Below are 144,179 nucleotides of genomic sequence, written 5' to 3' on the forward strand. Positions count from 1 at the left end.
CCTTTAGGGTCAGGGCACACAGGCAGATTCGGGGAGATTAGTCGCCAGACGTTGCCTCAGGAGGAACGTTTAGCCGGTGGGAAGGCAGTTTGGGGAGATTAATTCGCCCCGAAGAAGAGATTTGTCGCTGGGCGAATAATCACCCCGACTCTGCCTGTGTGCCCTAACCCTAAAAGTGGCTTCGATGATTTCTTGGACAGTTATGATATCCAAGGTTGAGCCCCCTGTGCTCCAGAAATTTACCACAGTGCACATAGCTCTCTGCTGTACATTTACTTTACCTGGCTAAAATGCAAGTAAAGCAATGTGTAGATTCAGAAAACCCTAGAACTGCAGCTACTGTTTAATTGTGCATGCCCCCATTGTTTATTAACGTGTTCTTCCATGCACTCAAACACGCAATCATCTCATGTTACAGCACAGACCTTGGACTGTAAATAATGGGGGTTGAAGAAAAGGAACACAATATTTTAAATATCCAAGTACATAAATTACTTATTGTAGGCCTTCTGGTGGAAGCTTCCAAACAGTGAATTTGGTTTGCCATATGTGGGTCTCTAAGAATTGCATAGGAGGCATAACTTAAACTAGGGATAAAAATGGATTTATTTTCAGATGCTGCAGAATGACTAGAACACCAATGTCATATACTGAAAAATGAGGGGTGCATTATAATGGAATGTACAAGGGCCCTGAACCTCTGATCTATTGATTAGCCCTGGGTTTTTTTTTTTATATATATTATGATTGTTAATTGTAGTACAGCTTGAACCTGCCCTTACACTATGTTCCAACTGCATAGATTTACTACAGAACTACAAAACAAACCCTCTAAATAAAGCTTAGGACGTTTATACACGTTTTATAGTTTAAAATGTTTATTTAGGTCGATTTGGTTATACGGTGCTGAGCAGTACATTCTGAAGTCATCCACAGAATCCAACTACAGCTACTCTTGAGACAGGAGGAGAATACTGCCATCTTGTGCCTGGCCCACAAACCTTGCCCAACTCATTCTCTGCTGGTCGCTTCATCTCGGTTTTTCAGCCTCAGCCTGCACTTGAGTTTTCAGTACCCAATAATTCATAGATAGATTTGTAGAATCAGCGATGAAGCGTTTAATACTTTATGCAAATTAATTTCTCTCAACTTTTCACAACATACTCGTGACCTAAAGTTAGTGTTAGACCTCCATATAGTGATCAGGGACTCAGAGGATGGACTCTTGTGCTCCTGCATCAGTTCCGTTCTTCAGATTCTGTGCCTATAGAGGAATGCTGCCAAAACAAATGGCGTTCCTTGCAGATGAATGCATTGTACCGTTCTTGTTATACTGTTACTTTAGATTCGTCTCTATGTTATTAGATTATTTTGCTTTCGTTCTTTACAACATAACATGTATTGTCAAGCAACGCAACAGTTAGGAGATGACTAGATCTGCCTTTTTCCCCCAAATGCAAATGTTCTAACGTCTGTAGTGAGAAAGGTGTCTGAAGCTTTAAGAAAACAAAAACTCAGTAAAGGTGGTGGGATTTATAAAGGGGTATATACCCACCTACAGATGGAGAACATTTTTGTGGTCATAACCCCACTGGTTTTATATTTGTATAATATTGAAAACTCAGTGGTGGGCCATGAAGAATACCTGACAGTTTTACCACTGGGCAGCACAGATCAATCCAGATACATTCTTTTCGTTGTCTGCCCTAGCTATTCCTGAACCCACATGATATATTTGAAAGTGTGCTTTAAGGAAAAGTGAAAGAAACCATCCTAAACTATTGTTTCTGTCTAAGATCATCATCTTCATCAATGTAATACAAACCTTAAAACAAGAAGGTAAAAAGTAAAACTTTGCTAGAATTACTTTTCATCCTCATAAAATAACAAAACCTGGTATTCAGACAGAAACACTGTCCCCACAGGCAGCCGCAGACAACATTTGACAATTCATTCTGTGCAGGGAAAGCGAGTTGTCACTTACACTAGGCCATTAAAAGTATAAAAATACACAACACAGAACATGTTGGTTAGGCACTGTAAAAGGGTTAGGAATCCAAATGGTTGCAACTGTCATCCGATACCTTACTGTGGTCTGCTACTTGTAAATCTGCTTCAGGGGAGTCAGCACTGTAGAGTTCCTCAGGAATAGTTGCAGCGGTGGGTGTAGTTTGGGGGGTTATTGTCTGACCAAACCCTTGGTAGTGCCCTGATGGAGATGGTGGTATAGAGGAAGCTGCAGATATGGGATCCTGAGTTGATGAAGACAGCAAGCTTGTATGTTCATTTTGTTCTGGGTCGTCATTAAAAAACATTTTCCTGGGTCTGCCCAATACAGTCCTTCCTGCAAATACCAACCACATCTTCTTTATTACAACACAGTGAAGGATGAATCAATCCTCTCATAAAATACACACATGCATATATTACATACAATATAGGACCAAAAGTTTTCATACTCCTGTGTGTCAAGCATTTCATTCCCAATAATAATGTTGATTTCCCTTTACTAGTCCCCAAATTGGTGCCAACGCAGAATTGTCAAGAATGTCAATGTATGATGTAGAATTTAGGTCTACTTAAACAGCAAACAGATTTTTTTATATTCAATTTTGAAATCTGACATGGGGGTAGACATTTTGTCAGTTTCCCAGCTGCCCCAGCTGGGAAACTGACAGCACTGGGTATGGAATATCAATTATGCAGTTTTAATATTTTACTTATTTGCAAATAGGGATGCACCTAAAGCCAGGATTTGGTCTGGGATTCAGCCTTTTTCAGCAGGATTCGACTCAATCCTCATGTCTGGCCAAACCAAATCCAAATTTGCATATGCAAATTAGGGTCAGGAAGGGAAATCACTTAACATTTTGTCACAAAACAAGGAAGTACAATTTTTTGCCCTCTTTCCCTTCCCGACTTGGCCGAATCCCAGTAGTAGATTCGGTGTATGCCTACAAGTCTGGGTTTGATTTGGTGTTTGTCAAATATTTGCAGAGGATTCTTTATTCATCATAATCCAAAAATTATGGATTTGGTGCATCCTCAAACAAGAGTAATGGGGGATGAATTCAACAGATCTCAAAGAAAGGTGCAAATGACAGACTGAAGCAAAAGAAAGGCTAGCCAGGGTATCCAATGTTACGGCCAAAAACATCAGCAATTGCTACTTACCAACGTTTCGTACTTGCTCCGATATGTCGGCTCGAATATCAGATATATCCCACATGGCAAGAAATGAATCGAAACATGAGCCCTCTTCAGCCTCCTGAACGTATGGCTTATATGTGAAGCTATAATGGTGAGCAACAGCAGCCAGGAACATTTCAACACAAATAATGAAGTCCTGGAATAATAAAAGAAAGGCATAAATAAATGCTACAGGCTACACACAGAAATCTTTGAAGAGAAACAGATGCCGAGAGAGGGATAGTGATGATAAACTTGATTATTTCAGAAACAGTGCAGAATTTGTAATTCATTGTATTTAGAAAGTTTCTTACTTCATTGTGAGGAAGCTTATATTATATTTTCATAGTAGTTCCCCTTGAACAACCCCTTTAATGGCTACAGTGAATTAGGTCATTTGTGACAAGCCCATACTTCCTATTTTGTGGCAATAGTTTGAGGAAGCCCTTTCCTGTTACAGCAGGCATGTCCAAAGTGCGGCCCATTTTCAAATTTACACCGGCCCTCAGCCTCCATCATGAAATTAATAATAATGAGGCCCCCCCAGCACAGTGCGATCAGGAATCCCATAGCAGTAATATTAAGGCACATTAGTGAAATGATCTGGCACGTAGAGACGCGATGTTTTTGCATACTTCTTTAGGGCTGAAGGTGTCAATAGACGTACTGACGTGCCAGTACAGTAAACTAAAGAAGTATGGCTTCACTACGTTCCAGTAAGTGTCTATTGCTAACACCTTCAGTATAGACGAAGTGGCAGATCATTTCACTAATGTGCCCAAATATTACTGCTACGATTACTCTATTCCTGTAATTTAATGTGAATGGTTCAAAGAATGTCGGGCTGAATGGTCGGCCCCCCCACACATTTTCACCTCACCAAATCTGGCCCTCATTGCAAAAAGTTTGGGCACCCCTGTGTTACAGCATGATAACAACCACATCCATTAAGCAAGGTCAGTACAAAATTGGGTTTGCTGAAATTAGAGTGGAAGAACCTGGCTGGCCTGCATAAAGCTCAGAGCTCAAGCTAAATAAACACCTATGGATGAACTTGAAAGCCAGCTGCAAGCCAGACCTGATCCCAACATCAGTGGCCAACCCTTACTAATGTTCTTACACATACAGAAGCAAATCCCACAAATAATGTTCTAAAATCTATGGGAAAGGCTTTTAATAAGTGCAGGCTGCAAAGGGAGTACCAATTTTATATTAAAGTCCATTTAATTTAGCTGAGAGCTATAAAAATGAAGCATTTAACAGAAATAATGTTCCCCCTTACCCAAAAGTCTCTATTTACTTCATTATGTCTGTAACAGATAGACGTTACAGCAGAATAGTAGCAATGTATGGAAGTACCAGAAGCATTAGATATACAATATATAGTAAATAAAGTACCCCCTCTTGTAAAATATAAGGATATTATAAGTTACCGAGGAGTTTCATGACCATATAAAAACACGAGGCCGAAGGCCGAGTGTTTTTATACAGGTCATGGAACTCCGAGGTAACTTATAATATCCTCATATTTTACAACTGGGGGTACTTTATTAATTATAATACACAAATTTTAGTGACTCATGTGACAGAAATTACATCACTACTCACCGTTTATAACTGATGACATCACTACTCACCGTTTATAAGGATATAATTTACAAGATATTCATGGCTTTTGTGTATTATAATAATATAGAATATACCTGCAGACCAGTGGCCACATCTTGAACTCTTTTCCATTCCCAGGTATTGGAAATGACACCGGCCTTTACCAAGATGGCTATGAATACAGCTTGCCTATAGGGTAAAGGAGACCAAGGGGGTTATTTATCAAAATTCCAAAGATATCCGGACAGGGTTTCCCCTTATTTATCTATACATTTTCCCAAAAACTTACTGAGCTGGAACAAACTAAAAAAAATAAATCTGAAAACTGTCTAATCTATTGCACGAAACCAATCGTAAGTCATACATAGTTATAATGTTATACTTTCTCTGCATCCCCACTTTAACTGATTTGGATTAAAAAGGGAATTGTGGGTACCACCAATATAAAGGAACAAAATCAAATAACCCATATGACCCATTTACTGTTGCACTTATATGAAGTAAAAAGATATTTGGGACAGATTCTAAACACCAGGAAAACAGACAAGCTGGTAAAAAGCGTGACCACACTAAATACGCAGGATAAAAATAAATTGTCAGAAAGAGCACTTACCAAAATGAGACAAACACAACCATCTTGACGCACAGGAACTTGCCAACTGGCTGAATGGGGTTCAGCTCTTCTTTGAGTACTTTATAAAACAGAACAAGGCAATACATAGCAAACTAGTAAAAGACACAACAAAAAAAAAAAAAACAGTTAATTGAAGGTTCACAGGCCTATCTGTATAAAGAAAAATCACATGTTAATTCTTTGCTAAAAGCAAAAGAAAGTCTAGGAATTAAGCATTAAGTGCTTAAAAGTTACATTAGGATGAGAATCCGAGACATTGGTACGTACATCATATACCAGCCAGATGCATTGCTGCAGGTAATAATGCAATTTGCAATAATGGCAAACCATTGATCTCAATGTAAATACCAGCACTGAAAATAATCAAATCAGACTTAAGAGCTTCTGTGATGGAAGATATGGCAGAAGTAATTCTGTTTCTAAGAACAATACTTTAATTTTGGATTGTATTTAACAGCTGTTCTACAGCTATATGCCGGGTTCAATTAATATTTAATTTGTTTTAGGTTTTCCAGTTGTTTTTGGTTTATGTAGTTTAACTAATTTTGGTTTAGAATTACCAGAGGATGTGGTTTATATTTTTGAACTTTGGCACTGATAAAATGCCTTGTATGTTGTGTACTTGGACAATGTCTAAATTCAGACACATAAGGTCATATGTAAGTCGGCAAATGCAGTGAGCACAAAGCGATTTTGAGCACAATCGCCATGCCCCCCCCCCCAAGAATCCCAGCATCACTGCAGACTCAAGGGGGTGACTTGGCACAACTGCGCAGCACCTACTGCAATTGTATCCAATTTGCTAAAATGAATACAACAACCTTTACAACAAGTACCTTTAATGAAAGTGTTTTTCTGTGAAACTGACTGCGGGGTAATTATAGGGGGTAGCAACTGCACTTGCAGGAGTATAAAAGCCCTATACGGCAGACACACCCCCACACACTACTTGGATAGGTTGACGTTAATCTAGGAGCTACACTCACTCACTTGTGCGAATCCAATCGTGCTGCAGCACACACACAACAGTAGAAAGTGCAGTATTTTGTTTGAATACCGAATCAAACCCTAATTTGCATATGTAAATTATGGGTGGGAAGGGGAAATCATTTTTTACTTCCTTGTTTTGTGACAAAAAGTCACACAATTTCCCTCCCGCCCCTAATTTGCATATACAAATTAGGGTTTAGAAGGATTCGGCCGAATCCGAATCCTGCTGAAAAAGGGGGAATCCCAAACTGAATCCTGGATTTGGTGCATCCCTACAATAAATTAAAGTAGCAGGCACCCGCTTGGAAAGTTACGGGTTTTGTGCGGGAATGATCTATTACAGTAGCCGATACAATGATGGCAGCCCCATGTGGTTTTTGCTTTAGCAGGTGAAAGAAGTGAGTGCATATCCATATGTGCATAACTATGTGCTTATTTCATTTAATTATGTTCTGATCTTGGTGTATGATGTTTATATAATCATTCAGCTGAGGCTACATCCAGTGCTATTCCTAAATGTCTGAATTTAATGAAAAGAAAACATGTTCCAGTATTTCTGCATGCTAAATATAAAAGGTACTTTGACATTTCATACGCAGCTAACATAATAACATCATTCAAAACAAAGATGGTAAATTCCTACCACTTGCGATACGTTGTTTATTATAACCAAGTAAGTCCAGGCATTTTTTACACTGAAGTCACCTTCTCCGTATACTCCAGTCAGCTGACAAATCCTGAATAAAAAAAAAAATGGGAATAAATGGGCAACTTGTTGACTTCATTCCCTCATCCACTGACAATTGGGAATGGGACTACATAAACTTTAGCACCATCCATGAATTACTGAACAAACGGTCAGGCTATCTCCTGGTTTAGAATTTGTTGTTGGAGCATACACATTAGAAGCCTATATGGCCGTTTGAACAAGTGAGCATGTTCTTGGTTGGCTCTGAACAGTAATAGTGGTCAGAAATGCCGCTGCCCAGCTCTGCATATTCAGCATTGGTACAGAACAGAGAAATTAGTTGGTTGGGGGATGATGGTGCAAAGAACCAATCGTTAATGTTGCCTTTATTGTCCTTTAAAGGATAAGTAAACCTAAAATATAAGTGAATGTAAAATTAATGAGGCTGCTATTCTATAAGCAATTTTGCAATACATTCGTCATTTATCTTTTAATTCTAAGATATTAAAGGATAGATGTACTGTTAACATGTTAACAGCTCCACCTGCTGGTCATTTTCCTACTAGTCTGGCCACCAAGTAGTCAAGTAAGTTGTCAGTTTTTTAAAAGGACATCAGAGCAGCCCTCTTTCTTTCTCCTGACAACTTCCTTGACTACTTGGTGGCTAGACTGGTAGGAAAATGACCAGCAGGTGTAGTTCAAATTCATTCAGGTTAACAGTACATGTATCCCTTAAAGGAGAACTAAATCCTTAAAATGAATGTGGCTAAAAATTCCGTATTTTTTATACAGAACTTATGGCACCAGCCTAAAGTTTCAGCTTGTCAATAACAGCAATGATCCAGGACTTCAAACTTGTCACAGGGGGTCACCATCTTGGAAAGTGTCTGCGACACTCACATGATCAGTGGGCTCTGAGCAGCTGTTGAGAAGCTAAGCTTAGGTTGTCGCAAATTATCAAACAGAATATGAGGTTGGTCTGTAATATAAGCTGATGCTACAGGGCTGATTATTAAACTCTGGTTACTGGTTTTTGTGCTGCCATGTAGTAATTATCTGTATTAATTACTAATCAGCCTGATATTGTGACATTTCTATTCTATGTGTAATGTATATTGTGAGTGGGTCCCTAAGCTCAGTAAGTGACAGCAGCACAGAGCATGTGCAGTGAATCAGCAGAAAAGAAGATGGGGAGCTACTGAGGCATCTTTGGATACACACATCTTCCCTGCTAAAGGGCTGTGGTTGCCTTGGGCTGGTACAGAAGCACAAAACATTATGTACAACATTTCTACCTAATTCTTTAGTTAGGCTTTACTTCTCCTTTAATATCTTGTCATTAAATAAATAATGAATGTACATAGCAAAAGTGTTTAGAATAGCACTCATTAATTTTACATTCACTTATTTTTAAGGTTTACTTATCCTTTAATATTAACTGTAAAGTAGGAGTAGACAGCAAGTGAGAATAAATTGCACAATGTCCCTTAATCTTTGGGAATGTTAATATTTGCTCTATTTTTAAATGTTTTGCTCAATTGATCGGCCGTTTCCCATCCTAAAAATTGTCAATAATACAACTTAGCAAGGTAAACGGACGCCAGCATTGCAATATATTATATATGCTATACAAAAGGCTATTACATTTCAAAATGGACAGCTTTTGTTGTTGTTCCAATGCATAAAATACGCTGATAAGCAAAAAATATTTATTGATCTTGTCATATTTCCAACTTTTTTCATTCTGAAAATTGACTTGCTGAATATCAGTTCAGCAAGTCACTTTACAGTATAACAAACTGGAATGGAAAGAGATGCCTAGCCCTTTACAAGGCATACTTACAAGGCAATTACAGTTGTGACAGGCCGAACCACAGTATATTGAAGCACGCCCAGCTTGCATCTGAACAATAGCACACTACAAGAGAATCATATATTTTATTTGCATATTTCAATTCACAAATGTTTTCAGAAGAGATTTCTATCATATCTACATAATCATCTATGTAGACAGATATGTACGTTTCAACGAAGAGTAGCAACAAAGCTTAATACAGGTATGGGACCCGTTATCCAGAATGCTCGGGACCTGTGGTTTGCCGGATAACAGATCTTTCTGTAATTTGGGTCTTCATGCCTTAAATCTACTAGAAATTCATTTAAGCATTAAATAAACCCAATAGGCTGGTTTTGCCTCCAATAAGGATTAATTATATCTTAGTTGGGATCAAGTACAAGCGACTGTTTTATTATTACAGAGAAAAAGGAAATCATTTTTAGAAATTTGGATTATTTGGATAAAACGGAGTCTATGGGAGGGAGGCAGCCATTCCGTAATTCGAAGCTTTCTGGATATCGGGTTTCCGGATAAGGGATCCCATACCTGTACAATGAAAACTGCACTTACAATCTCTCTTTTATATTTGAGTGAGAGTAGAGTTTGTTCAAACTCCTACATACCACATATATGTTTATCACGCGACAGCACTCCATTTAAACCAATATACGGTACCTTTAATTCTCACATTTCAGGGCAACAAAATAACATTTTAACTGGCACGGCTCAAACAACGCCTTGTATCCACCTGGACATATCGCCATCTAGTGTTGCTACTTATCAATACACATTGATTTGCACATTGGCACCAATATGGCAATCATGCATCTTACGTAAGGCCAAGTACAAGGTATTGTTTTATTTTTACAGAGAGAAACCAAAATCATTTTTAAAATATGCTTACAATGGACTCCGTGGGAGATGGTCATCCCATAATTTGAAGCTTTCTATATAACAGGTTTCCGTATTTTGCTCTGCCAACTGACGTAGACAGGACCTTACGCAGTCACGCTGGCTTAAATTAAACCCAAATGTAAATATTGTTTAAATGGCCATCTCTGTTTGTTTGAAAAAAAATGATCTAAAGGTGATCATCCTATTTATTGAATTAAGGGTCTGGATAGTCTGACTGACCACGTAGACCAATTAAACAAGACCAATCAACTGTGTGACCAAAATGGTTCAATTAAATGGTTCAATTAAGATCAACATCAGACTTCCCTCTATGCCAATGTCCTCTCCATATTCTGAGAAGGGGCATCAGAAGATTAAATTTTCAGTTCAGGTAAACTGACTGTGATCCAATGGATTTGTGGATAGTCTGGATAAACTGCCACCTCTTTCCCCCATACAAACCCACATGGACATGCAGCAAGGTCAACATTGGCCAAACAACTCTAATCTATTTTTGTATAATCACTGCTACGCCTGTCTTCTAGTGTATTTGTAAGAGATCATGCTAAATAAAGAGAAAAGCGGAATAAAAAAGGATTTTACACTATTTCTGCGCTTTTTAACTTCTCCTAGCAAGAGGATATCCTACAGCCCTATTTCTACAAGGTTTCTGATGTGCACATGTTAAAGTTAAACGTTTGTAAGTACCCATTCAAACACCTACACGTGGTGACTTTTTAATGGATAATTGCACAAAAGGTATAATTGGAAACATATGAAAGTGTGGAACTACGTTATAAGTAAATATTACACTATAAAATTTTTAGCGTTTTCCCTTTTCATCCTACTTTTTCCCCTGAGCTTTATTTAGCGCAGACCTTTTAAACTTTGGATTTTATTGTATTTACTCGAGGAGAAACAAGCATTGGTGGGTCGGATACTAAAGGGGAAGATCCAGAAACATTGGTCATTTCTTTTAAAGTGGACCCGTCACCCAGACACACAAATCTGTAAAATAAAAGTCCTTTTCAAATTAAACATGAAATCCAATTTCAATTTTTTATTAAAGCATTCATAACTGTTGTAAACTCATTTAAAAATCTCAGCTGTCAATCAAATGTTGTCTGCCCCGCCTCTATGCCTAGGCATAGAGGCGGGGCAGACAATTGCTTTCACTTTCCATTCAGCACTTCCTAGTTGTCACTGCTCTCCCCACATTCTCCCGTTCTCTTCACCGTTTAATTGTGTAACCAGGGCATGGGGATGGACATCAGGTCCCCCATTCTGGTGCACAAACAAGATTCTGAGATGATACAAGGCTTGTCTTAATAACAGTGTCCACAAAATGGCTCCTGCCTGCTTGTTAGAATTATGAATTCCCAGACTGAAGGAAACAAGGTTCAAATAATTTATATAGTGTAAATAAAGTTCATTTTGCTTGACTAATGTGATAAAATAGGATTTTGAATAATTTTTTTGGGTGACGGGTCCACTTTAAGCAAAAACGCCTGTCTTCTAGTCAGCTTCATACTTACTCTCCCATTGCCCATGGTGGACAGCAGCATAGAGGCGGAAGATGTCTTTGTTGGTCTTTGGCTTCAAGAACTAATGCCAGATTTGGGCAACGATTTGTTAGATAGTTCAAAAGGAAAATCATGAAGTTGTAGATGACATAAGCCTCATAGCATTCTCGGCAGGTGTCAACATAAATAGCAATGTCAGGATATTTCAGAGCGATCCACTGTATTGTTGATGGCAAGCAAGGAAAACAACAAAAATATGTTTAACACAAGGAAATATGCCACAGACAAGAGAATGAAAGAAACTGTGTATCACATTTAAAGGAGAACTAAAGCTTAACTAAAGAAGTAGCTAGAAATGTTGTACATTATATTTGGATTTCTGTACCAGCGCAAGGCAACTACAGCCCTTTAGCAGTAAAGATCTGTGTCTCCAAAGATGCCCCAGTAGCTCCCCATCTTCTTTTCTGCTAATTCACTGTACATGCTCTGTGCTGCTGTCACTGAGCTTAGGGATCACTCAAAATATACAGTACACATAGAATAGAAATGTCACAATATCAGGCTGATTAGTAATTAATACAGATAATTACTACATGGCAGCACAGAAACCAGTGCAACTAGCATCAGAATATATTAATCCGCCTTGTAACATCAATTTATATTACAGGCCAACCTCATTTTCGGGTTGATAATTTGTGACAACCCCTAATCTTAGCTTCTCAACAGCTGCTCAGAGCCCACTGAGCATGTGTGTGTCACAGACACTTTCCAAGATGTTGACCCCCTGTGACAAGTTTGAAGTCCTGGATCATTGCTGCTATTGAGAAGCTGAAACTTTAAGATGGTGAGAGAAGTTCAATATATAAAACATGGCATTTTTTAGCCACATTCATTTTTAGGGTTTAGTTCTTCTTTAATAAAATTTCTGGCAGATTTTTAAAACGGTACTTAAAGTAGGGTTGCACCAAATCCACTGTTTTTGGATTCAGCTCAATCCCAAATCCTTTGTGAAAGATTACTGAACTAAATCCTAATTTGCATATGTATATTAGGGAAACAAGGGGGGATAAAAACCACTTGCACAGTGCGCGGTCAAATTTTTTTTGACTTCCTTGTTTATGTGATGAAAAGTCACATTATTTTTTTGGATTCAGTTCGAATCCTACTAAAAAAAGGGCAGATTCATGGCCGAAACGAACCTTGGACTTGGTGCATCCCTATTTTATGGTATTTGATACTCTGACCTAGTTCTGTTTAAAGCGGTGGTTCACCTTTAAGGTAACTTGTATTACCGGTATGTTAAAGAACGGCCAACTCTAAGCAACTTTTCAATTGGTTTTCATTATTTTATTTTTTTTATAGTTTTATAGTTATTTGCCTTTTTCTTCTGACTCTTTGCAGCTCTCAAATGGGCGTCGCTGACTCCCTTCTAAAAAACAAATGCTCTGTAAGGCTACAAATGTATTATTACTGATCCATCTATTTAGGCCTCTCATATTCATATTCCAGTCTCTTATTCAAATCAATGCATGGTTGCTAGGGTAATTTGGACCCTAGTAACCAGATTGCTTAAGATGCAAATTAGAGAGCTGCTGAATAAAAAGCTAAATAACTCAAAAACCAAAAATAATAAAAAATTAAAACAAACTGCAAATTGTCTAAAAATATTACTCTCTACATCAAAAATATTACTCTCTACATCATACTAAAAGTTATCGCAAAGGTGAACAACCCCTTTGATATTATTTCATACTCATACAGTACTACTGACATACAGTACACGTTCTATATAGCTGAGGCTTAGTTCCAAACTGACTGCTTTCTAATAGCAATTACTCTCATAATTTCATTGCACACCTCTGCTCCAGATCCATTACCTTCCTTTGGGCATGGAAAGAGGGGGAATGCTAATTTATGTAGAAGCTTCAAAATATAAAAAGAAAACATGTAGACACTGGGTTCAACCCTTACGATTTTTATTTGTATTTTCCTGCTCTTGGCTGTAGGTGGAAGATACAGAGTCTCAGGTCAGTAGCATTCCAGTTATTCCTGCCTCTCCACTGATTACTGCCTTAGGGCTCATGGGCTGTGTCAAAATATCAGCAACTGGGATCCTACTAGGGTGAGACTGAACAATCATTCCAACGACAGCAGTACCCATGGGAATCAGTGTGAAATTACAATTCCATCTGATACTCTCACAAAGGAGGTAGTCATATCACAATTTCAATTCTCACCGCCTATTCAGGCAGACAATCTCAAATAAAGATTAAAAGCAGACAATGATTTTTTTATGTATTACTTGGCCTTGGCCACGCTCCTCAGGAACTATGAATACCACAAATGGACAAGCCTTGTCTAAAACAACCTGTGAGCGGCACTAATTATAATAGTACAGGATCTATTATCTGGAATGCTTGGGACCTGGGGTTTTCAGGATAAGGGATCTTTACGTAATTTGGATCTCTAATTTGTTAAAGATAAACCCAATAGGATTATTACACCACCAATGTGGATTTATGCATCTTAGTTACTATACAATACTCTGGACCTGGGGTTTTCCGGATAAGGGATCTTTTAGTTATTTTGATCTTTATACCTTAAGTCTACTAGAAAATCATGTAAACATTAAATAAACCCAATAGGCTGGTTTTGCTTCCAGTAAAGATTCATTATTTTTTAGTACAAAGTACTGTTTAGAAAAGCAAATCATTTTTAAAAATATGTATTATTTAAATAAAATGAAGTCTATGGGAGGCGGCCTTTCTGAGCTTTCTGGATAATGGGTTTCCCGGATAACGGATCAGATACCTGTATAAGGTACTGTTTTATTATTACAGAGAAAAAGGAAATCACATTTTAAAATTTGAAGTAATTGCTTAAAATGAACGCTTTTGGCCTTGCGGTAATTTGCTTTCTTGGTAAGGGAGCCCACACCCGTATAACTATAAAAACACTAGTAAATCATGGGATTTTGGTTTAGGAAGACATGGTTCCTGATGAGATCTTCTGCATGGATTACGTGGGTTTACCAAGAGATGTTTCAATTGTTTTTCTTCCTACCCTGTTACTGCTGAGCAATATACCATGCAGGAGACGTCTGCCATTTGATAATGTGAAGTATAAGGGCTCTTACACACGATTGTTTTTGCCTGCGCTCCCCTGCGTTACGATCTCTTCCGTTCAGCCGCAGGGGAGCGCAGGAGCAGACTCAGTCAATTATTTTGAAGGGGGCTGTACTCACACAGACGCATGTATGCGACGAACGCAGGTGAAATGCAACCTGCTGCGTTCCATCTGTGTTTGCTGCTTACATGCGTCTGTGTGAGTACAGCCCCCTTCAAAATAAATGACTGAGTCTGCTCCTGCGCTCCCCTGCGGCTGAACGGAAGAAAACGCAATGCAGGGGAGCGCAGGCAAAAGCGGCCCTGTGTAAGAGCCCTAATGATAATGTGCTATGTACTACAATATGTGGTCTTTAAAATTATAAACAAACAGGGTTACAAATAAATGGCATGATATTCTAGACAATTATATGACTTGTCAAGTGTTTGTAGTCATGTTCACACTGATCTGCAAACAATACAAATATACTTACACTGTCTACACTGTAAATTGGCACCATCCACAGTATCCTGTTAAAAGAAGAAACTGTTCAGTACAATGCAGTTTATTTAAGAGCAAACAGTTAGGCGATAAGCAGAGAAAGAGTTACCTGATTATGGGCTTCTGCAACTCTGGCTGTGTATAATGAACCAAATGCTGCAAGATACCCCACAGAGATATTGGTATGGTCATAAGAACAAATATCCCAGCAATAAACCACGCCTTGGTGTGCACACCAACCTGCAAAACAGCACAACAGTTTCACTTTCCTGTATCTATGTTGCCTGTCAATGGTAGATATCAACCAGCTGCTTTAATCACAGAAAAAAAACTGTCAATTTCATGCTAAAGGTGGAAACGACTTCTCTAATTAGTTTTCAATTATCAGTCATAGTTAAACCCCTTGTGTAAAGAACTCTTCCTTATCTGTGGTCCTGAGACACAAACAGCAGCAGAGAAAAGCTTATTTTTTGACTACAGAGGGAGGGGAGGTAGAAAAGGTAAGAACAATGATCCATTAATACTTCATAAAGAAAAAGATTACAAATCTATATTTGTATTAAAAAAAGGCAGACGACATTTTTAGTACAAATCTCATATGTTTCTCATATGTCGAACTTTAGGTCTATACTGACCCTTTTAGACCACTGACAGACAAGGAGACTTGTCGCCCCTTGATTAATCTCCTCTTGTATTGACGACTAATCTTCTCCAAATACAAGTCTTTGATCCCGTTGCGTTTGGGCTTCCAGAGCTTTAAAATCACATGGTTTAAATAGTTTGAATGTGGTCAGGCTAAACACTGAAATATTGATAAATCCGAATTCCACAAAACTGCTTGGATTTGACCAGATTTGCTGCATCACTATGTGTGTGCAACTGCATACATTTTAAAAAATAAATGTGTTTTTTTTTTTTAAAGGAAACCGATAGGATAAATTAAAAAACCCTAATTTTGTAGGCAATTATGTGTACTATATGGTAGGCCAGCTTAAATATATTGCAATATATGGACAAACAATCCCTGTTTTGTTTAAAGGGTAAGGCATTTTTTAGTAGCAGTATGCACAAAATGTCTCTGTCTTAAATATATTGATAATGGGTTGAGTGCAGAGGACTCTTGTATTTGACTATATGTATTTTGTGGTCACAGCCTCATTGCACCCCCGCCTAATGGTTTTAAAAAATAGTGGTGAGCACAACTTTCCCTTGTTTGTTATAGTTTATACAGGAGCAGTGACCAGCTCCATGTTGTAGCTCCCACCCTTCCCAGCTATAGTCAGGTGATCCCACTGGTGTCTAATAAAAGGGCAGCCAAGTATGGAGGTTTACTTTGAAAGCAGCAAGTTAAGTTGCAGGTAAAACCAAGTCCCTTTGTAAAATGTATAATGAAGCAATAGAATTCTTAATGAATCAGATAAAATTGAGCATAGGACTGGCCAGATATGGGATGACTTTGACGTAGTTGGCCAGCTTAAATATATTGCAATATATGGACAAACAATCCCTGTTTTGTTTAAAGGGTAAGGCATTTTTTAGTAGCAGTATGCACAAAATGTCTCTGTCTTAAATATATTGATAATGGGTTGAGTGCAGAGGACTCTTGTATTTGACTATGTGTACTATATGGTGCTGGTTTCACATTGTTCTAAAAATTAATATCTTTCAAAATAGCCCCTTTATTGGAGCTCCCCATAGATATTCTCTAGTCCCTGTCAATGTTTCAAATGAGGGGCGGGCATGTCCTAAAAGAACAGTAGGAGGGGGGATAGCCAATCACAGCCCTGCAGTCACACAAGCAAAGGCAGGCTTCAGTTCCCTAGCAGGTCAGCCTAGCTTCTGATTGGTTCCTATCCTACAGTGCAGTGTGCCGAGTGCCACTGGCAGCAGGAGGCAGCATGAAGTGCAACAGTAAAACCCGCACCTGACCCGACCCTAACCCGCCCTCCACCTGCACCCGACTTCTGGCTTCCATTTATAGACCCGCGCTGCCCCGCCCAAGATGTTACAAGGGGTGGGGTGATCAGGCGCGCGTCTATAACAAAGGAAGTCGGAAGCCGGCAGTACAACCCTGACCCGCCCGCCACCTGCAAAAGGGGGTGTGAAGTAAATACGAACCGACCTGCAGGTAAACCCTCCCACACATAAATAGCGCTGGCACATTCTTGTTTTTTACATAATATATCTCCTTACAAGTTTATGATCATAAAATTGCCAAGCCACCATACCACATCAAGGTAAACCCCATATGGTGGTCCTAACCATTTACCTCTTTATATATTTTACACAGGCCAGCACTCCCTTCCTTGCCTACATTTCTTGGGAAAAGTGTCTCCTAAAACAAGCATTGGTCTCAATGACTGATCCTCCCCTTCTGTAGGAGAAAGACCTCTGAAAACATCACCCGTTTTTCAAGGCATGAGACCTCAATGGGAATGGGGTGCTACAACTACATTACTTGTACTTCCCTTCTGCAGAATAACTCTGGTAACATACAAAAAAAATACAAAGCTTTGTGTGAGCACTACAAGAATAAGAAAAATAAAAGAAGCGTAATGGAAGCGTGTCCATATTATGTCCATATTTCCCACTAACATGCAAAATAAAAGCACATTGTGCTACTTTCATTTTTCTTATTGATCATTTAGTATCTGTGCAAGTGTATATCATTTCAACCAAGGGTTTTTAGTTACAAGTTTATGAACAGAAAATTGCAAGTCACCTTTTTAATTGGTCTTCATCTTTTTATTGTAGTTTTTAAATCATTTGCCTTCCAGTTCTGCCTCTTTCTAGCTTCCCTTGTTGACAGGGGGGGGGGGGTCACTTACCTCTGCAAAAATTGTTACCTGGAAGGCTACAGTTTTAGGCTAATGCCACACTGGGCTGAAATCGGCCTACTGAAATAGGCAAACCAAAAATCAGCTGTCACGCAGGCATTAGCCACCTCTCCTGTTGCACCCAAACTGTTGTGTCGGCTAGGGTGTAGGTGCGCGAGGCTGATTTTGGCAAATCACTCTTGCTCTGAAATCAGTCGAGTGTGCCTGCACCCTAGCTGACACAACAGTTCCAGGTGCAGACAGAAGAAGAGACCGATTTCAGCTGCAATGTGGCATTAGCCTTAAAGTTAACGTTGCTTTCTGTTGTTCACCTTTATATTCAATCTCCTCACATTCTAGTCAGCCATCTGCTCTTCTCACTAAGTTTAACCATTCCTCCCAACATTTTGGAAATAAAAAGAGGGACAAAAAAGTTGTGTCACGACAATTTTTTTTGACCACATCCATTTTTTTGTGGCCACACCCCCAAAATTAATGTTCATTTTACAAAATTTGCCAGGTTATGAAAGTTTGAACATATTTCATTTCTTACAGTTTTGCTGAATTGCCAAGCTGTGAGTCTAACTTCTCCCAAGGGAGCTGTTATCTTATATTGTCACAATTACTTATTTGCTTATCTCAAAATGGTTACAAAAAAGTATCTTATCTGCAGCTGTGGCTGTTCTGCCAAAAGCCAATTACGTTAGAAACTTTGTCTTTCTGGCTGTTCAGTGCAGAGAAAAACAGGACTTTCCAGTACAAATGAGGGACTGCGGGTTGAGCTGTCAAAAGAGGGACTGTCCCTCTAAAAACGGTAAAGTTGGGATGTATGGACTTTAACCAGACATGTTCTCCTACCCCTAATATGTTTGAAAATAGTCAGTCATTAAAACACTTCCTGGTTGCTAGGTAAAATGGGACCTTAATAACATTGATGTACTGTATGTGGAAAACGTCTGATATCATTTTTTATTATAACTAAAAGGAAAAACACAACATAAAAGGCAAATTGCAAATCAGAATATCATTGTTGACATTATGCTAAAAGGTTGTTTTTTGGCCTGATATCGATCGGGAGGACCCATAGGGAGCCACCACACATGGGCAGATAACCTTAAGGGCCCTAACGCTAATCTTGTAACTAAGTCACCCTGATGTTAAAGGAGTTGTTCACCTTTAACTATTAATATGATTTAGAGAATGATATTCTGAGACAATTTGCAATTAGTTTTCATTTTCTACTATTTGTGGTTTTTGAGTGCTTTTTATTTGGCAGCTCTTCAGTTTGCAATTTCAAAAAAGGTCCAAATTGGACAATTTTAATTTTTTTTTTTACTGAACAACATATTTTTTTTAGAGTCCACTGGAGTCTATAGATATTTTCTTCTAGGCAAAACCTGACAAACTATTTTGCTTGTGGCTAATCGGAGATCATATCCTATACCAGTCATATAATTGTCACTACATCTTTGTCTTCTATACAGAACTGGGCCCTTTGTACCTTTTAAACGCGTTAGTAATGATTATAATCCATTCAACAACAGCTTTAGGATCTGACTGGTGATTTCACTCTTTCTCTGTATGTTCAAGGTATAAACCCACTCATTGTACAACGCTGTAGAATATGTTGGTGCTTTATAAACAGATAGAAGTAATTAGTAACTATTTTAATAATAAAGGTGCTGTTAAAGGGAAGTACAGACACAGAAAGCCTACGACAAACAGTACACACAACATAAACAAGTACCTCCATCTTCTGTAGCTTCCAGATGCATATTGGGACACCTACAATCAGCCCCAAAATATAGAGTAAGACCACCAGAGGTCTGATCCACTTCCTCCAGTTCCCGCAGGTGCACGGCATGCTGGGACACCCTCAATCGCTGATCATGGAGCGGATGTGCGGCCACTCACAGCATACCGACCATCAGCCTCGCTTTCTATACAACACAACTCACAACAGCAGCTCGCTGTCCAGCTCCTGGGCTACTGCCGGGCGGCTCATCCTGACAGAACACAACAGTTTCACAAGTCTCATCTCGCGAGAATGCGACATAATTACACGTGACCACTACAGCTATATAAGCGCAGTCACAGGACAAATAAATGCACGTGATAAGTGATGCAATTGTACAGAGGTCCTTGGTGTTATGGAACGTAATCCGCTGCTAACGCCCTATAGTCTCCGAGTTTGTTACCAGTGCGTCCACGTCTTAAATTTGACCAAAATAAACGGGTTTCTATTTTATTTTTTATGGTTACAGCTCCTGCGTGTTTTGCTGGTTTTTATTGTTTTGCTGGTTGCTGGCAATATTGCCATCTGCTCTTCTCACTAAATTTAACCATTCCTCCCAACATTTTGGAAATAAAAAGAGGGACAAAAAAGTTGTTTCACGACAATTGTTTTTTGACCACGTCCATTTTTTTTGGCCACACCCCTAAAATTAATGTTCATTTTCCAAATTTGCCAGGTTATGAAAGTTTGAACATATTTCAGTTCTTACAGTTTTGCTAATGAAGGTGAATTGCCAAGCTGTGAGTCTAACTTCTCCCAAGGGAGCTGTTATCTAATATGGTTACAATTACTTATTTCCTTATCTCGAAATAGTTACAAAAGTATCTTATCTGCAGCTGTGGCTGTTCTGCCAAAAGCCAATGTTAGAAACTTTGTTTTTCTGGCTGTTCCAGTGCAAATGAGGGGCTGCAGGTTGAGCTGTCAAAAGAGGGACTGTCCCTCTAAAAACAGGAAAGTTGGGACGTATGGACTTTAACCAGACTTGTTCTCCTACCCCTACCCCTAATAAATTATTTTCGCTGTTCAGAGAAACCACGTGAGTCAGAGAACAAAAGAAGAGACAATTTTTCTTGGTTACCAAACAATGTGGACACCAGAGCCTAGAGTTGCGACCTTTTCCGTAAAAAAATACCGGCCTTCCTATATATTTATCTTTTTTCCCTATTAATAACATTGGGATCAACCATCATTTTTACTGGTCAGGCCAGTAAAATACCGGGCCGGTGGCAACCCTACCAGAGCCGCTGCTCTCAGTTTAACAAAAATAGTTTTTTTTTTCCTGAGGCTTATTTAGGAGACGATAATAGGGCAATGGCTGGGTGGTAGTAGTAGTGTTCAGATTCCATGTCACTTAAGCTGGCCATACACCAGGCCAAGTCGGCAGCTTATCGGTCCATGTGTAGGGCACTCCTTCGGGCTTTCCGGATCTATGTCTGGCCGAAAGTTGGGCAGATGTCGATGAGGCAGGATTTAAAATCCCATCGGATCGCGGCCGCATCTGTTCGTTGATCCGACTGCCTGTGTTGGCTACATTACGATCCAATCATTGGGCCCTAGGGCCCACGGTCGGATCAGCCCGATATCGCCCACCTCAATGTGGGCATATTGGGGAGAGATCCGCTCATTTGGTGAAATCGCCAAATGAGCGGATCTCTACTTGTATGGCCACCTTTACCCAGGAAAACATTTAGGGTGGTGGCACACGGGAAGATTTAGTGGCCTGCGATAAATTTTAGCTACTACAGGCGACTAATCTCCCCGAAATGCCTTCTTGGGAAATTAGTCAACTGCAGTAGCACCACTATTAGGGGCCTAAAAAGGAGGTCAAATTCACAATTTAGGGATAGAAAAATGCTAGTTTTGGAAAAGACTATGGATCAAATTAACCAAATGTAATCTAGACTCTTATTTTACTCAGGCAACTGAGGGTGAGTGTTTTACTTGCAAACACGGGTCAGGTTTTCACAATTTAGGGACAAAAAAAGGAGAAGACAAAAGGTGAAATTGACAAAAAGTTTAGTTTTTAGCCTTGTATTTTCATGGTGGCATCAGATAGTTCCTGTTTATTATAGACATATTTATTGCAGCAAAGGGTAGATGAGAAAATGTGTGGGATTCAATGTCCTTAAAGGAGAATTCAACCCGTAATAAATAGAAACCCATCCCCCCTACGCTGGGTAGACCCCCCCTCCCTCCGTCCCCTAACCTACGTGCCCCTCACCCCTCCGTGCAGATTCTGGCCTCAGAGTTTACATGTGCCATCATATTTCTTCTGTCTTTTTTGGAAGTTTTGGCACATGCACAGTTGGAGTAAATTTCCGCTCCCGAAAGTCACGAAAATTTTTGTGACTTTCGGCGCATCTGCAGTTGTTTGGGACCGGAAATTTACTCCAACTGCCATTTGCCGGACATGCAGTCAAGATGAGAAGAGTACTGGAGAAGAAGAAGATGGCTGCCATGAAGTCCGAGGCCAGAATCTGCACGGAGGGGTGAGTAAAAAATTAGGGGCATTTGCCGGGGGGGAGGTAGGCTGGAGGAAGGGGGGGTCTACCCAGGGTAGGGGGAGGGTTAAATTCTCCTTTAAAGGGACACTGTAATGGGAATTTTTTTTTCAAAATGCACCAATAGTGCTGTTCTAGCAAAATTCTCAAAAGAGCAAATTTTTTTTATATTTAGTTTTGAAATCTGACATGGGGTAGACAGATTGTCAGTTTCCCAGCTGCGCCCAGTCATGTGACTTGTGCTCTGATAAATTTCAGCCACTCTACTGCTTCACAGTTGGAGTGATATCACCCTCCTCCCTTCCCCCCCCCCAAGCAGCCTAACAACAGGACAATGGGAAGGTAACCAGATAGCAGCTCCCTGGTAGATTTAAGAACAGCACTCAATAGTAAAATCCAGGTCCCACTGTGACACATTCAATTACATTGAGTAGGAGAAACAATAGCCTCCCAGAAAGCAGTTCCATCTTAAAGTGCTGGCTCTTTCTCAAAAAATATGTCCAGGCAAAATGACCTGAGATGCACCTACATACCAATATTACAACAACAAAAAAATACACTTAGTTCATTACATTCGGCGCCTCTGACTGTTCACCTGTGTTTTCTCTAAGCGCGACACATCGCAGCACATCGCTCCATGGAGTTTTGCCCTAAGGGTTTACTTAGCATGTGGGTGGCTGCCTGACGTCGCCTCATGTGTCCTGCATTAGCCATTGATCACATGTTCAGTGATATAGATAAGGAGAAGACATTTAGTTACAGTTTGTATGGTTTGTAGTGCAGTTCAGTAGCTGAATACAGTCAATAACTGATAAGAAATACTTTCAAGTACAGTTTATCAGCTGCTATCTATAATCTACCTGGTACAGATGCAATAGGCAGGGTTATTCCTTTTTGTTTGTCAGCCTAGTAAAGTAAAATATTTTCAGTTTTCAGTTATTTGTAAATGTAGTTGAGATTGAAAGCAGTATTTGTCTGACTGGATATATTTATACCTTAAAGGACAAGGAAAGCCTAATTCTCTGGTTTGTACAAGTTGCAAAATGACTGTGGCTTGTCTAAATGAGCTTTTGCATAAAACTGGTGTGAGTGCAGAAAGGGCTTATTTCTCATCACCCTGCCATACAGATCTTCTTTGTGCAAATTGAGCTAAATTGTAGAATGATGTACGGATACACCATCTGTTCTGTACACCATACATGTTCTTGCAGGTCTTTGGAGATGATCTTTGGGTTGTCTGTAACCTTTCTCACAATCCTCTGCATATGCCGCTCCAGTATTTTTCTTGGCCTGCCACACCTGGTTTTAACAGCAACTGGGCCTGTGGCCTTCCATTTCCTGATTACATTCCTTACAGTTGAAACTGACAGTTTAATCCTCTGAGATAGATTTTTGTAGCCTTCCCCTAAACCATGATACCGAACAATCGTTTTTTTCAGATCTTTTGAGAGTTGCTTTGAGGATCCCATGCTGTCACTCTTCAGAGGAGAGTCAAACAGAAGCACAGCTGGCAATTGGCCACCTTAAATACCTTGTCTCATGACTGGACACACCTGCCTATGAACAAGGTTTAACAAGCATTAATCCAAACAATTTGGTGTTACCAGTAATTAGTATTGAGTAATTACATGCATTCAAAATTACAAGGGTACACACATTTTTACACAGCCAGTTTTTCACATTTGATTTAATTTCAAGCAACTGAATCCTGCTTCACTAAAAATCTCTGTTCAGAAAACACCCCGGTACTCCTGGGATGTTCCTGGGAAATGAAAGACATACCACTGTTATCTTTTTTGTAAAACAATTATTAAAAGTTATTATGCAGGCTGAGAGGGGTTCCCAAACTTTTTCATGTGACTGTAAATGTCATCCTGTCACCTGGATGACATCTGCCTGCCCCCAAGACATCACTGCCTGGATTTGCCAGCAAGGAATGGTAGCAACCCTATTAACAATATATTATATTATATGATTTTTAAATAATTTATATAGTGTAACTAAAGTTTATCTTGCACTATAAACACAATAGAAATTAATTTGGAATTATTTCTTAAGGTGACAGGTCTCCTTTAAATCTCTAAATGTTTTCCCCAAGTTGTTGTACCTACATACGTGCCACCATTTTAGCTTAATATCCCAGTGATCCCCAATCCCCAATGCACAGTATAGTAAAATGCTTCTATTTCACTATACTGCATATGTGCATGTCTGACTAGGTGAATGGGGTCGTTTGCAACAAAGTGTTAAGGTAGCAATAACACCTGGACTACCGTATATACTCGAGTATAAGATGAGTTTTTCAGCACCCAGAATCTGCTGAAAAAGTCTACCTCGGCTTATACTCGAGTCAGTGATAAAAAAAGTCTGGTAGAGGAAATATATGTATTAAAAAGACCCCCCTCATCCGTGCAACACACATACGTGAGATACGTACATACACAGATACGGTACATACACAGATGGTCTACAATGCTGGACTGCCAGCTACCGCGCTGCAGTCAATAAACTTTAACCCAGAGATAACCCCCAGGAAACCGCGAGTGCGTCCTGTTACATGCTACTAAGAAACGAGCCTTCTCTCACCTTGGTGACCGGACGCGGCTGTTTGAATCTCACCGGAACCAGTGCTGGGTTTCTGTGCGCGCCGCCGAGTTCACGAAGCACATACAAGACCACGCGCATGGAGCGGTGTGTGCTCCTTAGCCTCCCTCACAATCACACTGCCGGTTTGTAAATATGGAAACTACCCGACCCCCACCTTAACCGACCCACTGGCTCCTGTGTCCCCCGCGGCCTGGGCATACGAATGGAGCGCCGCCAGGATCAACCTTTGGTAAGAGCGGTATTTGTAATATCTCCCAACTCCTCACTGATGTTATTTATCCTCATAATTTACAGTAATGATTTCATTAGTATATTTATACTTTACAGGCATTTATTGTAGTATTGCTTGGGGTTTTAAATCCTAATCAAACAGTGTTTTGGGCAGTTAGTCATGTATAAAACATCTGCCCAGTTGTAGGCTCATTTCCATTCAGGCACAGAGTTTAGTTGAATTGCATTGAGTTGTTTAATTTACAAAGCCTCTATTGCAACTGGTGAGCCTGACATTCAAAATGTTTTTGTTTCATAATTTAAAATATATGAGGCTAAATCTTAAGAGGAATTTGATTTCTTTGACTATGTGTTGCTGTCTATTGCTCTTGTTAAGTCAGAGTTTGACACAGACCAGTGCATGCTTTCTGCCTCCTCTGTGCCTTGTCATTATTGCGTGGGGAGAGTGTGTGTGTATATAGTATATGTGTGTGTCTGTGTATGATGGTGTGGGTAGAGAGTGTGTGTGTGTGTGTGTATAGTATATGTTTGGGGAATTTGTGGGTATAGTAAGTGTGTGATTATTGTGTGGGGAGAGTGTGTGTGTATAGTATATGTGTGTGTGTCTATGTGTGTATAATTGCTAGTGGAAAGTATATTTTGTCTCAGCTGAAAAAATGTCTGTAATATAAATCCACTGGGGGGGACACAGTGATTTAGTTTTGCGCTGTAGTGATTGCAGCATAAAGGGTTATAAATGGAACTTTCTGTTAATAAAAGGTTTAATTTTTCCAAAATTTACCGGCTAAACCTGCTTGTCTAATGGTCTTAGTTGTGTCTAGGCTTATACTCGAGTCAATAAGTTTTCCCAGTTTTCGTAAGTAAAATTAGGTACCTCGGCTTATACTCGGGTCGGCTTATACTCGAGTATATACGGTAATTCATTTTTTTCTGAAGAGGAGCACCTGCTGAGGGAAAAAACTAGTGATTTAATTAGTGTAGAGTACCTTACCCTTTGGAATTCCTGTGAATTCAGTTTTCCTTGTCCTTTAATGACAGCTAGTGCAATACTAAAAAATACAAATACAGATTTTTCAACTACTTCTCGGGTAGCCATCCTGCCCCCACCACTGGCCGGTAATTTTTTTTTAAAAAGGTGGCAACCCTAAGTTCTTCCTTAGGGATTCCACTGGGTTATGTGTCACGGGCCAGGAAAACTGTTTTAACTTATTACCCCACTTTTCTGCAGTCAAGGAGAGACAGGAGAGAGACATTAACTTTTATTTGGAGGAAAATAGAACTGTTAGGTCTTGAACAGTTACACTGGTGAAACCACTAGCCCTCTGATCAACATAATACTTCTATATAAAGTAAACACAATATATAATTTTATTTGAATTTGTTAAGTACAGACTCTCAACCTTGCTCCTGCATTAAAGGTTAGCAAGTAATACTGCAATGGCCCTGTCTAAAACTGGGCAATCAACTTGTGTTGCACAAATTAAAAGTTAATTATGGAAAATGATGTCTGTCAGTATTATACTGTCAGACAAGAGAAATGCCAAATCCATAATTGTGAGATTTCACTAAAGATTTCGCCAACTTTGTAATTAACAGGAAACATTTTACATTTGAGTAAGACTGGCCTATACAGTTAGGGGGTTATTTAGTAAAAATGTATCTCATATTGTTATATTAAAACAAGTTAGACTAAACTCCAATCCACAATTTTATCTTATCAATAAAATAACTAGGAAAAAAAACACATTTTTCAGACTTTACTCCCGAATCGCTAAATTTTTTCGGGTTATTTCTCGAAACTCAGAGTTTTTCAATTATTGGGCTAAACCCCGTGCAGACCACAATATCTTCAAACCGGAATAGGGACATCTGCCAGTGACTTATACATGATCTCGACAGGTTTGAGATTCCGAGTTTTCAAATTTGGGTTTTTGCAGCATTGTGTTATAATAAATCTCGAAAAATTTAATTTCTTGCACAAAGAATTTGAGTATTTGCCAAAAAAAGCCAGACCAGAAAACATTTAGGTTTTGTAAATAACCCAATTAATGATTATATGTTGGGTTCTGGATAGTTTGGCTCCCAAATATAACCAAAATACATATTCAGCTGCCCAAGTTTTGACCCTCAAGTCTCTTAACAGTTGTATGAATAATATTGCATAGTACATTGTATTGCTTAGAGATCTAATTCCTCAGCACACTAACCAATCTATGTTCTGTTTAGCTTTCACGGTTAACTGCAGTGAGGTTCTATAAATGGACTGAAAGGAAGCAAATCGTCCTGGATTTGGACATTAGGTAAGGACTTGATATTATGTATTTACAGCACTGATCCAGTTCCATGGTTATACACTCATTTATAGCCGGAGCATTATCTCCATTGAAAAACCTGAGACGTTTATAATTTTTTTTCTTTTTTCTTTACTGCTTTAATAGACCAATTGAGGTTAAAGTGGCTCTTTTCAAGCGTTTCATAAAGCTTGAAGCCAATCACCTTGAGGCATCATTTATGCACCACTCTGTATGTTGCCTTTTTTCTTCTAGATATAAGTAATGATGCACTTCTTTCTTTAAGTTACATGGAACCATGTGGATGATACTGGGACCTCTGTTGGGCGAGATGCCACCTTTTGGAGTGGTGACCTGGTATTTTTCAGAGCGACCGGTAAGTTAATAATAACACTATTTATTGCAGAGCTGCTAACCAAGCACTTGGGCTGAGGGGCAAATGTTATCAATCATTGCTGTCATCCAGATCCCACAGTTAATAGTAAGGGAACATTTAGGGAATGGCTTTCTGTCCTTTTCTCATTTACTGAGCTGAGATGTATTTTTTGCAGGACTCAAAAATAAAATGGAATTCCAGAAGTAAAGTAAGTGTTTCTAAACAGATGTCACCACCACTTTTTATTTCCATATTTCTCCTAAAGAAATATTTTATTGATTAATTATGTTCCATTGCAGGAAATACCTGAATTTTGAAGCAAACAAATGTGTGAATTACTTTTCAATTTACATCAACTAAAATGTGGAAAGAAGTTGATGTGGATGTCTTGCACTTTAAAGTACCCAAGGTACATCCCTGAATTCCTATTTAACCCCTGTCTGTGATCCTTTGTTGCCCACATCCTTCCCTATCCCTGAGGGTCTCCTGTAGTACTGCGTGACTTAAGGTGATCATACATGTAAAGATCCACTCGTTCCTCACTCTTAGGGACCCACTCACAATATACAGTACACATAGAATAGAAATGTCACAATATAAAGTTTTCAGCATCCCCAATCAACATCTGTCCGATTTTCAGCCAGATATTGGTTGGGGAGGTGAAGGGCCCCATACATGGACCAATAAGCTGCTGACACTGTCTTTTAGCAGCTTTTATGGCTGTGTATGGTTGCCTTATGCTTATAATCATTAGTTGGCCAAGACCTAATTTTTACCTTTGGCTGACGCTAAAAATGAGAGTAGGGACTGAATTTAATCTGCATGTCTAGTCATTAAGTAGCTATTAGAGCAAATGTATTCAGTTGTTTTTGTCTTTGCAGAATGTGATTCTTGTCCACGTACTGGAGGCTGAAGATTTAGCCTCACATGGTTTTATAGCGCAGAGGTTACAACCCTATGTAATTATAAATGGTGCAGGCAAGAAAGACAAAATTAGCCAAGAGAAGCCTGCACCCATCTTGGTTTCATACACACAAATCTACTTCTTTCTTTTCCGCCTTTCAGGAATTTTTAACCTCACCTTATTTTTACAACATTTATATGTTATTAACAACTATAATCTTTATTTTCTCTTATACTGTTAGGCAACATTTGGGCAATTTATTGTGTGCGTCCAGCATCCCTATGTACATATACTTCTAGATATGGTGCCTGTTAAAAAAATGTTACCTGGTTCCATGTTTTTATCACAGATCATATTTACGGATCTTCCGCTTCAGAAGGTCAAACTCGACTTATATTGTGAACTGGGAAAATCAAAACTTTACGGCAGATGAGTACATTTTTACAAATTTGCGACCTCATTTCCCTATTTGTTATTCCCCTCATTGTAAAAACCTTATACTTGGTTTTGGAAGGCCCCAAATCCTGGAGTTAGATCGTCAACACTGAGGGGGTTATTTATAAAACCTCATATTTTTATGGTCAGGTTTACTGGGGCAAAACTCACACTTTTTGTGGAAAAAAAACCTAACATTTTCCTAGATTTAATACCCCGATGCTGCAAAAATTCTGAATCCGTAAATCCGCCATCTCCATCCTGTATGTAAGTCTAAGGGAGAGGCACATTTCCCAATTTGAAGTTATAGTGGTCTGCGCTGGGTTTTGCCTAAAAATCCGACCTTTTCTGGAGGTTTCATGCAAAACATCAAGCAGTTTGGGAAAAAGGCCCGAAAACTTAGCGAAATTCAGTATTTCGCTTAATTTTATCAAGTTTTTTCACAATCCGATTAAATCAAGTTTTTTTTATTAATAAATAAGCTAATATTGGGCATAGGCGTTTGGTCAAGCTTTTTTTTATTAATATTTCGAGATACATTCGGAGAGAGAGTCTAGTACTGAATTCTGCTACTCTTTCCCCATACAGTGGCTCCCATTGAAGAATGCAGAATTAGGGAGTCTACAAGTCAGACTGGAAAGCATTAGTGTTGTGCCAGATGCTGCCAGACTTCAACAGGTATTAGCTATGATTCTCTTCTGTGCTTGGGTAATGCTTGGTTTGTTTTATGGTGTTAACATTTGTTTTTTTACCAGATCCTGATGGCCAATGAGATCTCTCGGCATATGCAGATAAAGACATTTTCATCTTCTATGCTTTTTGTAGATGTTATAAAAGGCAAGGATCTCCAGGAAAGGCACCTTCCCATCTTAGTATCATCTTTATTATTGTGTGTTGTATCCATAAGGTACACTGTCTGCAATAATCTCTTATGCATTACTCTCTTCCAACAGCTGAACAATAGTGAGGAGATACCAACAGCTAGAGTAGAGGTGAAGATACAGGATGCTAAGCGGAAGGTATTGACTTCGATCCATTTGATAGTAAGATATATTATTCGCTGCCATTTTTGTACTACAGTTCCCAGTTTTTACTTATATTTACCTTTTTCACCTTCCAGTTCCACAAAGACACCAGATATCCGGTTTGGAAACAAAAATTAAGTTTTCCATTAAAGGACCCAAGAAAGAGACTTTACAGGTTGTGGTAAGCAGAATAGTCCTGGTTTGTGTTACTTGTGCTGTAGATTAGCTTGTGCCTTTGTGTCCTGTTTGCTGTGGGTTTTCTATTGTTGGTTTCTGAGGAAACGAATGCATTATTTATTTTGCAGGTAAAGGACAAGGAAAATGGGCCAATGGGAACCATGTAGAAGATTTAAGAGAATAGCAAAACACCATGTATGTTGCAGGTGGGGAGTTTACCCCTTTTATTTAAAGTGACCACCTGTGCATCAACGTTTCCGGGGGATTAACCATCCCTTCGTCAGGAGGGTTAATCCCCCTGAAAGGGAGGGTTAATCCCCCCGATTACATTGTACTGACTAGTGCCAACCGTCAAGAGAGATCTGCACCACCAGGGCAGGAAGCATTGTGGAAAGGGTGAGAGGTGCGGTTCATCTACACACAGAACCAATGGGAACCATGACAGTTCCCTTGTCCAACCTCATCACGCCACAGGGTCTAACCATGGAAGGCTGGTTAGACCCTGCAATTGGCAATTGTTCTTTATTATTTAATTATTTAGCTTTCTGTTCAGCAACTCCTCGCTTTGGAATTTCATCAGCTATCTGTTTGTTATGGTCCAAATTACCCTGGTAACCAGGCAGTGGTTTGAATGAAAGAAAGTTGAGGGCCTAAACAAAAAGTAATAAAAAGTAACAGTAACAGAAATTCCCCTTTTTAAAAGCTGGAAAGCGCGAGGAGAATAAGGAAAATAATTTAAAAAAAAATAAAGTCCACTTGAAGAGTTACTAAGGACTGGTTGTTCAATAACATACTAAAAGTTAACTTAAAGGTGAACAACCCATTTAATCAAAATCATAGACAGAGATCAGTTTTAAACTAAATAAACCATATTTATTAAAGGGACAGTATTAATATATTTAGCCTGCCCTGTTTATCAGCTATAGTTTCCTTTTGTGAAGTTAACACAAAACACAAGATTTTATTTTATTGTTATTATTAGTTCCTCCAAGCTTTGAAGAAGAAAGTTACGGCTCTTAAGAGCCAAGAAGCTTCATCATGAAAAGTAATGACTATATGCTACGAGAGGCCAAGACCAGTGAAGTATAGAGAAGCAACACATTATGGGATGGAGGGAAAGGATGATTTCTCTACAGCCTTAAAAAACAGGTCCATTGCACATAACTATTAGACTGTAAGGTGCATGTACCAGGGGCAAAAAGCTCTATGTGGATACTGACTTTGCCCGGCTTGTTTCCTGGGCGGAATGGTTCTATGGCCCCTTTAGCCTTAACAAGACTGAGGTATACCTCCGCCCTTTTCCAAAATGAAGCAAAAGATATGGAGTCATCCTTTTTCCCTTTATGCCACATAATAGGAAAACCAATTATCACTGTGTTTTTGTAGAAGAATCATGTAACAATTACCTGTGCTGGTATTTTCACACCATTCTCATAGGGGCAAGCTTGGTTTTTTTGGGTATCTATGAGAATACACAGACAGTCTACATAAAACTCTTCTTAACCGGGCTCAGACTGGGTCATCCACACTATTCTTTCAGGGTCGTTTGAGGAGCCAGCCTGTCAGTTTTGAGAACACTGCCCTAAAGCCTAAAGGGTAGAACTTGAGATTTAAAAAAAAATAAGGCGAAGCTGTGTAAATTATCTTTTTGCCACAAGAGTGCGCTATATGACTATACATAAAATATTTAGCCATATTAAGGATATGGTGAGCTTTTTTAGCATACTTATTTTATGAACAGCATACACATATTGTATAATGTGAACATGTTTCACAGTCCTTTTATGTTCACCATTTATATAATATTTCAGGCACAATATTAGCCTTTGCAAAACATTATGTACATTCATTGATACAGAGGAATGAACCACCACTACATTCAACAAACTTCCCAGCGATTTTGTCATTCAATCCAGGTTATTGTTGGATAACTCTGGAATGGTGTGTATTTGCGCTTTGCTACTAATTCTGCGATGTCGTCTGGTTACCATATAAAATAAAGCATTGGGTTTTTTTGGATTGATGATAGCCATTTTGCTGATCTTAGATACATATGGCAAAACAAGGGCAAGTCTATAGGTCAGATATACATTCATTATGCTTATGATGAATAATCACAAGCCATGTGTTAATATTCTTTGCACTCTGTCATTCCACATGTATAATGCAAGCATAAATGTTTCGACTTTTGTCTGCCATATAGTAATTTACATATTTTTGTCATTTCTTATCACATTTAATAATGAATGTCCTTATTCTGAATTCAAGAATTTCAGTTTTACCACCACTTAATTTCCAGAGATTTTCCAGAGATAACTGCTGTTGGAATTGGCCATGGATTTCTGCATTTAATAATACATGTACTGAGACCAATCACATAAGTATAAGCACATGAATGAGGAGCATCATGCATGCATATTCTGATGTGTGAATAGATTAACAAAACAAAATAATATCCCACTAACACTGATTAATTCAATAACAATTATATGTATAATATTACATTTTTTTACACAAAAAGCTGATTTACTCATAAATATATTAAAGAAATACAAAGATCTAAATGAGATCATTATATTTATTACAGACATTGGATCTCTAGTACAGAATCCTTTAATCTATGGCAATGCCAATCCCCAATACAATCCTTCAATCTGACAGATTTTTTTGCCTTTTCTCTGACAATGATCTGTTACCTATGTTTACTCCCGAAACGCGTTAGGTTTTGCAGCAGCAACCCCAATAAACCCCTTTCCAGAAGTGCCGTCTGCTGGTTTTGTTTCTGTTGGAGTTAGCAGTGGGGACACTGCTTGACGGAGCACCTGGTTGGGAGAACGCGGTGAGCAGTAGCGGTTTCCGCCGACCGATTACCCCAAAGACCCCGGCGATTAAACAGTGAAGCAGCCAAGTCGGGCCATAACGCGCATTGAAGCGCATAAGGATCGCGCCGCATCATCCCCAGTAGCAGCTCTTACTGTCCATGAACGGAGGGGACACGACGCATCCTATTTGAAGCCGTACACAGGAGAGACTGACGAGACGGCGAAACCGCATTCAGTGAACTCTGCGAAGGCGGCGACACACCCCTAGCCCTCAGCGCATCTAGGAAGGTACTGTACCGGTTTATTTTACTCCTAGCGCTTTTAGGGCTGTGGGGACACCTGGGTTCATATAATGAATTGACTGTATACCGATACTAATTTATTTGTTATACACATGCGGGTTGGAGGAGGGCCATTTTCCAGACTTGGAGTGAGGGCCCTGGAATAAGGAATCCCTGCCTACTTAAAAATCAATACATATACGGACACAAGAACGCACGGAACAGAGATTACGTGGGGGAGCTTTTGAACAAATAATTGCTTTGTTCCCCTATAGTACCCACGTTTTGGTTTCTTCCACCAAAACCTGGGCGTAAAATGGTGATTGTTTGATACTCTGCACCAGGAACACGTTCAAAATACAGGGTCCAGACTTTAATTGCACCTTTCCATACTATTCCCAACCCTGCACAGAAGAGAATATTGTATTTAACTTATTTTCAATTATTGCCTGATACGGATTCAGATTTAAAAGGGTAACATCCTTCTCATTTCTTCTTCTCTCTCCCCCCTAGTTTGGGGTACTCATTTAATTTGACAATCGAGAGAGAGTTCGGGGAATAGCCTATAAATTTTCTATTGACGGCCGGCGCCCATTCAATAGATGGCTAACAATAGACCTGCTGAACTTTTAATACCAAATAAACTGTATGCACTAGAAAAACTCGAAGACAGGGTTACACGGTTTAACCAGTTTGAAACGGTTTTAAGTAATGAAAACCTTGTTGAAGAGGATGATGATGATGATACTATACCTGAAATTTTTAATAATTTGAAAAAACATATGTCACAAGAATTGTTACTCTGTTGGGACATTGTCACTCTGGAGAAATATGTTGCCATGAATAGAATCCCGAGAGGGCTAAGGATGAGGAAGTTTCCGACCTTTGCCCGAGATGATGATCTGTTCATTAACAAGTGGAACGACACTCTGTCGAGATGTTCCTTTGAATTGATGGCATTAATTATCAATCACAAAAAACAGGATTTGATTGCCACCAGGGAGAATATTAATGAATCCCAACTTCTCTTATCAAGTCTCGAGAAGCTACCAGACCTGAGCGACCTGGATAAGAAACTAAAAGAACATCTCTCTAGCCTGGAACAAACGGTCAGCTCACGGAAGAAAAAGAAATTGAATAGAGACCGAATGGATTATGAGAATAATGCGGTGTATGTATGGAGAAGACCCAAATCCATTTTGAGGCCAAAAAACTACCAGCATGACTGCAAAAAAACAGTCTCTTTTTCTAGTGACTCGGGGGAAGAAACTTCCTTCTGCACAGATGATATGATGTCCCTACGCCAAAATAGACGCACGCCTACTCCAGCGGACCTAGATGATGTGGATTCCATGGAGGGCACTAGGAAGCCAAAAAACTACCATGGAAAGGACCAGTACACGAATCGGAAAAAAAGCAGGAGAAAGGAAATTGGGGCAGGAAAAACGACAGACCGGGAAAAAGACAAGAAGAGGAGGGAAACGATTCCAGGGAAAAACCCTACAAACTGAGAACCAATCCCAAGAAGAAAGACAGGACATATTAAATGTCGTTAATTTATCCTCTACTACACTGTCCCCTTCACAGGTTTCAGTTCTTAGTAAAGGGTTATCCTTTGCTCCCACTCACCATTTTAGTTTGTTTAACACATTATTAGATGTGAACAAGTTTGTTCGCAAACTAACTTTGAGGAGACACTTTGGGCCAGGAGGGGAGGGTGTAGACATAGCCCCCCACAGAGATTATAGCACCCAACTCAAGGCTCATGGGACCACTGAACAGGCCATATCACTTGATACATTTAAGGAACACGCTTGTCTGGCTGATTTATGTGCATTAGAAAATGAGAGTGTTATGGGGAAACCCCCTGATGAGTCACTGATTGGTAGATCGGTACTCAATAAAAGATTTAATTCAGGCTTTTATCCCTTACAGTCTAGATGTCCCTCAATGGATCTGTTTCAGGATTTGGTGGAACAAGACCTTAAGAAACTTAATACAAAAGTTCCCCTATGTAAGAAATGGAACATTTCCCTTGAGGAACGGAAAGCCCTTGAATCTTTGAAGGCAGCTACAGATATCACTATACGACAGGCTGATAAGGGAGGCAGTGTTGTAGTTTTGAACACCACTGACTACATAGCTGAAGCTAAGCGACAGCTGAATGATACTTAAACATATTCCCATTTTTCCTTTAATCCACAAGACAAATTTTTGAAAATGATTGAGGAATTGGTGTCCTACGGCATCTCTTTGGGAGTGGTGGATAGACGTGATTGGGATTATTTGGTTAGGCGTACCCCAACCATCCCTATCTTCCACCATCTCCCAAAGATACACAAATCGATCCAAGCTCCAGAGGGTAGACCTATAGTGGCTAGCATCGGATCTGCCAATGAGGGACTTTCAGATTGGCTTGATCTAAACTTAAGACCTTTAGTCCCAGTTTTGAGTTCATACATAAGGGACACAGGACACCTTATTGAGAAATTATCCACTCTCACATGGTTGGACACATATCACTGGATTTCCATGGATGTTAAATCTTTATACTCCATGATCCCACACCATATGGGTATACAGGCCATTTTTGACACCCTACAAGAATCACACGCTTACACACAAGATTTCATCCATTTTAATTTATTGTTTTGGAATTTTTATTAACACATAATTTTTTTCACTTCGATGGGGGTTACTACCTCCAGAGACGTGGCACTGCCATGGGGGCATCATTTGCCCCCTCGTATGCCAACCTTTATATGGGTCGGTGGGAGCAGTGCCATGTCTATGGATGTACTAACCGCTTTCGACACCACATAGTGTGGTACGGAAGGTATATCGATGATCTGCTGTTCATATGGAACGGCCCTTTGGGTTCAATTGCTGAATTTCACCGATACCTTAACACTAATCACTATAACCTTCAACTATCACTTGAACACCACAATGAGAAAATTTGCTTTTTAGATCTTACTTTAAAAGGGAACCCGTGCACTAAAGTGATTGATACGGAAACTTTTAGGAAACCAACAGCAGGCAATACCATTTTAAAATATAATAGCTGTCATCCGAAACATACCCTAAACAGTATCCCCTATAGCCAGTTTGTTAGGTTCCGCAGAAATTGTAGTCAGGATACCACGTTTGATCTCCAATCGAAACAGTTGGGGGACAGGCTGAAAGACAGGGGATACCCTAACCAACTGATTCAAACCGCATATGAGAAAGCAAAAACAGCATCTGTATTGAGAAATGAAAAGAAAAGTTTTACTCAGACAGAAGTAGACCGAATGGAGAGAGGTACACAGCAACAGAAGATGTTCTTTGTTACTGATTTTAGTGAGGAATATGGTCAAATATGTAAAATTGTCAAGAAGTATTTACCGATACTAGAAGGAGACACTAAAATGACAGAAATTTTGGCCCAAACGGACATTAAGTTTGTCCCAAGAAAGGCCCCCACTCTTGGAAAAATTTTGGCCCCTAGTCAAGTTTCATCGGCCCCCTATAATTTAGCCGAGAATTGGCTAACTGTGAAAGGTACATACAGGTGTGGGGCAAATACTTGTAAGACGTGTCAGGTCATTTCGACTGGTCCTGACTTTAAATCCAACAAAACAGGACAGGTCTTTAAAAATAGAGGGTTCTACAATTGCAACACTAAAAATGTCGTATATCTCCTTGAGTGCAACCAGTGTAATAAACAGTATGTTGGTCGTACATCATGCATGCTGAAAGAGAGAATTAGGGAGCATATTAGGAATATAACCAATAGGGAGGAGACTACCCCGGTCGGTAGACATTTCAAAACATGTTCACCAAGTGGGACTAAGAACCTAAATGTTAAAGTAATTGAGAAAGTGAAAGTACCGAGTAGAGGAGGGGATATTATTCATAGACTAAATCTTAGAGAGGCCTTCTGGATCCTTAAATTAGACACCAGAATCCCTATCGGACTAAACTCCAGACACGATATTAGCTATCTATACTAGAGTTAAGATACTTTGGTAATCCCAGCAGTTTAGGGTGACCTACCTAGAACAGTCTGGAGGTAATGTACCTCTAGACTGTTCTAGAGAATGTAATGCACCTCTAGACCCCCCTCAGTCCTCATTAATACATACATAAATAATTGCAGTTTGTTTGGTTTTAACTTTTTAACGGAATAGGTTTTTAGATATATTTAAATAAAGTGATTTTATTGAATGCCCACTAGGGGTCACTGTTACCCTTTGTATAAATACCCAGCTGTTGACAATGATCTGTTACCTATGACTAAGGGATTTACTCCCGAAACGCGTTAGGTTTTGCAGCAGCAACCCCAATAAACCCCTTTCCAGAAGTGCCGTCTGCTGGTTTTGTTTCTGTTTTTTTTTTCTCTGCAGTACCTTCTACTTGATATTAATCAAATATTATTTTGTTTTTTTTTAATGATACAATGTTTTAGTAGCCTTAAGGAATGGTTCTTCATTCTGAAGGAAAACCCCCAAGCATTCTATACTGTATAATAGATCCTATACCTATAATGAAAAGGTCGATTGGAATACTCATTACTAATGTGCAATACGTTATTGGCTTTGCTGTTTGTAAAAAGCTTGACTAGAGTCTTATAAACTTATGCACACTGCTGCCTGAGGCAAAAAGTTCTCATCTTGCCTCATGGCAGAAGCGACCCTGAATAAGGATTTGATTTTTATTCCTTTTCGCTTTCATTTTTAGGTGTTCATGAAAGGGGCAGTATACGCCCCCTCCCCCCCCCCCCCCCGTTCATCATGAGTTGAATGAATAGGGCTTATGCTAAACATAACTTTTGCCTATTGTTTCAATCGAGAAAAACTAGGAAACTGAAGGTACTCTATGTAAAACAAAACAGTAACAACAAAGGACATACGACAAGCCTTGACTATTGGTAACCTAATTATCTACCTTATCTACCTTGCAAAGATCAAACATTGAATAGCTTCAATTTCCCTATTTGTCCCGGAGAAATAACAAAACCAGAAGTTTATTGGTTAAACAATAGGCAAAAAGTAAGTCAGGCTCAAATCTTATTCAATGAACTCATGTTAAACAAGGTGGTATACTGCACTTGCAACTGCTACAACACTTTATGCCATCTATTTGTGGGCAAGTGTTTGCAGAGATAATTGCTGGTGAATGACTGTGGTTATTAGGGCCGATCTATAGCTGGAGAGGATTGAGATGCCTTTCATGGTCACACTTTTCTGTGTATTTTACAGATATCCAGTCTCTTGCCAGAGGTTGATTTAGGATTGGAAAGAAATCTATGTAATCCATGTTCCAATTGTGAGTCTCTTGCAGTTCTGAGCTTTGCTATCACAAAAAGTGGCTACTCATACTTTTGTAACATTTATTTTATCTACATGGCTGAAAACATGACCCCCAAGCTATAAAATACAGAGTAAATGCTCTTAAGCTGATGGATTCAAGGTCATTTCCAATCTGAGAGAAATCACCTGCAAGCAATGTGCTTACTTTAGCCTGAAGGACAATCACTTGTCTTAACCCTAGCTGGATGAACTCATATTGAAATAAAATAAATATTTTTGAAGAGATTTATGGATGTGTCCGAAAATAGCAATAGGCAGAACTGTTGAATTTTAATTCACAAGAAACAAAGAGAATTTTATATTAAGAGGGGGATGTGAGGAAAAACATGTAATACCATATTCTATATAACAATCAATGTACCTATGTCATGCACCATGACCCAAAACACCCACCGAATGACCACAAGGGAGCTACACTGCACTACTTTTTGCTTTGAATAGACTAGGAGGGAGAAGACTGGCAACAAGGCAGATTGGATGCTTGCACACAAGATAGGGCAGTTGTAAGCACAGGCTTACTGGTTTGAAAACAAAGTACAAAGCAAGGACACGTGTAATATACAGCAAAACAAATTCAGGGTCAGGCAACAGGTTCAGATACAGGCAAGGAAACAGGGAACATGGAGCTCAAGGCAAACAGGTACCTCAGAACAGGGTAAGCCTTAGGGGCAGATTTACTAAAGGGCGAAGTGGCAAACACTGGCGACAATATGCCAGCATTACTGCCCCCAGGGACATCACCAATTTACTAACGGGCACAGGTGCCAATTCGCTAGCGAGAGAGATAGGTGCTAGCGCTCATTCGTACTCTATCGCCAGGCGACAATTCACTCTTGCAAATGGACGTTACTCCGCAAATTTACTAAAATGCGGATTTTACTGAACGTTACCTCTTTCGCCGGACTTGCCTTCGCCAGCTCAGTCCAGGCCAAGTGCACTGGAGTGCATAGATCTTCCTCAATACTTCCTTTTCCTTTTTTCAGAGTGATTACTTGCAAAAGTCCTAAAAAATTTTTTTTCGTTTAACCAGTTTCTCCCACACATTTTCTAACATATGGAACATTAACTATACAGTGGGCTCATATGTAGGGCATTATAACAACTCTGTTGTCTTTATTAAGGTTCCCTGGACATGTGTAATCAACAGTGGAAATGTAATGTAATGGCTGCAACATATAACATAAAGACGTACATTCAACTTTAAATTTCCCGCTGTATGCAAATGAACCTGAGCGCAAGACCTCTAACGAATTTGCACTAGGCAGAAATGAACGCTAGCGCACCTTCACTTTGAACTGCTTGCATTGCCGAAGTAACCTAGCGAAAAGTCGCAGTGTTTGGCTCCCACGGTGAAACTCCGCATTTTAGTGAATTAGCGTTTTCTGAGCGAATTTTCACCTGACGTAGTGTAGCCAGGCCCGGATTTGCGGCAAGGCCGCATAGGCCCGGGCCTAGGGCGGCATCAATTAACTGCCCAGCCACACAAGCAGTTTTCTTGGCGGAGCACTAGCGCAGAATGGCTAGTGCTCCGAAACCACACAGGATGCGCATGCGCGCTATCTATACAGAGGACGCCGGACTCAGGCTAATGCGGCGCAACCGAACAGGATGTGCATGCGCGCTATCTTTACAGAGGGAGGGGGCGATGGAGGACGCCGGCCTCGGGGCGCCCTCAGGGTAAATCCGGCCCTGAGTGTAGCAATGGGTGCGAAGGGGCCGCTGGCGACTTTTTGCCGGTTACTGAATCTGCCCCTATGTTTCTAGCCTGCTTGATTAAGGAAGAGGTAATGCAAAAGGCACCAGATACCTGGTTTGAACCCAGCAGGTGGCAAGACATGAGAATTCCCTACAATTCCTTAAAATGTACACTTAAAGGGGTCCTTCAATTAAAAACTGCAATTCTAAGTACTTTTCAGCATAGATGAATTCTTTTGATTCATTTTTTTCAGTTATTCGTAAATTGATTTGCTACGGAAAGTAGTTAAGTCGTATCAGTGTTTTATTATTTGTTATTCTAAAGGATGGAAAGCCAGTATTATCCCTTTAATGATGGTCTTATGCTTTTTAAAATGGGAGTTAATTTTGGAGGACTCTCTTCTATAAAGGCCAGTTTTTTGTTTTCTTGTTTTCCCAAGAAATTCAACAAACAGGGAAGTGCCATAATAGAAAAATATGACCAGAGGTAAATGTTTAGGACGATTATCGATGTGTGAGGGCGAACGCCATTACAGCACATTGCAGAGAGGTTGTTTCAGAACAAACTTGACGTTGTGGATGACATCACCGGGTCAGGAATCTGGGAAACCAAACTTAAATAAAATGAATAAATCTTTATTGCTCCATGTTAAAATATAGAAGTATAAGCGGACAGGGAAACCAGCTTTACATGTTTCCTGACTGAGCTTCTGATGAAGTGACGCTAAGTCACGAAATGCATAAATCTGGCTCCCCTGCCCACTTATACTTTGATATTTTAACATGGAGCATTAAAGATTTATTCATTTTATTCAAGTTTGGTTTCCCCGATTCCTGACCTGGTGATGGATGGGAGTTTAGAGTTTGTATGTGTAATGGGAGAAGTATTAAGGGTTGCAGGTGAAATGGGAGGGAGATTGGGTATTTTTAGAATTATTAGGATTTCTGGAGGTTAATGGAGGGAATAAGAGTATGGGCAGGGAATAAAGGTATGTGGGGGAAATTGGGGAGGATGGATTAAGGGTATTTTATATATTAATTAATTATATTATATTAATTGTTTTAGAATTTAAGAATTCCATTGGACATGGAAGAGGATTGGGATTTGAGGGGGAAAAGAGGAGGATTAGGAATATTAAATTTATCAGAATTTTTAAAGTGAAATGGAGGAGGATAAGGGCATGAGGGTGGAATTAAGGATAATAAAATAATAAGTATGGGAGAATTAAATTATTTTATTATATTACTTACATTATTTATTTAGTATTTGTAGAGAAAAATGGATTTGACCCCTGTTTCCACCACCTTATGTCAGGGCCTGTTTCCCCCACCTTATGTGGGTTAGGATTGTTAACAAATACAAAGGAGGCCTTTATGAAGGATAGGTCATGTTAGACAAATTTGATTGCTTTTTATGATGAGGTAAGGAAGATGCTGGACAGTGGGGGGGGGGGGGGGCAGTAGATGTGATCTATTTGGATTTTGCCAAAGCGTTTGATACTGTGCCCCACAAATGACTGCTTTCTAAACTAAGGTCTGTTGGGTTTAATGAAGTCGTTTGCACATGGATAGGAAACTGGCTACAGGATCGGGTACAGAGGGTGGTTGTTAATGGTACATTCTCTACTTGGAGTAAGGTTCTTAGTGGAGTCCCTCAGGGCTCGGTATTTGGTCCACTTTTATTCATTAATGACTTAGGGGAGGGTATTGTAAGTAATGTATCAGTGTTTGCAGATGACACAAAACTATCCAGTCCAATTAATTCCATCCAGGATGTGGCATCCTTGCAACACAATCTTGACAAGCTGGCAATCTGGGCAGCTAAGTGGCAAATGAGGTTCAATGTTGATAAATGTAAAGTCATGCACCTGGGATGTAAGAATATCCAAGCCACTTACCGGTATACCCTTAATGGGACTGCACTAGGCAAATCCATTATGGAAAAGGACCTTGGAGTCCTTGTAGATGATAAACTTGTCTGTAGCAAGCAATGCCAGTCAGCAGCATCAAGGGCAAATAAGGTCTTGAGCTGTATTAAAAGGAGCATAGAGTCACTGGAGGAGGGGGTCATTCTTCCATTGTATAGAGCACTTGTAATGCCCCATCTAGAATATGCCGTACAGTTTTGGTCTCCATCACTCAAACAGGACATTATTGTATTAGAGAGGGTACAGAGAAGGGCAACTAAGCTGGAAAAAGGTATGGAAAATCTTAGCTATGAGGAAAGACTGCCAAATTGGGGATGTTCACGCTGGAGAAGAAGCGCTTAAGGGGTGATATGATAACTATGCTTAAATATATAAGAGGATCGTATAATAATCCCTCTAATGCTTTATTTACCAGAAGGTCTTGCCAGCTGACACGAGGTCACCCATTCCGATTAGAAGAAAAGAGGTTCCGCCTAAATATTCAGAAGGAGTTTTTTACAGTGAGAGCTGTGAAGATGTGGAATTCTCTCCCTGAATCAGTTGTACAGACTGATACATTAGATAGCTTTAAGAAGGGGTTGGGTTGCTTTTTAGCAAGTGAGGGAATACAGGGTTATGGGAGATAGCTCATAGTACAAGTTGATCCAGGGATGAGTCCGATTGCCATTTTGGAGTCAGGAAGGAATTTTTCCCCATCTCAGGCAAATTGGAGAGGCTTCATTTTTTTGCCTTCCTCTGGATCAACTAGCAGTTAGGCAGATAAAAAAAACCCAAAAAGGTTGGACGTGTCTTTTTTCAACCTTACTTACTATGTTACTATGTAGTAATTTATAATATAGAGTAATTTAGAATAGAGTTACTTAACAGTTTAAGTCCCTATATCTAATGAAAATAGTCAAAAGTGAATCAGGCATGTTGCAAATGACGGGTAAAAAAGAGGTGAGTTGATTCAATTTGGCTCCCAACAAACATTTGAAAAATCACCCCATTTTGAGAACACAATTGCCTTTGAATCAACTGCAAGATATAAAAGGTGGGTTAAAGCCTTGGTGCTGCATTACTGCTCACATGCAACGACATGTGCTAATTCAACCTTTCTTGTCTGTGTGGATTTGCTTTTGTGTGTATTTGTGTCTTGGTGACAAATTTAAGTCCAGTCCTGTGGTTTTTAGACATTTTCATTTTAACACCCACCAAAGCCCTTTCTGACCTTCAAACTGGGCTTTTAGGAGTAGGTAGGAGACATAATAGTCATTATTCCCAAATCTCACCCAGATTTTAAGGAAAAATACCTGTATTTTAGTTCAAAACTTTTTAACACTGGTAGTGGTGACTGCCTAGCTCTCTCTAGAGAAACTTTGGTGCCCTGTACTAGTTATTTATATGCCCCCCATGAACACAAGCATACAACATTTGTTGCCCTTTAAGTGCGCTACACAAACAATCAACTAGCAGGTACATAGGTTTGCTAAGACAAAAGGTTGAACTTGTTAGATTTTTCAATAAATTCTTTTCACCATAGCTACTATCAGGGGCGTAACTATGGAGGAAGCAGACCCTGCAGCTGCAGGGGGGCCCAGTAGGTATTGGGGTCCCATGAGGCCCTAATTAATGAGTAATTTTAATATGTACTGGTAAAACAGGACATCCTCTGCAGAGTTTGGGGGCCCTCAAATTATTTTGCTGTGTGGCCCAGTAACATCTAGTTATGCCACTGGCTACTATGATACAAACTCACCAATCATTTTCCGTAAAAGCAGTTGTGTAGGTATAAATGAAACATACCCTGCAACTGCTGGGGCCCAGGAACTATAGGGAAAACTATATAAATAGTTAAACTAATGAAAGTGCTAATAAATCAGTTGGTTCATTAGGGGGCAGTGGAATTTACCTTAAGTTTCTCAATTCACTGGTGGTCAGTGGAGTTTGTTCCCGCTTGCCCCTGCCAATCTTCTCTGAATTGCCATTGTTTGGTGCATAATTTACATAACCTTTACAGGTATACAGTATATGCAGATTTTGCAGTAGTTGCATAAATTACATGAGTCATAACATAACTTTACAGTATATGTAGCTTATATAATTGACTTAACTTTCACTATGCCACTTGGCCCCCTTCGGATCAAGATTTCACAAGGCCCTGGACAACTGTTCTACCTCTGCCCTTGTGATGGCAGAAGTAGAACCTTTGTATATATGCTCCGAAACACTTGAAGAGTCATGCCACTGCAAACCTTTATTCCAAGTATAAGATTCAACAACTTGACTTCATTTACCCTGTGGCTATTCAGTATGTGCACAGTTATATTTAGAGATTGGTTTGTGCATGATTCATTACATCATTTTTCATTTTAGATTTATGGGACTTTTTTTCAATTAACCATGGCTGCAAACCACAAATAAAGCTTAGAAACATGTTTGCTATTTAATTCTGTATAAATGCCCCATGCATGTTTCATTTTTATTATCTGTCTTTGTTTCAAGAGAAACACGTTCAAACAGTATATTTTAAAATATTAAAAATATGTCTAAAATAAAATGATGACATGATATGTATCTATATCTATTTATTTATCTATCTCTCGATCACTCACTACTTCATATATATATATATATATATATATATATATAAATAAAGCAAAAAAACTTCCGCACACATAGGTCTTGATAAGTGAAAAAAAGCTGGTCGATTTAATTCAACATTTCGGCTTACAAACTCAAGCCGTCATCAGGGAGTTTGTAAGCCGAAACGTTGAAATAAATCTACCAGATTTTTTTCACTTATCAAGACCTACTGTAAAGTATTTATATATATATATATATATATATATATATATATATATATATATATATATAAATGTGAAAGGGCTGCGGCACACACTTACTGGAGTCGAGACCCAGGTGCTAGTCAGAATTTTTTTTGTATATGTATGTAGAAAGCTGACGCACACTGGGATTTCTCAAAAATAAATCATATTTTATTGGATAAATAAAATATCCAATAAAATATGATTTATTTTTGAGAAATCCCAGTGTGCGTCAGCTTTCTACATACATATATATATATATATATATATATATATATATATATATATATATATATATATATATATATATATATATATATATATATATATATATATATTGTAAGCTGCGGGATCCACAACAGACACTTTTCTTTTCTTTAAGACATTTTATTTACATACAGGGGTGACAATTTCAGGATACAAAACAAATCATAAAAATAAATCCTGCCCACTGGGCTCTACCTTCACAGATGGGGGCAAATTCACTAAGATGCGAAGTTGCACCAGGCGCAACTTCGCCGCACTTCGCCGCACTTCGCCAGGAGTAGTTTTGCCAGTGCTCCGCAAATTCACTAAAATCCGAAGTTGCGCACAGGGGTAGCGTAAGGTTGCGAAGTTGCGCTAGCGTTGATTCGCTATGTAAAGCGAAGTTACACTAGTGAAGGCTAATTTGCATACGGCGCGAAATTCAAATTTCAATGGAGGAATACGTATCAGCACTACAAATGCCTAGAAAACCTTCAAATCATCAAATAAATTTTTTATTTTGCCCTACACATGTGCCCACTGTCTAGGTAAGTTGCCATGAGTCAGGAAATGTAGGGGGGAAGGAGGAGAGCCCCAAAAATTTTTTCGATCTTTTTCAGCCTATCACCCATCATGTAGAAAACACGCCAGCGTTTTTTGGGACTTAGGAAAAAAATTTACTTTTTTTGAAACAATCCCTATCTACTCTATTGCGCTTCGCCAGGTCTGAGGGGGCGAAGGAAGTCTAGCGTAAAAGGTAGCGTTCAGTACACTGCGCAAGTTAGTGAATTTGCGTAGTTACGTCGCTAGCGAAAATTCGCCTGGCGTAAGGGTGTGAAGTAACACTAGCGAAACTACGCCAGCGTTCGTTAGCGAATTAACGCTAGCGTTCGGCGCTTCGGGGCTTAGTGAATTTGCCCCATGAAGCGTTCCCTTACTAAACTGGGCCCCTTGTGGACTACCAGTAAGTAAACACATAAGTTGGGGGTCACTCACTGTTCTCCTGGGGGATTGCTCAGCCTCCTGGCTTTTCTCAGACAGACTGCGTCACTAGGTCTCGGCTCTCTCTGCACCTTGCAGTGGCAAATGGCACCCCAGCCCCTCTGGGAGTTCCTCATACAGGCAGGTATCCTTCCTGCTCTGTGTCCTGCTTTGAGAGAGCTTCCTAACAGGCCCACTAGAACTAAATACCTTTCCACAGGACAGCCATGAGCTGGACTTCTGGATCGGAGTGCCTGGCTTGCCTGTTCTTTCCAGAATACTCCAGCTTCCAGGACCTGGCCACCAAAGCCTTTATGAACACCCTTCCTGGTGCCTACCTCTCCCACTAAGGAGAACTTAAAGGGAAAACACACATTTTCCCACATTGTTTTGGTCACTCTACCACAATATATAAATTTCAATGTACAAACAGCAAAAAAGGTCCGCACTCTCAGGTCTTAAATAAAATGTAAAGAAGTTTTATTGTAAATGCGATAAAACTTGGGCTTCGGAGGAGGCCGAAACGTTAGTCTCGCATTTACAATAAAACTGAGAGTGCGGACCTTTTTTGCTGTATATATATATATATATATATATATATATATATATCTATAGATATAGATATATATATATACATATATAGAGATATTAATAACAATAAGTTGAGTATACATGGCACAATTTATCTGTAGTCTGTAACAATTTGTGCGTAAGTGTGGTATTTTTTTAACTGACTTTGAGCTCATGTAGCAGAGAGACTGATATATTTTATATTTGCATAATGACCTACAATTTAATGAAACAAAATACAGCACATTTGTATACTGGAATGTACAGTTATTCTGTGACATGCTCTTTCTATGCAGTGGGTAAAGTGATGTTTCTCTTCTAATTTAAACCAAATTCCAGACTTCAAGCTTTGAGCTGTAAACATATTAGTATACGGTTTATTTGACAGTCATTAATGTATAAATACAACCAGACTGTTCATTAGCAATTTTGTCAATGGGTTTATTGTTTCTGATAAGTACAGTAAGTAAATAGTAACCTTTATTTCTGAGAAGCATAGCAAATTTTGTGTATTTCTGGTTAGCATAAAATGAAAAGACTGCAATTTGATATGGTCTGGTTTTACACAATGATATGCTTCTTCTTTGCTCAGGAGGCTGCTTATATATGTAAATGTATTATTTGTTATAAAGCATATCAAATTTAAAGAAAATAGTAACAAAAAATTGTTCTGTGATAGTAAATAAATCAGACAGGACTTGCTGTAATAAACACCTACATTAAAACAATGATATCTGGAGGGGCTTCAAACTGTATCTTAAATAAATCCTGATATACTGTATGTATAAATTCTGTTAAACATAGTACAGGTATAGAATCTGTTATCCGGAAACCCTTTATCCTGAAAGTTATTTATCGAACTCTGAATTTATCTCAATATTTTCTGCTACAAACTCCGATCAAATCCGATTGGGTTTTTTACACTTATTTATTATTAAATTTTCCTGAAAATTTGCTTTGCAGGAAAAAAAAATCAGATTTTCACATTTTTTCTGATTTTTTCATCCGATTTTCACGAATTTCACATTTTTTTCGTAAAAAAAATGCGCACATTAAAAAATCATTGGGATTTCTCCCATTGATTTATATGCAACCTTGACAGGTCTGAGATGCCGGATTTTCAGATTTGGACTTTTCCATCCTCTGGGTTTAATAAATTCCGAAAAATTTCTGATTTTTTAAAAGTCCGATTTTATAAAAAAAAACACAAATTTTTTGTGATCTTTGCATTCAGAGTTTACGGTAGTAAATAACCCCCTAAGAGGCACATTTATCAAAGGTCGAATTTCGAATTCATGTGAGTTGTTACAAACTCCCAGAAATTCAAAATTTAATCAGAATGTATTAATTAAATACAGATATTTTAAAGTCGGATCAATTAAATCGACCCGAAACTAGATTCGAGTTTTTTCTTTGAAAAAAACTTGAATGTTAGGAAGGCTACAAACAACTCCAAATGGATCCCTGGACCTTTCCCATTGACTTAACCATCAATTAGGCAGGTTTTAGGTGTTGAATAGTCAAATTTGAGTTCTTAAAGTGCCAGAGTATGATAAATCTCAAAAATCTAAAAAACTTGAATCGAATTTGAATAACTCCCTTGTCAATTTTGACAGTTTTGACCATAAAAAAAATTCAAATTTGAATTTTCAATTCAACCCTTGATAAATCTGCCCCTTAAGGTATGAAGACCCCAATTACGGAAAGATCCGTTTGTACGGAAAACCACATGTCCCAAGCATTCTGGATAACAGGTTCTATACTTGTAAATTGGAACAGGAAAAACATATTTTTTGGGTATCACTTGAAAAACTGCAAAATGTAATAGCAAAAATAGTGATCCACTTTATTTCTTTTCACTCATAATTACATTGTACAGAGTTTTTGCTCATGGTAATGTTATCCATATTTTCTTCTTGTCAGAACCACAACGTCAACATTCTTTTAGGGAGACATAGACCTTACAATAAATAAAGATTCACCGATTCTTTGTCAAGAAGGCCTAGGCATTTCTTTGATTACAGCACCAGTAAGGACAGGCCTTTGAATAACTTAGCAAAATAAGAGGAAAAATGAGTAGCGAGGCAATATAAAACAAGTTAGATCATACTGCCTCAGATAATGTAATTTGAACTGGCTCAGGTATTTAAATAAACAATGTTCAAGCCAGCTATGGTTATAAAATGTGATACAATCCAGTGATAGTTTCCTTTCAGAATCCTCTGGGTTTTGGCCTGTTCCCTGAACTTGATGTTACCTATGTGGTGAAGAACATTTTTAATAGCAAAAGGTGCACTGCTGAGGTTTTTAAAATACAACAATTCAGACAATAGCACTAATTTACAAAGTAGCAAAGGTGCAAAGAGCAAAACTCTAGTGCAAATGTTTTTTCAACATTACATCTTGACTTTTCACTTGAGCAGTGTGCACTGTTCCTTGCACCAGATGTTCTGCCCATTGGCACAAATTCCAATTAAATGTTACCCTAAGGGTTGCAATCTTGCATTCCTAGCTTGCCAGCACTTGTACCTGTCCAGTAGTAAATGAGCACTATAATATTAATTGTAGATATTATCAAGAAGCATTTAATAGGCGCTAAAAGCCAATTCAGCATTGTTGCTGATACAATGGCTCACTCAGCGAGGATAAAACATTTGTTGTAGATTTCCTTGTGAAATCTAACACTTGGATATGGTTTCTAAAGGTAATTACATGAATAAATACATGTCTAGGGGATTTTAGTATTTCAAAAATGCATGTACTTGTCAGGCAAAAAAAAGAATGTATTTTGAAAACTGAATCCGCATCTCCTTCAGCCAACAAAAATATTAGTATTGCTTTCTCTGGATCTTTAGTTTAATGCTCTGTTTGTTTTTTGGGGATTCTATTATAGTTCAGAATTTAACACATCATATTAATGTTGCCTTCACTAGAAATATTTCACTTTAATAACAACTTCTTTATTTATTTTCTGTCTCAGCTTTAATCGCTGTTTCCTGCACCAGTAACATAAGCTACCAATTTTAAAGGTCTTCTAGAAGCATATTGATACCAAAGGGTAGCAGCTTACAGTTGTACAGTATGTGGTAGTTTACTTTGTTGCTACTATAAGCTTCAATGACCTCTACTGCTTCGAAAAACATTTCTCCTACATGCAAACTGCTCATTACCTGCTGCTTTGCTGTGTTCTTATAATATTTGCACATACAGGAAATGAAAAGAAAAATAAAGATTGAGCTTTACAGCAAAATGATTAGTATTATTATTTGGCCCATTAACCTGTCCATGAAGGTCACTGGAGTCTTAGGGGCCGATTAACTAACATTTGTATTTTTTCGTTTCTCCAAATTGACTTTTTAGTGATTCTGTTTTTTTTAATTATTTGTAATCACACACAAATTCGTATAAAAAAGGGGATTTTGCGTTTTTTGTACTCCTATTCATATTTATTTCCCATTTTTATTTGTTTGCACTTTTTATATTTGGATCTTTTAATAAAGTAGACATTCCTGCTTTTTTAAAATGTGAGTTTAGCAGAAGTTGAAAACACCTTTAAAACCACACAAATTAGAATCTTGATAAATAAGGGAGAATGTAAAAAAAAATTTGAGAATGTTTAGCACTGCTCGCTGGTGAATATTACATTGCACATTATTGCTAAGCAAAGGTTTAGCATTAACACCTGTGCTAGAGTTTCGTTAAATACTTTGTCACAAAAAAAGCTTTGTGATTGCGAAATTTTATTACAAACACTGTGAATGTTCTGTGAAAGCCATTTGCTCACAAACTTTGCGACAAAGTTGTTGAGGTCTGTAAAAAGGACACAAACATGGCTGCTAACATTTGCAAGTGTCTTTGCCCAGGTTTTTTGCACAAAACATATTACATTGCACCAATAGGCTTCTAAATATGCCTAAATATAAATGCACATGCATTCAGTCTCAACGCTAACACTTTTTAGAGCTACTTTTGCAGCAATAAATAGTAATGAGCCAATATGTGAAACTACAGTAAAGTTTGCGAAATGGTGAAAATTTGCAAAATGCATTACAGTCAATGAGCGTTTTCCCGCTGTGACTTTTTCTGCTCAAGATACATTGAAGTCAATGGGTGGTTTTTCAAGGTGAATTTTGTTAGCAAAGTACATTAGTGAATGTACATTTTGCAGCATTTGTAAATTTTTGGGTCATTGTCTTGGTTAAAGATTGACTTTTGACCAGGCTTCAGTTAATTAGCAGACTGACTCGTTCTTTTGAAGCATTTCCTTGTATTTTGCACCATTCATTCTTCCTTCTTTTTTTAAGTATAGGCTCAACCCTTGCTGTTTAAAAGTAGTTCCATAGCAAGATGGTTCCACTACCATATTTTTCAGGATGTAAGGGTCAACCATATCAAATGCTTTTCATAACACTGGTGTTTGCCAAAGAGTATGAGACAGATTCAGCTGTGATGTGGGAACAGGTTTTGTGGTTAAATTAGTATGGTGGTAGTACAGGTATGGGATCTGTTATCCAGAAACCCGTTATCCACATATCTCCGAATTATGGAAAGGCTGTCTCCAATAGACTTCATTATTATCAAATAATCCAGATTTTTCTCTGTAATAATAATAATAAAACAGAATCTTGCACTTGATCCAAACTAAGATATAATTAATCCTTATCGGAAGCAAAACCAGCCTATTGAGTTTATTTAAAGTTTATATGATTTTCTAGTAGACTTACGGTATGAAGATCTAAATTACCAAAAGATCCGTTATTCAGATAACCCCAGGTCCAGAGCATTCTGGATGACAGGTCCCATACCTGTAGCTGCAAAAGGCCTCTTTGAGTAAGAATTTTGAAGAATGTAAAATGGGAAATTATGTCTTTGTACAAAAACCAACAAAGCTCAAATCTTCCATTAATTAGGTGGTTTGTTTTTATTTTCAACAAAATTTCTAAATACAGACTTAAAAGTTGTAATTAGCTGAATTTCTACCCCACATTTTCTTGGGTACAAAGACATGACATCATATTATATTGGCCATGGGTCTTTAAAGTAGATTGATATCACATACATACACACACATATAATATTTATTCAAGATATGTGGCATGTAGAAATACAAATATAAACACTTATATACAAACATTGATGACTTTTAAAAAGTTTCCAAAAATCTGTTTAAAAAGGGCACTTTGCATCATCTTAACTCTCCCACATACTCTGGGGCAGGCCTGGACTGAGAATTACAATAGGCCCTGCATTTCAGGTACACAGAGGCCCACTCAGCCAACACAGAGGCCCAAACAGCCCTAACCAGCCCACTAAATACTGACTTTCTATGGCATCTTTTAGCAGCCCCTCTGGCATTTGCCAGAACCCACAGATTGCCAGTCCGGGCCTGCTCTGGGGTAGAAACCATAAATTCATATCAATTCATTATATGTGGCAAGTACAGTACATTCAAGGTTCAGAATTTAAAGTTGTCTTTAAGCGTATTTGTAAATTCTTCCCTTTACCTTCACTTTTTAGCAGGCAGATAATTAGCACCAAACAGATCCACAGTATAAATGCTGACATTGATTAGTACAGCAAATACTGCATATTGTTTATATAGCAATTTAATCTGGAAATCTAACATGTTTTTAATGTTTTTATGATTTGGCTAAAATTGTCCTGCAATTTATAAAAAATAAAGCCAGTCCCCTTTGGATAAAGAAAAAAGCCTGATATATTTATAGTTTTGTTCACTTTTCAAACTCAGATTAGGTGCAATTTAATACAGGATGTAAGAAGGAGAAGTGTAAAACTAGTCATGATTTGAACTTCTAAAGTATCACATGCCCTTCTGGCATATCAGTCTCAATACTCTTTAGGACTGGTTTGTTGCCAAAAGAAAAGCTTCTTTCCCACAAAATTAAATATGAGATAATTATGTCTCAGAAAGAAAATATTAAACAAACTGAATAAACCCAGGCAGACCTGCAGTTCTTGGCTTTTAATGCCCTCATAGGAATATTTATGGCACAGTTGTGGGAAAAGTTCTATCCAAATGACTTGACATTTTATAGTGCTTATAAACTTGTACATTTCCCAATATGCTATTCAGATTTCATTCTTCATACTTGAGAGACTTGTATTTATTCAAAATTACAAATGAATAGTAACTATTACACAGGTATACATATACTGTACTTACAAATCTCCCACAAATATTGGAAATATAAGAATAGACACAAACACTGGACAACTATGAGGCCTTTGGTACACCTGATTCTTTGATCTCCACTACAAATGTTGTGGATTACCACAGGACATTAGCAAATGTCAAGAAATAGGAAGAGTAACAAGTACTAATTATTGCCCTAAAAACTGTATTGGCATTTTGGTTGACAATATCAAGCTACTTATGATACTTAATAATGCTCTTCTGTTTTTCTCTACCAGACGTTCTAAAGTTTGCCAAAGTCCTAAATAGCATTTATATATAATCTAGATACATTATTAGGGCGTTATTCACTAAACTCCGAATGCAAAAATCCTGAAAAATTTGTGTTTTTTAAAAAAATAAAATCGGACTTTTAAAAAATCAGGAATTTTTCAGAATTTATTAAACCCCGAGGATGGACAAGTCAGAATCAGAAAATCCGGCATCTCAGACCTGTCGAGATTGCATATAAGTCAATGGGAGAAGTCCCAAAGATTTTTTGATGTGCGCTGGGTTTCGTGCAATACCCCAAAGTTTTCGGAGTTTTCAGACACCTTTAAAGGTGAACCACCTCTTTAAACAACCGCACTGTATCAATAAATACAAATGCACAAAATACATATAAAAAAAACCACAACAGTGTAATCATCAGAAGCCAACCCCTGGGTATAATAGCCTGTCCACTACACACTGTATTATGCCAAACATTCCAGTCTGAAGGGTGGAATGGTATTTCCAATTTATAATGAATAGGAATTGCTTTGATTGTAGCTCATATGCATTATTATTGCCCAGAGATGCTTCTGTCTGTGTTTTCTGGTGATAATTGGACAATGTGCCACTCTATTTAATTTGTATTTATTGTAATTGGCATCTCTCCAATAGCCTGTCTTAAGTTGTGATGTCTAATAGGCCCTCATATGTAATAAGGATAATAAGGATAATACAAACAGACTCTGATTTAGGCTGTTGAGTGATGTCATTCTGCTCTAAAGTAACTGATTAGTTATAGGACTAATCAGTCATTAAGCGGAATCATTGCAGATGGCCTTAAAGGAACAGTAACACCAAAAAATGAAAGTGTCCTAAACTAATGAAAATATAATGTACTGTTGCCGGCACTGGTAAAACTGGTGTGTTTGCTTCAGAAAACATTACTATAGTATATATAAACAAACAGCTGTGTAGCCACGGGGCAGCCATTCGAAGCTGAAAAGGCACAGAATACACAGCAGCTAACAGATAAGCTCTGTAGCATACAATGGTATTCTTCAGAAATTATCTGTTATCTACTGTGTGTCCTGCACTTCAATGGCTGCCCCCACATAGTGGCTTGTTTATATAAACTATAGATGTATAACTGAAGCAAACACATCCGTTTTTCCACTACAGGGCACGAGTACATTATATTGTCGTTCCGTTAAGAAGTGGATCTGAAAGCAACTGAGAGGGAGCTTACCAAAAAAGTAAATTAGGTCCAATATTTTAAAAATAGAACTTTTACCCTATTTACCTTGATTCAGACACCACAGAATCCCCTTTTATTTACAGTTTTATCTATCACAGGGCATATATTTTTGAACTTCATAAAAAGTACCCTGTTTCTTAAACTCAGAACTACAGTGCTATAAGGTAGCAATATTTACTACTATACAATTATCTAAATGACTGACATGCAAGGCAGTACCTTAACGCAGAAGCCATGGGACTAGAATCTTGGAAAACTATATAAATTCAAATTACTTGTCACCCTATTGCGACCTTCCCTGTGCTTCAGGCATAAAAAAACAAGTTACATTTACTGTGTCTTAAGTTTTGTGCACAGATCCCCTCCTCCCTAAAAGAATTGAGGATATATCAAGAAGTTGGTAAAAAAAATCATGACCCTTTTTTCCAAAGGAAAATAAATACATTTAAAGTTGTCCTGGCTTAACCTAGACAGACCTTTATCTCCCTCTAGGTATTTGAAAGTGCTCTAGCAACTATAAATAAATCTCCATCACCAAATATAACTGTAAGATGCAGAAATGCATTTATACATGAAATAAAAACAATACTATGGCTTGCTAAAGGTCCTAAATGTGTTTGTGAAACTAAAAAAACATTTATTCCAATTACGGTAGTGAGAAAGGACATACAGTATGTTTACTGTAATAACTGTAATACCAGCGGAAGTTATTTAGAAACAGTGCATCTTCAAAATAACCATCATTCAGAACCAATTTTTGTTTTTTCATTGAAATGCTGTCCTAGTAACTTGTATATATTACCCATTAATGGGAAATGTTAAACCATTTCATGCAATTTTTTTTGCTATAAAGTATCAAATGAACTATGAACTGATGTAGACTTTGCTATAAAAAAGGAAAGGCTCACCAAATGGTTACTGAAAACCATAATATGCACTCTAGAGCAGTTATGGATAAGGCTGATATGATATATGATCTTATTTTACTGCTATAAAGAGAAAAGTTGGTTTGCTTTAACAGTTATTCAAATCAGATACTGGAAGTGGAATACAAACACGTTCTTGGACTGAAACTGTGCTTCCTTTCCCAATTACTTTGGATATTCCTGAATAAAACTCACCAACACGATCCTGGAATATTCGTTATGAATTCATTTCAGAGAAAAAATAAAATATTGCTCTTTAGCTGAAAATCGACTCTTTTATGAAAACAAATAAGATATTTTTTCCATGTTTGTTCAGGTGCAGGTAACTACACAAGAATCTTGAGGCTTGTCTTGGAAGAGAAAGGATAAAACATAAGGAAGGAATTACAAACAGTCATTTCTTTCTCCCAGAGTTTATTTGTATTTTAGTTGCTTGTTACCAAAGAGGCTATTTCAAAATCAAGCAAGTGTTGCTTTATAATGCTGCAATGCAGACAGCTGGTCAGATGTTGCACAATTTAGCTATACAGTATCTGTCAAAATGGGGACAATATAACTGCTAAAAGTGTTCTGTGAAGTTATATTTGCCTAGTAAATAGTGCCTCCAAATCTCTGTAGGCAACTCTTTGCACGAGTCACTGCAATACCGTACCAATGCTACTTCTAACTTCTAATAAGTAATCTGCTGTGATGCTGTTTTGATACTATTGTGGCATGTCCTTAACAGTTTTTCTTTGCTAAGGACTGGAACAAGGCTTTCTAAGTAGAGCCTTTATCACTAAATGCAACATTTCATGGAATTGATATAACCCCTATGGTGGATAATACCTTATACATTTGTAACTAACATGCACTTTCAAACTCTTAGCCAGAAGGAAGGAAACAAAATACTTAAAATATTCATACATTATGATCATTTTGTGCAGTGTGTGCCAGTTGAAATGTAAAAACTGCTAAAGGTTTATCTTTGGCCTTAGGCTTCATTCTGTGTCCACACCCAACAGGTGCAGAAGCTAGTAGCTCAGACTTGGAGCCATTTCCCATTGATTTATACAGGATATGAATGTTGAACATGTTTATATAAGTGAATAATTTAGAGCATAAAGCATTATTGTTAGCTAGTGTGTTATATCCTTAGGCACAGACTTTTCAAAAGAAGTATGGTTAAAAGTGTATCTAATTCATATAAATCAGCCTTCAATCCCCCAGTTGTGAAATGACAAATTTCATGATCTCACTGACATGAATGAAATAGAATGGTAGAGCCAAGCAAGGAAATAAGCAGCTTGGTGATGGGCTATATACAAAGAGCACTTTATAGAGAATACTAAGGTGAAAAAAAGAAAAGGCTTTAAGATTTTCTCTTATAATTCCATGGATTTTCCACAAAACAATCTGTTAGTCCCTCCTTGGGTTCCCCCTGTCTTTGACCTTCGGTGCTGCAGCATGGTATCACAGTGGTTAGTATTGCTGCGTTGGCATGTGGGGATCCTAGGTTTAAATTCAGCAAGGAGTCTGTAGAATTTTGTTCTCCCTGTGTGCAAGCAACAAAGTTCAGGAGCAAATTAGAAAAAAATACAATACTCATTCATATATACAAAGTGTGAGATATTAGGGTTTCTTCGTGAATACAGTAGTAACAAATCACCATGTATTCACTGAACAGCGTTTCTTTCCAGAATAGCAGGAGCCTACTAAGTAGTGTCTGCAGTAACTTGTACTAATAATTGTACAAGAACCTGATTTGCTTGGCGAGAGTCAGCTGTAGCTATAAACAAACTGAAATGGAAACACTGGTATGAACATCAGGTCTGGGTTGATGGAAATTTCAGGGTTCCCTATCAGGTTAAATGGGTGCATCAGTGCACAGTGAAAGTTGCTAGGAGAATATCTGGACTCAGGTACTGTGATGGACCTTCTTTACCCATAAACGATAACATGGCATATTTATCGGCAAGAGAACACAGGTCAGGCTTATCATTTTCTAGCAATTTTAATCAGCAATTAGCACAAGATTTTGGCACCATTTTTTAGACATAAGTTCATAACAGTTAGCTCCACCAACTGGCAGGATTTACCTAGAGCGTCCCACAGATAGTCCATGTGTAGCCAAGCTACAGGTAGGCTGGTTATTATTACTCTAGGTTGCACAGATTCAGCGGGGCTAATGGTTCCATGCGAGTCCAAAGGGCATTACTTTGATGAATGTTCATCTTGGGCCTACCTTTATTATTGAAATATATTTCCTTTTCCTTAGGGTGGTTTCTAATTCCTATAATGTCGATAAGGAGCCATTTGCTCAGTTGTCCTAGTCCTATCTCTGATAACAGCAACCCGTTGGAGCATACTCCCAAATGTATCCTTTGTATTTTCACACAATTCCTCTAAGAGGAATTGTGTGAAAATACAAAGAAAAATCCTCTAATACTTCACCCTAATCCAGAGCCAAGCAAGGAAATAAGCAGCTTGGTGATGGGCTATACAAAGAGCACTTTATAGAGAATACTAAGGTGAAAAAAAGAAAAGGCTTTAAGATTTTCTCTTATAATTTCATGGATTTTCCACAAAACAATCTGTTAATCCCTCCTTGGGTTCCCCCTGTCTTTGACCTTCGGTGCTGCAACGTGGTATCACAGTGGTTAGTATTGCTGCGTTGGCATGTGGGGGATCCTAGGTTTGAATTCAGCAAGGGGTTTGTAGAATTTTGTTCTCCCTGTGTGCAAGCAACAAAGTTCAGGAGCAAATTAGAATTTAAAGAAAAAAATACAATACTCATTCATATATACAAAGTGTGAGATATTAGGGTTTCTTCGTGAATACAGTAGTAGCAATTCACCATGTATTCAATGAACAGAGTTTCTTTCCAGAATAGCAGGAGCCTACTAAGTAGTGTCTGCAGTAACTTGTACTTCCACAAAACAATCTGTTAATCCCTCCTTGGGTTCCCCCTGTCTTTGACCTTCGGTGCTGCAGCATGGTATCACAGTGGTTAGTATTGCTGCGTTGGCATGTGGGGGATCCTAGGTTTAAATTCAGCAAGGAGTTTGTAGAATTTTGTTCTCCCTGTGTGCAAGCAACAAAGTTCAGGAGCAAATTAGAATTTAAAGAAAAAAATACAATACTCATTCATATATACAAAGTGTGAGATATTAGGGTTTCTTCGTGAATACAGTAGTAGCAATTCAGCATGTATTCAATGAACAGAGTTTCTTTCCAGAATAGCAGGAGCCTACTAAGTAGTGTCTGCAGTAACTTGTACTAATAATTGTACAAGAACCTGATTTGCTTTGCGAGAGTCAGCTGTAGCTATAAACAAGCTGAAATGGAAACACTGGTATTAACATCGGGTCTGGGTTGATGGAAATTCCAGGGTTCCCTATCAGGTTAAATGGGTGCATCAGTGCACAGTGAAAGTTGCTAGGAGAATATCTGGACTCAGGTACTGTGATGGACCTTCTTTACCCATAAACGATAACATGGCATATTTATTGGCAAGAGAACACAGCTCAGGCTTATCATTTTCTAGCAATTTTAATCAGCAATTAGCACAAGATTTTGGCACCATTTTTTAGACATAAGTTCATAACAGTTAGCTCCACCAACTGGCAGGATTTACCTAGAGCGTCCCACAGATAGTCCATGTGTAGCCAAGCTACAGGTAGGCTGGTTATTATTACTCTAGGTTGCACAGATTCAGCAGGGCTAATGGTTCCATGCGAGTCCAAAGGGCATTACTTTGAGGAATGTTCATCTTGGGCCTACCTTTATTATTGAAATATATTTCCTTTTCCTTAGGGTGGTTTCTAATTCCTATAATGTCGATAAGGAGCCATTCGCTCAGTTTTCCTAGTCCTATCTCTGATAACAGCAACCTGTTGGAGCATACTCCCAAATGTATCCTTTGTATTTTCACACAATTCCTCTAAAAGGAATTGTGTGAAAATACAAAGAAAAATCCTCTAATACTTCACCCTAATCTCTATTCTGGGCATTATTCTTAATATGGATGTACAATAATGACAACAATATGTTAACATAAAGTCAGTATAGGTTGCAAAACAATGCTGGACCTGGGTTTATCCACATAAGGGGTTTTATAATTTGTACAACATACCTTAAGTTAATGAAAAAATATGTAAACATGAAATAAAAAAGGAAGTGATTTTAACAATTGTTTGCTTATAATGTACGGTATGGGAGATGGCCATCTTTCTGGTTTTCAAAATAAGAGATCTGATAACCCTTGGCTGGTCAGCTTACCCCATTTATTGTTCCAGTGGAAAACAGCAAAATCAATGTTTTTGGGGGATAAACCCTCCCATAGTCTGTTACGGGTTTGATCCTGACGGACGGAGGGGGCACCTCCTGAAATGTTGATTTTGTGGTTTTCCATAAGTACAATAAACAGAATAAACTGCCATGCCTAAAAGTGTTTGTCTCGTCTTCATTTATATACAGTCATTTGGGATACTGCCATATGCCCAGGGACCTTGTACCACTGCTCTATGTTTTTTTAAATAAAGGATAATGTGATCCTTTTGGATCTGCAATGAACTTTAACACACTCTACATTAGCTTGATAATTCAACATACTTTGCATAGGCACTGAATTGAAATGGTGAGTTGCTCAAAGCTGGGCACCCCCCAGTATTGCAGCAATGTGTGAAATATTGTACCTGCCTTACCACTTTGTAACTCACCACTTTGTGTGTATTATTTTGAATACAATGATTTATAATAATTTATATATGCCATAATATTTTAAAATGTTATTCTTTTTTCTGATTTGACACCTGAATCACTCGAGTTTTTCGGGTCAGAGACAGAAAACCCCAATTTTTTTGGGTTATCAAACTAAACCTAGCACAGATCATAATATATTCAAATTGTAAAAAGGAACATCTCCTATTGACTTATACATGACGGATGGCGGATTTTTGGATTCAAACTTTTTGCAGCTTCAGGGTATAATAAATCTCAAAAAAATGTTTCCCTCTAAAAATTCATGTTTTTTCCCAAAAAAACCATGACCAGAAAAAATTGAGCTTTGTTAATAACCCTCTTAGTGTGTGATTGCCTATAGTTAGGACTCAAAGGAATACTGCAGCTACAATCTTTTTAATCTGGAACCTTGTTTTTTAAAGCAGATTTAATTATATGAAATCTTTATTGAACTTTCAGGATAAAAGTTTAAAACAATATATGGAGGATAGGGTTATACAGCAGGGGAGTGAGAATGACAAGAATAACCAGATGTTGGGGTCAGAGAAAGTACACAGTATCTTGTGTCACAGGGAAGAGGAATGGGCATGTGTACATGTGTTGTATACATTAGCTTAAAGAATACCCATCAAACTGCTTTTTTGCGTGTAACTATCCATACATTAAAGGGGTTGTTCACCTTTGAGTAACTTTTAGTGTGATGTAGAGAGTGTTATTCTGATACAATTTGTTTTTCATTTTTTATTATTGAAGGTTTTTGAGTTATTTAGCTTTTTATTCAGCAGCTCCTCAATTTACATCTTTTTTTTTAACAATTCTTTATTTATTATTATTTCAAGAAAAGGGGAACAGAAAGAAAAAAGGGGGTAGAAGGGGGGAACAAGTTCAGGTTTCCATAATATTCATAGGGATAAACACATCAAAGAATTCAAATAACAGTGTAGCAGGTAAACATCAAGTTATTACTGCAATCAAACTTTTCACATATGCAATGTCTTCTACAGTACATATCCAGACCTCATTTAGGTGTAGGGCTATAGGGCTAAGTTACATCTATGGTCATAATATTACTGTACGCCTCAATTTACATCTTAAGCGATCTGGTAACTACGGACCAAATTACCTTAGCAACCATGCATTGATTTGAATAAGAGACTGGACTATGAAAGGCCTGAATAGAAGGATCAGTAATAAAAAGTAACAACAACAATACATTTGTAGCCTTACAGAGCATTTGTTTTTTAGAAGGCATTCAGCGACGCCCATTTGAAGCTGCAAAGAGTCAGAAGAAAAAGGCAAATAACTATAAGACTATAAAAAATAAATGATGAAAACCAATTGAAAAATTGCTTAGAATTGCCTGTTCTATAATATAATAAAAGTAACTTAAAGATGAACCACACCTTTAAAGGTTGTATTAGCAGGTTAGTATTTTTTTCGGGTGTTTAGCAAGCTATAAGTAGATACTAATAATTCCCCTGTTGGACAAAAGCCTTAACCACATGAAACACAGTTTATACATCCAGTATAAATGTTTTATAGTGAAGCATGTGACCATGGCACTTGAATGAGGAATCTGGCCTCAGGTATAGACTGTGATTTTGTGTCTTCATATTGGGTCAGTAGGTCAAGCAGCTAAATGTGTTTGTTGTTTTATACTACTTGTCATATAGACATAGAAGTATAGATAGTGAATTACAAGAATACTGTCCTCCAATACATGCAGTGGATTAACAATAGGTAATAGATCTGTAGCTCCAGACACTGCAAAAATTGTTTCAACACAAAAGACCCAAACCATGAACATATGACTGTTTCCATTTATAAGTATGTTTAGAGGGTGTACCTGTACCAAGGTGTACAAATCTATATGTGTTTTGGTTCTCTGCGGGTTTTAGCCACCCAGCCTGTGATGTCCTTAATCTGGATTTCATTAACAGTGTCTCTCAATGTCTATACCTGTGTATCTCCAGGAGCCAAAGTGCAGGTAAGACCCTTCATATTGTATACATAGTTACATAGTTAAATTGGGTTGAAAAAAGACAAAGTCCATCAAGTTCAACCCCTCCAAATGAAAACCCAGCATCCATACAAACACCCCTCCCTACTTTCACATACATATACTGAATATCAGCTGCCATCAATGCAGTCAGTGCTATTGCTAAATGGTGAGATTTTATGAATCTCACCATATTAGTGTTAGGCTTATGACTGATGCAAAGATCCAGTGTCATTTTGTACTCAGCGAGTGCAATAAATTGACATATTTTGGGATTATACATAGATTTATTTTTTCTTATTGGTCTTTGGTTTTGTCGCAGTTCCATTTGGGGTAAGGTAACCAAAGATTTCCCAACATTATGCCATCATCCTTCCCCTCAAGTCTTATCAGACTATATAATGTGACAAATCATTCAACAAAATCAACTATATTAAAAACATTTAGTTATCCCCATGCTTGCCGCTCATTTACCACACAAGCATTTAGATTAAAGTAAGAGTCAGCCTATAATAATCCAGGATATGCCACTGAGCATTTCAGTATAATTAAGGACAAACATTTCTTTAAGTAAATTAAGCTTAATGGGTTTTCTGTTGATACTTTTTCTTTTTAAGACAGTGCCCTATGAAATGGGGGGGGGGCAAAGGTTAGCACTTCCTTTACGTGTCATGTTAAGCTACGTATAAGGGATCTAACCTAAACTAAATTATCTTGTTTTCCTGTGCATAAACACTTACACATAAACAAATTAAAGCTATCAAAATGTTACAGTGATACATCCACAGGGAGGGGAACACTGGGAGTAGCTACTTGTAATGTTGACATCTACTGAAACTATAGACACATATCCTCTTTTAACAATTCTTTTAGCCAGAATTTCTTAGGCTAATAATTATGTTAAATTACTTGGCTCTTGTTCACTTAAAAGAAACTTCCCAATATTAATGAGTGCCAACTAAAATCATCCGTAAACAAGAAAAAATTACTCCTGGCACAGGCAATGAGCAACTTTCTAAATGCAAACATTGATAACTACCATGGTTGATATGTTCAAACTAATAAACTGACCGTGCAGTGCTGAACAGATTAACTACTGTACATGACATATAACAATGATCTCACTATTTCTACTAGCAGAAAAGTTTATTTCTATGCACTCCTATTAGACTTCCGGTATTACGATGGATACAGCATACATTAGCATGTTCACTAGGAGATGTCGCACTGAATGGACCAGGAGGGAAGAAACTGCAGGCCTCTTATGCAGGTATTTATTTATGGAAGTATTTACAAACCTACCGTTGGCAATTGGAGGCCAGTATATTGTCATATTTTAGGTATTGTGACAGTTTGTTTAAAAACCACACCTGTCTGGCCTAAAAATGTACAGGAAAGTATGCAGTAAAGTTACATTTTATAAATGCAAAGTTTCACCTGGTTGAGATAGGGTTAATCCTCCTTTGCAGCAAAGTGAATAAAGGAGAACTGAAACCCTCTACTAACCCCCCCAACTGCATAAATGGCTCCATAACATCATAAGGGACAGAACATTGTGCCTGTGACCTCCACTGTACTACTTTGAATATTAATGTCAGGTTTATAACTAGAAGCACTTTCCTTTGTAATAGGCTGTCCGGTGAGGGAGTGCTGAGGGGGGTCTCTGGAGGACAGTTGAGAGGGGTCTCTGGAGGACAGTTGAGGGGGAGTTTATTTCTCCTTTAAGTGTCAGCTGAGGTTAGACCTGCTATTGCCTTTAAAAGGGGTATGCTCCCATATCTATGGGCTCTTCCTTGAAAGACTGATTGAGGCTTTGCTTTCTTGTGTTTCTGGAGGAGAGACATGGATCTAGCTCTTACTAATATTGTAGATGAAGATCTCTGGAGATCTCCAGAGATGTTGCTCATGACAACAAATCAGCAATTAGATTTAAACATTCGCCTACAAGTTAGAAATCAAAAGCAAAGATCTGATTGGTTGCTATGGGCAACAAGTCCAGAGATCTCAGGTGTAACCTGGTGAAACAGACTGTAGTGAAAAGGGTCACGCATTGCGGATTAGCGATCAGTGGCAAAGTGGCGCAAAACTTTACTAGCTCTGAGCTTTTTCGCTATTGAATTGTCCGCTTCACCTTTTAGTAAATTGCTGATGTCCCAGCGAATTGTCTTTTTTGCGAATTTTTGCTAGAAAAGTCCACTTCCCCAATGTGTCAATTAGCCTGTGACTGTGCCTGAAGAAAGACAGTCTTTTGGAGAAATGGCAGCTGACTTGGAAGTAGGCTGTGTTAGAGTCCTGCAAGAACCTTCGGAACCCTGCGGGTTGCAGGTAGAAGTTTCGAGAGTGGTTATAGAGGCCGGTCGGTGGTTCTCCGGGTTTGCGGGTCAGGTCAGGGGTCTTCTCATGATGTCACTTCCGGTTTACAATGACAGCACTTCCTGTTTTACTCCTTTTTTTCTGATCACTCCTCCTTCTAATAACGTCACTTACCCTTTACAATGACCGCACTTCCTCTTTCTTGATGGACAGCAGGTCGCGGATCAGGTTGCGTATAAGGTACTTGCGGGTCAGGTAGCGGTTCCAAGCAGGTAAGTATGCCGATTGTGGGTCCGGGTTGCAGGTCTGGTTTCGGGTTTAACAAATTGGTTCCGTGCAGAACTATAGGCTGTGTGGCCTGATTGATGGTTCACTACTTTTTATTTTTATCTTGAGGTTTATGGAGAATACCCCGCCTGAGTTGTATAGTATGCAGCTTCTAAACTTATCTATCATTTCTAATGTACAGAGCAGGAATGTCCTATCCCACCATAAGGTTTGCCCAGTAATTTATATTGAAGCCAAAAACTAAACACAGCATTATACATAGAAAATGATATAATTATAGCTTTTTGCTTATATTAGCTGCCAAAACATATAGCATCCTTATGGAAAGTTTTCTTTAAAACCAGAAAGCAATCAGGGACATACTCAGTCCCTCTTGGGTTGTTGCCAATCAATTGAACTTACATAGCAACACATGATATAGTGACATCTGATTTTTTAACATCTATACTATCATGCAGCAGCGTTGGTAAATTATTTGCTGCTTTGCCTTTTTAGTACACAGTGCTAGCCTTAGGTTATCACTATGGGGTTCCTATGGACACTTCAGTCCCTGCTCTGGCCACAGCCTAAGGCAAAGCGAGCACAGTAAAATGAAATACTCCATAGGTATCGGAGCACAAATAATAAAATGTAAAATACTGTTTATATGCAAACCTATGTCTAGGTATACATGAGGAGTTTCCTCCTTCACCATCAGTTTGTAGAGGCAAGGGGAATATCCAGGACAGAAATGCTGGGAATCCCCACTGATTCAACCAAATTAAAAAATAGTGTTTGATTATACTGTAATAATATTCTTCATGTATCCCCTAAGTGCTGTCTTGCATAATACAAAAATAACATTTTACAGGAGTTTAACTTTGAAAGTATATCTGATTAATGGGCTCACATGGCAGGCTCAATAGATTGTGGCTGCAAAATGGCAAATGTCAAATTAGTAGATAAAACAATCAATAAGCAGAACGTATTTCCAGCATAAGAGCTTTCTGTTGGATTAAAGCAAACTACATTGAAGGTGTCACAATGAATATAATTCTACATTCAGACGTTCAGGACAACTAAATCATTGTGTCTGTTATGACGTGGACATTGTATTTGTTGAATTACATATGTTTTTAAAGCAGATGTTTTTAGGATGATTGCAATAAATCATGACTTCACTTTATCATAAACAAAACAATAAACTAAAGATCTAAATGTAAACTTTTCAGGGCTCTAGCTTTCCATAACAACATTTGAGAAGCCTGTTTATCTACCGCCTAAGGTATTTCATCATAATATATATATATATATATATATATATATATATATATATATATATATATATCTCCACAAAAACCGCACACATAGGACTTGTTAGTGCAAAAAATGAAAAAATGTTTTATTCCGACGTTTCGGTTCACATACTGGAACCTTCCTCAGGTGGGGTACCGAAAACCGAAACGTCGGAATAAAACATTTTTTCATTTTTTGCACTAACAAGTCCTATGTGTGCGGTTTTTGTGGAGATATGTACAAGTTAGTAATTTAACCAGCACCTGGGCAGTTGCCTTAATTGAAGAGTGTGCTCCAGTTTTTGGACTTGCTATATATATATATATATATATATATATATATATATATATGTATATATATATATTAAATATATATATATATTTTATACTGAAAACAATTCAATGAGCACATAAGGGCTATATATGAACACAGCTGCAATTGTGGATGAGCAAATGTTGTGAATGTTGAGGTTTGTTAACTTTATTTAATTCTTTCAGCTGACTTCCTGAATTGGTTATGGTCTCACCAGGTAGGATTGACAGAAACCAAACCAATCCCAAGGGCAGATTAACTAAAAGACGTTGTCGCCAGCGACCGCTTCACACACATCACAAAACTTCGCCAGGTGCAAATTCGCTACCACTATGCTAATTTACTAATATGTGAAGTTGTGCTCTGGGTGCGAGCACTGGCGACTTTATTAACGTTACTTCGGCAGTGCGAGCATTTCAGAGCAAATATGTGCTAGTGTTCGTTTGTACCTTGCAAAAATTCGCTAGTGATCTTGCGCTTAGGTCAATTTGCATACGGCGGGTAATTTAAAGTTGAATGGACATGTTTATTATAAATGTTGGTGCAAATGGTTTAAGTTACCACTTTTTCTTATACATGTCCAAGGAACCTTAATAAAGACAAGAGAGTTGTTATAATGCACTACACATGTGCCCACTGTAAAATTATTGTTCCATATGTTAGGAAATGTGTGGAGCAAACCGGTTACCCAAAAAAAATTTGTTAGGACTTTTGCAGGCAATCCCGCTTAAAAAAAGGAAAAGATGCCAGCGTTTTTTGAACTTAATGCATTTTCGGCACACAGAAAATGATGTAAGTGATTGAGGAAGATCTAGCTTCTTTTAAGCACTTCGCCTGGTCTGAGATGGCAAAGTCAACTCTTGCGAAAGAGGTAACGTTCAGTAAAATCCACACTTTAGTGAATTTTTGGAGTAACGATTGTTTGCCAGAGCGAAAAGTCATCTGGCGATAGAGTGCAAATGAATGATAGAGACGGTCCCGTTCACTAGCGAATTGGCACCTGCGCTTGTCAGTGAATTGGCAATGTCCCTGTGGGTGGCAACGCTGGCACTTAGCCACTTTGCCCTTTAGTGAATCTGCCTCAAGTCTTTTAGAGCATTGAAGGGGGTATGTAATTAAAAGTCTCTAGCAAAGGTTTTTTAGCGTTTAGAGAAATTTTATTACATACGCTGCAAATGTTCACAAAAGCCACTTGTTCTAAGACTTTGCAGTGAAGTCGTTGAGGTCTTTGATCAGCCAAAAAGGACGCAAACATGGTTGCTAATGTTCGTAAGTGTCTTTGCACAGGTTTTTTGCACTAGTGAATCATATTACATTCCCCCTGAAGTTAATTATCTTTTTTCACATTGCCCTTGCAGTATGTAGTATGAGATGTTCATAGGTTGCATGGCCAGATGAAAGTGACCAATCATGCCACAGATCAAGAAGCAACCCCCTGAGATTTTTTTTAAAGTTTGTAGTAAAACTATGACAACATAGGCTTTTCCCTGTGCAAACAAAGATTTAGAAGACATTCTCTCTTAAGGAAGTTTATCCTGATAATTCAGCCAGAAAGTAAGGCCTGACTCAAACTGACTAAGTTGTTGCCAGTAGGTGACCAGTGCTGTGTTAAAGGAGTTGTTCATCTTTGAGTTAACTTTTAGGGCAAGGTCACCTGTGGCATTTTTAAAAACATGGAGCCAAGCGTAAATACACACAAAATTAACCCCTATTGAAAATAATGGAATACGCACTATAGTAATTTCCACTGGGCGCTTGTGAGCCAACATCTGCCACACAACGCCAGTATTTTCGGTTTTTACAGAGATGCCAATATTCCAAGGAAACTCCATATTATTGAACTCTATGAGATCCGCAGGTTTGGAAATACGTTTCGCTGAAATACACAGTGTATTTTCAATATGGCAGCCAAACTCTTGTGAGTTATTTACAGCTTTTTATGCTGGTGCCGTAATTATGTTGCGTATGGACTATCAGTATGGCTACATTTTGCATGTAAATTACTTTTTTTCTCAAAAGTTTGCTAAAATTCTTCAGAGTGGAATTGTGGGAAACTTTAGAAAAATATATGGTTTTGGGTGGTAAACATATATTTCTGTGTTTTTACCTCACAAAAATATAGTAAATGCATTGATTTTTTAGTAGCTGAAGTAAAGTCCTGGGCAATTTGGATGTGCTAACTTCATATTTGGGTGTTTAAATGCCAGATACTTTGCTAAACCACAATGGCATCAAACTGTTCAGTGGACCCATGGTATATTCAGTGTACTTTTTTTTTGGCACCTAATACAGTGCGGTGTATGCGGAGCAACAAAATAAAACCTTTGAAGTGATGTTTCAGAACTTTAATACATTTTTATAAAGACTGCTACCTTCAGACAAGCTTTGATGTTTGGTAGTTAGGAGTAGAGAAACATAGTATTTTGGAATCAACAGAATGTGCACTTTTGAAGAATATATGGTTTTTGGGTAAACCTAATGTTTCTAGATTTTTTAGCCCTGGAATATAAAGTATGCTGATTTCTGCCTTAGTTTTTTAAAAATTATATTATATTTTGCCGGGAGTTTTTGCTGTACGGAAGTCCTAAATCTCTCTAAAACTATACATATCTGGTATTGGCACGTTTGAGAGACATGAGGCTTTCCAAATCAGTTGTATTTTCAAACATACAATGAAATATTTTTCTTGCATAAATTCATATATAATGAAAAATAGGAATTATTAATTTTTTTTGGTACTTAATGATATAAATCTTTTTGCAGAGGTGGAAATACATGAAAATTCAAGCCGATTTAGAAAGCTTAGGTTCTCCTGAAAAAAACAATGTTTAGTTTTCCTAGGTAAACTAAAGGTTTCCCCTCAGAAAATGCTCCTGAGAGCACAAATGTTTCAAAAAGGTCTGGCACTTGGTGCAAATGTAATGTGAAATTCTGCTGGCACTTAAAGGGTTGAAAAATATGTATTTTGTATTAGTATTTTCAATATACAAGGTAAAATTTAAAAGATAAATATAAACATCTTTTGTTATAATTGATAAACTCTAACGGCCCTCTTTACCTTAACAGTGTTTACTAAATTACATGTTTTTTTTAGAAACAGCTGATTTCCAAACAAAAGTCAGTTTGTTCAGGATCCTAATGCATTTCTGGACACTGATCCTTCATATGCAGGTTTAGTGGAAAATGTTTATCTGCACAGTCAAATCATTAATTGACAATGCTTCAAAATATCAATACAAAATGCCTATATTTGGACAAAGAGGAGAGTTCGCAGACGAGGTTTCCAGGATTCATTGACTCTTTGTCAAGCTTGACAGAAACTGATGTTGCTTTGAAATGTTGTCTATTGAGTTTATTAGAGTGATGTCTGTGATACAACTGATTAAGGTGTAGTTGCAAGAGGGCACTTTGAAACTTGCACCCCTCGTAAATATATGTGATATGATTGATATGCTAGTCATTTTCTATTTTGGGTAGATTCCTGTATCTACGAAACTCAATAGTGCTACGAGAGTCTTATATTGTAATTTTACACAATGGCCTTTGTTTTATAAAATGACAGATCAGATGTTTATGAGTAGGTTGTATCTTAGATTAAAGAATCTAATGATTAGGGGCCTCTTTACTTCTTGTATAGGTTCTTATTTATATTTAATCTGTATTTTGAGTACAGTGCAGCTTAATATGTTAGCGCTTTATGAATATATGTGATTATTTGTAATAATGGTATTAATAACTGCTCATTTTTCTATATTTATTACATGGCACACAGACTTATTCTCTACAAGATATAGACTTTGTTTAGTGCAGGGTTACCAGATCATGTGAAAAACCTTCTACAAAGGCTGCACTGCTTGTATTTAATTGATTTACTGTACAAGAAATGCTCTAGATTTTTCAAACAACATAGTAACCCTTGTGCTCATTGTTATCATTCGAGAATTTTTTTTTCATGGCACTGAATAGAACATTCCCCATAAGAATATTTTTTCTCAGAACATAATGCTAGTGAAGGCAGGAAGGGCTGTTTTCCAATATGTGGCTTAGGTGGGACACATGGCTTTAGTAAAATCTGATATGTTAAGGTGTTTTTAAAAGACCCAAGGAATGCTGCTACATGTGGGAAAACATATAAATCAATTTGTATTTGATACCACCCACTCTGAACAAAATTTTCACCCAAGGAAGAATTTCTGGGAATTGCAGACATTACATGTTTAAGCAATCAAACTGTTTCTAAATAGCTAACAGACCTAGGAATTCTATGTTTGCAGTACCGTACATTACTTAACATGTATTATGCTAAAAAAAACAACATACTGTAGTGCATATTCATGAGTCTTTATTAGAGACAAATATGCTCTAAATGAACAAGTGCATGACAACATACACAGCCATATATAAAAACTGTTCATGTAAAAAAATGGACTCTCTCGCTATACATATATAACTTTTAATGCATTTACTGTAGCTAACATTCACTGAACAATTGCCTATGACATAACGTTTGCCTGTTGAATAAATTACAACTTGAAGACCTTCAATGAGCCAACAGTCATGTCAAAAAGTTCTAAAATACATAAGTGTGAGTCAGGGGTTGTTGTGCCCGGAAGAGACAACATCATAATTTCACGTTGAAATTACATCACTTATATAAATCTTTCTACTTGAAGAAGAAGTGAATTGACGGTGAATAAAGAGAAGCATACCAACTGGACCATCGGCTTCCAATGAAGTATCTGGTCCACCCTCCTTGTCACCAACAAAACACATTCTCCTTAATCACCACTAGCTTATTCTTTGTATCTGTACCCCCAATACCTGAATTTGGGATTGTGCACCAACCCTTTAAACTATACTTTTTTGTTTCTATATCAATTTTACTCTCTCGGACCTTGAGGCCTGGTTACCGTCACAGCAACTCCACTCCCTGGAGCTCTGCCCTTGTGTGTTAGCTACTGGTATATGGGTGGTATTATATGATCCATGAGCTTCAGATTGCTCTATACTTTCTATACTTCTGGCTCAGAAATAATATAATAAATAGTTATTTGGGGCTTCTACATAAGCATGCCCATGACAATTATTGTAGAGAATAAAAGATTACATAGAAAATAGTATTTACAGAATTTTGCATGTGTTTAAAATGCTTAGAGAGAGAGAGAGAGAGAGAGAGAGAGAGAGAGAGAGAGAGAGAGAGAGTAAATTACAAAATTATATTTTTATATTCTTTATACAGCATTAAATAATCTCTTAATTGCTTTTGTACATAACAATAAGCAAACCCAATCTATTTGTAGAGTAAAATTTTCTATTGAAAAATTGCCTCCGCTTTCAAGATATCACTGTGCTGCCTGTGGTGGAATTTTCTAGCCATAAAGTATTTCTTTGTTTCAAATAGAAAAAGAAATGCACTTAAGATTATATTACACTATTGACGTTTTGACTTCTTTAAAGTGGTGTGCGTATGGAACAATCACACTGATTCTCTAATGAGCGTTTTGCATGGTTAAAAGCACTAACTTTGTAAACATACATCATTCACTGCTGAGCATTGCTATTCTACACAAATAGAGTTTGAAAAATGAATAAAACATTTGTTTCCTCTGTGGAGTAAGCGATGCTGAGCACTGTTTTATGTGACTCCAAAAGCCTGATTAAACAGCTACATACATTTTTCCATACATAAGGAATAGAAAATAATTGGTTCATATGGCCGTAAATGCAAACCAGATTTAATAACAACCAAAAAAAAAAAGTAAATGAATTGAAAGCTGATATAACTTTTTGTTTACCTGAACAATTTGGGACTTGTGCAGTAGGTATCATTAAAAGAGTTTCTTTGCTCAGTTAATAGCTCATTGTGGTATTTCCTGGCATGCGCTTTAAAAACCCACTATCTACATAAGAAAGGCTTCAAATAATGAAGTGCTATAAAACACACATTTTTTACCCAACATTTTAAATTTTTTTTGGCAAAATGTTAGTCCAACTTTTTACTTTATACCCAACATTTTACAGTTTGGACAACATGTCAGCACAACACATGCTTGAATACTTCAACTCACATTCCACTATGCTCAAATAAAAAATATATTTTTGGAGTGATATGGTATTAAATATAAATGGCTCTATACAATGTAGTTATAGTTTTATATATAATAACTCATTAGAAATACTGCAGTCTGCATAAACTCTTTCAACATTGTTGCTAGCATGGACTGTAAAGCATTCCAATATGTCGGGACACTTGTCTCAGTAATGAGAGAGAACTGGCAAATTAATTCCTTCATGTTTATCGTGTAATTAAAATGTTTGCAGGCCAGTAAAAATGTCTCTTTCCCAAGGGCACCAAGGGCAGAAAGATCCATGGTTACAGTCCGTCTGTGCGCATATGCTGGGTGTGAAAGGTGAAGACTGTATTACAGTCAATAAGAGAACAGATGCGCAGAGCTCAAATACAAAGAACTGTCTGAAATGGAATGAAAACACAAACACCGCCAGCAGGATTTTGAATTATCTGACACTCTTTGTGGATTTGCTGTAGGAAACAGCCACCTGTGATTTTTCATTGGAGGTTCTTTGTTATTCAAGGGAGGGGCTAATTGATGCTGTCCTTGTGAATACTTCTGTCCGCACCATAGTAATTTTGCTCATGGTTTTTCCACTGAATACTGGTCACATTCATGGGAGCTACATTAATATGTGTCTTAGACTGGCAACAACAGCAAAGGCATGACTGTAACAGAAAAGCAAAAAACAAAATTAAACATCAAATATGTGGAGAAATGGAACATCTGTTTTGCTGATACATTTTCTACAGTTTGAAGCTCTTGCATCCTTCCAACTCTCTTGAGTTGCTAGATTTTGGTTTCCCATCTGCTTTACATGCACTGGGTTTGAGGCTAGGGCAGAGACCTGATAGATTACTGAAACAGTGGGGCTAACTTATCAACACTGGGCCAATTTGCTTTATTGCTCAATATGGGCTGAATAGAAATATCGCTTTATTGCTCAATATGTGTCTTTTGATGTTTGCTTTATTTTGCTACTTGCTGGTATAACCATTGAAATAGTCAAAATCTGTTAAATGAGCATCTATATTTTCAAAATGTAGAAGTATTTTAGTCTTACTGGTTAAGCCAACACACGTGTTTGCACTGGTCCTTAATAACATGGTATCAAAGAATGTTCATGCAAAACGCATATGTAAAATACACTGGGCTAGAAAGCTAGTAAAATAATATTAAAACCAAATTCCAACACTGACATTTTCTGCCTTGTTCTTCATTGACATTTTTAAAGCAAAGAATTTGCCAGGAAATTAAGAACCAAGGCTTATTTTCTGTTTTGATGAAGAAATCTTTTGCCATATCCAGACTGAGCATGCTAACCTTGGCCAGTCTGATTTTGGATTCACTTCATATCTAGTGCTTCAATGCATATAAACATGGATTCAGTTGCAGTAAATTAACAGGCAATTCATTATAAATACCATGAAATAGGATATGGAAACATTACACATCCTACATTCCACTCTATATTACATTTCCTATTCATTGCCTGAGGGATAGAAGACGGTGTGCTGGAAAGTTTACACAATTGTTGTGAAACCTTTCACATACATTTGTACTGAAAGCGTATAGAGGCAGTGCACAAGACATCAGTGCAGAAAAGATTAAAGGAGTGGTTCAAATTTAAGTTAACTTTTAGGGGCAAATTCATCAAGGGTCGAATTTCGAGGGGTTAAATCCCTCAAAATTCGACTGGGGAATTGAATCGAATAGAATCGGATAGGCAATTCGGGCGAATTTACGTGCTGGCGAATAGTCGAATTGCCGAATATTCGCCAGGCGAATAGGCGCTCGATCGAATATTCGCTCGAAGGATTTTCATTTGATCGAATGCCTTTTTATTCAAAAACTTGGAAAACAAGCCTATGGGACTTTCCCATAGGCTTTTAAAGCAATTCGGTAGGTTTTAGGTGGCGAAGTAGGCAGTCGAAGTATTTTTAAAAGAGACAGTACTTCGACTATCGAATGGGCGAATAGTTGCAGCGTTTTTGCGCTCGATCCAGTACTTCGACTATCGAATGGCGAATAGTCGCAGCCTTTTTGCGCGCGATCTATTCGAATCATTCTACTCAGGCGAATTTACGCCAATTCGATAGTCGAGGAGCACAAAAAACTACTCGAAATTCAAAGTTTTTTTACTTCGAATCCTTCACTCGAAGTTAGTGAATCGGCCCCCAAGTATGTTATAGAATGAGTGACTAATTCTAAGCAACTTTTCAATTGGCCTTCTTTTTTTATGGTTTTTGAATTATTTGCCTTTTTCTTCTGACTCTTTCCAGCTTTAAAATGGGAGGTCACTTAACCCCATCTCAACAATAAATGCTCTGTAAGGCAACAGATGTATTGTTATTGCTACTTTTTATTTCTGATATTTCTATTCAGCCCATCTCCTATTCATATTCCAGTATCTTATTCAAATCAATGCATAGTTGATAGGGTTATTTGGACTCTAGCTACCAGATTGCTGAAATTGCAAACTAGCGAGCTACTGAATAAAAAGCGAAATAACTCAAAAACCACAAATAATAAAAAATTAAAACCAATTGCAGTTTGTTTCAGAATATCACTCTATATCATACTAAAAGTTAATTTGAAGATGAACAACCCCTTTAATACATGCAAGCTCTGCAAACACTACTCCACAAGGAGAGCTGTGAGATGATTATCCAGACACATGTGCTGGCCCATTTTAATTGGATAATTGGTTTGGCCAACCAAGGCTGACAATTCAAAAGACATGTTTGCAGTTTCTAAATTTTCATTAAACTCATATTGTTGGTTGGCTACCAATAACTTCCTGAATGTTTTCAGTCTAGCATACCTTAAAACAGTAACACAGGCCCCTGATGGGCCTCAACAGCACCCACAGGCCCAGTCTATGGTGTCTTACAGCAGCACCTTGCACTTGCCAGTTTCCACAGACAGGGTTGCCACCTGGCCAGTATTTCACCAGTCTAGCTAGTAAAATACCAACCATGGCTAGGACATTTATTACAAATGTGCCTACTCACCAAATCTGACCTGTTTTGTCCATTGATGGCCCAGCACCTCCCTCTTAACATCACAACTGTACAATGGCACAATTGCACCTCCTTACGTTCCTGCCTCTGCCCCTTACGTCATTGGCTTCTACAGCCAAGAAGAAACTGTATCTACAGATAGACCCTTCCCCTGGAAACTGACAAAGAACCAAAGCACAGAAAGCTGCAGAGTAAAGCACCTTGACTCTTGAGATCTTCACTGGGTAATGGCTGTTGTAACTTTAGACTTATATTGCAGCCCTTTGACTAAGATACCACCGATTAATTCTAATTTGATTACTCTCAAGGCATTAGTTTTCCTCTAATAGTTTCACAAGGCAAAAAAAGATTTCTACTGCATCATTCAGAAAATGGCTGTGGAGCACAGTAAATGTTAGACTGGTATACTGAGTTATAAGAATGTTTATAATATAACAAGCATGCCATTATGGTGTGTAACAGTACAGGATAATTATAAAATAATGTTTTAAACAAAGCCATGAAATATTATTCCATCTTCTCTAAGGATCTGTAGCATTTATGGTATAGTAAATGCTAGACACAGTAGTATACACATACTTTAGTCGTATTGATGACATACTGTGTGCTGTGCTCATAATTTTTCAAGCATATATGGTAATGTATAACTTCTTTAGCAGTGCTTAAGAAATGTGTGTGTGTAAAAGGAAGAATGAAGCCTTTTTTTGCAGTGTAACTGATCTATTTAAAAAAATCCATACAAAGAAATATATTTCTATGTTTTTATATCACTTTTACAACTGTATATATTTATAACTGTACAGCATATGAATCAGAGAAGGATCATAGATCCCATTAAAAAGAAGTCATTTGCCCACAAATATTTAATTTGCTGGATTAAAAGAATGCATACAATTATACAGATAACGAACATTGTTCTTCTTACCTGGAAACAGTTTTTAAATTTCTTGCTCACAAAATAGAGAGCTATGGGATTGATACAGGAGTTCAGCGCTGCTAGGTTAATACTGATGAAATCCATCACCAACAAAAAGCTAAAAAATAAAGCAAAACATGCATTCATTATTGTTTTCAGTATTGCCTCTGCAGACTGCAAACTAACTCCACAAGAAGAGCAAACCCAGCCTTATGTTGAATGGTCTAAATAGGTTATCACTTTAGAATCTTCGAAAAAATGTATATATATTTTGCTTCATAACCAATATTTAAACAGTATAATTATGTCTTAATAATTTTCATTGCGTAACATTACAATATAATATATACACTGTAGTAATATGTATATATATATATATATATATATTATTACAGCATAAAAATAAGCCAATATCAGGCAAATCCAGTAACCATACATGGTCTTTGTAATGCTACACATTTTCTCTATATTAGTAGACTGACCATACATAAATGCAGGTGTGGGTTCTATTATCCATAAATCCGTTATCCATAAAGCTCAAAAATATGGCAATGTCATTTCCCACAGTGTCCAACTTTAATCAAATTCTTCATTTTTCACTCATTTGTTTCTTAATAAACAAAACAATTCTACCAAATTTTTCATTTCAAATTATTTAGTAGGTTTTTAGGGAAAGGCCCTTCTCTGACAAACCCCAAGTCTGCATAATAGATTCCCCTCTCGTATAAGAGTTAGCAGGCTCTCCCAACTGCATTCATCAGCTACATTTTGTCTATTTAATTACATGGAGAATGCTTTGAAAACTCTTACCTGAGTAGTTCACATCGACTAGGATCCAACTCGTTGTAAACAGTTTTCTTAATAATTCGGCTGAGATGTAACGGGAACCAGCAAAGGGCAAATATTACTACCAGGCAGAATACAGTCTTTGCAACTTCACGGCGCTGCAAGAAATGTTTAATAGAGATTTATACTGGATAGGATGTTTATAGTCTATCTTTTATATAGAAAAGTGTACACTTTCTAAAAATTCCACAAGAAATTGTGCTAAATGTAAAAAATATCTTAATGATTGTCCCAGCACCCTTAACTAATTCATTGATTAAAACAGCTTGTGCTATTATGAAGATTCCAGGTGGCGGTGCTGTTGCATGCTACGTACTCACAGTGCAGCCAAAGTGAATGTACTATAGTAAGCCAAAGCTATGTGCACAAACCTAGCCCTTCCTCTGCAATATGCACAAATCTGTATATAGACTAATACTAGTTAAGAGAAGTTTCCAATTATATTTCATAGGGAACAAAACATTCTTGATTATCTTTACAGCTATTGTACAGCAGCCATAACCCTGCAGGACAGGACTGTACCCATTCAGACAGTTGAAAAAGAATTTGGATTCTAGACAGATAAAGTTCTACAAATGCACGAAAGCTTTCAAGTACAAACAAAATCCTAAAAGTCGTTTATCAATGAATACATCTGGTGCTGTGCCTCATCCCCTGCTGAAGTACAAATATTCCGATGCATGTCAGTTTTTCATTTGTGCTAATGAAAAGCTGTATTGAAATACATAATGTGTAAAAGCAATTGTTCATCAATGTCCTGCAGTGATAGAGTAACAGCATTATTTACCTGTTTCAGGTGCTCACTAATAGCAATCCTTAGGCTTCCTTTCCGCTGGTGTAGCATTTCACAGCTCATCATTGTATAAAAGACTCCAGTGCAAGCCAAAGGCACACAAAAGTAAAAGCCAAACAGCCACCAGTCTTTTGCATTTTTGTAGAACTGTAAAGGAAAGAAATAGCAGGAATTAACCAAAAGACTTCTCCATATTCAAATGTCGCTATTTCTTCTCCGTCTCTCTCTGTATCTCAACTGCGCCCTGGCCCATCTCTTATCTTCCACCTTTAAGTGGTGAGGACTGGAGGTGTACTACAGAATGTACAGAATCCACATTAAAAAAATAATCTAGGGCATGATGTTTGTCAATTTCGGGTTATTTTAAAACTGTGTTTTAGCTTAGCAAAACACATAGTGCAGAAATGCCTGAAACCTCCCTGTCTGACTTCTATGTGGACATCTGCAAGTGCTTGTGCAATTGTCTGAAAAGGCATACTACAGGTATAGGATTTGTTATCTGGAAACCCGTTATCCAGAGACTTCCGAATTATAGAAAGGCTGTCTCGCATGGACTCATTTTATCCAAATAATCCAAATTTTGAAACATTATTTCCTTTTTCTCTGTAATAATAAAACAGTACCTTGTAATTGATCCCAACTAAGATATACTGTAATTAATCCTTATTGGCAGCAAAACCAGACTGCTGGGTTTATTTAATGTTTAAATGATTTTCTAGTAGACTTATAGTATGAAGATCCCAAATTACGGAAAGATCCATTAGCCGGAAAACCCCAAGTCCCAAGCATTCTGGATAATAAGTCCCATATCTGTACCATGATTTTAGCCACCAATTACCTGACAAACACTTGTCGTTAATTCACATGGATGTTAATTAGGGCGGTTTGCAGCATTTGAACCCAGCTTGATTATATAAAAATACTATTAAGCAGTTTAGTATTGTGGTCTGAAACTTGTATGGCTTCAGATGTCTCAATGGGACCATGAAAAAGCAGTTTCTCCTGTATTACATAACCCACATTGAAGCTTTGTCATGCAACATCAGACTTGCACCCAGTAATAGCAAGCTAGCTTATTATTTATTTACTCATTTTAGATTGCAAACAATGATATAATTGCTCAGGGATGAATAGTTGCACCTTGTACATAATGATCCCCTGTATAGCATGTATGACGCTTTAGTATTAAATGGGGACACATTAATTTCAGAATAGAACTGACTAATGTTTAGTCAGATATTAGTAAATATAATCAATTTTCAAGTCAATAATAGATGGGCAAGAATTGTAAAAAGGAGCTCAAAGTCTAGAAACAACCAAGTGAGCTGAGTATGATGATTATTGTTGGTCCCTCCACATGTGGGTCTACAAGTGGCTCTTGGAGTGATAGGGGTGAAAGATCAGTATAAGCTTCATTTAGACTAAGATTGTGTTTTCTGACCTTCTCAATATCCACTACATAAAGGTTCCCTGGGAATTCTGGAATGTGAAAGCCTCTTAGAAATAACCTAGAGGCAGTGTACAACAGTCATTTCATTCAGATAATTGCTGCATTGTGGTGTCTTGCTGATTTTAAGGAGAGATATTACTTCTTAACAAGACCACTTTCCATAAGGCTTGTAAGATTTAGCCTGTCTCTATTTAACAGTCATTTATTTTGCAACCAAAGAGAATACAGTGTAACCATGAAAGAGAAATAACGCCACTATTTTAATTTACCTGATATTACTGCAATATAACTGCCCTGTAAGTATTGTTCACCTATCATTTAACTACATGAAGAGCCTGTGTTAAAAAGACATCTTCCAATTTAAAACCAGTAATAAATGGACCTAGCTGTCTATTTGTATAGACTGTTGTTGTTAGTGCAAGATAGAATTCTCCGGCTTCCTTCTTGCCATACTCTTTTCTTTGGACAAGAGCTATTTACTTTAAATTTGTCATATACAGTTATTATTACACATGCATGCTTATGATAATGACCATATTTATATGGTTCACTCTTTGAAATATTTATTTTATATCACACCCCTTTCCCCATCCCACATGAATGTTAGAGATGTAACAATGTCCTTCTGTTACTTGTTTTAAAAAAAAAAATAGGAGTATGAGTATTCATTTATGAGTGAGTAAAAAAAATGTTAATAAAAAACTATAAAACTAATGAAGAATTTTAATTCTAATAGTTTCTTAGAATTTCATATACTTTCCTTGTGCAAATACATGTTTTGGCTGGTGGAAAACTAGATTACTGTGTGCAAAGAGCACTGATTCTCTGCCATATTGCATGTACCCCTTTAACTGATTCACAACTGTCATCACTAGAGTGGCATCATGTATTAATAATTTCTGAATCTATAATCTTTGCCAAGTTTACGCAGTTTCAAGCAATATGACATTTTTCATCTCTTTACATATAAAACTGATAGCCGCCATATTCCTTGCCTCTGCTACAATCTGCATGTATTCATGTCGAGAATTTCTTGACCTGCACACCACTAGTCTGCTTCCTCTATAGTTAACCTATTGACTAGGGACAATTTTATCAGGAGTCAGTTAACCTGCCTGTATGTATTTTAGAGTGTGAAAAGAAAACGGAGTACCCAGAATAAATTCAAGCAAAACACGGATTCAAGGAAAGGCTCTGCAGCAGTACAAGCAGTAAGGCAGTTGTCAGTAGCAAGTATAAATACACATACGAAAAGACAAACGCTCTGTGTAAAGCAGGGGTGTCCAAACTGCGGCCCGAGGGCCACATGCGGCCCAGGATGCATATGAATGCGGCCCAGCCTGGTTCGCAAGGAAACGTCATGTCGCAAAGGATATAGGAGGAGGAGGGACTCTGCCCATTGCCCAGTTAGTAATAATAATATAATAATAAGTCTATTTAATATCCAGGTGTCCCATATTCCAGTGTATAGCTCCAATTGGTTATCCAACTGGTAATGTAGTTCTTTTATGTCTATTTCCTTTACTTTTACAAATCAAACGTGTTTGTTTATTTCATGTGTGGCCCCAGACAATTTTTCTTTTTCCAATGTGGCCCGGCGAGCCAAAAGTTTGAACACCCCTGGTGTAAAGGGTAAGCTAAACATAAATGACTACTTAAAACAGGGCATATTAATACTTAAAACAGGGCAATTTTTTAATCCACAATAATGTAAACCATGTCAGTTAAATGTAAACTATATTAACAGAATAGTCACGTAAAATGCCAAAATCGTTAAGACATAACCAAGTAGATGAAGCACTGTGCCCACATAGTTCCATTAATTCAAAAACCCATGTAGGACAAGTGCTGTATAAAACATGCCAATTCTGGCCTTCAAAATGTTAGAACTCATCATTCTACATTAAATGCAAAGTGTCTGTGACATCAATAGATGTGGAAATAGGGGCTAACATGGATGATGACCCTTGAGGGCTTCAGTGCTTAAACAAATAAAGCTGTGCGGAGAGCCTGTGACTGATTAAATGTGGGCAATGAACAGCGCACACATCTCATCTTACATGGGGCTCAACTGGAGAGGAATAGACGTCCTTTTGTTATCCCTACAGGTCCAGCTGGAAACAGTTTTCAACAGGAAATGTGCATTCAGAGGGAGTTTCTTATGTATGCACCCTGATACTCTTTAAGATTCATTGGCTTTTGCACAAAGATCTCAGTTGGAATAAGTGCGCTATGATCCAGTTTCTCTTCTAGTGGTATATGAGGGTAGATGGGGATGGATTTGTGCAGCTTAATTGAAAACACAACTCTTCAGCTGATATATAAAATATGTCTGGGGGGCATCTTAGCCATTTCCAACAGTTAAAAAGAAGGAAGAAGGGATGGCTTCAAGGAACATGGTTAACAAACAGTGATTTAACAGTATGTATGCCCTACAGTCCAAAGCAATCAGTGTTTTGCTTGTCCACTTTACTATACAACATCCTGCAAAATGGACCAATTGTTACAACTTTTTTTAAAATAAATATAGCATCTGGGACCAATATCCTGATAAAAAAAAGATCTTAATGAAAGGCTAAGTTAAGAATCGAGACAAAGTTTAAGGTACATAAATGAAATGTTTTCTTGGGGCTACATTTTAGAGTAACTGCAACTATTTGTTATAGCTCACATATGTATAAGGGATTTAGATTAAAAGGATTGTTCACTTTTAAATTTTGTATGATGTAGAGAGTGTCCAATTCCTAGCAACTTTGCAATTGGTCTTCATTATTTATATTTTATAGTTGAGTTATTTGCCTTGCTCTTTTGCATCTTTCCAGCATTCAAGTGGGGGTCACTGACCCCAATTAAAAAACAATACTCTGTAAGGCTACAAATAAATTGTTATTGCTACTTTTTATTGTCTCCGAATAAGTTTAGTATTATAGTATACAGTAACAAATAACAAATTGTACAGCATGGTTTTATGTAACAATACACTACTGTCATCTTTGTTTGCAGCATGAGTAATAATGGTATGAAACAATATAAGGAGATTTACACCGATAATTTATTATTATTATTATTATTATTATCCTCCTTTCTCAAAAATCTAAATTGAGTTGTAAAGGCATTTCTGAGGACTTACTCTTGTAATTCCCTCACAGATTCCATACAACATTATCAAGAAGGATGATAAGTATTCATATGAAAGTTTTTTGGTCTCCATTGTTAAAGACTTCTACTCAGCGAACATACATTCATCTCTGTAGCTGTGCCATGAGCATATATCTGGATGTTTTTTAGATCTATATTCCTAGTTGCTAAATTACACCAATGTTATTTCCTCTAGCAACCACAACTTGGCTTTAATTTTTTTTACTTGCAGTAGAAAAATCAATATAAGGTGCTAAGTGGTTGCTCCTTTATTTATATTTCATGATATAGGACTTTGGACCAGAATGTGTTCTGAGATCCTCCCATAGAAAGCAGTAGTAGTAGCAAAGTAATCACCCAGATTATCCTCTTTTCATTACAGGTTGGGCCAATTGGGGTGGTCTAAAAAAGGCTTCTTCCTCGTTTAATTATTCTGTGTTGGATTCTGATATAGTGTGGTTTTCTGTTTGCATTTGTATTCCAAATTGAATGAGACAATCTGTGCTATCGCCCATTGTATTAAGTTAACCACTTATTCATTTTATATTCATAAAGTCTGTTTATTTGTGGAATGGTTACTCCACTGGTAAGAATGGAATTATTATACCACAGAGTCATCACATTCCTTAGAAGTGTCTGCTTGTTGAATTGCATTATATTTGTCCAATCATTTATCTGTCTTTTGTAGCATTTCTAGATGGTGCCACAGAGATTTAATTTTTTGTAACTGCAAGCTGTTTTTCAAGATTAACGGGGTTGTTCTCCTTTAAATTAACTTCTAAGTCTCCATTTTTTACTATTTGTTGTTTTTGAGTTATTTAATTTTGTATTCAGCAGCTCCAGTCAGCAACCTTGCACTGCTTTGAATAAGAGGCTGGAATACAGTGTCGGACTGGGATGCCAGGGGCCCAGCAGAAAACCTTAGACTGTGGGTCCACTTTCCAAACTATTATTCCTCCTCACTCAACTTCTTTATTCTCCTAGTCTTTTATATCTACTTAGTATATTCCATTCCATTATTAAGCATTTTCCCATAAAGAAATAGTAATTTACCATGAAATTGAACAAATGGTAAGAAGCAAAAGGGCCCACTGGGAGTTTTCCTGGTATCCCAGTGGGCCAGTCTGACACTGCTGGAATATGAATAGGAGAGGCCTGAATAGAAAGATGAGTAATAAAATGTAGCAATACCAATAAATGTTTAGCCTCACAGAGCACTGATTTTTAGATGGGATCAACTACCCCCTTGTGAAAGCTGAAAAGAGTCAGAAGGCAAATAATTCAAAAACGATAAAAAAGTAAAAATGAAGACCAATTGAAAAGTTGCTTATAATTAGCCAGTCTATAACATAATAAAGTTAACGTAAAGGTGAACCACCCCTTTAAAGAGGTATTTTCTTTTTAAATTAAAAATGCAGTAAATGGTAGTGCATTATTATTAACATTAATATGTAAGAGCACAGTAATAGAAAAGTTATACCTCAAAAATAAAATACAAAATATCAAGGAAAAATATAGTATTTTACAGTTGGGATTGTAAACCATGAACTGCAGTTTGGCTGCGTGTTTTATACCTGGCAGTCATGGTTCATGGTTCTCACTATATCAGGGTATAATGTACTCTTGAGCTTATGATACTTTTTCAGTTTTGGTTCACATGACGTAACAAATAGTTGCAATGCCCAGTCATTTAGCTAGTGACCCTGCTTAATTCTTTCTACATATGCTAAACTAGATCGTATGCAGAGATTAATATTTAATTGTGGGCCATTACTTTCATCCCTTCTTAACAATGCCCATTAAATAGCTTCACTTTGGTGACCTTGGCAATATATAAATATGGGAAAATATCACAGAATGTGACCCTAACTAGCCACTGCTATACATCTGCCATACATTGATATTTCATTCTTTCTGATGTGATCAAAAGGCCTATTCAGCATGAAATGAATCACACAGAAAATCCTACTTTTCAAAGCTCTGTGCTGTACTTAGCTGACCCCTCATTGAAGTTCTGAGCTATGTGTTTCTCAATGTCTTTACCACTCCAAAGAAGGCTGTTCATTTCACCTGTCCCTACCTAATTCTTCCAAAACATTCCATTTCTATTTTCTTTTTCTCTTCAGCTCTACCTTGGGCTTATTTACAATGGGCAAAATAATGAGGTAGTGCTTAAAGCCTCCCCCATGCTACATGCTTTGCATTGGATGTTCTGGGCATGTACAAGATCTGCTGCCAAACAAGGCGTGTGCACGATGGCAATAGGAGAAAGGCCACTGGGTATTGAAATGTATAATGTCTATTGACTACAGAGATGGTTTGCATAGATCAATCAGGATTTACCAGTAACAAGCATGATAATATAATTACATGTTTCCTTTTTAGTCCAAAATTATACATTTACTAAGTTGTCCATATTGGGTTCTGAATGACATAGGTGGTACTCAATTCAAGGGGTAGCTGCAGGTCCCTGTGTTCCAAAATGGAACACAGAGGCCTCAGGCCATTCTGCAAAAGCAAAAAGCAATGTGGAAAAGAATGGAAAATTGAAGCCTTTTTTACACTTTGAACACAGCATTCTGCAACATAAATTACCTCTAGTGTGAGAGGACCCAAGCAAATATTAGACTGCTCTAAGTAAACCACAATCAACATATGGAACCCAATCTTATTTAGTGTTTATGAAAGGATGCAAGGCAAGATATACATAAAAAGCCTCTGTAAAACAACTGTGCAATGAAAAGCTTGTATTCAAGGCAGTGACACCCTATGTACCGGTAACAACGTCACATGTATAGGTGCAGCCTACGTCACTGACACTCTGTGATGCTACAAGGCCTGCACCCGCACCCAACTCCTTTCTGCAGTAAGTGTCCCATGGAGACTCAGGGAGCCTTTTTTTCTATTTATTTTTTATTTAATTAGTTATTTAGGCATCTGAGGGCCATCCCACAAAAGCTGCCACCCTAGGCACAGGCCCTTGGGTGCCTATATATAGATATGCCCCTGCTTGTATTTTGTCTTCAGTAAAGGGCACACATTTAAATCAGCATTAAAAGGTAATTCAGTGCTAGATGTGAGGAACTGAGATTAATGAAATGCTAGCATGTTCTGCACCTCAGTAAAAAACAGAAAGAAAAGAAGAACATGAAAGGAAGAATTGTGCATTTCCATCAATTGGAATTCCCGTACTGCCATTGAGAAATGGTTTTTGAACCTTAAAGTTAGAACCTTACAGAGTAAGAACATAGCCCCACAAGATGGCATTTATATGATGAAAATAATTCTGAAAATGTTACTTTTGATCTTTTGAGAATTGACCAAAATATGAATGACTAAGGCTAATCATTTTTAATTTCAAATGAATATCAACTGTATTTGAATATGTACTCTACATTGTATCTATATCTGTATGTTGTTGTCCATAGCATTTTGTATTCAATTTATAAACCTACCATCATAAATGGGCTTGTTGCGTGGAACATGCATGTACTGAATTGTTCACCACGATACTCAAAGGGCACCATGACAAAGCCTATGGCTTCAGGAATTGCCAGGACGAAGGACAGAACCCAAATAGAGATGATTTCAATGGCTGTGATAAGAGGAATTCCGCTGCCTTGAACTCGGCTCCAGGATGCAACTGCTCGGTATCTGGAAAGCAGAACAATGAATCAATGTAGGTTTCCATATAAAACACAGATTTATGAACTCATTAGAGTTCACTATTAAATTTCATTAAAGGACAAGGAAAGTTAAACTAAAGAAGTAGGTAGAAATGTTGTACATGATGTTTTGTGCTTCTGTACCACTAAGCTTAGCTTCTCAAGAGCTGCTCTGAGTTGTCACTGTTCATAAGTTCAGGAAAGCTGAGCAGACAGTTTGGATACCATGAGTACTATAATATGTCATAGAATGCACTGTAGCCCTGACAGCTGTTTTTCTATCTTAAGTGCAATTTTATTGCATTTTTAATAATACCATCTATAATAGCAGGCCTTTTAACTGCTGAGTGCTTCAGGCGGTTTTGCCTTGGAATTTTACTTTTCCATTTTTGTGTTTACATGTTTGTGCAGTTATTGTGTATTTGAAGAACTGAGATAAGTATGGGTTCTCTCTTTCTCTGCAGATAGCTATGCTTCAACTATGAAGGGACCTGTAGGAAGGGCTAGAGGTCACAAGTGGGTTAATGGAGAAATATATTTACTCTTACAATTTAAAACAAGAAACATCTACAGTTGTTTATTCTGTGCTACATCTGGGCAGTTTATGCAATAATATGCATTATGCAAGCAGATGTTAAATTGTTTTAATAAAAACAGAGAGAGATAGTCCTCTCAGTAGATACATCTCTTGCTGTTCGTGATTATCTTCTGACAATTGTGGTTATCCTTGTAAAATGTAGTCATATGTATCCCCAAAGTGAAGATCATGATTCACATTTCAACGTTTTCTGTGTATGTTGGATCAAAGAAAAGTGCTGTCTTAGAAGATATTAACGTCATTCAAGTCATTGCAGCACCATATGAGCAACGTCTGTTCATAACAGCAAAAATCTAATTAATGTGAAGCCTTATCTCAAGAAATTTTTAATGACAATATTGGTGTAATGCCTAACAAAGAGTGTCTGTTAGTAACACACAAAAAGGACTTGTTTTTACATTGTAGTTTGTTACATTCAAAGGAGTTGGAGATTTTTCTCTTGTGTTGCTTTTGTTGCCTTGAATTTTCTATGTCATAGGGGCATCACTTTCAGTACTCAACATTAAAATAATGTGCTCAAGCCTTTGGGCACATGTCCAGTAATTCTATTGACGCTAGCCACTGTGGGAAACCTGGAGTTACCACCACCTTCCATGTTCCCTGGGTCACTAGTAGCACTTGTGCAAAACTTGTAACAGGAAGTATAAGGGAGGCAGTGATGGTGATAGCAACTATATGGAGTGTTGTTGGATGCAGGTACCTTTAATGCATGGCAAAAATTCGTACAACTGCACTACACTAAAAGTTGCTTGACCTCAACTGCATTTTTCTATGTATATGTGTATACAGTGTGTATAGAATAATAATCCATAGCTTCATATAAATAGTAGGGGTGCACCCATTACTTAATCCATCACCAATGATTGAGCTGAAACCAAATCCAAACCTTAATTTGCATATTCAGATTCCAGGAAATGTAAAATTTGCATCAATTGTGAAAAAAACATTGGGTTGTTTAGAGATATAAGTAAGGAATGAGAATGAAAAAGTGCAAAGATTCAACTGAAACAGAATCAAATTCTGAATTCAGCACAACCCTAATAAATAAAATGAAACAGCAATCAATAGTATTAGCTAGCCTCATGTTACTGAAGCAACAATTTTGGCAAACTGCACCAAAGGAAAATATGTATTCCTAAAGAGGATATCCATAATTCCTACAAACATGCCTTTACAGTTCAAGCATGTCCAGTATCCAGTGCATCTTGTCATTGTGATATTCATCTAAAAACTCAAAGGCACTCCCCCAAGGTTGCCTGCATTGACCTAGAGACTCCTGGCTTCTCTCCTTAAACAACTTAAAGTGGCATGTTCAAGAGCTGGAACTGGAAATCATGTGCATAACTTTACCCATGATTCAAAAACGAAAAATATCAATTTGCTTTACAGAAAATTATGTTTTAATCTTCTATGCTAAATTAACATTACATATTAACATTAAATTTCCCAGGCAACACCTCAGCTATTGTGTATATATACCTATTTATTTAGCTATTTTTAATATAGAGCTGTAATGTAAGGAAATATCTCTGTAAAAACTATATTTTTTCAAAAGCCTGAAAAAAGATTTTCCTATCTTACTTTTTTATTTGATGTATTTTGCCAAATGTTCACGCACCTATTCTGCTCATAATTGCATGTATATATAGGTGGGGTTATGTGATAGTAGTTTACAAACTCAACTTGTTGTACAACAGTCGACTTGCTTGCACTCTAGGGGGTTCTCAATGCATGCTAAGTTGAGTTTTTTTCTCTATACATGTTAATAATAATAAAAATAATATCATTAGCACGTACCACTGTAGGTTATGCTTACTAATAAGAAAGGTGAGTATTTTAGAAAGATTTATTTGCCTAGGAAAAACATGTAGGAAACATATGAAAAACTTGGAATATTCAGCTGGGTCTAATGGAAACTGCTGGCCCTGGGTTGTTGGGTCAATGCAGAAATGGAAACAGAACCTTCAAACATAGAAAATGTGATTTTAGTGATTTCATTGTCTTTTATTGATTTTATTTAAATTGACTTTATTGCTCTTCTTGGTTATGGTTATTGCAACTTTATTCAAGCTGGAGATGCAAAGGTCCAAGCAATTTGTGAGATGTGGTCAGTTTGCCTTAAAGTCCTCTTAAGGGCACACATTTGTATCATTTGCATCATTAATATAAAATTATTTATACTTTTATATGTATATAGTATACATTTAACTAATTTCTTTGTACTTGGAGCCTTATTTATCTGTTTATATGTGGAAACAGTTCTGATTATCTGCTAAAGGAACCTCATTCAATAGGTCTAATTAAGCAATGATCTCTCTTCGCAGCATTTGCAATATCAAGCACTGGGGAATGCATGCTTTGTCTTGCAAAAAAATAATGTTTATGCAAAGCCTTTCTTAGACATGAGGCCTCTATTGTTTAATTAAAGGAGTGGTTAACTTTTGATATGATGTTGACAATAATATTTAAAGACTACTAATTTGGTTTTAATTTTTTTCAGTTTTGTGGTTTTTAAATTATTTAGCTTTCTGTTGACCAGTGTGGAATTCGAGCAGCTCTCTGGCTGCTATGGTCCAGTTTACCCCACCAACCAGGAAGTGGTTTGAACAAGAGACTGTAGGATTATTAGAGGAAGGATGGAATAGAAAGATAAGTGGTAAAAAGTAACAATAACAATTGTAGCCTCAAAGAGTAATACTTTTTTTGTCTGGGGTCTGTGAAATAAGCAGCAGAAAAAAAATGAAGACCCATTTAAAAAGTTGTTTAGACATTCTTTAACATGTTAACATAAAGGCGAACAACCCCTTTAAGCAAGAAAGGTCATGCAAAAGCAATACATTTCTTGTTGTACGGAGCTATCATCTCTATGGGTGAAGACACACTTGGCGATTCATGGCATCAAGTCGCATAGACTTTTTAAAGACCACAATCTCACCCTAAAGCTACTCAGCAACTCCATATTCAAGTAACCCCCACATAGCAGCCCTCATACGAACACTCACACCAGCGAAATGTCACCGATGCCCATTAAAGTCTATGGGCGTCATTTTGTTTTGACGAGCGACGTCATACAAGTCTATGGGCGTCATTTTCTCAGCGAAACAAGGCAAAAAAATCTGCCCATTCTTACTACTGAGCTAAAAATTACCTGAAAGATTGGTGATAATTCTTTAGGTTTTCAGAAGAGCAAGTTTGCTTTAACTCCCTAATGGATTTTGGTCCCCTTTCTGATTTGGATTTCCTCCAAATTATGTTCAGCTGTATTGCTCTTGTAAATAAGGGCATGGAGGCATGTACAGTATGACTTATATTTAAAGTGGTGGTTCACCTTTAAGGTAACTTTTATTATGTTATAGAACGGCCAATACTAAGCATTATTTTTTTTTTTATAGTTTTATAGTTATTTGCCTTTTTCTTCTGTCTCTTTGCAGCTTTCAAAGGGCATCACAGACTCCCTTCTAAAAAAACAAATGCTACAAATGTATTGTTATTGCTACTTTTTATTTCTGATCCTTCTATGCAGGCCCTCTCCTATTCATATCCCAGTCTCTTATTCAAATCAATACATAGTTGCTAGGATAATTTGGATCCTAGTTACCAGATTGCTTAAGATGCAAATTGAAGAGCTGCTGAATAAAAATCTAAATAACTAAAAAAACCTTCAATAATAAAAAATGAAAACAAATTGCAAATTGTCTCAGAATATCACTCTCGCCAATTCTACACAGCTTAATGCCATACTGTGTTCCCTTTCCAAATCATCACTTCCCGTGTTTATCCGCCTCAGAACTTCATGTTGGAAGTTGCAGTCTGAGTGTTAACAGATGGTCGGAAGTGTTCTGATTAAAATGTGTTATGCTTTAGTTCATTGAAAGTCATTATGAATCCTCTGCAGGAGAAGAAATGGGGGATGTACGTCATACAAAAATACAGCCTGAGGCTTGCTCTCGGAGTGCTGAAAAAGTGGGGTGACAAAAATCTGAGGTTTAATTATTAAAATTTTTATAACTAAGAAATCTGGGTAGTGGTTCCTGATTTACAATATTGCTAAAAGATGCAGAGGAAGACATTTGACAGCTGTTATCTTGTACAAAACCCTCATGTAGAGCACTGCAGAACATGCTGGGCCTCTATAAATAATTTCTATAAAATCATAACTATAGGCACTGTGTAGGATGTTGTCACTTCTAAAAAAGAGTTGACTATATTGGAGATCTGGGCAGCATACTGAGGGTCAGTGTTCATAAGTGCGAGGTTATGCACTTTGTTAGAAATAACATAAATTTAGAGTTATCATCTGGTATTGTGTTGGGGGGTATCTTTATTGAGAAGGCCTTGTGTGGATAACAAATTGTGTAATCCTAGGCAGAGTCCCTCAGTAGTTACTAAAGCATAGTACCATAGAACTGTCTTACAAAAAAAGTGCATAAAAAACGGATAAAAACATAGTTTTTGCCACCTTATAGGTCCCGGGTAAGATAACACCTTTAGTATGTAATACAGTTTTGGGCTCTAGTCCATATAAGAAGAATCCTAATGAGCTGGAGAGAGTGCAGGGACTTGCAAATAAACTGGTTAATGAAATTGAAGATTTGAACTATGAGGGTAAACTGTTAAGGTTGGGGTTATTTTCTCTGGAGAAAAGGTGCTTGCTAGGGGCATGATTATTCTCTACAGGTACATTAGTGGCATTATAGACAAGACAGAGGGTTAATTTTTTTTACATTTTGTTTACATAGAAAAGATTAACGCAGCAGAGGCATGCGGAACCTTAATCTGAAGGACAGTGAGGTTGTGATGGCAGATTCTGTTAATGCTTTTATGAGTGGCTTGGATGACTTTTTGGACAAGCACAATATCCAAGGCTTTAGTGATCACAGGATGGACTTTGACCTTTTTTTTTTTCAACTGAAATATATTATGCAACTATGTAACAGACTTTTTTCATCACAATACTATTGGCCTAAATTAACATTTGTGCAGTGAATTTAATTTTATTGTGGGACTACTCTACAATACTGCAAGGTACAATAGCCTAGTACGTTACTAAGTAACACAATTCAAAGAGTGCCTCATGTACCTCCTCAACCATGAAAATACTCAAGAGCAATAGGATCAAACTAGCCTGATAGTACTACAGTTAGTAAGAAACATTCACTGGTCAATTGGTTGAAAGCAAATATCTGATTGGTTGCTATGGGTTACTAGACCTGGTGCAAAGTTGCAACAATTATTACATAATCCTTTAGAGTCTTTACCTGTCCACACTCAGGGCACACAGATTGAGCACTGTGATTCCAACTGAAGCCTTCTGAATAAAGGGAACCAGCTTACAGAGGAAAAACCCAACAGGAGACTGATCAAAGGGCCAACGCTGGGCAAGCAGCTGGAGAAAAAAAATAAAACATTTGGTAAGGGCAGATTCCATAAATTACATACATCTTAATAGATATTTTACCTAAGTATAAGCATTTGGGAGTACAATTTTATTTATCACGATTTAGCATAATAAACCAATTACCTGTAAACTGTATTAGGGTATATAAGGGGTGGTCTCTGTGTCCCATTTTAGAGCGCAGAAACCTTTGGCTATTCCCTTTAATCACAATTCTGAAATTATTTGTAAATATCCGTGATGACGCACAACTGAATGAATCTATAGCTAAAGCAGGTAGTCGTATTAGCTAATGACATCAGGAAGTACTGTATCTCTGTAATGGAAATATAAACTGCACAAAATGCTCCTAATGCATCCTCAAGGTACTTCTGCCATTTATTATGCACATGCTCATTTTTCTAAGAGCAAAGTCAGCATGGGCCCATATATTTCTTGCTTGTTTGTACGGAGAAGTAATGCAAGATATACTTAGCTCTAAAACACTCATCCCAAACGTACAAACCCCCAGCGTCTTGCATTTACATAGCAATGAATGCTAGAAGCTGAAGTTCTCACTTGCAAATTCTTCCTGTCTGGCAGTAAATCTTTAAATCTTTCAGAAAGTGAGCAATTGATAAATTATATGTTCATAGTACAGAATGAGTTAACTCTTGTACAACCCGAACTTAACTCAAGGTGATATAAAATGTTGATTGATAAAAATATGATTTATTAGATGAATACACTGTGTTTTACACTGCTCTGCACACACTATCCCTACCACCAGCATAACAAACTATGCAGGGGGTCATAGGGAGTCAGCATAACTACATAAACAGAAAGTTCTATAACCATATGGAACCTTTTTACCCAACTCTTAGGGGATTGTTTATTAAAGTCCGAATGCCAAAAAATTGAAACATTTGAATTTTTTTTACTTAAAAAAAACTTGAATTTTTCAAGATTTATTATACCCCTGAGAATGGAAAAAGTCAGAATCCGAAAATCCAGCATCTCTGAACTACCCAGGTTCTATATAAGCGTTTTTTGAACTTTAATACATTTTCGGCACACAACATATGATATGTGACAGAAGATTGAGGAAGATCTGGCTACTTTTTAGCACTTTGCCTGGTCTGAGGTGGCAAAGTCAACTTTGGCGAAAGAGGTAATGTTCAGTAAAATCCGCACATTACTGAATTTGCATAGTAACGATTGTTCGCCTGCAAATGAACGCTATTGATGGTCCAGTTTCCTAGCGAATTGGCACCTGCACCTGTTAAGGTGGCCATACACGGATAGATCCGCTCGTGGGCCCTAGGGCCCAACGATCGGATCCTAGCGTTCGCCAAACGGGCGGTCGGATCGCGGGACCGCATCAACGAACAGATGCGGCCGCGATCCGACGGGATTTTTAACCCCATCCGATCGAGATCTGGCCGACTTTCGGCCAGATCTCGATCGGGGAAGCCCGTCGGGGGCCCCCATACACGGGCCAATAAGCTGCCGACTTGGTCTGTCGGCAGCTTTTATCGGCCCGTGTATGGCCACCTTTAGTGAACTGGCGATGTCCCTGCGGGTGGCAACACTGGCGAAAAGTCGCTAGCGTTAGCCACATTGCCCTTTATTAAATCTGCCCCTTGGTCGGTTACCGTGGGGAAAAAAGTACTTTTTTTGTGAGAAAACTGTGAGGAGCGTGAGCATTTGATCTAATTTCTGTTTCTCCCTTTCTCTTCTATTCCCTACATTTCAGATGCTATGGTTTGGCACTAAAGGCCATTTTCTTCTTGCGGCTGGTACTTAGCATTATTGGGTAATCAACTAGACTCAGTGAGCTTGATACCCTTGTTGTTCACAACCTGATACACCGCTCCTGGCTGCATTCCCTGGTCAGATCTTATGTACCACAGACATTGTGAAAGGAATTCCACCTACAGTAGCTTAGCGTACAGTCCTTACTTCCCCTCTGTTTATTATGCCCAGACAGATTCCTGGTTATGTATGGAATGCAGTTTTTTGGAATGTTGCACTAGCTAAAAGCCAAAGATATTTGGCAGTAATATGTCTTAATCATATTTGTTTGCTTATGTATTTTTGGCATAGAAAGTAACCTCTTTTAAAAAGGCTTTTGGATTTTAATATATTACTATAGGGAATGTGTATAGAGAAAATCATACATCTTAGCGGCAGATATTGCATTAATGCAGTAATGCATCCCACCCCAAATACTTTTGGCTTAACTCATACATAGACAATGAGCATTACACTCAGGCTGAGTCCTGGCATTTGATTATACAGGTATCTGAATTACGGGAAGGCCATCTCCCATAGGCTACATTTTATTCAAATAATCAATTTTTTTCTATGTAATAATAAAACGGTACTTTGTACTTGATCCAAACGAAGATATCATAAATCCATATTTGAGGCAAAACCAGCCTATTGGGTTAAAATCCAAATTATGGAAAGATCCATTATCTGGAAAACCCCAGGTCCACAGCATTTTGGATAACAGATCCCTGTACTATACTTTGAGGTGGTATGTGCATTTAACTGGTGTGGTACAACTTAGCCTTTATAGCAATGGTTCCTGAATAAGAAGAAACATTTTTTATTAATTGGTTAGGCAGTTAACACAGTGATAGATCTTTTAGATTATAAGCAATTTGGTTTATGTTTTCTTTATAAGCTCTTTTGTTAGGTAACAGTTTCAGAAGCGCTCTATGGGGCAGATTTACTAAAGGGTAAAGTAGCTTGGCTAAAGCTAGCGACTTTTCACCAGCGTTTCCACCCACAGGGACATCAGCGATTTACTAACGGGCGCAGGCACCAATTCGCTAGCAAGAGAGCCTGGCGCTAGCGGTCATTCGCACTCTATCGCAGGCGTCTTTTTGTTTGGGTGAACGGACGCTATGCCGCAAATTCACTAAAATTCGGATTTTTTCCAGATCTTTCTCAATCTTCTGTCATTTACGTTATATTCAGTGAGCCGAAAATGCATCAAATTCCAAAAAACGCTGGCATGCTTTCCTTTTTTCAGCCTGCAAAAGACCTAACAAACTTTTTTTGGGTAACCGGTTTTCCCCATACATTTGCTAACATATGGAACCATTAATTTTACTGTGGCACATGTGTAGGGCATTAGAATAACTCTATTGTCTTTATTAAGGTTCCCTGGACATGTATTAAAGTGTAATTTGTAAGCATATGCACCAACATTTAACATAAAGACGTCCATACAACTTTAAATTTCCTGCCCTATGCAAATTGACCTGAGCACAAGATCCCGAGCGAAGTTTCGCTAGGCAGAAATGAACTCTAGCGCATCAAATGCTCGCATTGTCAAAGTAACACTAGCGAAAAGTCACCAGCGTTCGGCGCCCACAACGAAACTCTGCGTTTAAGTGAATAAACCTGGCGAAGTGTAGTGATGGGTGTGAATTGACCGCTGGCGACAATTTGACCTTTATTAAATCTGCCCGTATGTTGACTTCTATATCACTCATTGCATGAGCTAAGCCTCACTTCAGCTAATCCTCACTGTCAGTGATCTGTAGGCCCAGTCATGTGAACCCTTCTTCTGGACACTCATCCAGAACTGAAAACTGCTTAGCACCTTATTATACTGATATTCCTGGGAGGTTTCACCTGGTCCTGCCTGTCATTTACGGTTTATACTAACCGAAGCCCTCCCAATGTGCCTATTCTAGGGAAATACTCCATGTTCCCTTTACTAAGGAGTTATAAAGAGATACTCGATGGGTATGTCAATTTGCCACAGCCACACAGTTAACAGTAAACACATCAAACATCACTTTAAAATGTTTTTAATACTTTTAATACTTTTCTATTTGGAAACAAAGATTATTGCTGTTGTGGCTGAATCAGGACCCAGTGTGTGTGCACACATGTTTTTTGGAAAGACACAGACATTATTATACAAAGCAGTCTATTTTGCACTGCTTAACATTGTTTTCATGCTCTCATACTAAACAGCGCACGTGATTAGCTACACATATGGAGGACAGGCTTTTGTTTTAAATCATATTCATGTATTCTTTGACTCATGATTCCACCAGGACTATTAAACATGGGAGTCTCCTATAACCTGAGGGGGTAGAAGAAAATGTTCTGCCATCAACCTTTTAACCTTTCGTAAACAAACTCTTCACCTATGGCCTTAAGCATTCTCTTTATCAAAAGGTCCAACCTCCCTTGTAAATGACACAAGTCCTGCTGTGCAAATGCCACTGTAACTAATGGATCTGTGTGTTATAAATATTTATTTAGTAATAGTAATTCCAAAGTAAAAGTAAACAAAATGATATGCTTTGCATTGTCGTTGTGAATACATTTACATATTGAAATCACATCCTTGTTCATACTTACCACAGATTTCTAGGCACTGCCCCATTTTCACTTTTTTTCCTATGAAATTGTGTGTGAACACTAACCTCTTATTCTGGCTGTATGGTATGGACATAAACCATACATGCCTCATATTTATAGAATACTGTCTGCTCAGGGTTAGCTTTTATTGTTTTTCTCCTATATTTATATAACACTGGCATATTTATGTATTACAGGATTAGTTGATCATTCACATCAGTCTCTGGCCCAGTAGAGCTTACAATCTAAGGTCCCACATCACACATACTTGCATCAATTTTATAAGGTACCAGTTTACCTGCCTTTGTGTTTTGAGGAGTGTGTGGGAGGAAACCAGAGTACCCAGAGGAAACCCACGCAAGGATGGAAAAAACATAGAAACTTGAGTATTGTGACTTGGTCACAATAAGAGGGGCAAATTTACTAAAGGGCGAAGTGACTAACGCTGGTAAAAATTCACCAGCGCGACATCATTCCGGTACTTCGCCAATTTACTAAAGGTCACTGGCATAGCTTCACTAGTAAAGGAGATAAACTCTAGCGCTACTTCGCACTCTTACGCCAGGCAAAGCGTTACTTCGCAAATTCACTAAGATGCGGATTTTACTGAACGTTACCTCTTGCGGCAGATTTGCCTTCACCACCAGGCGAAGTGCAATATAGAAGATAGGACTTCCTCAAAAAATAGTTGAAAATTTTTCTATGTCCCAAAATACGCTGGCGACTTTTCATTTTTCAGGGTGATAGGCTGCAAAAGATCGTAAATTTTTTCTGGGGTACCCAGCTTCCCCCCTACATTTCCTAACATATGGCACATAAACTATACAGTGGGCTCATGTGTAAGGCATCTACGCCTGGCAAAGTGTTGCGATGTGAGCGAAGCTGTCGCTTGCGAATTTTCGGAGTTTAGTGAATTTGCCCCATCTAACTCCAGAGAACTCCAGCAATAAGGAGCTGATTTACTAACAATTGTATTTCAATTTTTTCAAGATTTATTAAGTGTAAAAACCACAAAATCCTTTTTTTCAATAGGAATTGTCAGAAAAAGTTGAATTTTTAGAGGGTTTTTTTTCGGCATTGTTTTCCATTTGTACTTTTTTTCACAATTTCACGAAATTCATGGTTTTAGAGAAACAAGTTTAGTTGTGGTTTCAAAAACCTCAAAACCACTAAAAATGTAACTTTAATAAATAGGCCTCCACCTGCATATTTTACAATTCCCTGACCATGCGGGCATTCTGCAGGTAACCTGTCTGGATACATGGCTAAAGTGCAGCAGTGTTCCCTCACCCTCCCCTGTTGACTTATTTTTCCCCTTACCCGATTGATCTGCCCTCCACTTCAGGTTTTGCTGGTCCTGGGTTCGATGGTAAGTTTACCTATTCTGGGCTGGGGTAGGGGACATAGGGGTTGCAATTTTGGTTTGGGTTGTGATCAGCAGGTTTGGGTCAGGCACTGATAAGCAACTGCCCATCTATGGTTCATCATTTCCTCTGGAACAGCAACTACCAATCAATATTGGTCAATTACATTGGTAATTCTAGATTTGAATTTCTAGAACAGAATTTCAAACAGTGACTCTGTTTTGCTAAGCTACAGATTCCATTACGGTTGTAATTTCATCAACGATATTCCTTAGCATTTTCAAATGCTGACTTAATGACTTAATGCAGTATATTCAGCAGGACTCTACTAGTTAACAAAATGTGGTTGCCATGCATCTCACAACAAATCAAGATATGCCTCAAGCATTTAATTGGGACACGTCATTACTAAAAAATGCACATGCCTTACATGTAAGTACAGCAGTTTAAACCAGCTGAAGCCAAAATGTGTTGCAATTCCTTAAACAGACAAACCAATAAATGGAGCTGAGTTCACTAAATACAATTTTTTCTTTCTAACAGGATTATTATATTATACTATTCTTTGCATGCTCAGAAATGAGAGATCAGGCTAGGTTTCCTGGATGTGTAACTTAACTGAACATGGATCCAGATTAATAGCATTTGAATGAGGAGAACCTCTTCTCACATGTGGGTTCACTTTCCCAGTTCTACTGGCTCATTTACAAACCCAAGTGCAAAATAATAAAATGGACACCAAACTGACACTATTAAGAAATATACTTGTACTTATACATGCTCCTTGCAACTTGTGCCAATGTGCCCCTTCAGCCTGTAATGTATGTGATTACTCATATACATTAATGCAAGGCGACCCAGAAATTATCATCAGCCTATACTTAGCAGTAATTCCAGGGCTCCAATAGTGGTTTGTATCAACAGCCACAACTAATGCAACATACTAAAATGGGTGCAAGTTTATTTCTATATTGATCCATTGCAGTACATTGTGGTGGATGAAATGTAGTGTGCATCCACAATTATGCTGGAATCCTGAGAAATGCAGCATTATAGGTTAAAAATGCACATTTGCATCCAAATCTTACACTTTGTACTTTGAATTTATAAGATAATACTTTACTTACTTTACTATTTCTTTACTATTTTTATTTCTGGACATTGCTTATTACACCATATGTGCGCGTGTGTCCCCCTCTCCCTACCACATCTCCAACATAAATCTGTGAGTTCAGGATACATCCTATTCAACTTAGTTGGTGTGAGTTGCCATCTAGTAACTATTTTGAAATTCATTTCCCTCACTCTTGCCACTCTAGATGATTTGTGGGCTTGTAACAGGATCTTATTCCACATCTCGGGGGGGGGGATCTTAATATCCAAATCTTTTTCCCATTCCCTGAGAGCTGTGTCTTTGCCCAGAAAAATATTTGACAATAAAAGTTTATATATAATAGATATTGCTTTGTTAGGGACCTCTTTACTTTCCAATAATTTTTCCCATTTGGTCAGTTCTCTATCCCAATCTTCCTCTTTAAATTTATAAATATAATGTTGCAATTGGCAGTAGTTCCATGCATCTCTAACATGATTTCCCCATTTCTTTTGAATTTCTTTTAATGAAATCATTTTATTATTTTCCAGAAAATCACTGATTCTTGTTGGTCTCCCCTCAAGTACCCACCAATCCCTGAAGGCTCCACTCTCCAAACTGGGTATAAATGAAATGTTGTGTATTAAGGGTTGTAATATAAAGGGCGTTTTTGTCAAGTTCATCTTTATTCTGTTGCTATACCATATCCTAAGTGTGGGAGCTATTAGAGGGTGGGCCTTCACCCTATCCGGTATACTTTTGGGTTCACACCATAAAAAATTGCTTCTTAGGAACTATAGGGGGCACATTTACTTAGCTCGAATGAAGGATTCGAATGAAAAAAACTTTGAATTTTGAAGTATTTATTTGGGTACTTCGACCATCGAATAGGCTACTATGACCTTTGACTAAGTAAAAATCATTTGACTATTCGACCAAATTCGAGGGTTTATTAACCCTCGATATTCGATCCTTAGTAAATGTGCCCCTAAAAGTTCAGAAGTATTGACAGCTTACATTTGGGATACTTATTTTAACGGAGATGTCGTTTGATGTAGTTCCTCATACTCTTAATTCATTTGTTTGCCAATGATTTCCTAAAGTGAATTTAAGAATTTTAAGGTGAATTTGAACTTTGCATTTCTTTGGGGGCCCCACATTTTGGCATACGATTGAAATCTGCATAATCAAACCCATGCTTTTATAAATATTTCTATAGCTATTTCTATTTCCAATAGTTATAAAAAAAAGTCAAATTCATCTTTATTAAAGAAGATCAATGCTTCCTAAAGACGGACAGAATTTTCAGGATCTGAAATGATTTTTTTCACTCATTTCCTTCTACAGTATGTGCCTTGTGCTTTTTATTTCTAAATATTATCACTGAGTTGAAAAGGGTTTGTGTTTTTTCTCCCAGCATAGAAATGAACTGAGACAGCAGAGAATAGAACTAATGTCAGACTACCTTCCTGGCCATGCTTTGCTGTTAATCAACATGACAAGGCTGAGTCTAAACTGTCGGAAGGATTCAGCAAGGATGTTTTAGAGCGAAGATCGTTTTTTTAAAACCAAGGGATTGAAATGAGTAGATCTAATGGCTAAATACATCCTTGCTGCTTTTATCTCCAACACTAGAGCTTCCCTGTGAGCAAAAACATGGAGAAAAAAAACCTTAAAAAATGTCTCAGTATATTATGTTTATATACAATAAGCGCTTTATCAAAGGCCTTTAGCCCATGGCTTTCTATCTGCTCCAGAATAAAAATTCCAACATCTTAGTGTAAAAGACATATGGATCCTGCTGGAATGTGGAAACAGAGAAAATAATGTATTATTATTTTTACAAATACCATATATATATATATAAACATATCCCACAGCACTATACGGCAGAAGGATAATTATACTTGAAACAACACAAATTACATACAAATACTGGTTGTTACAAGAGATCGCCCTACTTAGGGGGTTATTTATCAATGGTCGAGTTGTAGAGGCTTGTGAGGTTTTTCTATACCTTGAATAAAAAATGTTTGATGATTTATGAATAAACACTAATGGAAAAAACTCATGTTAGTGAATTCGGGGTGAAAAATCCAAATACTCTAATTGATTTCTGCAAAAAAAAAAAAACTTGAGTAGCTCTAATTAATCGAATTTTCAAGCAAAACCCATGGAAAAAAAACCAAACATCATGATGGCCACAAACATCTTCAAATGGTTCAAGAGATCTCTACAATTGACCTCTATGTGACTTTGACAGGTTTTAGATGCATTTTCGGATTCGAGCTTCCAGCTTCAGGGTACAATAAATCATGAAAAAAAAATGAAAGATTTCAATTTTGACTAAAAACTACCATTGAAAACTAGAACTTTTTTGGTAAAAAACAACTCAACCTTTAATAAATAACCCCCCATATGTTTGGAATTGTCAAATTTCATCAATGTGCTCTTAAAATGTAATTAGGTACAGGTTTGCTTAACCATTAAGAAGTGCAGTTGAAAACTGGTTAGGGAAAATAAACATAAACACAAAATGTACATACAGTATCTAAAACAACAATTGAGGATTATTTTCTGTTTCCCCAAATTCACCTTTGGTATACAACCCTACAAAGCCAGAACTCACCCCAAAGACACACACTATTATTTCTTCTGAGTTTTACAAGAAATATTTATACATGTTCTTTATAATAGTTTCCCCCTAGTGATATATTTTCATTCTTTACATGGTTTATGTTTTATAGCATGGAGGATATGATAACGGCTGGGATTCATCAAGAGACTATTCCAACAAACTTGCTTGTTAGGAATTTATGACAATAACAACACTCCACAGCATATAACACCTAAATCTCAAGATTTCCCAAGCAACACACGTAACTTTAGTTAACTTTAGCATCAGTTTAGTTTTATGCACAAACAATAACTGGCCCTAATTAAGATTCATTGGCTTTATTCTAGCTTAAATCAAATACAAAATATTTTCTGATTATTATGTAGATTCTTGCTAGAAATAAGTTTTCATGTGATTGTTCTACAAAAAGGGAATTATAGTTTTCAACCATTAAACATGATTAGTTTTCTTCATACTGAGGCAGGGCAAGCAGTCAGCCATTAGTTGTAAAGCATGATGGGAGCTGAATAGTGATGGGCGACTTTATTCGGCAGGCGCGAATTTGCGGCGAATTTGCGCGATTCGCCGCTAGTGATTAAATTCGCGAAACGCCTGTGAAAATGCTTTTTTTTTTTAAAAACGGGCGCCAGCTTTAAAAACGGGCACCGGCGTCAAATTTCGCAAATTTTTCGCCATTTCACGAATTTCGCACGAAATTCGCAAATTTTTCGGCGAAGCGAAAACGGCGCAAATTCGCCCATCACTAGAGCTGAAGAACTGGAAAGTCACAGGATGCAGAACCATATAGAGTAATAAGATTTTGCCGGTTATAATGCTTCAGATATATTTTTAAAAACAGTGATAAGGGATATCAGCAGGTATGACTAGTGCTTACTAATGTGACATAATATTGACGTAAACATAAGTATTATAAGAAAGTGTGCACCTCCTTCATGTAGATTATAAGAATGTTTGAAGTAGCCTTTGATCTGTATAAATTCAACTGTATTGATATAGTCATGGTTTGCATTGAATACTTATTATCTTTTAATGTACAAAAAGAGGCACATTATTCACTATATTTTACTCACTAACATAAAAAAAATATATGCAATGTTATCGTACTGATAGTTGCTCCCTTAAGCAGGACACACACATACTAATGGTAACCTCATATTTGGTATTTTTTTAAATATTTGATGGTTAGATAAATCATCAGTGCAATATGGGCAACCACATGTGTGGCCAGATTAACTCCCAATATCGGTTCATATACTGCCTGGATTTGCAATAATCTCAACCTTTTTAATATGGGAATGTGGCCAGGTCTCCAGGTCTCAAATATGATTCACTGATTTCCTCAGCAAGAAAAAAAGAAGGAAAACAAATAAAAGATAATCCTTTCCAGAAAGTAAACAGGACATAGGGATCAGCCAGATGTGTTTGGCTTAGTTGTGTTTGTCGAGAAAAGGTAACAAATATACAAGTTAAAAATCTGTCTCCTGGCATGACTTCTATTATCTTTCATTTCTAAAAAAAAGAATGAAGAAGGAGAGAGAAGACTACATAAAGCTTAATACTTCTGGGAGGGTTTACTAAGGCATTAATCCAGAAGAATGTGGAGAGAAAACAATTGCCCTTTCTGTGCCATAGTTCTTGCCCTAGTATGGCATCAATCAAAGTGAACCACAGTATTGACAGCATCTGCATAATAATACTTCTGTGCCAGTGCAATGGATTCTATGGAATGTAGCACACAAACAGTTTAATGAAATTTGTTGTTCTAGTAAAAGCCTGTTAATGAGCAGCTACTGTATATAGGCAGAAAAAGCTCAGTATGAATGTGTATGATTATTTAGAATATCTGCATTTGGCCCGAGTTACATGTGGACTATGGTCTATAAAGGGAAAGCATGATGCAGAAAAGCTTCATCTTCAGAGTCATCTTAGAGAAGAATAAAATAATGCACAATATAGGGGGTTATTTACTAAATTATTTTATTAAGCAAAGCTTGACCAAATCCCATATACAATTTTGCCTTATTTGTCAATAAAATAACTTGAATAAATGAGATTGGTGAAAAACTCGATAAAATTAATTAAAAAAACCCGAATCTGATTTTTCTTACGAATCACTCAATTTTTTTTGGAGCTATTGCCAAAAAACCCTGAATTCTTCAGATTATCGTCTTTAACGCATCGTAATCCACGATCTCTTCTAGCAACTCGAATTAATTGAGTTGTCTAGCAAAACCCGCGACTATGGAAAACGCATCGCCGCGTGTGCTTTAGCGCAGGCGACTTTTCAGTATAGCCTATGGGAAAACACGCTGAGGCAGTTCGGGGAGATTGTTGCCAGGCGACAAAATCTCCCCGAATCTCTTCGTGTGAACTTTCCCTTAAGGAAAAGGGGGGGGGAAAGGGGGGAGTTACAGTTGTACTAGTTTCATTGTATTAGTTTACAGCGTATTTATAAATAAGATTTACATTCCCCCTACATTACATAAAATATCAATATTGTTTACAGGACATTAATTTCTAGCATTTTTGAATGTTTGTTTTGCTGGATAAAGTGGCATGCTGTTTTTCAGTTCACTAAGAGGAGTTTATTTCCCAATAATCATGTCATAATCATGCCAGTCTCTGAGTTGAAATTGGTCAGTCAATTCTTCTTTCAGAAACCAATTTCTGCATTGTGTGCAGACTGCTTAGATAACTCAATGGATCATCAAAGGAACATGCAGTACAATTAATCTGCTGATTAAATTGTGAATTTACTAAGCATTTCTAAACATACACACACGATTTCAGTTTTAAAAAAGTGTTTTATTAAAAACAGGCATCTAGTTGCTGAAGTTAGGGTGAAGATCATTGGTAACTTTTACTTTATTTTTATTAAAATTTTCTCCCCCTCTTCCTTTTTAAGTTTTTTTTTCATTAAATTGAGAACCGCTAACAAGTGGAGTGAAACTGACATAATTAGTCCTCAAGTATATGGTCTACAATCACATTGTTGAAATCACTGAGACAGGAAGCCCAAAGCCATAATATCCTGCGTCTCTGGGATAATTAAAGAATGGGAAGACAGATCAGATAGCATATGGCACTGTGGTTAATTTATAGAGAAGGTCTCCATGCAATTATCAAACACTATTATACAGTATTGCAAACCAAGAGCATAGTAAAAAAAACAATTGCATTCATAATAAATATATATATATCACATTTGCACAACTGCAGCCATCAGATCAACAGTGGTTGCTGGGATTGTTTGATTAAACTTTATTTTCTGTTTCTAAAGAGGATTTATTTAAAATGCATTATTAATTGTCTGTTGATTGGCTTGATGTTGTTATTTATGTACTCATTGTTCCTTTAAGAATCAGCACACAAACAATAAAGCAAAACATCCTGTAGCTTTGTTGGCCACCTTCCCACTTATTTGCCTTGTGGGAAACATTTGGAGGCTTTGAGGCCTCCAATTACTGTAATGTAAGTGTTCCCAATACATGTAGATAAAAGAAAACGATATTGGTGGCTTATATTTACTTTACTTTATCCTTAAATTCTTCAGGAAGGAAAACATGTTCTATAGTAGTGATGAAAGAAATGGTGAAAAAGTCAATAGGCGTAAATTGTTTTTTATACATACGACAATTTTTTTACACGCACAACAATTTTTCTCCCTCCAAATGCATTAAAGTCAATAGGCGTTTTTTCTTATGGCAACTTTTTTGTCCAAATGCATTAGCCATTGGGCTGTTTTTCTTATAGCAAGTTTTTGTTTCAACGACTACTTTGACGCTACAAATTTTTCTGCGGCAAATTTCTGCCTGTGTTTCTCGTAAAAATTTGCAGATGGTGAAATGCAGAATGTAGCTGTGAATCCATGGCTGGCGAAAAAATTCACTCACTGATATAATAGTAAGTTGACAAACATTCATCTGGGACAAGAGCCTTTGAGATGGCCAAAAGTTATGTAACAGTTTATTATTGTTATTTGATCATAACCAACTTGTCTGAATACAAGGGGTTATGACCCCAGACACAAGTGCTAGAGCATTAAGGGGCACAGAATCACACCCCTTAGATAATCCTAACCAACTGGAGTAGTGAAGCTGTGTCATGGAAATGCTGACTATTTTAGCATGAAATACAGCAGAGGAAGGGAGAAGGGACAGGAATGGAGACACATAGAAGAGTACTAAGATCAATGGGAAAGAAATAACAGATGTGTATGTAGTCTTGTGACTGTATCCATTAAAGTAATTCCAGTATTTTCCTATTTCAGTTCCTTAGTGCAGAAAGGACATGGCAATGGATTTACTGTAAGTAGTATTATGAGAAATAGAAGCATTGAGACTGACAAAACATATAGTCGGGTGACTATTTCATGCAGCAACATTTTAAATGCCTTAGATTCCACTCTTGCCTAGAATTGGAAGGCATTTCCAACATGCATATTTCATTTGCTCATCCGGTCGCTCAGTTTGAACCGAGTACAGGCTAATGTAATTCTATTTCCTTTATCTGGAAATGAGAACCCCCAAAGAAATGCCTCTTTCTCTTCATCCTGGCCCCTGAGAGCTGTTACGGAGTCAACAAACAACTGCCTGCAGAAGTCTAATGTAATGCAATTTTAAATGAAACCATGTGTATCCCCTTGCGATTTTGCAAAACAATGTTATCACATTGCATGCTGAACTATACATTTTCATATTCTCATTCTACCGAGGGAAAGAAAATAAAGGAGAGCAAGAAACCACAAGTATATGTTACAAAGATGGCACTGGGGGAAATTATTTAGTATAATTGGTGCTGAGGCTTATACAAATATAAAAAAGTGTTGTTTGATATAGTGTTTATGTAAACTATGCTCATTATGTACAAGGTATGGCTGCTAGCCAGGCATCCCATTAGGAAGATTGAATAGGGGTGTTTTTCATGAAACACACTAAATACAATAAACTTTTTAGAATATGTCTTTAAATATAATAGTGTAAAAAATATTTTTTCCCTCAAGGCCATTTCCTTTAGTTAGTCAACCTATGTAGTCTATTTTGGTCCTCGATTTATTATTGCAGTAGTCCAGTGTTTATGCCAAACTGGATTAAAGTCCTTAATGCAGAAGAACCCACACTGTGTGATTACCTCATTCCCAAATATACATATAACGTAATGGGTCTGAGCACTATAATTAAGGCCAGAAGCAATTTTTGACTATGCCACTTAGAACTCTTGGAAATGGCCCACACAACTGTAATGGCTGAATTGTAGTTTTTTCAACCATATACTTTATAAATCAGTTGCAGGGAGCTAATCCAGCTGTTTGTATACTTATGCTTTGTAATGTAGCTATTATGCCTCCACCGGCCATTTCAGATAAAGAGCATCTGTCCTTCTTTTTATTAGCTAAATAGACTGCTCTTCGTGTATGCTGATCACCTCAGTTTATCCAAGAGGTATATTTATACTGTAAGTACATATATATATAAAAAGCTGCACCTCCAATGGATTTCACTCAAGTAAACTGATGTGTATCGCTGGTGGTATGGCTGTGGTGTATGCAGACCTATAAAAAGTGCATCCAGAGCCTTTGCATGTAGTTTATGCTTAAGAAGAACCTCAGCTCAGTGTTAATTTGTATTTATATTTTTTCCCGTATTATTTACTTTTTTGTGTAAAATTATATAAAAAGCTTTATAAAAATGAAAAGCATAGCTGTTTTTGTCTAGGAACCAGGGCTGTAAGATTCTAAACATAAATGTTTTTGCTTTGTTTTGAAGGTCACAAGTTAGGCAGAATATGAGTAATCATGTAAATTGTTTAACTGCTGATGTATTACGTGCTCATAGGCTGCAGGGCTTGTAAGGGCAGTGATGTCATCTCCAGTGATTCCAGTAATATGATGACACACATACTATCCAGTAGATGACCCAAGCAGCATTCCCACATGAGTGTTTTATGAGCACAAGGAGAAAGGAAATGAAAAAGACAAATCTCGACAAATCATAGATTAATCTTATTTACAATTACTATTGGGAAAGACATTTACCCATGTTGCTTACCAACACAGTCTTTATATAAATACATTAGTTATATACTTGCTACTTGCTTCCTTAACTACTGAATATATTTATTGGGGTTGTGATGGATCAGCCTATGATATTCCTGAGCCATAAGCTCATAAATTTTCTTTCAAAAATATTATTTCATTCATTCCCAAACTGGGGGGGGGGCTTCAAGCAGTGGCTCTGCCTGAAGGCCAGTTAGGGTGAGAATTAGGGAGAAATATCACTAATAGCCCTTGAATTTTATAGAAGTGAGATTTGGGGTGAATATGCATTGACTCTTCAAGATATTCTTAAAACTATCACTGAATGAGTGATACACCTCTATTTTCCTATAAATGCAAGGCCATATTTATATACATGCACCTGATGGCCTGTGCCTATGTATAAAAAAAATAATAATAATAAAAATAACTCACCAGCTTGCTGAAATATGCTTTTGACTAAATCTGGTAGTGAAGCTTATGGGAAGGGGGATAGCCTGTGGTATAATTATAGAGGAAGCAAACCCCTGTGGGGGGCCTGGCTTCATAGATGTTTGACTGTACTGCACATGTGCTGATCAGTGAAAGCAGGTTGGAAATCTAGTGCCTAGAGCAGCACACTAACGAAATACACCTCTGTATATCTGTACTCATTTCATGAGCTAAGGGGGGCTGTGGCCATAGGTAGAACCTTCAAAGGAGGCCCTGGCCAAACATCGGTAGATTCAAGTAAATTCTAACTCAAGGAGAAAGTTCCAAATAGTGTGGTTGGGCCAGTAACTCAGTGCTGTGGCCATCATGTCACACATTACACATGCTGCTTTGCCGAATTTCACTTCCCTTTAGGAATGCTATAAAATCAAACCTTTTTACTTAGCTGGAAAGAATCATTAATACTATGCTATTTATGCTACCCAAGAAGAAAAATTAGTTAATAATTGCTACTGTGTTCATAGACCCCAGAATCCTTCAATGGCATGCTTTCACAGATCAAACACAAGAAATAGGGGTTAGATCAGAAAGATAAACTGGAGCTGAATACAGCTTTTTGGAACTGAAAGCATGAATTATATTGTTGTCTTTAACCATTTTGATTGTCATAAGAAACGTTTAATGTGGTTGCTCTTATTATGGCTTTGAATGGTGGTAAAATTCGCTGGTGAATTCCTACTAGAAGAAAAGAAAAAGAAACAGTAAGGTTGCACCATGTACCTGCAATAGACTAAAGAAAATAAGTACAATAATGTACAACTTGCAGCACTCCAGGTTTAACTATGACATTTTCCAGCATACCCTGTCAGCTGTGTCTTACTGTATATTTCCCTATCATTTGTTAATGCCAAACATTTATTTATTGGTGTTATTTGTTCTCTCCATATTATCTTTTGTACTCTCAGTTCTGAAGCCTCAACATGAAATCATGCACTAAGTAATGTAAAAGTTAAAACAGTGACTGGTTATTGTCCTCAGTCCCATATGGGAGCTAATTCAGATTTCAGTATTATTTCTTAGGTTGTTTAAACCTATATAAGGATTTACACCCCAAAGACAAAAACGTTATGCTACACAAATTAAATGGAAAGGACAAGTACGGTACTCCCACTGCCCTGACTCTTCCAGGCAATATTCTGCAGGTGGGACAGCTTCAAACTGCGAGACTGGGAAGTGCATTATTTATAAGAAAATTTTAAAGAAAAAGAGCAACAAACCCCTATTGCCAAAATACTTATTTGAAAAGATGTTCACAAAATGGAGTGCTTCCTCATTATGCCAGTGCACAATGTATTTGTTGTATTATCAATGTAATTAATACGTATTAATAATGTGAAAATTCCAGTGCCTGTCCAAACTGTCCGTATACTTGCATGTTCTATCCCTGTGTGTACTAAGATTCCCATAAATGATTTTAAAGTAGACTTATGGTATGGAGATCCAAATTATGGAAACATCCCTTATCCAGAAAACCCCAGGTTTCCCACTACAATTGTTTAGGGAAATACACTGTGACTATGGTGCAGGGGGAACTACCTTAATTACCACCCCCACCTTCCTACTTTCTGCCAGATCTCTTCTTGCACCCCTTGCTTTTGATTAGCCCCCTATGAGTGCAGTGCATTCTCTAGTCAGGGGTTCACAAAGGGGTGCTAAGAAATATATTTATTTCCTTTGAATAACAGACTGACATATGTGCTCTGCGTTAAAGAAAATATTTGACTACCTAAACTATGGCCCCTTATTTCCAGGGGGCTCATACTTATTACCTGGTTTGATTACTTGTTGTATTGTAAACATACATTTTGTTTAAAAATATATCAGTACATGCTTTGAGGTAATGACTAAAGTTTGTAAAATTTAATCATATGGGGCTGGAAACATTTGGGACAGTTCCAGATATCGTTCACTTAGGTTCTTTATAAATCAGCAACGATTAGAACTAATGTATACAGAATACTAGGAAAAAGATAAACATAACACAGTTTATGGGTTGGGACGATAGAATATTTACGCTTTCAATCCACACTACACTTTATATTGGTACATGGAAGTGATTTTGTTTGTTACTGCAGTGAAATGGCAAGTATTTCCATATGATATGTAAAACTCACAAATGCAAGTGCAATGTGCAAAGTGCATTACGGAAACAAATGTGTTTTTTTACTCAAAATTCAGCTTTTTTTCTCCCCAGAATTCAAATAGATTAATAGAGGTCACGATAAGTAATAGATGGCACAATTTCATCAGGAATCAGTTGTATTTTTTTGGAGTGGGAGAGGAAACTCATGTAGACAGAGTGAGAACATACAGCCTTTCATATCAAAATCTGGAAATCTGGATCTAATGTGCCACAATTTTAGTGCTGTGGTGATCCTTTCCTATAGCTTTCATTGCTCATACCCAGTTTCCGAGGAAAGAGCAGTTGTGAGTCCAAGTCAGTAAAAAAAGTGCCATGATGGCCATAGAGCTAGCAACTTTACCCTTAAATGTTCCATAACCCTCTATTAGTATTTTTGTTTTTTTGTGCACTTTAGGATGTCTTACACATGCAGGGCAGCCTCAACACCTGGACAATTGCAACATCCAGTGTTATTCACAGGGCCCTTAAAGGAGTGCTTCATCTTTGAGTTAATTGTTAGTATGATGTAGAGCGGTATATTCTTAAACAAATTGCAATTGTTTTTTTATTTTTTATTATTTGTGGTTTTTGAGCTATTTTGATTTTTGTGTGTAGGGAAGATGAACACACCCTGTATTTTTCGCCATATCATGAATATGCACGGACACTACTCTTGTAAATATTCTGTAAGCAGGAACATTATAAACACTGTACAACCAGCTCAGCAGCCAATAAATAATGGATGGAGGCTATCCCAGTAGAGTTTTCATCCTCCTCTGCATATACCACAAGCTGAAACAGAGGTTATAAAAGTAAATCTATCAGGAGCACATACCAGTGAATATAATAAATGTCAATACAAGTATATGGAATCTGCCCCATGAATGAGCAGCAACACTGAGGGTAATATGCTACCAAACATCAGAAAGAGTGATATATACCGAACTACTGGAAAGTCAACATCTTTTCCTAATATCAGCAATGCAATGATTGGAGAAGGGCAGAAAGTTTGACATTAGAACTCACAGCCGGTAGAAATGTTCTCCATATGTAATAAAAGGTGAGGTTTAACTTTGCACAGATGTGACCTTTGGGACTGGTCCATCAAGAAAGTGAGTCTATGGCACAGCTGGGGGGATATTTACTTTTATTGCTGAATTCCACCACAAGTGAAGGATTATTTTACACTTATAGAAAATCTGAAGTACTTTTTTGGCTTGCAACTACATTTAATAAAATATGGTTTTGTCAAGAGGCTTGTCTGCAAACTATAATTCATGCCCTTTGTTTAGCATACAAAATTGTAGCCAGGCAAAAATCCCATACTAGTAAATCAAACAATTGCTTTCATTGCACCTAAACTGAAGATAATACTGATCGGTTGCTATGGGATATTTCCCAAGTGCACCTATGGTAGAACATTAATGGCGATGGCACACCAGGAGATTAGCTGCCTGCGATAAAAGCTCCTCTTCTGCGGGTGACTAATCACAAAATGCTTTCCCATCGGAAAAATGAAGCACAGATATGTTTCATCACCGGTGATTCACTTTATTACTGGTGATAAAGCATTTACAGGAGATTAGTTGTCTGCAGAAGACTCATCTCCTGGTGTGCCATGGCCCTTCAAGAACAACTTCAAGAACAGCTCCTGTCATTTACCATGCACTTTGGAGAAATTCACAGATTTTACTTTTTTTTGTGTGTTCATGAAGTGAATAATACAGAATGTCTGGACAACATAATGATTCCAAATCTGACATTCCACAACATTTCTTTCTCTTTTTCTTATTAATGACAGGTCACTGTAGGCTACAAATACACACAGAATGCATGACTTGCAATCATTGCCCAGCTTACAATTTAAACAAAGTAACATTAGCATATAGAAAAGTTACATGTCATCCCAAAATCAGAATGACGAAACTTCCAGTCCTCCGAGCAGAGCAAACGCTTCTGGGTACATAGACACAAATTAACGCCTACCAACCTTTTCTGAGTTATTATTACTTCCATTTATTTATAAAATAACACGTGTTGCCAGTGCTGAACACTGAGTGAATATGCCCAGGAGATACATACAATGTGAATAGAGGGGATGTGCACTTGGAGTGCTCCTTTGTATATCGTTAGTGAAAAAATGCGTCTATAATGGAAAAAGTAAACATTGTAATTCTGCCAAATGGTTTCCATCTGCTGTCAAATGCTATTTTTCTATGTGGTTTCTACATACTGTTGTTAACAAGTACATTTGTGGCAGATCATTAAAGTCCCAGTACAGGGATATATTTTGGGCCCACTCTCCGCCCTTTTATCCCTGAGCTGCAAGAACTTACTGCATGTGGTCCCCAGTTTCCCTACTTAATGCTCCATTTAACTGGTAGGCATCACAGTCTCTTGGAATCAGTAAAAGGCAATGTAGTACGCTCCATCCTCCATATATGTACTGTAGTTTTTAAAAAGAGTACCTTTGATCATACCTGCCAACTTTCTTCAATGTAATTCAATATTTTGATTATAAATTCTTTTTTAATGATTGCCTTGTTCCCATGAGTGATAGCAGTATTTTCATTGCACCCTGTTTTTGGGAAAGTTGAAACTCAGCATTCAGATTAGTTGTGTTTAACAAGGAATTAGGGTTATATCTAAAATCTGGGTAATTAGGATCAATGCTTGCAAATATTGCTTTAGATACCATCTTCTGCCTTTTTAATAAAGTTTTCAATTTGATTTTATGGCTGCACATCATTTCTTGAATGGAATCAGTGTGTTGCAGCCTTCTGACTGATGGGGCGCTTGGTTGCTAAACTTTAGCAGCAGGAATATTTATTCCCCTCCAGTGAAGGTTCCTGCATGCTGAGAGGCAGTATGTTAAATACAGTCTGAATAGTGATGCCGCCACATATACCCAGGCTAATTCTGCCCACTCTCTGGCCAGGCATGCTTCAGTATCTGAATCTACATTTTTTGAATGGTGTTGGCTGTAACTCTGCATTGTTTCCCTCCTTACAGTCCCAGACCCAATCACAGTATTATCAATGAGGTAAATGTCTAATAAACTGTATGTCAGATAACATTCCACTCTAGGGAAGGACCCGAGCAAGAATGCAGCAGACACATTCAGATTGTAAAGGATGCAGAGGTTATATTATACATTGTCTTTTCTAATGCACTGGTATTTTTACCTTCAAAATCCATTTAAAAATACAGTTCTCCTTCACTGTCCATTAAACTTTTTTTGTTTTTTTGTGTACCACATTTTCCAAGGACTGTTCCTATAAGCTCAGAATGATAACATTCCTTATAGCCTGGCTGACATGGGAGTGAAGCACCAGGAACAGAGTGTCTGCAATATTTATGAGGGTAAAATCACTGAAGGTTATTTTCAGACAGACTGATATAGGTCTGTGCAAGCAAATTTCTGCAATGGTGACCAGTCTAGTGGGGGTAAAGTTGTGTACGTAGCATATGGATTCCCATAGAACAGTCAATGTTTGTCTTCTTAAATTATGTTCACACTGGCAACCTGTTGTTACTATTTTCATAGAGGGGGGGATTGTGAGAGTTGTAAGTCCACTGTAGCTGGAAGGCAGGAATGAGTGCTATACATAAATATAAATTGAAAATAATAAATAATTTATTATTGATTATATGTCATTATATTATATGTCAACTGATTCTTTCTAGCAAAGGGGACAATGAGGCCATTGCTTTGCTGAGCTTGGCTAATGATAATCGCTGGATTTTAACAATTTATATAAAAAAGCAAAGTCACACCACTCCTTCCACAGAAGTCAATGAAAAGTGTACATTTTGGCAAGTGGACAATCAAGTTTTTCTCTAAAATGTGACAATTGTGCTTGCTCAGATTACTTGTAAATCAATTGAAAACTCTGATTTGTGACAATCAATGAGTCCTTTTCACAAAAAAGTTGCAATTACTCGTGTTTACCGATTTTTTTCAAACCGTGCAATGTTTCAAAAACTTACCCCATGGGGCAGATTTATCAAGATTTGAATTTGGCTTTTTTTGCAACATTTTTCTGCGGCAAAAATTGTGTATTTGAGTTTCCCCAACTCAAATTTTGGCAAAAAACTTATAAAAAAATATAAAATTTTGCCATTTAAAAGCTATGGAGTTCACGTCAATGGAAGTTGCATTAGCAAAACTCAAGCTAGTTTTCAATTTCAAATTAAAAAATTAAGGGTAGTATTGGATTTCACTGCATTCAAGTTTTTCAAGATGCAGCTTTTGAAAATCAAGTTCGTGTTTTTTTTCTCATAAAAAACACTACCGTTATACTCTCTTCCTTTGTGCCAAGGCATCCTGGAGATATCTGCACATGGGGCAAACCGTCCTACAAATTGAATATATAACAAAGGTACGATGAAGTTGTTTGATCCTAAGGTAGAAGAAAACAAAAGCCCTATCCAAAGTATTTCAGAGCTGCCAACCTGTGGTCTACTCAGCCCTGAACAGTCTATTTAAAACTGGTATTTCCTTCCAGTGAGGCGCAATTATTAAAAACCAGTCATAATGTAGCACTTTTGTCAGGAACAGTAAGAACATAAGATATTTTTGCAGTACCCCCCATTAATAGGAGTTGCTTTACATTTTTCAAACCCTTTTCTTTTAAAGCTGCTTCTTATTTAGCTCCATAAATGCAAAATGCTCCTTGTAGCTTAAACAGGCATTTGATTCTGCAACCTCTTTGTTTATGCAATTTCTTGTAATATTGGATTGTGAAGGTTAATTACAATCTCTGTCTTTAATATCTCTGTTTCCACATGCAGGCATTTACATCTTGTGGCTTTTGTTTTGTGCAGAACTACAACATCCCAAACAGCCAGTGCCAAGAGCAGATGTACTGTATGCAGTCACACACTGTAATATTAATAGTCACAATGTTGAAGTAATGCAGCTAACAATAGCAACTTGTATTATCAACATAAAACAGTATAGTGGCAGGTGGAAGTACATTTTATAATGCAGATATACTATGATTTATATTCCATTTATATTACTCTGCATACACTATAATGAGCAGACATTGCCAAAGTGGTAACTCAAGCTATCCGTAATAGTTAATGGCAATTCCTTTTGGGATAACACTTACTGTATCTTTGTGACTTTATAGCATACTGTCTGGATGCCCGTAGGCATAAATAGCAAAGATAGCGTCTTACCTTAAATACAATGATAGGGATGTCAATAACAATGTAGATGAGGTCTCCTAGAGCAAGGCTTGATATCAGGGCATTTGGGCCATTCCTCATACACTTGTTCTGATAAATGATCCTGAGCAGGGTTGCATTGCCAACCATTCCAATGATGAAAATAGCACATGATAGGATTGTGTTTATATATTTAAAGACATGATTGATTTTAGTCCTTTCTGGGCACAAATCAGTCGACCTATTTCCTTTTCTCACAGGTGAAGTTTGACTCCGATTTAGCATTGTGAAATCTGCATTAGCATCAGTCTGATTTTGGTAGTACGCCCCAAAACTGCTGCTGACTGCAATTCCAGTCAACACCACTAGCACAGTGAATCTCAAGGTGTTTCCTCCCATCCTGATGCTTCTTTTCTGGATCAACCAAAATGATGTATTTTTTTTTAATGTTAGTATTCCGGCTGGTCACCCTGAAACACAATATATGTTTTAGTGCACAAACGAATATGTACAATTGTACAATTGCATTATTACAATATAGTTTACATTATTCTTACAATAGCGATTATACATTTATTTAGCTACATGCATTAATTAACATATATTAATGGGTAAATGTAGAGACCATTACCAGTTTTCTATTTCTTTTGTCTTTAGAGAACAATTATGCATAATATTAAAAAGAAATAATCCCAATGGGGAGTTTGGTATAAGCTTAAAGCCCATTAAAAACATGTTTTCAATTTAGTGACGTTCCAATATTAATCATTTAATTAGTCACATGGGGGAGAAGGAGGTCTTGGATGTTTTCCCAACAAAGGAATATAATATTCTCTTCAAAGGAATCTCAGTCAGGAACAAAGAAGGGGCATCAATGTCATAAAAACCTAAACCTCTATTGGACCCAGGCTGTGACCTGCATTTCCCAAATGTTCCCTTTAAGTAAAAGTAATACTAGTGCCTTCCATTATACTCATCGCTTTTTATAGCACCAGTTCGTTTATTAGAACATTGGTCTTACCATAAATGAACAAAAAAGGGTTACAGGATGAACCATTAGAAATAGATAGATTTTTCTAACCCCAGCAGACAGCCTTGTAGCCACAACCTTTTAGCTGTGCCTATTTTGTAGCATAATGATGTCATTAGCCCTGAAGCACTTAGAGCCTAACATCAAGACTACATGGACACTGAGAAGGAGTCAGAATTCTGCCACTACTGGATCAGCCAATTATCTACAAAAATGCTTTGGCTTTGAGCAACCATTTTCAATCAGATTGTGGTCATGCAGAACTGTTGTTTAGTTATCCTACAAACTGAAAATAGGGGTTTTTTACCAAATATGGTAAGTGACAATGGTGGCCAATTATCTCACAATATGAACCCAACTTTAAAGTTTGTGCTGATTTTACAAAGAGAAGAACCATGGCCAACACAGAAGAACAGTCCAAGACAATATCACCAGTATCCAGTAAAGGTATATTCCAGATAATTTCTTGTCATTGGGATAAATAGTTAAACTGTAGTACTTTGACTCCAGAGTAGCAAACCATAGCAATCAGAAATTCAGATTGGTTGGTATAGGATTTAATTTTGTGCCCCAGTATTATGAGCCTCCCCATGTCAATTAATACAATTTAAACCCTTTAAGGAGAAAAACTGAAAGAAAGGGAAGAATGGGAAAATAACATTGGCTTGTGTGAAGAAAATACTACACTGATGGATGCATCTGAACAAGAGTTGGCAGACCCTATCAAACAGATGGACCATTGGCCTCGAAAGCTGAAAAACCTCAAAACAATTTTTAGCTCTCACTTCTATTTATTGTACTGGTCTACAGACAGAAACAGATAACACAGATAACAATAAAAGGCACTGTCAGCACTTCTAGCTGTGTCAAGATTAAATAAGCCTGCTATTCAAACACACTATCTCAGATATTTCAGACAAGCTCATCTTGGAAGTGCTGGTTCAAAGGCAAACTATAAGCTGTGGAGCACTGGCTAGTACTTTTTATAAACCTGGGGAAGGGAGAGTACAGCCCACTCAAGCATCATGAACGTCATTCACTTTCTTCACTATGGAAAAAAACAAACAAACTGGTATTAAAACTAGGGTATTCCTCAGTACTTTGTTGCCGAGCTTGCCTATTACTTTGCACTGCATAGACATATAGATATAATTGTAGCTGAGACTTAAAATTAAATATTTTATCCAGTTTAATGAGCATATAAGGGAGACTTTTTATGACTTTTCCTTCCTTCTCCTTTGACCTTTCCTAAAGGCTGCGTTGAACTGCTCAAGCTAAATATTTGGATTTCGACTCTGGGAAACACGTTCACTATAGGCTACAGAGTATCCGCATTGCTATTAGTAAGCAAGAAAGCAGGACAAACAATCATAGGCGTTCAGTCACATATCGTGCAGCTTTAGGCTATTCCCTAAGGTAGCTGTAGCCATTCTGTAGACTCCCAGCATCCCCCAATAGCCTGTCCTGTTTGTTTTACTTTAGCAAATGTATGGGCAATTGGCAGGTATCCTCCCAAGACAGGTATAAAGTGATAAATACAAAAATGGTGCAACTTATTCCTCAACATAAACCCCTGCCAATAAATAATTAAGACTCTCTGACAAAGGTTAAGACACATTATAAAAGAAAAAAAGCATCATATGTGGGGCGGGGCTTTGTGTTTTGTGTAAATCTATGCAGATGTAAAAGGGTTGCAATGGTCACTGGCATCATTTAGGAACAGAATACCCAGTCCCTTTGGGAGATGAAGTTGAAGATCGCCCTCTCCTCTCACATGCTCATGCTGTTCTGCAGTGTCCATTTGCAAAAAAAGCAGATTGCACCCTGATAAATTACTTTGAAGTTGGGTGCATTTTCATTGTGCTTTGAAGTTATATTTGCCTACAAAAAGTTCCCATCTTTGCTCCTAAGAACTCTATCATCTATCTATCTATCTATCTATCTATCTATCTATCTATCTATCTATCTATCTATCTATCATCTATCTATCTACCTACCTACCTACCTAACTATCTATCTATCTATCTATCTATCTATCTATCTATCTATCATCTATCTATCTATCTATCTATCTATCTATCTATCTATTTATCTTTCTCGCTCCCTCTTTCTCTATCTATCTATCTATCTATCTATCTATCTATCTATCTATCTTGTTGCATGTTAAAAAGCCCTCTGTCGTGTCTATATCTTTTTTTCTGTTTTTTTTTTTTTTTTCATACACCTTCCCTCCCACTGGTCTATTTGTCTGTCCTTCTGTCTGTCTGTCTCAAACAATGTGCATTAACAAAGCAAATACAATGCAAGAAAACACATACAACAACCACGGCAAAAAAGCAGCATCCCTGCTACTGAAAGGAATAAGTGCCACAAGACTCTCTTTGATTGCAGAAAGTTTTCAGGTCTCTTGAAAGTACTGTTTGTTTGTACGTGAGAAAAAAAAAATCTTATTTATTCTGTGATAAAACCCAAAAACAGTAAAAAAAAACACCTTATAGGTAACATTTCACTAAGCTTTACACTTGCATTCTGAAAACACCCTTAACCTTAAAAATCCGCAGGCAGAATATTCCCTGGCAAAGTGGTTAATTGCCGTCATTTTGAGATTACTTAATGGAGTTAAGAAGATAATAAAGGCAGATCATTTGGGGATAAATATTCATTTCTGCAGTCTGCACCCAAAAAACAAGCCATACATGCTGCTGAGTATGGTTAGCATCTAGCAAACATGTTTATCTCTCTCTTAACTGCTTTACTGATGGATTAAGCAACACTGGAATGAGTTTTCAAGCTGCCTAGGTTTAACATAGCAAATCCCAGTAATAGAAGTAGAAACAATTCAACATTACCATGTAATGATGCTGAGTGTTCTGTATAGTCCTTTTTCTCCTTTTGCTGTGGTGTCAGTGCAAGTGAATGTGACAGAGCGCACACAGGGAATGCAAGTGGCCAACTTCTATCCAGCTGCCTCTCCCACCTCAATCCACGCAATACTAAAGCTGTACTCCTAGCTCCATCTGATCTATCCTGTCACAAACCTCTGGCTGGGTGGGATGGATAATCTCCACCTCCTGTGCAAGACAAAGAGGGAGAGGGGAAATAAAATGCAGCACACGCTGATCCCCTGCCAACCTCAAGCACATACAAAAAAAAGTCTCTGCCTTCAAGGCAAAGAAGGAGTTGAGTTACTTAACCATTTCCTCACTTCGTGTTGCATATCTCTGATTAATAGTAACATCTCTGTCTGCCATTTAGTGTAGTAGTTTAGTATAGCTGGAGACATTGTGGATAAGGCTGCAAGGTAAGAGTGCAGAAGTAACCAGACACATATGCCTGAACGTTTCTTCAAAGAACTGATTTCTTTTTACATTTGGACATGGGTTCCAGATGTGTTCGTACAACTAATCACAAGAAGAATATTAGAAAGAATTAGAAGAATATTAGAGTTCCTGTCCTGTTGTATGGGGATACGATAAAAAATATATATAATTGTGGGTCTGCACAAAATACGTCAACTGAAAAAGCACTGGCTTGATGTGCACAGTTCTTTAGCCAAATTGAATTCATACCAAACTGACTCTTCAACATTTTTATCTAATGAAATTATGTATCTCCGTTATCTTGTAAAATACACCGCAAAGTGTATGTGGCATAATATTTCATTATGTTTAATTCCCAAACTACTGTATATACACTGACTAAAAAGTATGTCTGATGTATCGTATGATTATATGTGTATTCCATTAAGTTGCACACAAGGGGCAGTACACCTTAAAATTAACTTATTTAGTTGTTTGTGATATGCTTAATCAATTTGCAGTTTGTTTTTATTTTCTGTGGTTTTTGAACAATTTACCTTTCCGTTCTGCTTATATATACTATAATTGCATGCTGAGATTATATTTCATTCACATCAGCCCCTACCCTGTGGGACTTACGGTCTACAGTCCCTATCACATTCACACAGACACTACATTCCATTTGATCAAAAACCCATGCAAGCAGCCTCGCCAGTAGCGTCACTAGAGGGTGGCGGGCCCTGGTGCATGACACGCAGCTGGGCCCCGCCCCCCTCCGTATGCACAGGCGCACGAGCTGCCGGGGGGGCCCTGAGGGGGTGCGGGCCCTGGCCCGCTCGCACCCCCTGCTCCCCCGGTAGTTCCGCCACTGAGCCTTGCTGACATCTGGCTGCACAGAGTGTATAAAAAAATCCTTTTACTTGGATCAGTCCTTATCTCACATTCAAGTACTATGTATAATTTTATTCCACATACGCTCCCCCAATTTACTCTCACATGTCCATAGAGCGTTATTCTTGTCCCATGGACACCTCTTCATGCCTACCATGATGTAATGCAGGTATGGGACCTGTTATTCAGAATGCTCAGGACCTGGGACCTTTCCATAATTTTGATCTTCATACCTTAAGGCTACTAGAAAATCATGTAGATATTAAATAAACCCAATAGGCTGGTTTTGCTTCCAATAAGTCTATGGGAGACTGCCTTCCTGTAATTCTGAGCTTTCTGAATAACGGGTTTCCAGATAATGGGTTCCATACCTGTACAATTTTATGGGGAGCACCTACCCCTTGCAGTGGCAATGAGAGTTTTATTTGGCAGTTTATTTCTGTTGACATGCTTTATATTGTTACTCCAGCAAGCGTAGCTAAGCTATTACTGTTAAAAACATAAATGATATGCCACAAACATATTGTGGTATACTTTTACCTTCTTAGTGATGTCCTAAAATGTTTAGCTCCAGCGGCAACAATGAAAGCATGCTCAATCAACTCAATTAGACAGTTTCCTGTTAGTAACTAGGGAAGATTGCATATATACAAATTATGCACACATAGATCATAGGCAACTCAGACCCTGTCCTCATAGGCTATGCTTCCTACCCCTCCTTTTTCCTGCTGCTATACCACCATGCTAAGCTAGACAAATAGTATTTACAAACAGCTTGCAAAGGTACCTGGTGTTTTAACATTCTGTGCATTCCTCTATCCTTTTTTACTGGTGTCCCAGCAATTAGAAGGATAACAATAAAAAATACTTACAACATAAATAAACCTAAGCACATAGGTAAGTTATTCTCACACAGAACATGGGTAATTAAGGAAGAACTTTCAAAACAGGCTATATATTCCCTCCATAATTTCCCAGCCTGATTATTTAGATAGAACACATAAAAGACAAACCATAAAATGTCATAATAACTGGATATCGTTTTTCAATTGAGATCTAAAGTGTAATTCTATCTCTTTGCCTGTCTTTAAAAATGTAATGCCTATAATTACATGCCCCCAAGGCAAGAAATGCACAAGGTTTCCCTTTTGGGATGTTATTTTTTTTTTGGAATAAAAATTATTTATTGTGCGCTAATTTCTACAAGTGGACTCTATTAAGTGCCAGTCTCCTATCTGCAAATTTGTTGTATTACTACACCCTTAAGTTGGGGGGGGGGGGCATGTGCACCTCCATGTAAGTCTGCTGAGTTTTTATACAGCTACTGTCACCTTATTTTTTAACAGTAATCTAAACATTACTAAACTTTAATTTCAAGTACTCACTCTCTTTTGTTGCTCTATAAACTGAGATTTCCATTATAAAATTATAGGGCAGGGAGTGATATAATTTTCTTTCACACTCTAAAAATTCAGGATATTCGCTGTTTTTTCTTCTTCTCCTCTAAATATTCAGGAAATGCAGAAGAAACACTTAATTTCCTTTGAGTTTTACTGACAGATTGCAAGCCCCATCTTCACTGCAGTAGATAAAAACCACAGTCTGAGCAAACTCAGTTTATAATTCTCAAGCCAAAAATGATGTCTATCATCCTGTCTGGATGCATATTTGCACATACTGCAGTCTCTTTGTTCCTTTTTTTGCATCCTAATGTACCCTCAAACTGGCAAGCCTTTTCACGCGTTTTGTTTACTATAACAATAGGACCTAGCACATTATTCTGAGTATTCCACTTCCAAATAAAAAAAATCCTTTAGAACAGGATTTTCTTGGACAATAAACCACATTTTATTTGCAGCACATTTTCGTTTAATCCCATTATCTTGTGTTTATTTTCATCTTGTGAATTTAACATTTTCCGTTCTGGGAGCTGGGTGCTTGCATTACTCACAGGCTGCCACGCAGTTTAGTCTTATCAAACAGAAAATCTTACAAAAATAGCAGAAAATTACACACATATCAACATTTTCTCCACAATCCTTGAATTTCACTTGCCATGTCCAAACCTGCCCAGGTGCCCCAGAGAAAAAAGTGCGTCTTGAGTGGACTTTGTTGGTCTATGCACTGTATAAGTTAGTTTGTGCAAGATGTAAATGGGAGGAGTGTGAAACAAAAATCTCTATGGCCTTAGGATCTGCTAGCTCACCAACTGAAGTCCAAAAAGAACAATACTGCACTTTAGTTCAAGCACGGCCAATTTTTGTATTAATTGAGTGTGTTACTCTTCTACAAATGCCTAATGGTGGCCATACATGTGCAGATTTGCTCATTTGGAGAGGTTGCCAAATTATGCCCACCTTGAGTGCACAATATCAGGCTAATCTGCTAGTGGTCCAATGATTGGATCCAGTGGCTTAACTACATGTTACTGGGCCCCACAGCAAATTCAATTTAGGGCTCCCCAATATACCCAGAGGTTTACTTTTTTTAACAATATATGTTTAAATTGATGAGTAATTAGGGTCTTGTGGGCCCGTATACATCTGTCTGCTTCCTCTGTAGTTACGCCCCTGATTGAATTAGAAAGCGATAGACAGTTCCGATAGAATTTTTAAACGTACCCAATTGACATATGTGTGATTTTTGCCCAAATAACAGGGAAGCTCATCAGAGGGCTTCTGGTCACTGGCCAAATAGCTGCCAATTTGGTCTGTCAGCAGCTTTAATATACCGAAAGGAGCATACCTAGCATAGACATTGTGGGGTCGGCTTCCTCTATAGTATTAAAATCCTCCCCTCCCCCTACCAGGCCCCTCCAAATTTTTTTGTGGTCGTTTCGCTGCTGGCTTTGGTTCTAGAATCACCCCTGAGGATCCCTGGATGTACAAATCTACTTGTTTACTATTTTTGTGTGGTTGATATATTTTTTTTTTTTTATTGTCGTTTATTTTAACAGAATATGATTTATCTTCCAGGCACCAAAAGTTGATGGAATACCCAGGGAGACTGTAAGCAAATTTATCATGTGCCCCAGTTATTGATATATGCATGTAAACTTTGTGATGTTGAAAAAAGCAGCAGGAGGTCAGGCCATAAAATGTACTATTGTTCCTGGTTTTTAGTACTTGGTTTGAATTAACTATGCAGTCTTCACATAATTATATTTATAAATCTGAACTCAATTAATTATTCCATCTGTTGTTTTCCTATGGGACTGCATGCACCAATGACTTGGAATGAGGTCAAGTCATTGTGTGTGTGTGTGTATGTATGTATGTGTGTGTGTGTATATATATATATATATATATATATATATATATATATATATATATATATATATATATATATAAATATATATATATATATATATATATATACAGGTATATACAAGTATATATATACTGTATATAAAATATATATTTATATATATTAGAGAGAAACAGAGAGAGAGGGAGAGAGAAAAAAGAGTGAGAGAGAGAGAGAGAGAGAGAGAGAGAGAGAGAGAGAGAATAATGTACCTCTTATTGTAAAAAATAATGTAAGTTACTGAGGACTGGAGTTTCATAACCATATAAAGTCAAAAGGCTATAGACATCTAATATCCTCATATTGTACAACTAGTAAGTAGATGTAGATACAGTAACTGGATTGCTTGGAAAATTCCATTAGAAAATAGCATAAAATAAAGGATAGATTTTGCAGCCAATTCATTTTGTAAAGTTAAAGTGTTTTCATTCCGTTATCCGGAAACCCACTATCCAGAAATCTCTGCATTATAGGAAGACCACCTTCCTTGTACTCCGTTTTAATTTTTTAAAATTATGTCCTTTTTGTATGTAATAATAAAACAGCATCTTGTACTTGATCACAACTAAGATATAATTTGGAGGCAAAACAATACTGTTGGGTATAATTTATGTTAAAATTATTTTTTTTGTCGACTCAAGGTATGGACATCCAAATTACAGAAATACCTCTTATCTGGAAAACCCCAGGTCCCAGGCATTCTGATTAATAGAACCCATACCTGTACTGCATTTAAATTGTTGTTGGTGAGTTCAGGCTGCATTCTATATTTTAATATAGTCTAAAGGAGGCCATAGACGTAACAATTACGATCTTCCTTGGAAAAGATCTTCCAAGAAAGATTGTTTGTTATAATACACATGTCTAGAGCTGAATTGTCACATATACAGGTAGAAACAATAGAATTCTACCTGTATCTGACGATTCAACAATGGACCATGTTTGGGTGCCTTTAAAGGCACCTGATCAAAATTTTCCGTCCAGCCCAAGTCTTCTGCCGATATTGGTCCGCTCTTTTCCCATCATACACACACCAAATATCGTACGAAAATTTATTTTGTACGATGTTATCTGTGCGTTTATGGCCACCTTAAGAATACAGCATGTTGTGCATAGAATAACACCTGATCTCAGCCAGGAAGAAAAATAATGAATCCAATAAGGATTAACAATATCTTAGTTGGCATTAAGTACAAGGCACTATTTTATTATTACAGAGAAAAAGGAAACCATTTTTAAAATTTTTAATTATTTGATTAAAATTGAGTCTATAGGAGGTGATCTTCCTGTAATTCAAAGATGTCTGGATAACAGGTTTCCAGATAATATATCCCTTACCTGTGTATGGTTTTTGACACTTTTAGAATGGATTCTGATACCCATCTAAAAATGTGCTTCAAAAAAGCAATAAATATTAACATATATGAGCATAAAAACAAAGACAAACAAAACAAGCACACAATGATATTCAAAATGTCCAAAAAACAGCAATATACTTGCAATAGACATAATATTCTGGCAAGAGATTTATTAAAATAGTTTAAATAATGTATGCAACTTGCAGAATATAACAAAAAGTAGCGGCACCAGTTAAAGTCATAAAAACACAACCTACTGTATATACCCCATTAAAAGAGGACTATTTAGGACTATATTATTTAAATTGGCACACAAATATTCATAGTCTTTATAATCTATAAGCAAACCATACTTATGTTATACTGTAGGAGTATATGATATAGTGTAGATCAGTGTCCAATTTCTGTGGTACCAAGGGCTGGAATATTTCTGGCCTACATGGCCTCTCTGTGCAGTTTAGCCCAAGCCAGGATTCACTAGCCCCAAAGGGTTGTGTCCTATCAATCTTTCTGCATCCTCTAATCAATGCATAGTATACACTGGAAGGGGTATGCAGAGAATGGTAGCTCCGCTTTGTCTGATGTTATGAACGTTGCCAGTCCTTGATGTAATTTTTTAGAGAAATAGATTTGTCATTAAATGTAAATCTTAACAATATCAGCAGGCAGATAAAACAAAATTTAACATTTTAAAGAACAACTTTCTAATATAACAACATAAATACATTCAGTCCAGTCTAAAGCAAACATTATACTGCATTGTTTTTACTGGAAATAATTTAAGCATGTCCCTTTCAACAGGGCCCCCTGATAGGGGCATTGCTTTTGAATGATATGTTTACTCAACCTCTAGTCTAGTCAAATACGCTTGGAGGCATACTTGGCATTTCCATTTCTTCTGCAGTACACATATTGAGGTCTGAATCCGATCTCTGGGTTAAACCCTTGTTTCCTTAATGCAACATCTTTTGGAGTACCGAATGTTCAGCATTTAGTTCTATACATTTATACAACATGAAGCCAAACAACAAAATGAAATGGACTATGCAATGCTTTCATCACTTCACACTGCGCTTTTAGTTATCACCAGTCAAGTCAAAATTTGAACTGTTGCCAAAATTGCCATTTTGATTTTTTCCACCAGACCTTTACTTGTAACTCATAACAAATGCAAAGCTTATCTTCACTAGCCTGAAAGGGGTTTATGGCTGGAATACGTTAATCTAAAGTGTTCTGTGCGAGTGTTAATATCTTGACGTGCGGGTCTGTCTCACGCTCTCTGGCTTATTTTCAAATAGCAATGTTGGCATGGGTTTTAGCGTGATATTCAAATGCATAATAAAGTAAATATATTTTAATTCTAGTGTCTGCATCTGAAATAAAATAAAGATTAAATATTTACTTTTGCATTTAGCTAATGAAAGAATTAAGAGATCAATGTAATTTATTTATCTTGGTGGGCTTCCCAAACTTAGAAAATATATCACAGTGCACAGATTCTATCTCATATATCCTTTCTTTGCACACCCCTCCTTATCACCTCCCAAAATCAATTCACAGTCTGATAATGATTTTACAAGAAACCAACAGAGAGTGTGGTTAAGTAACCAAGAGAGATTCGAGGACCTTTCTCTGTCTGCTCTGCCAAGCAGTAATGAATTTGAGGAGCTTCACCTTAATAGAGTTCTTCCAGTGTTATTTAAACATTAAAGCATCATGCAGCACAAGGAAAACACTGTGTTTTCCCAGCACCTGAACAAATGGCAGTTTCACTCACTGGTTTAACTCAGAGTTAACATATTGCCTTCAAAAACAATTTCTGACATTTTTAACCTAAAGATGAAACATTGACTCTTATGTTTGGATGTTTTGAACATACGCCATTATCTCAGTGATACTATCACTCGCATAGGTTTTAATGATAAAAGACTTGGGGGCAGATTAACTCAAGGGCGAAGCGGCAAACTCTGGTTTCACCAGACTTGCCTTCACCAGCTCAGACCAGGCGAAGTGCATTTGAGTGCATAGATCTTCCTCAATGTTCTGATCTTGCATCATATTCTGAATGCAAATTAACCTGAGCGCAAGCGAATTTGATCTAGGCAGAAATGAACACTTACACATCTTCGCTTTGAATTGCTCACATTGCCGAAAAGTCACCAGCGTCCGCCGCCAAGGACAAAACTCTGCATTTCAGTAAATTTGCATTGTTTCCGCAAATTTTTGCCTGCCGATGTGTGGCGATGGGTGCGAAGCATTCGCTGGTGACATTTCATCCTTGAGTAAATCTGCCCCTCGCTGTTGTAAACTACTTTGATAATCTAATATCACATTCCCAGTCTTCTAGTGATTGTACCCATTTGTTTATCTTGCTTTTTTTGTTGTTTGTACTTTTTGGAATGTCTTTATTAGCACAAATTCAAGGGTTGGAGAGAGGTATAGGGGAAGAAAGAGAAAAGAAATATGCTAAAGGGAATAAAAGTACTAGACCAAGGTAGTAATAGGGTATGTTATAAAAATAGTAAGGGAAAGCAAAACATTGGATCAATAGCCAAAGTAAGGTGGGCTTTTGGTTAAAGGAAAACTATACCCCCAAACAATGTAGGTCTCTATAAAAAGATATTGCATAAAACAGCTCATATGTAAAAACCTGCTTCATGTAAATAAACCATTTTCATAATAATATACTTTTCTAGTAGTATGTGCTATTGGGTAATCATAAATAGAAAATTGCCATTTTAAAAAATAAGGGCCGCCGCCTGGGATCGTAGGATTCACTGTGCTCACAAACATACCAACAAACCATACATGTTAGGTCACATGAGCCAATTAACAGACAGAGTTGTGTCTTTTGCCTCCCACACTTCTTCCTGTTACAGTTAGAGTTGAAGTATTTCTGGTCAGGTGATCTCTGAGGCAGCACACAGACCATCACAAAATGGTGGCTCAAGGCAAGAGATGTAAAAGGGCAATATTTACTTAAATATATATTCCAGTTTGGTAAGATTCTTTAATATGCCACTTAATATGATATGAACTATCTGTTGCTTAAGTGTTCATTTTGGGGGTATAGTTTTCCTTTAAGGAAATATGAATGAAACTATCAGAAAATAAACCACAGAATACAGTGCTTATATGGGTCCATACTTTATTAAAAATAACCACTTACAATTTGTTCAATTTCAGACTGTGAATTTTTTTAACTATTTTTTTAATTAGATCCCCTTTAAGTACTAAAGTCTGCCCACTGGCATGTATGAGGCTCTGTGATCACACAAAAACAAAGAGCTCGTTCTAGGTTTATGGGCAGAGCATAGACTTTTACTCCCACACTTCTTCCTGTTACAGTTAAAGCTGCATGATTTCCTGTCAGGTGATCAGCCAGTAACACACAGAGCATCACAAAATGGTGGCTCGGGGTAAATAATTTAAAAGAACAATATTTGCTGATTATATGTCAGTAAGATATTATATTATTTTAATGCTACATTTCTTGTTATTCTATAAATTATTCTGGTTGTTCTTTGGGTATCATTTTCGGTAAAAGTCATTTCACAGGTAACAGTTGAAGTGTGTTGCAATATAGGGATGCATCGAATGCGGGATTCGGTTCGGGATTCAGCCAGGATTTGGCCTTTTTCAGCAGGATTCAGTTTTGGCGGAATCCTTCTGCCTGGTCGAACCGAATCCAAATCCTCATTTGCATATGCATATGAAATCATGTGACTTTTTGTCACAAAACAAGGAAGTTATAAATGTTTTCCAATTCCCTCTAATTTGCATATGCAAATTAGGATTCGGATTCAGTTCGGTATTCAGCCGAATCTTTTGCGAAGGATTCGTTGGTGCAGACAAATCCAAAATAGTGGATTCGGTGCGTCCCTATTGCAGTAATTACTACTCAATTTAGAATTACAAATGTCACGATTACATAGCATCCTAGCAAACCTGACACTTAAAGCCTGTTTCACCTTTAAATATGCTCTTTGTATGTAAACATTACTGAGAAATGATTAGGCCAGTACATTTAATGCTAGTTTTGTACAGTAATGATATTAAATAAGTACCGATACTGTGTCTATGAGAGCATAATGTACCCATAACAAATCATTGCCTGACTCAGCGTCCCATAATATTTCACAAGTCATTGATTTCATGCACGCCAAACTTGTGGTTGAGAAATACTGGCATGAAAACCCATGAGATTTAACAATGCATAACCTGTAGGAATGGATGATATAATCATGAAAAACTGTCCTTTTTCGAAAATGTCCTTAAAGGGGTAGTTCATCTTCAAATGAACTTATATTATGATGTAGCCAGTGATATTCTGAGACAATTTGCAATTAGTCTTCATTTTTATCTTTTGTGGTTTTTCCCATGTATAGCTTTTTGTTCAGCAGCTCTTCAGTTTGGCATTTCAGCAGCTATCTAGCTGCTTTATTGATTTACGTTAGCAACCAGGCAGTGGATTGACTGAGAGACCAGCATATGAATAGGTGAGGGACTGAATAGGTAGATAAGTAATAAAAAGTAGCAATTATTAACAATACAATTGTAGCCTTACAGAGCTATAGTTTTCAGGGTCAGGCAGGGTCAGTGACCCCTGTTTGAAAGCTGGAAAGAGGCAGAAGAGGAAGGCAAACATTAAAAAAAAAAAAACTATTAAAAAAATAATGGAGACCAATTGCAAAGTTGATAGGATAGTGCATTCTATAACACACTAAAAGTTAAGGGAGAACCACCCCTTTTAATAATGTCCTTGACCTAAAAATGTATTTTATGCTAAGCATCATTACTTTACAAGAGATATCAGGGATCATTCACATATGTGCAACAAATGTGTACCCTTTTGTGCACTGCTGATTCACGTTGCACTGCTGTGTACGTCTGCACCTAGTGCCAGCTTAGTGCTGGTGAATGGGCACAAGGCAACACTGTCTTTACCATGTGCCATAGCCAGACACTATGTACAAAGCTGTACTGTACTTTGTGCCCTCCAATGCTCCCTAACTTGCATGTCTGAATGATGCGCGCGTTATGGAGTAGGTGGGGACAAGAGATAGGATACCTATGTGTCTGCTTCTTCCCCTCATCAAAACAGGCAGGCAGTATGGGCGTATGTTTTCCAAATTCTCTATTTAGGCTGAATATTCCCAATATGTGGGCTTGAAAGTGGTGGGGCATACTAAGAAGTTGAATTGTTTATGGTGGAGCTGTTGAGGTATGTCTGGGTGTGACAGGCCATAGTCAGGGTAGATCAGAAGCATAAGTTAAAACCCATACTTTACATTTGGAAATATCGTATGTAAGTGAACATGGCTTTCAAAGTCATTGAGGGGCATTTACATGTTCTTCCTTTGTAATTTCTAAAGTACCTTGCACTGTTCATGCTTATTATTTTTCTTTCACCTAAGAAACGTGACAACTTTGGAGGTCAAAACACTACATGGCTCATTTACAAATGCTAAGTACAAACTGGATACTTTTAACTGCTACACACAAAGATACTTGCCTGCATACCTGATTGGCCTCATTTACTAGCATGGTGCTAAAAAGGAACAGACAGCCATATGTTTTGTTCAAAGACCTAACATTCTCCCATGAATACTGTGTTTCTGGTGTTCAGTAGCACTTTATTCATGAGACGCAGATATATGAAGGAGTCCTCTTTATTCAGAAGCACATTGTAATTCTGAGAATTAATGCTGTATTCTGATTAGAATATGTAAATATTGTGAATAAGCCTTACATGTGCCATAGCCCTTATGCTTTTTCTAATTCTATTTCTCACTTGTTGGTTGATATTCTGAGAGACAGTGAAGGCATAACTCAGAATATGTTGAACATTGAAAGCAGCAAAGCAACTATATCAGAGTATTTATTTAGTTCTGCCTCTGCATGTTTTTCATTATTTTTTCAAGTTATACCCCAGCATGATGCTAGATTCAGGGACATAGTTAAGCAATGTTGTGGAAAATAAGCTCTGAGATATAATCTCTAATGGTTTGGATGTTATATTTTTAATCTGCACCAAACTGTCATTTTGTTATTCTATGCATAAGCATCAGATTTCTTTGCCCTCATGATCTGCTTTCCTCTTTCCAAGTTTGTGAAAATATGGATATGATTTGAGAATTATCTAGGGATGATACTAGACATAATAAGGCCAGCTGAGTGATGCTTGTGGCTCATTGTTAAGATATGAATCAAAAGGGGAAATAACGTTCAACAAAGAATTAGGATTTTCTGCACAAACACAGCTCTGCCACATATTTCCAGCAGTCAGCTTCTATATAAAACTTGCTTTCTGTTACTGTGTTGGTGATTTTTGGTGACCCAGCTTCTCAACAGCAGCCCAGAGCACAGTGAGCATGCTCAGTGCCACTCGCAAAAGATCAAAAGTTGTCCTGTGGACCAGTTTGTTTTGACCATACTGTTATAGTGCTGCTGAACCTTTTAGCTGGTACAGTAAACAGTGTATAAAATAAAGCATCTCTAGCCATTTATGATAGGTCTTAGTTCTCATTTAACTATTGTCTTAACACTGAATAAACTAATAGATGGTCTAAAGAATGCATATTAAATAAATTAATAGTTTGCAGTGTAAATCTACTGTTGCTTGCCTATCTGCAGTGAACAAATATGTTATTTAAAATAGGAGTTGTTGTAATTCTAGCGCTATGAGCTATGTCACCATTAATGTATCCATGTCACCATTGATGTATTTATGTTGCACGCATGTTTCATGCATGGTCCCACTGGAATGTCTACTGTCATTGCGCTTGCATGCAATTGCTTTCTTACCACAGTTTTATAATTAATGCAAATATAAATATCAGCAGAGGATTATAGCAGTGGATAAGAGTTGTTGCAGAATTGTCTTGGTTCACAGACATAGGCATTGTTTTCAGTGTTGGCTTTTGTACTGGTCAGGTATTTGCTAGCTGACTATTTATGTACCTTGTCCTCTATGTACTGCCTTTGCAATAGTTCAGGTTTTCAGCTGCCCTATGGCTCCTGTCTGGAATAATGATCTTCTGGTATTTGGCTCAGGCCTAATTCTTGACTGGTGCAGTGTAACCTGTTAACCTTAATTCGTATCCATGATTTTGTCCGTCCCTTATATTTGTTTCTGCTTCTTGTATGCTTCTTGACCCAGCCTTATTTTTTCTCTACCATCCTTCTTTTAGTGAACAGACCAATGGGCCATTGGAGATTAATTGTTAATTTAATCTCATTAAAGGGGAACTAATGTCTAAAATAGAATAATGCTAGAAATGCTGTATTTTGTATACTAAACATAAACATGAACTTACTACACCACAAACCTAATAAAACAAATGGTTGCAGGGATTCATCTTGTAATTTTGTTAAACCATCTTAGCAAGACCAAGACTATGCACATGCTCCGTATGGTCTGGCCTTCTGTTGGGAGGCTCTTAGGGATTGTCATAAATGTTCAAAACAGCACAAGTCAAATAATTTCTGTACCATTTTTATGAGAAACCTGATTGTATGCAGTGAAATTCCCCCTTCATTTACTTGCTGACTGCTGCGGATATGAATCTCTATACAATTGCCAGCTGCTCTACAGGGAAACAAACAAAGCTGCTTCCCTGCCGTTTGAAAGTATGATTGTTTCCCTGCAGAGCAGCTAGGGACCATCTGAAGTTTCCTATCTGCAGCAGTCAGAGCAAGTAAAACGAAGGGGGAATTTTACTGCATACAGTCTGGTTTCTTATAAAAACTGTACAGATTTTTTTTTTTTTTATTTAAAGATTTTTATTTTCCGTAAAACTTGAACAAGCATAGTATGAGCACACGTATGAACATGTAAGTTATAAAACAGTTGACATTATCACAGATTGGCAAGCAGAGTTGTAAGACTTGCAACACATGTAGCTCTATACAGCAAATAAACCTTCACAGTTATCTAATAAACTTGTCACTGTCGTTTTTATCTGCATCTCCTTCAATTCAACCTGTGTTACATGGGCGGGATTGCCTAATCCAGTATCGGTGCTTTCCCAGATTTCTTAAAGGGAAGAGAAGTAAGAAAAGAAAGAAAGAAAGAAGAACAAAGGTAAACGGGGGGGTCAGAGGGTGAGTGCAAAGGAGCCAATTCCGTGAGTCAGTTCGCGTCTGTTTGAGCTGTCTCATATTCCGCCCAAGGGAGCCGCAGTAGACCATTTTGATATTCTTTGCCCTGCAAGTATGCCCTAATCGTCTCCATATTTCTAATCCATTTCACTTTGGCAATTAAAGCCTGTTGGGTTGGGAGAGAGACGCCCTTCCATTTGGAAGCCCTTAACGTTTTTGCAGCCGTTAGAATATGTGTCGCCAATTTGTTAGATTCTGAGGATTTTAATGAACTGTACAGATTTTTTAATTAAAGTATTATGGAGATAGGTTTCTTTTTCATACAGTTTTTTTACTTCATATTTGTGGCCCTGTGAATTTTCTAGAATCCCTGGAGGCCCTCCTTTTGTTTGAATTGCTGATGGTTTTCCACTCCCTGAGTTGAAGGTCTGGGGCTGATGCACATGGACCATTGCTTCAATTTGGTGAGTTACTCATACTGGTTACTTGTGGTTCCTTCTTTGTTGGATATTAGTCTGAATATCCAACAATTAGGCAACATGTGGTTGTTACAGATTGCAGATCACACCTGTCTGTTAGTTACCTCCTTAGGTTTGGATCACCTTATATAAAGTATTAGCAGGACATTACGTAAACACCTAGACAGGCTATTACACTGACTGCAACATTTACATTTGCTAACATTTCTGAAGAGCTGTAACTATATTATGGTATTGTTTTGTGCATAATTTCCATTTGATACCAATTAGTGAAGAAAAAAAAACCACAAGAAATTGGAAGTGCAAGCTAAATGGTGCCATCGTCATCTTCAGTTATCTCAATCTCAATTTTTTGAGGCACTCTATAAATTTTGGTATGTAGAAGATTGAAAAGGTCTTAAGTATTTCACTGCCACCTGCATACTTAATTATATAGGAAAAAACCCTAACTACAACAAAATCAGTGCTTGATCAGTTAAGGTAGAATACACTGTGTGAGTGCAGATAAGGCTTGTATCCAAAGCCCTCTATTTTAGACTAAGCACTCACTGACAAGTGCTTGTTATATGCTTTAGCTCTGGGTATCAGGGGATGTCCCTGTCAGGAGAATTTATGACCTTAAGTAAAACGAAAATTAGCAGAATCACAAAGTGTAGATATAAGTGGATGAAGACATACTTTATCTGTTACCTTCAAAAGAGCAGCTTAAAACAAAAGATAAAATATGACAGATAGGTGACTGGAAGGGGGGAGGGTTGACCAAAGGAATGACACAGCAAGCTGAATAAATGTGAGTAAATAAGCGCTAGTCTTTACAGAATGATTCAACGGATTGCTCCACATTTCAGGGATCTTATAGAGAGACTTCATAATATGTGTGCTAAGTATAAGTCGTTTCCTGACATTGTCTTATATGGGTTTGCTTCCAATATTAATTATATCTCAGTTCGGATCAAGTACAAGGTACTGTTTTATTATTACAGAGGAAAAGGAAATCATTTTTAAAAATCTGGATAATATGGATAAAATGGAGTCTATGGCAGACGGCCTTTCCGTAATTCAGAGCTTTCTGGATAATGGGTCTCCGGATAACGGGTCTCATACCTGTAATCTTATGTAACAGCCTGCAGTCTGATGTTTTTTGATAGATTTATTCTGTTTTTTACTAACTAGTTGCGCTCCGCAGAACTAACTGAGTTCAGAGAAGGTGGTGTCCTGTAGAGAAAACTCCTTTGACATGTTTATTGTGTAAACAAATATCCAGTCAATATGCAATTCCCCTGGGCAGAAGTGCAAGAGCAATAAGGGGCACACAGGAGCTTGCTCCTTAGTGCTCATGCATGGAGCACTTCTGCTTGGGAGAATGACAATGCAGTATTAGGGGTGCAGGGCCAGTGCCCTCTGCCACTCCTTAGGGGATTAGGGGTTGCTGGGGGTATACTTACATGCCTACCCTTCCCACCCCTCATGAATATTGTGCTGGTGCATGCAGGCAGTGCTATATTCATCCAGGAGGTTGTGAATAAGCCCTTATATATTTGTTATATGGTGTGCACTACTTTGGGTTGAGTGTAGAAAAACTGCTCTTTTGCAATGTCTCTATAAAGCTCACTTGACCTCTTACTAACGTTGTATACCTGTATTGTTGTGTTTTCTATTTCACATTTCCATCTTATTTCTTGGTTGAAATATTACTGAACATTCCTACACCCCTATACTGGGGCAAGATTGTAAACTATTGCTACCCATTGCAACCTTTTTGTTTACATTCAAAACAAATACACATCAATGGCATTTCTTACTTTTCTAAATCCTCTTTGAAGTGCTGGCGTCTTAAAAAGTTGTATATTACATTTCTAAAGCAGAAAGGCTACATTTATGTGAAATGAGAAGCCACCTATTTAATGACCTAGCCAGTTGAGTTGAATTAGCAGAATTGTACAAGAGAAAAACATGAAACGCATTTGCAATAAAAACTCAGTGTGCTTCAAAATAGCACGAGACTGCATGCAATTTCATGAGTGACGCACAGGAACCATTGTTTATCATAACTTTGTAGGGAAAAGACATATCACTTTGCGTTCTATTTGGTGAGCTGATATAGTTACTCTGATTAATGAGTTATTTTGACTAAATGCAGAAAATGGTAACAAAATCCTTCCAGTACTAAATAGTACTGTACTAAAGTACTAATCTGTAGCTTTTCCAACGCTTATGGTGGGGCACATCTGTATCATATATACCGTAACTATGTACTATTAATGCACTCATGGGTAGTATTTATGTATTTATTTTTTTCATATTGCAACCTTTGTCCTGATACAAAATACATTTACAGGGGTTGTTCACCTTTAACTGAAATGTTACTATGCTAATAGTATCAAAGAACGGAGCACCGAGGAGGCCTTGTCCATAATAGATTCAAAGAACGGAGCACTGAGGAGGCCAGTTGTTAAAAATCTATAAAAAGTCAAGATTTATTCAAAAATCTTAAAAGAATTTTTGAATAAATCTTGACTTTTTAAAGATTTTGAACAACTGGCCTCCTCGGTGCTCCGTTCTTTGAATCTATTACGGACAAGACTTCACTGCAGGGGATGGCGGTGCACGTGCAGCACGCTGAAGCCAGTTTAAGTCCGGTAAGTGCTCCCACTTAAATTTGTTTTGGACTATGTTAATAGTATGTAATAATATTTTCACTATACGTAGATATATAAAGATATAGGTTGTAAATGTAAGTGCAATTGAAAGCAGCATTTGCTCATCCCCTTCTGTTTTCCATTTCTGACTCATGTAGCAGATGTCAGTTCTCCCTCAGGTCTGTTAATCAGCTGGCCTCTGCTACATTGTTTCAGGAATCAGAGCCGGTTTTGTGGAGAACAGACACACAGATAGTGATGGGCAAATAAATTCGGCTGGCACGAACTCGTGACGAACTTCCACATTTCGCCGCTGGCTAATACATTTGTGAATCTCCTGTGAAAAATTGCCGGCAAAAAAAATTTTGCCCATCACTACACACAGATAATGTTAAAACCATTTAAAATTTTTTTAAATCTCCTGTTTTTCTACTGTGCCTTTTTCATTGATGTTAAACAATAAACAGTATTAGGTACAGGCAGAATCTAGTAACAATACCATGTAGATGAGCTGTTCCTTTACCCTTACTCTGTTTAGTAAAAGAATAATACAGTTACGGTACCAAAGATCACTTTCTTTAAAACTTGGAGTAGAAACACTTTGGGATACTACTTATACCAATTAACAATAATTGCAATTTTTTAGAACCAGCAATAAGTCTATGAAGATTCTTAATTAACTTGGTCATGAAATATACAGTATCTAGTGTAATTAAGTCAAAGGCAACTGGACATTTATGGGGTTATTTACTACAATCTGAATTGATGTCATATCTTATTAAAAAAAAAACCACAACCAAACTCCCATGCCCAATTTTAGCTTATTTATTAATAAAAAACTCAATTTAACCGGATAGCGGAAAAACTAGATAAAATCAAGACTAAACCCGAATTGCTCAAATATTTTCTGCCCATCACCTGAATTGCGCGAACGTTTTCGGGCTTTTTTTGACCAAAATGCTAAAATGTTTAATGTTTTGGTCTAAAAACCCAGAAAAAGTCGGATTTTCGGGCTAAACAGGCGCAGACCACTAAAACTTCACATAGAGATAGATACCTTTCCCATTGACTTATACAGAACCTCGAGATTTGGGCTTTTTGCTGCATGGGGGTATAATAAGTCTCGAAAATTCAAGTTTTTTTCTCTAAAGATTTGAGTTTTCTAAAAAAAAGTTTTTTGAGATTTTAAAATTCAGATTTTAATAAATAACCCCCTTTGAGGTTTTTTTTTTTACCTTGAAAACGTTTCACCACTCCTCCAAGTGGCTTCTTCAGTTCAACTGTACTAAACCATCAATAACTTTATGACTGCAGTGAAATGTTCAGTGTAAAAATAAAAACTTTCCCTGTTTAGTTTTACACTTTATTTTGAGCTTATTGCGATTCTGTTTATATTGACAAAACTAATCTGTCTATTGCATTTCCGTTCTGGAGACTACTTAGGTACGACTTTACAAGCCTCACATTTACAGTCTTCTTCTACATGTATCTGGATTCAGATCCCCTTTCTCTTAATGTGTTCTAATACCTAATACGACAAGTTAGGGGTTATCCTTGGCACTTAACAAGCACCAGTCCGAATGATATGAATTTTTTCAGTATGGAACTGCCAATTGTACCACTGGCAAACCCCAAGTCTTGCGATTTTGCTATCACTGTTAACTATATAGACCTAATGGATGTATTACATCTTTCTTGAACTATGTACACTGAACATTATCTATGCTTGTTTATACTCTGCAACTATTTTACTGTATGAAAAGTCTCATAAATAAAAATATTTAAAAATAAATAAATAAAAACTGTGTAAATAGATAGGCTGTGCAAACTAAAAAGTGTTTCTAATATAGTTAGTTAGTCAAAAATGTAATGTATAAAGGCTGGAGTGATTTGATATATAACATGTCAGTCAGAACACTACTTCCTGCTTTTCAGCTCTCTTGGTTTACACTGACTGGCTACAAGGCAGTAACCAATCAGATAGTTGAGGGGGGGCCACATGGGTCATATTGGTTGCTTTGAATGCTGAGGATCAATTGCAAACTCACTGAACAGAAATGTACCATGTGGCCCCCCCCTCAAGTAGCTGACTAGCTCAGAGCTGAAAAGCAGGAAGTTTGGATTGGTTTGGTTGTTATAGTTCAGCATTGCCACTGAACTACGATACCCAGTTTTAAATGACTGAATACAACTGCTTAAGGGGGTTAAATCATTTCTGAAATAAGTACATTATTAAAAGCAGGAAATGTTTTGTAAAAAGTGTTGTAACTTTCCTAACTGCTGGAAATCCTTCATTATTCCCAAATTCTAATTTTTATTTACATATACAGGTATAGGATCCCTTATCCGGAAACCCGATGTCCAGAAAGCTCCGAATTACGGAATAGCTGTCTCCCATAGACTTCATTTTATCCAAATATTACAAATGTTTAAAAATGATTTCCTTTTTCTCTGTAATAATAAAACAGTACCTTGTACTTGATCCCAACTAAGATATAATTAATCCTTATTGGGGGCAAAACCAGCCTATTGGGTTTATTTAATGTTTAAATGAATTTCTAGTAGACCCAAATGAGGGAAAACCCCATGTCCCGAGCATTCTGGATAACCGGTCCCATACCTGTATATTCTTCTTCTTTTTTTTTTCTTTAATTATTAGGCACTAATATCTTTGTTTTATAGTTGTCTATTCCTACCCTGCCTCCTTCGCCCTGTCGATGGGAGAGTTTGAATTTGAGAGGATGAGTTCTATAAAAATAAGCTCCTCCCTTTCCCGAGTAATAGCCTGTGTCTCATGCTTACAGATAAGGAGCTTCCCTTCTCCCACAATTCCTCTGAAGAACAAGGAAGCTGGGGAACAATATAAATTTCACAGTTTGCAAATAAAAATTAAATTGTAGATTTCTAAATGAAAATTGGGGGGGGAATGTAAGTTTAGCACATTTATTGAGCTCATGTTGAACAACGGGTTATATTGCGCTTTAAGATTGTTAAAATGATTAAACATCAATACAATTGTTTGCTCACTAACATGAATATATCCTAGCTTAGTTACCATCAGTTACAAAGTATTTTTTTATTATAAGAAAATATAGATGGATAGAGTTTTTTGATCCCCCACCACTAATAGCAACTGTGCGGTATTGGTGATGCAGCTTCGCTTATAGATTTATATTATTTGTGTCTTTCTTTGCAAAAATGTATTTCACTTCCTCAGAACAGTTTGGGGAAAATACACTATACATTTTGAGCCGTAGCTTTTTTTATTATTATATTAATTGTGTTATTAATATATTCACCATTATTATTAGCCCTTATTTATATAGCAGTGGTATTCTTACAAGCAATTATATTATGTGAAAATGAATAACAATTTTTAGACTTATGATTTTTATTGATATGCCAAGAAAAAACTGTTTTAGGATTAGCAGATGTGTGAAGCGCAAGCTAGTTGGAGGCATAATGAGCTCAAGGGACTTCTCTTTAACATTATCTGCTGTCACTTTTCCTGCTTGGACAGGGACCTGTTTCTTCATGTCCATGGCTAGGGAATATGCAGCAATCAAGTAGTTTATCTGCTGGGATACTTGCAGCTGAAATGGCACAGTATATGCAAACTATCTAGACAGTGGCGGGCCAGGTCTGTCAGTTGCCCCAGGCAACACAGCTGGGCGTTGGCATGTTGGGTCCCCGCCACAACTGTGCGCAAGAGCGCGCAACCGAGGACTCGCATGTGTAATCGCACGCAATCGAGGACGCGTGTGCGTAATCGAGGATGAGTGTACGTAATCGTGCGTAACGGAGGACATGCATGCGTAATTGTGCCTAACTGTGAGCAACCGAGGGCGCGCAGCCGATGGAGCGCGTGCATGGTCGTGCGCAAAGCACTTGAACTTCACAGAAGTCAATTTTCCCCAATTTTCAATGTGGTAACATTTTCCGGACTAGGGGTAGCATGTAGAAAATGAAGATTTCACTGGAGAGCTTTTTTAGTGAAACAGTGAAGATGTTTATTCAAGATGCATTTAAGCACATTCGGACTAGGGGTAGGCTGCATATAGGGTAAGTGCCTGGTGCCCCCAAGCTTTGCGCTCTAGGCACGTGCCTCTTGTGCCTAGGGTTGCCACCTTTGTAAAAAAAATTTACCCACCAGCGGGGCTGCGGCGCAAAAAGGGGCAGAGACGCAACACAAAAGGGGGACACATTCAATCAACGAGGGGAAGATGAGGAGGAGAACGATGCAAAAAGGGGCGGAGCCGCGACACAAAAGGGGCAGGCCACATTGGCAAGGGCAAGATGAGGAAAAAAAGTTTCCACCCGAGGGCAAGGCCTTTTCTTAAGGGTATTACAAATTACTGGCAGCTACATTGCCGGTAAATTTGTAATACTGGCCCTGGCAGGTGTTTTACCGGCTAGGCAGTGGCAATCCTACTTGTACCTATGCCTAGTTCTGGCCCTGGTTCTGATTCATTTATTTGGTAGAGATTCATTAACCTCTCTCATGTTTTTCTAGGCAACTCGTTTACTTCATAGCCGGCAATGCAATCTACAGTACATGGCAATAGGAACCCTGACAACCAGTCATGTAGAGTCTACATTCTGTGGCAGATAAGCATCTAAATGCTAGTGAATCTTTCATTTTCAAATGATCGTAGAACACTGAATGAAATACAAGTTATTATAAATTCATGGCAACATTCAAAATTACTTTACTGTGGGGCATTTAATATCCAAGTTTACAAGGAAAACCATTTACCAATGATTATCTTTGGCATCTGTTGCTATTTTTGAAGACACAGAAGTGATATACTTATATATTTCTGTTAATGAACTATTAAAAATGATCATACAGAAATGCTTCGTCAGCACAAATGGTTGCTTCTAGGTCACTGTTTAAAGTACAGTATTCTATTGCACGGTATGAGTTAACAGTGATGGCTGGGGTAGGTGGGAGATCTAGGAGGCACCTGGTATACTTCCTTTTGGGTGCAGGGGTATTAGCTATACAACATTACAAGTTATGTTTTAGTTTGATTGAACTAACTCATTCTTCTAATAGGTTTCTTTTGTTGAGAACAAGTCTTTGTTGAGAACCACATGCATGATAAAATATAACATTAAGGGGCCTCATTATTAAGATAAACAAATTGTATTTTTTCTCAAAAAAATTGTATTTTTTAAATTTCCGCATTTAAGAAGGTGATATAACAATGTTTGAATTTAAATTTTTGCCATAATTCGATTTTTTTGCACAAAAAAACCATATTTGAGTTATATTTTCAAAAACTTGAATATTTGGTATTTATTAAAAAAAATCTAAAAACTTGAATGTAAAACTTCAGCATTTAAAAGCTTGTGAGAAGTCAATGGGAGTTTCTTAGGCAAAAGTCAAGCCATTTTTTAAATTTAAGATTTTTTAATCTTTTGCGTTTTTTTTGAGCTTGTAACCTCACAAATTTGTGTTTTTTGAGCTTATAAACTGACTAATTCAAGTTTTTTGAATAGATAAACTCACAAATTTGAGGTATTCAAGTTTTTTCCATGATTGTATTCGAGTTTTTTCTGTTCGGTTTTTATCATTTTTTTAAAACAAGTTTATTTTAAATAAGTTGTGTTCATTTTATTCGAAGTAAAAAAAAACTCTGACACCTCACAAATTAGGTTTTTGACAAATAAGCCCATAAACTCTAATTCAACTTTGTCAAGTAAAAGCAGTGGAGGTCCCATAGAAGTCAATGGCACCTGTGGTGATCCTGTTGGAATTTTTTTAGGCATTCAGACTATTTTAGCGCATCATTAAGGTTTTGTTTTTTGTGCTTTTTATATTCAGATCATTTAATAAATTACATGCCATTTGTGGTTTTAAAAATCTCTAAAACTAGTAAAATAAGAGTGATGCTAACCAGGCCTCCCCATGTTTTAAGTTTTGGTTTTGTTTTACTCTACTGTAAAACTGCTGCAAATAGTATTTCCTGGCCATTCCCTCCGTAGCATCTCAAAACCTCTGGGTATTCCCTCTCAGTGATGATAAAGACAGAAGGAAGAAATTACCGACACTATAAATTCCTCCCACTATGCTCCATGTCTTTTTCCTTCTGTCAACATGAAGCAAGTGTTCTTAGCGGCTGGGGAGTTCTTCGCTCTCTTTCTCTCCTCACCCGATGCCACACCGCTCAGCCTCCAGAGGAGTGTCTCGGTGTAGGTCCGTTGGTGGAAATTCTTCATATAATATTGGGCTGCCTGAGGGAATTTTCCTGCCTTTTCGGCCCGATTGGTTTCTAGGCTATTTGCTACCTAGCGATTCCTTTGCAATGGGTGCATTCTGTTATGTCATTCATGTGCCAGCGTTTGTTGTAAAATTCAAATGTTGCTTTGCTGGTGAGTCTTCTGTCCAGCCTGCCTGCGCCAGTCGTGTTCACAGCCATCCTCTGCAAAAAAAAAAAAGGAAAGAGAGCAGTTTAACAGGCATTGAGTCTTGTGGTGTGTACTTATGTGTATTATGCTTGTGCTTATTCCGTAGTATGTCGCAGACCCCTGAAGATTCTGATCCCCTCACACCTCAGAGATCTTGTCTCACTTGCTATGAGCCTGCTCTTAAAGAGAAAACATTTTGTAAAAGCTGTATTGTGCCATTCCTTGCTCCTACTTTTACAGAGACACCCTATCCGAAAGGGGGTGTGCCTCCTTTTCCTGTTGTGGAATTACAGGACTCAGTCAGAGAGGAATCATCTTTTAAGGACATTTTAGCATGGATTAAGCATGCAGTGACAGAGGGTGTTAAGCAAGCAACAGGTTCTAAAAGGGCCAAGCCTTCTACCAGTAGAGATGGAGATAACTATAGCTCTACTTCCTCAATTGCAGATGAAGGGGAGATTTATTCATCTTCCGATGATGATGAGGATGGGGATTCTTATGGGTTTGATCATAAGTTAATATCTCCTTTGATTAAATCAATTAAACAAGTCTTATCCATACAGGACTCTGCTCCTTCTACCTCTGCAGTTCTTATTAACAAGAGGAAGAAGGCTGCCTTTCCGTTACATCAGGAGATTAAGAACCTGATTGAAGCTGAGTGGCTTAAAACAGCTAAAAGGGTTCCTACTGAATCTAAATTTTCTTAGATCTATCCCTTCCCAGAGGAAGTGGTTAAAGATTGGGATGCTTTACCAGTGGTGGATGCCCCAATGGCACGTCTTTCCAAAAGAACCGCACTTCCCATTGACAATGTGTCCTCTCTTAAGCATCAGGTGGATCGTCGGATGGAAACGGATTTGAGAAGTCTTTTTCTTGCCACTGGAGCTCTTTACTGCAGTAGTTCAGATTTCTGTTGCTAAAGTCATGACTATTTGGATAGAGAATCTGGAAGATGCAATGGAGTCTAGAGCTTCTAGGGACTCATTTAGAGAGAGTTTAGCTGAACTGAAGATGGCTGCTAGTTTCTCTTTAGAGGCAGCTATAGATGCAACAAAGTTGGTTGCTCGTACTACAGCCTTGTCTATCTCAACCAGAAGGGCCCTTTGGCTGAGGAATTGGCAGGCAGACACGGCGTCCAAGAATATGTTATGTAAGCTCCCGTATGAAGC

General features: G+C 37.5%; 2 protein-coding genes across 2 annotated transcripts; both read right to left on the reverse strand.

Moving 5' to 3' along the window:
* Positions 1–1,094: 1,094 nt before the first annotated feature.
* On the reverse strand, positions 1,095–19,760 carry tmem184c.L (transmembrane protein 184C L homeolog). The gene is made up of 10 exons (NM_001091995.1): positions 19,533–19,760; positions 15,079–15,209; positions 14,962–14,998; positions 11,376–11,581; positions 8,953–9,027; positions 7,065–7,158; positions 5,411–5,523; positions 4,893–4,986; positions 3,175–3,346; positions 1,095–2,344 (listed from the first exon to the last, which is right to left on the reverse strand). The coding sequence occupies exons 1-10, from the start codon at positions 19,647–19,649 to the stop codon at positions 2,049–2,051; spliced, it is 1,335 nt and encodes a 444-aa protein (NP_001085464.1). The 5' UTR covers positions 19,650–19,760; the 3' UTR covers positions 1,095–2,048.
* A 50,867-nt stretch (positions 19,761–70,627) lies between these two features.
* ednra.L (endothelin receptor type A L homeolog) lies at positions 70,628–119,486 on the reverse strand. Its single transcript, NM_001087181.1, is given in 8 exon segments — positions 70,628–73,046; positions 76,327–76,435; positions 77,128–77,261; positions 77,951–78,103; positions 86,000–86,198; positions 92,066–92,193; positions 115,504–115,961; positions 119,371–119,486. Coding segments are annotated over 7 exon segments (1,248 nt in total). The 5' UTR covers positions 115,891–115,961; positions 119,371–119,486; the 3' UTR covers positions 70,628–72,908.
* Between the last annotated feature and the right edge of the window lie 24,693 nt (positions 119,487–144,179).

Source organism: Xenopus laevis, chromosome 1L (genome assembly GCF_017654675.1).
Source record: "Xenopus laevis strain J_2021 chromosome 1L, Xenopus_laevis_v10.1, whole genome shotgun sequence".
Lineage (NCBI taxonomy): Eukaryota > Metazoa > Chordata > Amphibia > Anura > Pipidae > Xenopus > Xenopus laevis.

Bases quoted from the DNA above. Each gene is read 5' to 3' on its own strand.
- tmem184c.L (NM_001091995.1), bottom strand. From the start codon at position 19,649: ATGCCGTGCACCTGCGGGAACTGGAGGAAGTGGATCAGACCTCTGGTG. The intron at 15,210-19,532 runs GTACTTGTTTAT...GCTGTTTTGCAG, and splicing joins GGAAGCTACAGAAGATGGAG to GTTGGTGTGCACACCAAGGC. The intron at 14,999-15,078 runs GTAACTCTTTCT...TTCTTTTAACAG, and splicing joins TTGCAGAAGCCCATAATCAG to GATACTGTGGATGGTGCCAA.